We start from the raw sequence: 144179 nt of genomic DNA on the forward strand, positions 1-144179 counted from the left end.
GGTACTCCACCATTATATAGAGCGTCTCCAGACACATCTTCATTGTACATTGGGGTTCATTTCGAAGCAGGATTCATCACTGGAGACAATTCTACTCCATTAAATGAGATACCAGGATTAGGATATGTCTGGAGACGCTCCAGTGGTGGGACACCAATGCAAGTCAGACCGCGTTCAGAGTGAAGACACTTTGACTGTCGAAATTTTATCATTTAACTGTGGAAATATTCGTAACAAAGTAATCGAATTTCCTGCTTTCCGGCAAAGCTCTCGCACTCAAATTATTCTTGAAACCAAGAGCAGGCTGCACCCTGAAATCGAAAGCTCTGAGATATTTAGTTAGTCATGAAACACATATCAGAAAGACAGATTAGACGCCATAGGAGAGGCAGTGTTCGTTGCAGCTGGCAACATTATTGGCTCTATTAAGGTCAAAGTTGAGTGTAACAGTGAAGTTATCTAGTCACATATAACAGGTGTAGGTGAAACCATGTTAATTATTGGATGTTTTTACCAGCCACCCAATTCTGCTGTTACATTTCTAGGATCATTCATTTCTAGAATCATTCAAAGAATGTCTACAGACAGTAGAGTTTAAATACCCAGATCATGCATTACTAGATGGAGGCGACTTTAACCTATCGAGTATAGATTGGAATATCTATGGGTTCATTGCGGAATGTACAGACAGACAGTCATGTGAAATATTTTTGAACGCATTTTCTGAAAACTGTCATGAGCAGCTACCTCGACAGCCCACGTGCAATAGAAATATCTTTGATCTTTTACCTAAAAATAGCCCGGATCTTGTCGACAACGTCAATATAGATTAGCGATCATCTGGAGAGTTGTGTGCTTAGGAGGTGGATTAAGGATGGAAAAGACCCACCATGGTTTAATAACGAAGTTAGGAAAATGCTGAGGAAACAGAGGCTGCTGCAATCTCGGTTCAAAAAGAACGTGCAGATGACGATAAGCAAAGGTTAGGAGAGATTCGTTTGTCTGGGAAAAGATCTATGATGAAGCGCACAACTATTACCACCGTCATGCCTTAGCACCATCGTCCCTTCGCAAAAGATCTGGCAAAGAACCCAAGAAAATTCTGGTCCTATGTAAAATCACTAAGTGGGTCTAAGGCTTCGATCCAGTCATTTGTTAACTAGTCTAGTGATGCAGTTAAAGATAGAAAAACGAGAGCCGAAGTTTTAAATTTTAGGTTCAAGAAATCGTTCACACTGGAGAATCATACAAACGTACCACAGATTGACCATAGAACAGGTTCCCACATGGACAGCACAGTAATAAGCATCCCTGGCGTAGAGAAACAACTGAAGTAGTTGAAAACACGTGAGTCACAAGATCGGGTTGAAATACCAATTGGCCTCTCAGAGTGGACACACAGTTAGAGGCGCCATGTCAAGGATTGCGCGGGCCCTCCCACCGGAAGTTCGAATCCTCCCTCAGGCAAGGGTGTGTGTGTTATTCTTAGCATAAGTTAGTATAAGCAGTGTGTAAGTCTAGGAACCGATGACTTCAGCACTTTGGTCCCTTAGGAATTCACACACATTTGAATCCAAATTCGTTTTTTCAAAGAGTGCTCTAAGGAATTGGCCCATTATGTAGCTTGCATTTATCGCGAATCTCTCGCCCATCGCAAAGTCCCAAGCAACTGAAAAAAAACCACAGTGAGTCCTTGGTGAAAGAATGATAAAAGAATGGACCTGCAAAATTACAGACCAATATCCCTAACATCGGTTTGCAGCAGAATCCTTGAGTATCTTCTCAGTTCACATATAATAAATTTTCTTGAGACTGAGAAACTTATGTCCACGAATCAGCATGGTTTTAGAAAGCATCACTTGTGCAAAACTCAGCTTCCCCTTTTCTCCCATCATGTAGAGCGAACTATGGATGAAGGGCAGCAGGCTGATACCATATTTCAGGATTTTCAGAAAGCGTTTGACATGGAGCCCCTCTGCAAGCTGTTAAAGACAGTACGAGCATATGAAATAGGTTCACAGATATGTGAGAGGCCTGAAGACTTGTTAAGTAATATAACCCAGTATGTTGTATTCGACGGCGAGTGTTTATCAGAGACAAAAATATCGCCAGAAGTGCTCCAGGATAGGACCGCTATTATTATCAATATACATAAATGATTTGGCAGACAGGGTGGGCAGAAATCTGCAGTTGCTGCTGATGATGCTATGGTGTACAGTAAAGTGGTCGAAGGTGAGTGACTGTAGAAAAATACAAGATGGCGTAGACAAAATTCTAGTTGGTGTGATGAATAGTAGCTAATTCTAAATGTAGAAAAATTTAAGTTAATGTGGTTGAGTAGGAGAAACAAACCTGTAATATTCAGATACAGTATTCGTAGTGTCCTGCTTGCTGAATTATTTGGGCACAATGTCACAAAGCAATATGAAATTGAACGAGCATGAGAGGATTGTGATAAAAAAGGGCGAATCGTCTACTTCAGTTTATTAGGAGAACCCTAGGAAAGTGTAGTTCATCCATAAAGGAGATCACATATAGAACACTAGTGCGACCCTTTCTTGAGTACTGCTCAAGTTATTTGGGATCTGTACCAAGTCATATTAAATGAAGACATCAAAGCAGTTCAGAGGCAGGCTGCTAGATTCAACAAACACACACAAGTGTTACAGAGATGTTTTGCGAACTCAGATGGGAATCCTTGGAGGGAAGGTGACGTTTTTTTCGAGGAACAATATTGAGGAAATTTAGATAATTGTCATTTGAAGCAGATTGCAGAACAATTCTGTTGCCTCCTACATTCATTGCACATAAGGACCATGAATATAAGATAAGAGAAGTTAGGGCTCATACTGAGGCATACAGACAGTTGTTTAACCCTCATTCTATTTGTGAATGAAACAGGAAAGGAAATGGCTAGTAGTAGTGTGGAGTACCCTCCGCTATGCTCCATAAGGTGGACTGCAGAGTATCGATGTAGATGTTGATGTACAACCTGATAGTCACGCGCCATACAGCCCAACAACCAAAAGTCTTACTTGAGAAAGCAAATGATATACTAAAGGACGTTCACAACTGTCATGATTCAATAAACTTGCACTGAATAGAAAGAAAACCATAACGTAGAGGACAAGGGGTTATTTTTAGGAAATATGGTGCGAAACTGTGATTTAGTGTGTTTCAGTGTGTGATGCGCCAGCCTCACGGCAGGCGGCAGACGAAGGCTGGCTGGCGCGTTATGCAGGTGACACAGTTTTGCAGCGAGCGTCAGTAAGTGTGTATGTGCGCGGCAGCCATCAACAGCCAGAACGCAGCATTAGCAGAATTACACAGGCGTGGACCACATGTGGCGTGGTTGCGTTAGCCAACTCATCGACAACATTCTAATAAACATGGCACCGCGTAACCAGCGGATTCAGCAGCGGTCTGCACTATTTAAGGGCATCAGAGGTGGGCGTCGGCATCGGTTCGACCGATTGGGCATTCAGTCGCTGTTATGTCGTCGTCATCAGTGACGTTGTCCCTGAGGACCGGCCGGCGGAGGGTGTTGCCCGCTGCTGCACCGGCGACTCCCGGCGTCGTCACAAGCAGCAGCGTCTGCAGGAGGTGTGCTAGGACAGGCCTCATACTGCTAACCTCTTACTGCCTGCACAGCCACTGACCGAACACGGCATCGCGTTCCCTGGGCTGCGCTCATCAGCCTGTCTCCACCACGACACGAGCATTGGGACTGAGCAACAGGAAAATATATTGGAAGAACCAACAATAAAGAGGAATAGTGCTAAAAACAGCCACCTTCTTCTACCCAGCCACGCCCTACAACCCCGACCACGTCACCAGCTCTGGTCATCCAATTACAAGTGGTGTCAGTCGGTCAACCTGTGCATCACACACTCGTGTTACAATTGGTGACAGTTGTGGTCTTCTCCCTGGATTTGGAGGAAATTGTGGCTGGTAATAGACGAGGATATGTGGCACATGAGAAGGGCAACAATGGATCAGCAACTCCTGCATCATGACAAGTAAGTGCCAATTTTCGTTTCGTGGTTTGTCTGAACCTGTAGCATAGTCCGTCTTCCCTTCCTGTTCTTCTTTCTGGGCTTACTGTAGCCTTGATTCGATAGCTGGTAGTGATGGAGCAGTCTGTGTCAGCCGAGGTGGCTATTCAGCAGCTACTTGAGCGAGTGTCAGAATTAGAGACAGAGCTTGCTCAGTCTAAAGAAGCGAGCAAGGAACGGTTTCCTGTTAATGCAGTAATTGTTGACACTAATGCTGCGTCTTTGGTCACCCCTTTCTCGGGAAAAGCTGGGGAGGATGTTATGATTTTTTTTTGAGAACCTTAGCACGGCCGCTAAATTGGGAAATTTTGCATGTGGCTAAGTTGAAAGTAACTGAGGATGCCAGAGCGTACGTTACATGCCATGAAGAATTAAGGGATGCTCAGACATTTGAAGTATTCAAAAAAGGGTTGCTGGAGAGGTATCGGAGGAATAATACATATAGATACTATCGGGAACAATTGAACAGAATGTATCAAAAGAATGGGGGAACAATAGAAGCTTTTGTAGATCGAAATCGAAAAATTGATGTTAATACCTATGAGTTAATGGATTCCGATAGGGTTAATGAAGCCATTCTGCAGGAAGCTTAGCAGTGGGCACTAGACGCATTTTTGCGGGGAATACAACCCGAAACCTCCCACAAGATTAGGATGGAATTCCCTAAGCCTCTCAATGATGCCGTCAGAATCGCTGTGGTGTTAGAGGGAGTTGAAGCAGTAACAAAGACGCGGGACAGAAAAGCAGTGTTTGATGCAGAAATAAAATCTTTCAAACGTGATTGGATGGGACACATTAGATGCGATTGCAAAGAAGTGTAGTGCAGGAAATGCAGACGTTGGGGTCATCGGGAGCGTAATTGCAATGGGTCCTGGCAGAAACATAATAGGAAACCGCAAGGTGGGCCTCACACCCTCAGTTAAACGGGGCAGGGGGTGGTGTGTCCACTGTGCAACACCCCCGGTAAGGATTAATGCTATTGCAGAATCAGTGGCAGACTTTTTTCTGGCTGGCTTGGTGAGGGGCAGACTGTGCAAATTTTTATTGGATACCAGTTCTTAAGTATCCATGGCGAGTAGAAATGTACTCGGTGAAGTAGAATTAAAATCACCACGCTGGGCGTTAAGTGGGGTAGGTGGGGGACAGGTGAAGTCACTCGGATCAGTGGTGTTAAAATCCGAGTGGAAATGAGGAACTTCCAGGTGAAGGTAGAAGTTCTTCCAGTTGTTGGCAGCAGCTATGATGTTATACTCGGACTGGATTTCCTGGTTGCACATCACGCAAAAGGTAACCTGGAACGGCGTACAGTAGAACTGGACGGAATACAATTTCGCCTTGGTTCTGTGGCCGAAAAACCATTACTATCGCAAGGAACCGCCTAGACGCCGGGTGGGCCACCTAAACTGCGTACAAGATCCCTTGGGTTAACTCGGGGGATACTATATCGAAGGGTACAGGGAAAATAAACTGGGCAGATGTTGGAGCTAGCGTGCCGGTAAATTCGTTGTGTGTCGTAAGCAAGGGAGTACGCAAAGAATAGAATTAAGGGGCAGGGACTGTTAATTAACGGCACACAGAGTGACATTTCAGAGCCAACTTTACGTTTACCAGCCGTGATTACTGGAGCTACAGTCATGAACATAACGCACACATTGATCTATGTACCCAACCAATTGGTGCATTTCATCACGAAAGAAAATCTCACTCTTTTGAATAGCACATTGGACCCGACTTTGCTCGCCTCTTTGGACCGGATACTAGCAGCTCAGGATGGCCGTATAACTATGGAACATCTTTTCCAACGAGTGCATGAGTACTGCAATGAGCATCAGCAATGCTTACTAGTTACTGGATCATCAACCACCGCCACCTGTATTTTTATCTTTGCCTTAGGATTAGTGTACTATCGGCTCAAGAGGAAGGTAGCCCAAATCCCGCCCCTTCCAATCTTTAACCTAAGAGTCCAGACAAAATCACTGAACAGTTGTGAGGCACTGCAGCAGAACACTGAGTAATGTTTATGAACAAAGATTAGGCTGAGGATAGAAGTGAATGAACACAGTGTAAATAGTGAATCAATCGCATTTTGTGGTGTTTGTGAAGTGAACTGTAGTTGTTTTGACGAATTCTTTTCGTACAAGGGAGGAATTGTAAAGGACAAGGGATTATTTTTAGGAAATATGGTGTGAAATTGTGATTTAGTGTGTTTCAGTGGGCGATGCGCCAGCCTCACGGCAGACGGCGGACGAAGGCTGGCCGGCGCGTTATGCAGGTGACACAGTTTTGCAGCGAGCGTCAGTAAGTGTGTACGTGCGCGGCAGCCATCAACAGCCAGAACGCAGCGTTAGCAGAATTACGCAGGCGCGGGCCGCGTGTGGCGCGGTTACGTTAGCCAGCTCATCGACAACGTTCTAATAAACATGGCACCACGTAACCAGCAGATTCAGCAGTGGTCTGCACTATTTAAGGGCATCAGAGGTTGGCATCAGCATCAGTTCGACCGATTGGGCGTTCGGTCGCTGTTACGTCGTCGTCATCAGTGACGCTGTCCATGAGGACCGGCTGGCGGAGGGCGTTGCCCGCAGCTGCACCGGCGACTCCCAGAGTCATCACAAGCCACAGCATCTGGAGGAGGTGTGCTAGGCCGGGCCTCGTGCTGCTAACCTCCTACCGCCTGTGTAGCCACTGACCGAGCATGGCATCGCGTTCCCCGGACTGTGCGCATCAGCCCGTCTCCACCACGATACGAGCGGTGGGACTGAGCTATTGGAAAATGTATTGGAAGAACCAACAATAAAGAAGAAGGTTGCTAATAACAGCCACCTTCTTCTACCCAGCCACGCCCTACAACCCCGACCACGTGACTTGCTCTGGTCATCCTTTTACAATGAGTACGAATTTCTGCTTAAGGGGGAAGTTAATTCTGTAAATTTAAGGGTGTATGAAAATCTCGAGGATTGTATAGGAAACTCTTAATTGTGTCGGGATTAATATTGACTTTAACCTGAAGGGGAATTTCCACAAAAAGTAAATTAGCAAAGAAAATGTCATCAGCATGCCATGCCTTTAGATTCCTGTCATCACTTTGTAACAGACACAGCATTATAGTTATGTACTAGTTTAGATGCACTCCATTCTTTGCTATGAGATCATTTTTGGGAGTCCCATACATAAAACATGGGCACAGTCTTCAAATTACAGAAAAGGTCTTTTACAATAAAATCCAAATATTGTAAATGTGCTCCCTATAAAGATTTCTTTAAATGGCCAAGGATTTTTGCTGTGATGTGTCAGAACAACTGGAACATTTGTTATGTACATTCTGAAGCACATTAGCTATTACCTCATAAACAGCTACATTCGTGATCAAAGACTACATGTAATGTTTTAATAACTATTTCGCAACTGACCAACTCATCAGCCAACCCATATTATAAAGACAAGCTAAGAAGTCATTTCACCTCACTCAATATCCTGAATTTCAATTGAAGGAAATGAAGGAGCAGGACATATTCAAATTAATAAGCACACTTAATAAAAACTTTTCAACCAGATGGGATGGTAAATCCCGTGGAATTAATAAGATGTGCTTAAAAAAAATCGCAAAACCTCTTACCTATGTGATTAGTTGGAGCATAAGAGAAAACATGAATCCAACCGTTCTAAAAATTAATGTTGTGAAACCAGTGAGTAAAAAGGGAAGTAAGGAAGATGTGTCTAACTATAGACCAACATTTACAATTCCCACCTTTATTAAGTTATTCGAAAATATTGTGCTGTCCCATCTTAGTGCCTTTTTGAAAAAAGGAAAAAAATGATTATAGATTCTCAGCATGGCTTTAGAAATGGGCTAAGCACAACCACCACAGTTACACAGTTCTTCCAGTCTTTTGGATAAGGGCATGCACACTGCAAGCACATTTTTAAATCTGACAAAAACATTCAAAACAGTAAACTACAGAGTTCTTCTAGGAAAACTGAAGTAATAATGTATTTCAGATCCTTCCCTGCATCTTATTTTTATTTATCTATTTATTGTTCCATGGGACCAAATTAAGGAAAAATCTCCATGGTCATGGAACGAGTCAATACATGAAATTATAGCACGATAGTAGAAACAGATAAAATGAAATATAAGAAACATATGCAGGCGACAAGTCGTAAGTTTAAATAAAGAAAATCAACAATGTAACACTGGAATTTGCTTAATTTTTCAGCTTTTCCAGGAGCTCCTCGACAGAATAAAAGGAGTGAGCCATGAGGAAACTCTTCAGTTTAAACTTAAGAGTGTTTGGGCTACTGCTAAGATTTTTGAGTTCTTGTGGTAGCTTATTGAAAATGGATGCAGCAGAATACTGCACTCCTTTCTGCACAAGAGTCAAGGAAGTGCATTCCACATGCATATTTGATTTTTGTCTAGTATTAACTGAGTGAAAGCTGCTAACTCTTGGGAATAAGCTAATACTGCTAACAACAAACGACATTAAAGAAAATATATACTGTGAGGGCAATGTCAGAATTCCCGGACTATTGAATAGGGGTCGACAAGAGGTTCTCGAACTTACACCACACACAGCTCGAACAGCCCCTTTTTGATAAAAAAATACCCTTTTTGAATCAGACGAATTACCCCAAAAAATAATACCATACGACGTAAGCGATGTGAAGTCGACAACTTTTCGTGTTGAACTGTCACTTATTTCACATACTGTTCTAATGGTAAATAGAGCAACATTTAGTTTCTGAACAAGATCCTGTACATGGGCTTTCCACAAAAGCTTACTATCTATCCAATCGCCTAGGAACTTGACTGTTCCGTCTCGCTTATAATATGCCCATTCTGTCTGATCAAAATATTGGTTCTTGTTGAATTGTGAGTTAGAAACTGTAAAAACTGAGTATCACTGTGATTCAGCATCAAATTATTTTCCACAAGCCACAAACTTATTTCATTAACTACATTATTTGATACTGTTTCAATATTACACACAAGATCCTTCACTACCAAACTGGTGTCATCAGCAAACAGAAATATTTTTGAATCACCTGTAATAGTATAAGGCATATCATTTATATACACTCCTGGAAATGGAAAAAAGAACACATTGACACCGGTGTGTCAGACCCACCATACTTGCTCCGGACACTGCGAGAGGGCTGTACAAGCAATGATCACACGCACGGCACAGCGGACACACCAGGAACCGCGGTGTTGGCCGTCGAATGGCGCTAGCTGCGCAGCATTTGTGCACCGCCGCCGTCAGTGTCAGCCAGTTTGCCGTGGCATACGGAGCTCCATCGCAGTCTTTAACACTGGTAGCATGCCGCGACAGCATGGACGTGAACCGTATGTGCAGTTGACGGACTTTGAGCGAGTACGTATAGTGGGCATGCGGGAGGCCGAGTGGACGTACCGCCGAATTGCTCAACACGTGGGGCGTGAGGTCTCCACAGTACATCGATGTTGTCGCCAGTGGTCACCGGAAGGTGCACGTGCAAGTCGACCTGGGACCGGACCCCAGCGACGCACGGATGCACGCCAAGACCGTAGGATCCTACGCAGTGCCGTAGGGGACCGCACCGCCACTTCCCAGCAAATTAGGGACACTGTTGCTTCTGGGGTATCGGCGAGGACCATTCGCAAGCGTCTCCATGAAGCTGGGCTACGGTCCTGCACACCGTTAGGCCGTCTTCCGCTCATGCCCCAACATCGTGCAGCCCGCCTCCAGTGGTGTCGCGACAGGCGTGAATGGAGGGACGAATGGAGACGTGTCGTCTTCAGCGATGAGAGTCGCTTCTGCCTTGGTGCTAATGATGGTCGTATGCATGTTTGGCGCCGTGCAGGTGAGCGCCACAATCAGGACTGCATACGACCGAGGCACACAGGGCCAACACCCGGCATCATGGTGTGGGGAGCGATCTCCTACACTGGCCGTACACCACTGGTGATCGTCGAGGGGACACTGAATAGTGCACGGTACATCCAAACCGTCATCGAACCCATCGTTCTACCATTCCTAGACCGGCAAGGGAACTTGCTGTTCCAACAGGACAATGCACGTCCGCATGTATCCCGTGCCACCCAACGTGCTCTAGAAGGTGTAAGTCAACTACCCTGGCCAGCAAGATCTCCGGATCTGTCCCCTATTGAGCATGTTTGGGACTGGATGAAGCGTCGTCTCACGCGGTCTGAACGTCCAGCACGAACGCTGGTCCAACTGAGGCGCCAGGTGGAAATGGCATGGCAAGCCGTTCCACAGGACTACATCCAGCATCTCTACGATCGTCTCCATGGGAGAATAGCAGCCTGCATTGCTGCGAAAGGTGGATATACACTGTACTAGTGCCGACATTGTGCATGCTCTGTTGCCTGTGTCTATGTGCCTGTGGTTCTGTCAGTGTGATCATGTGATGTATCTGACCCCAGGAATGTGTCAATAAAGTTTCCCCTTCCTCGGACAATGAATTCATGGTGTTCTTATTTCAATTTCCAGGAGTGTAAATAAGAAACAGCAGTGGCCCCAGCACTGACCCTTGGGGAACGCCCCACTTAACAGTGCCCCATTGGGACTGAACATCACTACCACTCTCAATATTGCGGAGAATTACCTTCTGCTTTCTGTTCTTAAAGCAAGAGATGAACCAATTGTAAGCTACTCCCCTTACTCCATAATGGTTCAACTTCTGCAGTAATATTTTGTGGTCAACACAGCCAAAAGCCTTCATTAAATCAAAGAAAATACCTAGCGTTCGCAACCTTTTATTTAATCCATCCAAAACCTCACAGAGAAAAGAGAATATAGCATTTTCAGTTGTTAAACCATTTCTAAAACCAACTCTACATTTGACAGCAAATTATGTGAATTTAAATGCTCCAGTAACCTTGTATATAAAATCTTCTCGATAACTTTAGCAAACACCAATGGCATAGAAATAGGTCTAAAATTGTCAACATTATACCTGTCCCCCTTTTTATAAAGTGGCTTCACTACTGAGTACTTTAATCGGTCAGGAAACCGACTACTCCTAAAGGACAAGTTACAGATATGGCTAAGTACTGGGCTAACATACATAGAACAATACTTCAGTATCCTACTAGATACCCCGTCATATCCATGAGAGTTCTTGGTCTCTTGTGATTTAATTATTAACTCAATCTCCCTCTTGTCAGTATCATGGAGGAGCATTTCAGGTAACAATCTTGGAACACTTTTTTCTAAGAGTGCTATATGATTCCCCGTTGGGACTAGGTTTCTATTTAGTTAACCCGCTATATTCAGAAAGTGATTATTAAATACTGTACATATATGCGACTTATCAATAACACGGACATTCCCCCTATGCACTGATTCTATATCTTCGACTTGTCTCTGCAGACCAGCCACTTCATTTACGACTGACCATATGGTTTTAATTTTATCCTGAGACTTAGCTGTTCTATCTACATACCACATACTTTTTGCCTTCCTAATAACATTTTTAAGCACCTTACAATACTGTTTGTAATGGGCTGCTGCATTTAGATTTTGACTGTTTCTAAAGTTTTGATATAATTGCCACTTTGTTCTACAAGATATTCTTATCCATCTAGTCAGCCACCCAGGCTGCCTGTTTGTGCTAGTACCATGTTTTGAACGTTCTAATGGAAAGCAACTTTCAAAGAGCACGAGAAAAGTCTTGAGGAAAGCATTATATTTATCGTCTACTGTATCAGCGCTATAAACATCTTGCCACTCTTATTCCTTGATAAGGTTTACAAAGGTCTCTACAGCAACTGGATCATCTTTCCTAAGCAGTTGATAACTATATTTAACATGTGTTGCAGCACAAAAATCTTTTAGAGTTAAAATTTGTGCATCATGATCTGAAAGGCCATTCACCTTTTTTCTAACAGAATGCCCTTCTAGTAATGAGGAATGAACAAAAATGTTGTCTAGGTTGTTCTACTGTACCCTTGCACTCTCGTTGGAAAGAATACGGTTTGCATAAGATTATATGAATTAAGGAGGTCTACCAGCATCCTTTTCCTTGCACAATCACTTATATAATTAATATTGAAGTCACCACATATAACTAACTCTTTGTATTTCCTATAAAGTGAACCAAGAACCTCCTCTAGCTTTAGCGAAAATGTTGTGACATTGGAGTCTGGGGATCTATAAATAACAACAGTTAGAATTTTAGCTCCACTAAATTTAACCACACCTGCGCAACATTCAAACACCTGCGCGCGGCCTTGACAGTGTTGCGTCACTGCGAAAACGCGGAATCGGCCCACAAGTAATACTAGGTGGGCTCGATTCGCTTTCTAAAGGGGCCCCCAGTGGGGGGTCACTCGCAGCGGATGGTCCTGGAACTCCGAGTAGGTGTGCTGGCATGCGCGACAATGGCACCTCCCATCCGTCGTCAAATTGATGTTGTGTAGATTCTTCCCCAGACCCATGGTGCGCTGTATCAGAAGTTGAGTTATGTTCGCCGGTTTCGGCTTGTTGATTACCACTGGTAGCAGCTTCATACACGTTTCTTCTGAATCCCAGAGCGGAATGCAGCTGGTACGCCATCCTGAAATATCGAGGACATAATACAAACGTGCCAACGCTTGCCACCTAAAGTGTAAACAAAAGTGCCGGCTGGTGTGGCCGTGCGGTTAAAGGCGCTTCAGTCTGGAACCGCGTGACCGCTACGGTCGCAGGTTCGAATCCTGCCTCGGGCATGGATGTGTGTGATGTCCTTAGGTTAGTTAGGTTTAATTCGTTCTAAGTTCTAGGCGACTGATGACCTCAGAAGTTAAGTCGCATAGTGCTCAGAGCCATTTGAACCATTTTTTTGTAAACAGAAGTCATACTGACATTATATTTATCGTCTACTGTATCAGCACTATAAACATCTTACCACTCTTATTCCTTGATAATTCCATTAATGTTTTTGTGGGAAAGTCAGTATTGCCTTAAATCTCCTTAGCCAGCTGACAAAGGTATTTCCTAGCAAAACATTGTAAGACGTCATGGTCTCCTGACCTTCATTGCTTACTCAAATGGGATGCCGTTTTTCACATACATGGCTACTCCCCCACACTGCAAAGAGCTCCTAGAAAAGCTGCCAGCCAACCTGTATCCTGGTAAAGGAAGCCTCTGAATTATCACCTTATTTAAGAAATCTTCAGATATACCAGTAATTTCAGAGTCAACATCTACAACCAGTTCACCAACTTTATCTCTAATACCTTGTATATTTTGATGAAATATACTAATTCCGTCATTACTCGGATACCTAAGCTTTGTCGAAAGTGGTTCCTTTGTTAGAGAGACTTCCCTTAAGCAGGAATACCTATCAGCTGACTTCAATCTAAAAAAAGGTGCAGCTCTAACACCCACTACTACCGGAATTTTCCCATGAGTGATACTACCATCACCACCTATGCTGTCACATATAAGCTTTGCCAACCTAACCTTCCCATACCTGTTGAGGTGCAGGCCATGTCTAGTGAAACCTGTCCTGCTGATAGACTCCACAGACACCACTGAAATGTGACCCATGCCTTCTGTCATCAGCGCACCCCCACGTCTCATGTTATTATGCCTGACGGTCGTATTAAGATGAGTCCGATTGTGGTGCTGAGACAGTCCCATGAAATGCACATTCGTGTTGCCAGTCTGAGTGGCTATCTTTTCCAGGTCACCATCTATGTCTTATATCAACATATCAATTAAATTGTAAGCAGTACACTCAATTGACATACAACATACACTCCTGGAAATGGAAAAAAGAACACATTGACACCGGTGTGTCAGACCCACCATACTTGCTCCGGACACTGCGAGAGGGCTGTACAAGCAATGATCACACGCACGGCACAGCGGACACACCAGGAACCGCGGTGTTGGCCGTCGAATGGCGCTAGCTGCGCAGCATTTGTGCACCGCTGCCGTCAGTGTCAGCCAGTTTGCCGTGGCATACGCAGCTCCATCGCAGTCTTTAACACTGGTAGCATGCCACGACAGCGTGGACGTGAACCGTATGTGCAGTTGACGGACTTTGAGCGAGGGCGTATAGTGGGCATGCGGGAGGCCGGGTGGACGTACCGCCGAATTGCTCAACACGTGGGGCGTGAGGTCTCCACAGTACATCGATGTTGTCGCCAGTGGTCAGCGGAAGGTGCACGTGCCCGTCGACCTGGGACCGGACCGCAGCGACGCACGGATGCATGCCAAGACCGTAGGATCCTACGCAGTGCCGTAGTGGACCGCACCGCCACTTCCCAGCAAATTAGGGACACTGTTGCTCCTGGGGTATCGGCGAGGACCATTCGCAACCGTCTCCATGAAGCTGGGCTACGGTCCCGCACACCGTTAGGCCGTCTTCCGCTCACGCCCCAACATCGTGCAGCCCGCCTCCAGTGGTGTCGCGACAGGCGTGAATGGAGGGACGAATGGAGACGTGTCGTCCTCAGCGATGAGAGTCGCTTCTGCCTTGGTGCCAATGATGGTCGTATGCGTGTTTGGCGCCGTGCAGGTGAGCGCCACAATCAGGACTGCATACGACCGAGGCACACAGGGCCAACACCCGGCATCATGGTGTGGGGAGCGATCTCCTACACTGGCCGTACACCACTGGTGATCGTCGAGGGGACACTGAATAGTGCACGGTACATCCAAACCGTCATCGAACCCATCGTTCTACCATTCCTAGACCGGCAAGGGAACTTGCTGTTCCAACAGGACAATGCACGTCCGCATGTATCCCGTGCCACCCAACGTGCTCTAGAAGGTGTAAGTCAACTACCCTGGCCAGCAAGATCTCCGGATCTGTCCCCTATTGAGCATGTTTGGGACTGGATGAAGCGTCGTCTCACGCGGTCTGAACGTCCAGCACGAACGCTGGTCCAACTGAGGCGCCAGGTGGAAATGGCATGGCAAGCCGTTCCACAGGACTACATCCAGCATCTCTACGATCGTCTCCATGGGAGAATAGCAGCCTGCATTGCTGCGAAAGGTGGATATACACTGTACTAGTGCCGACATTGTGCATGCTCTGTTGCCTGTGTCTATGTGCCTGTGGTTCTGTCAGTGTGATCATGTGATGTATCTGACCCCAGGAATGTGTCAATAAAGTTTCCCCTTCCTGGGACAATGAATTCACGGTGTTCTTATTTCAATTTCCAGGAGTGTAGATGAAAAAATGTAAATTTTAAATCCTTCAATGAAACAGTAGTACAATGTGTATCTCAGGGTTGAATCTGTGGTCCTTTCCTCTGCCTCACATACATTAATTACACTGCACACTCATTGACTCCCATTTTATAAGTTATGTGGATGACATATAGATCTTATTCTAAGGTGGAGAATACAATGAGCTAGAATCTTCTGCTACTAATAGGGCAACAGAATTAACAAAATAATTCACCAATCACTGCCTCAAGGTGAATGTCACTAAATCACAATTACTGGCACTTAAAACATGCAGTTTCGACCATACCAATGTAAATAATGTATGTAATATCTCGGCAACAGAAAGGGGCCACTGTAAATTTTTGTCTGTGTATGTCAATGAAAATTGCAGTGGACAAACCACATTAATGTTTTTGTGGGAAAGTCAGTATTGCCTTAAATCTCCTTAGCCAGCTGACAAAGGTATTTCCTAGCCAAACGTTGTAAGACGTCGTGGTCTCCTGACCTTCATTGCTTACATATTCCGCCCTCATAATCATATTCCGCACATCAAGACGCTTCATTCGAACCTGAACTCGATAAGGTAAAGTAAATGTTGTATGAATTCATGTAAACGATATGCTAATAACAAGTGCGCTCCGGGATCGAAATACTCGAGGCTGGCGTTCACACATACATTCCAGACACGACGCTCACAGGAGCTTTTAGTTCGAGAGAGGCAGACCACACACCGGGAGGCCAGTCCCTTCAGAGGACAAGTCAACCTCGGCCGAACGTGGAGCAGACAGCGTATGCCGAAGTGAAAGGGGGAACTACCCCATGTTTGGCTTAAAAGCAAATTCCGCTACATTGGGTGGGACCATCCAACCTACACATTCTTTACACGTAGCACGGAGTTTCAGTGATTTTCACAGGGAGACAGCAAGCACTAAACGCCGATACTACAGATTTCTGGATTGGTCACCTTAAACAAAACGTCATTCTCCCGTTTTAGAAGAGCAATGCTGATTGGCAGACGATATTTCTGACGCCTTGAGCTGAAGGAGTAATGGAAGAGACCAAGAGATATACCCCTTCACGTCTGGCGTGGAGAGGCGCCGTTCCGTTGTCGTTCTTGGAGCAAGGAACAAGTCTCTCCTCAGTACTTCACTGGGAGAGCACCTCTGTCGAGAGCGAATCAAAGTGCGACACTATATTGAGTCCTTGCGATTAAGCGTTGTTCACTGTGTTGGCCGACACACTTATTGTGTGGTGTGAACAGACAGAGTTATAGTTAAAAGCTTACGAGCGAATTTTTGAGTGGCATCACAGTGGACTGGTTATCTGACCGGTGTACCATGCCAATAGTTAGACTAGGGGCGAATAGGAATCCTTGACTTCATCAAGGCGGTAGTGAGAGTTTGATTGGCGAAGGTCAATCCAGATAGAATGAGAGTTATCTTATTTGTCAGCAGCGAGCGGTGCAGGCAGCAGTCATCGCAGCTTATGCCATTGTGCGCTACAGCTATTGCGAGCCCCATATTTCCTCCACAACAGTACACTTCACTGCATTTCACATGCGACAGCCTCGACCGTACCTAGCAACATTCTAAAGGATAATTATTCAAGTTGAGTAGGCATGCCTCACAGCCACTCTGGCAAGTCAATAACAATCTTAAACTTTGTATAGAAATTTCATTAGCGAATCCTATCCTTGAGAGGTAACTTCACATTCCGAAAAAAAACAGGATATAACTTGTTCAATTCATAACTAAAAGTGCCATTGTGATTTCTCAGAGTTTTTGCAAAATAAATAATAATTTTCGTTAGTGTCATGTTTTTCTTACACCAACTAGCACTACTCCAGTACTCAAGAATCCTACTAGTTACGTAAGAAATTTTGTGAATTTTTGTGTCATTTCCTTACAGCGGACGACTCCAGAAGATATTTATTGCTGAAAGTTTTTCAGGCATTTCTCTTTACAACGTTAGGAGCGTCTGTCTGACTTCTGTAGTAGTGTGGGGGTGGAAATTGCATCTTGCTAGAGCCACAGGGTAAAGGGTACATCTCAGATTAATCCGTTATTTCTCAGAATTTTTGCAAAATAAATAATAATTTTCGTTAGTGTCATGTTTTTCTTACACTAACTAGCACTACTCCAGTACCCAAGAATCCCACTAGTTACGTAAGAAATTTTGTGAATTTTTATGTCATTTCCTTACAGCGGACGACTCCAGAAGATATTTATTGCTGAAAATTTTTCAGGCATTTCTCTTTAGAACGTTAGGAGCGTCTGTCTGACTTCTGTAGTGGTGTGGGGGTGGAAATTGCATCTTGCAGGAGCCACAGGGTAAAGGGTACATCTCAGATTAATCTGTTGTGCAGAATAACAGAATAGTAGATCAACTCCACACGCTCACAACGATAAAAACAGTTTACTGTAAAAACATTTACCCCTTTCTGGATGATTGAATTGGATTATGGAGTTGTGCAGATGATATGCACTTAAAATAATATTGTTGTTAAAGAAGTCAGCAATTAGACTTATCCGTGGAACAGGTCATAGAGAGTCTTGTTTGAAAGTGTTTGTACAATACAAACACTTAACAGTATATTCTTTATGTACACTTAAATTACATTTTATAACAGTCAACCAACTGAAGGTATCTAGTGCAGTGATGTATATGATCAGAACAGAAAAACAAAATATAACTGCTTCTGCAAAGGAAAAAATTGAAAATAACCCTTTGGAGCTAATAAATCAATCATTTCATTTAGTTTTACAAACCACCAAAATACCTGAGAACATGTAGGACGTTTGAATTTAATACAAAATTAAAATCTTTTCAGGCAGAAAAATGTTTATATTCATTCAATGAGTTCTAAGTCAATACCTGTGATGTAAATCTCTGGCATACAAGCTGTAAGGTAATAAATATATAAAATAGATATAAGCTGCACCATCTGTGATATGTAACTTATTCTGTATCTGTAATTATTATCGTATTATTTCTGATATCTTCGAAAGCCATCATTCTGAAAGATCCATGCAAAGAAAAAGTAAATAAATAAATCATGGAACAACAGCCAAATCATATTTATATATACCAAAAGCAAACAAACAAAAAACTGTGAAAGAACATTCACTACAATGGAATCAAATTGTACAAAAATTGCACAAGTAGGTTAAGGAAACAATTAAAATCCAAATTTTTGAAAATCAATTACAGCAAACTTTTGTATGTTGTTTCCTGTGTTTGGAGTGACCTGTGATATGATACAATGAATAGTGTAAAAATATTTTGTATAGATTAATTGTGTAATTTGTTTGCAAACCAGTGTAAAAAAGGTCTGTACACAATATATAAAAAATAGCAACAGTACCCATTAATCTAGACCTAAGTGAGATAATATTGCAGTTGCAATATTTTATTATTTTTTAAAAATACGAGGGCTGTTCAGAAAGTAACCTCCAGTTGATTTAAAAAAATACACCAAGTTAAATAAAAATATTTTAGTATATACATCTTACAACTACATCTTTGCACTATTTTTCTACATAGTCTCCATAGCGATTGAGGCACTTATCATATCTCTTCACAAGCTTTGAAATTCCTTCTGTATAAAAATCACCCGCTTGTGCCTGGAGCCAGCCTGTGACCGCATCTTTGAGCTCTTCGTCGTCATCAAACCGCTGTGACCCGAGCCATTTCTTCAAATGCATGAAGAGGTGATAATCACTTGGCGCCAGGTCTGGGCTGTAAGGTGGATGGTTGATAACGTCCCACTTGAAGGACTCAAGAAGGGCCGTTGTTCTGCGAGCAGAGTGAGGACCGGCGTTATCGTGCAAAAAAACGATACCAGAAGTCAGCATACCACGGCATTTGTTCTGTATAGCCCGTTGTAACTTTTTTATTGTTTCACAGTACACGTCTTGATTAATGGTCGTACCACGTTCCATGAATTCAACCAACAACACCCCGTTGGCATCCCAAAACACCGTTGCCATCAGTTTTCTGGCAGAAAAATCTTGTGAGGCTTTTCTTGGTTTGGTAGGCGAATTTGAATGTGCCCACATCTTTGATTGTTCTTTTGTCTCAGGGTTCACGTACTTAATCCAGGTTTCGTCACCGGTCACGATTCTGTTTAACAATGGTTCTCCTTCGTCCTCATAACGTGACAGAAAGTCTAATGCAGAGGCCATTCTTTGAGTTTTGTGGTGGTCGGTAAGAATTTTGGGCACCCATCGTGCACAGAACTTACGGTAACCCAATCTTGCTGTCACTATCTCGTACAAGAGAGTCTTAGAAATCTGTGGAAAACCAGTAGACAACTCCGACATTGAGAAACGTCGATTTTCACGAACTTTTGCATCAACTGTCTGAACGAGTTCGTCAGTCACCAATGATAGTCTACCACTCTTGTCTTCATCATGAACGTTTTCTCGTCCACTTTTAAATAAACGTACCCATTCACGGACAACTCCTTCACTCATAGCTCTTGGTCCGTACATGGCACAAAGCTCACGATGAATAGCTGCTGCAGAATATCCTTTGGCTGTAAAAAACCTTATGACAGCACGCACTTCACATTTGGCGGGGTTTTCTATTGCAGCACACATTTCAAACTGCCACAAAAACTAAACTAGCGCAGGTACGACGTTCACTCGACCACGGCTTGATGCCGACTGACCTGTTGAGTGCGTGAACGCACAGATGGCGTCGCTACTCCCCCCACAACCCGCACTGTAACCAATCGGAGGTTACTTTCTGAACCGCCCTCGTAATTTCGTTTTACATGTCTCATATTTTTGTGAATAATTTATGGATGGACAAGCAACTAACTGAATTGTTTCAGAGTGCTAAGATTTGTGTGAAATCTTTAAAAATTCTATGAATTCTCACACTTACTGAGCGAGGTGGTGCAGTGGCTAGCACTCTGGACCCGCATCCAGGCAGTCAACGGTTCAAACTTGCGTTGGGGCATCCTAGTTTAGGTTTTCTGTGATTTTCGTAAATTACTCCAGGCAAATGCCAGGATGGTTCCTTTGAAAGGGCACGGCCGACTTCCTTCCCCATCCTTTCCTAATCTGATGGGACTGATGACCTTGATCGCTCCCCTAAGTGTGAGAATTCATAGAATTTTTAAAGATTTCACACAAATCTTAGCAGTCTGAAACAATTCAGTTAGTTGCTTGTTCATCCACAAATTATTCACAAAAATATGAGACATGTAAAACGAAATTATTTTTAAAAAATAAAATCAATCAACCAATTCTCATACTTTATAGGTTTTTGTGTGATGTTTGTTATGTATTTATGCTGGCTACAATAAAATCAGATCCTGATAAGTTGGATTTGATTTTTTTTTGTCCTGTAGATTATGTGTTTTAGAATAGTGAAGTGAAAGAAAACTACTGCATGAACATTTTAAACATCATGCATACATACATACATATACATGCTGAGTCACAGATAGGCACAACAAGAAGACTGTTCCAAATCAAGGTTTGGGCCCATAAGGCCTTTGTCAAAAATAGACCACCCACACACACACACACACACACACACACACACACACACACACACTGCAGTCTAAGGCAACTGTAGCCACAGACATATATATTGTTACATTCCATCCTGGATATTCCATTATATATATATATATATATATATATATATATATATATATATATATAAATTTTAATTACAATTTGTTCCTTATAATATCTGAAGCTACAGTTAACTGGCATAATTTAAGTGAATGCTTGAAATGTTGAATAAATGAAAGTACACTTTTTTTATCCTAACAACATAAATAATTAAATATTTTTCATTTTTGTCATCACAATTTAAATTAAAGTACAGAATTTTTATCTTCATAAGTAATAGTATCAGATTTTTTTCTTTCAATATTGTGGATTTACCTATGTGATTTCCTCTGGTCACATGCTACAGGATGCTTTACGACTCTAAGAATTCATCCATTTTATAAAAAATTTGATCTATGAGGAATGTTTATAGTTTTCTTCTATATATCTGTACTTTATTACTTTACTTTGTTATGTCATTGGGAGCTTATTGTATAGTTTTATTACCTTACTCAGAATCTCCTTTGTGGCTTGTTCTTTCAAGAGATTTCAAGAGCCTTGCTGGAAATTTCTGGTCTATCTTTTGTCACAGTTGTGAATGTCACAGCATGTCTGAAGGACTTACCTGTTATTGGCTACAAAGATATCAATGAGCATATATACTGATCTGTAATAGTAAATATCATCAGAGACTTGAAGAGACCCCCACAGGATGTTCTGTTAGAGACCTCATGCGTTAACGTCACTGCTCATTTTTGAAGTTTAGAAACTCTTTGAGTCCCTATAGCGTTTGCCCAGAAGTTTATTCCAAACAGTATTATAGACTGCAAATACGCAAACTGTAACAACAGCATTCTTTCTCTGTCAACAAATTGAGAAATAGCGCTCAGTGCAAACATTGCTGAGATGAGTTTCTTGAGCAACTTATCAATTTCCTCATTCCATCATAAATGATTTCTTATCTCAATGCTTAGGAATACTCGAGTTGATAGTGAGCACCTTCATTTATATTTGAAGAGGATGTAGGTGATAAAATAAGTCTTGCATAAGACAAAATAGTTTAATAAATACAGATATTTCTCGTAATTTTCTTGTTCGAATAGAATTAGTTACATTTGTTTCCATACAACGTTTTGGAGCAGTACTGCTATCTCAAAAGCGGTATTAACTATTCGTGGAGGAACTTCTCTTCATTAAAGCAAATAAGTAAGAAACTGGAAGCCATTTTACTATTATTTACTGTAATACACGATGACAAAGCTGAAAATGTGTTAATTTGATTAATATGCAATTTTCCGGCAGTTTATACATATGTTTCACGTTTCATTCATTATTTTCATGCCTATTAACAATAATTTGCCTTTCACATTTTTGAGACTTTTTATATCCACAGCATTAAAAGTGTCTGGTATTGTGTCTCTACAGCCGGCCGCGGTGGCCGTGCAGGACTAGGCGCTCCAGTCCGGAGCCACGCTGCTGCTACGGTCGCAGGTTCGAATCCTGCCTCGGGCATGGGTGTGTGTGATGTCCTTAAGTTAGTTAGGTTTAAGTAGTTCTAAGTTCTAGGTGACTGATGACCTCAGAAGTTGAGTCCCATAGTGCACAGAGCCATTTGAACCATTTATTGTGTCTCTACTTTACTTCTAGCTGCTTTAATTCCGCAAAACAAATTTTGTAAATTCAGTTTACAAATCAGTTACATTTCTAACTTTTCATATTTGAGAGTATTGTTTCTAAAGTAAGTTTTTATTCTTCGCATAAACAAATTACATAAACCACAAAAATAAATTGCAGAGATAATGCAACGTAATGGGAAGATATTTCACCTTCTCTGCCTCTATGTGATTACTGCTTATTCTCTCAGTCTGTTCGAGTGCCCGTGACTGGGGAGAGGTGTTAGTGAATTGCGCGCTTTTCGAGAGCAGTAAGTGGAGTCATAACATTGAATGTGTTGTTTAAAATGATGGGGCCACGTTTCAGACAAGGCTCGTGCCGACTCTGTTTATGGGAATCCAACAGTTTGTGGGATATATTTGGAGAATTGGCAGAAAGACGAAATTTCGCTCGGAAAATCCAAGCATGCGTAAACATAATTGTGAGTATCAATGTAAATTAAGTTTACAGTAGAAAATTTGTGGGTGTTTCGCTTCCAATTTTATATTTTCTTTTACTTATCCATTCTATTTTTTGGCAGTGGTAAGGTTATGTTTTTAGTTGACATTTCTTCTGTGAACAGTATTTATTTACATTGTCATGCATGTGGGTAAATGTTATCTAGGATATAACTTCAGAATCATTAATGTTCGCTGTAAACGTTTAGTTCCTGTATCTAATTCGTTACAGTTCTCATGTAAATTGGGATTTGTTTTCGTTGTGGGTGATGGTTTACAGTACAAGCCGGTTCTATAACTAAAGTGGTACGTCGCTTTCATTGACGTTGTCGAGAGTTTGTAACACGGATGAACTTGGTAAATTGTAAATAATTAGTGTAGTTATTGTTGTCAAATTGGGGGCCTAACGGTAAATAGTCAAGCTATTTAGTATCAGTAGCAGAGTTTATTGTTGCGAAGTTTATATTACCCCGCTACTGTGAAAGTCTGAAATTCTTATCAGTCAAATTTACAGCTCAGTGTGGTGATTACTTTGAGATGTTAATCTTTCCTTATTGCATGATGGTCGTTGAGATGACGCTGATGTTAAAAACTTATTCTTTTTTTAATTTTTAGATATGGTTTTGAGTAATGGTAGTTGCCCTACCACGATTGAAAATATTTAAGCTATTTGTTATTATATTTGATGTGTGTATGATAATTTAAGTAAATATTTGTATAGATAATTGTCAACAATCACAGGATGATGTCACTTTATTTCTTTGCGACCTTACTAGGTTAACCAAAAATTTTAACAATCAGATTTACGGTTATTCGTCTGTGATTATGATCACTTTACTAATAGTGCTTTATTGATTGAAACTACGCGTTTCAGGGGCTAACGATTTCGTCATTAGGTTGTTAACAGTTTGCAATGTTTGTTAAACATGTAATTGCAGTTTCGACAATAGTACATTCACCTTACACTGAACAGCACCAACCTGTGCAAGTAATTTTCTCATATGATAGAGCATACAAATGATTGACACTATATTCAGAGCATATTAAACAGTTTCTGCTATGAATACAGTGTCGTATTTACTCAAGTCACAGCAATGTTGATTTAGCCGCATAATTTTTTTTTTTTTTTAGTAGGCTTTATTGTTATTGTTATTATTATTATTATTATTATTATTATTATTAAGAGGGTCCATAGTTTCATAGCGTTGGAATTCTAATCTTTGGAGGTTTGCCATTAACAGTTATCTATGTTAACATTTTTTCATGTGTGCTATTTGGATGTAGCACAAATACACTACAAAGAATAACTGATTCAGTTAGTTCAAAACAACTGACGAATAATGAAAAGATTTCGTCTCCATTGAATTCAGGTTCCCAATTTTAGCAGTTTCCTTGCTTTCCCTAAATTTATATGGCTGCAAACATCTCTATCACACTTGAGAAATATTTACTTATTTTCATCTTACATTGTTGAGATCATAGCAATACAGAGTTGTGTTAGAAGAGTATATAGCTGGGAGAGGTAGTGTGTTTAAAACTTAAAATGACAATAGGTTTTTAGCTCTTTGGGAATATTTCAGAACGTATTTGTCGTTCTCGTTATGATCATCAATAATGTTTTTGGTCACAAGAAATATAATAATAACAGTAGTGATATACTGTTTTCTTAATATCTCTCATTTTAAATTGGTAGATAATTTGTTAAATAAGTGGTGTTCTTAAACTAAAATGAAACTTATTATAATGTATATCAGTCATAAAATAAGTATGTTTGGCAAGTTAGAAATACAAAATGAATATTAGTCTGGAATAAACATTTAAGTAATAAACACCATAATTACAAAAAATAGTTAAACCTAGTAATTTAGAAGGGGATAAGAGGATTTGCACATTCTGCTTAGACTTATGACCTTAGCAGTTAAGTCCCATAAGATTTCACACACACACATTCTGCTTATTTAATAGTAATATTGTACTATAAGTGATAACATTAAAAGTAATAATTAAACAAACCTAATAGTGTTTTATGTATATAATTTTATGTTTATAAGTATATAATCCATCTTAAAGCTCATTTGATTTTGGAAAGGAGAAAAATGATGAATAAGAAGTTAAAGTATATGTGTTACGTGAAGCTACTAGTGGTAACTTTTAATAACAGTTTATATATAGTCATTAAATAACATATCTCTTGGTTCTGCACAATTCTTTTAGTGCTGATGTGCGCATTGCATAAAGTACACAGTAAAAGCTACATGGGGCTTGTATTGAATTCTGCACATACATTGAAATGTGTGGAAAGAACTTACTTTCCATTATCGTCATGTCACTTACATTATCTGCTGGTGGTTTCTGTTTTGTGAGTATGTAAGATGATTTCAGATTTTTAGTGTTGAATATATTATGTTGAAAGATGGAGTTCTTATCACAGAGTAATTTGTAATAGGGTGCAAATATAGCATGTTAATTATAATCACTTTCAAATATGTAGTGGATAAGAACCAAGTAGATATTTGTGATTCTGATTGAAATCCTTTACATATACACACAAAACATTACAAATACAAAAATGAACCATTCTTAGCTTCAGCTAATTTCATCTGACTATTCCTCTTTGTTCCATTGTTTTGCTCTCTCAATTTTATCCCAGAACTTTATACCATACCACCCTATACTGCATGGGTAAACAAGTCTATACTTTTCCAGTGAACTGTGATGCATTAGATTCAGTCTCCTCTCAAGATTCTTTTTTCCCTCCCTCAAGAAGTACAGTCATCTTCACCCTCACCTACCCAAAAACCAGTGGCTCATCCTGTCTTCTAAAGATGTCATATGTCCTGCAGATAATGTTCACCTCTCCCCCCCCCCCCCCTTACTGGCTGAATAGTAAATGTCTCCCACAACCCCTGAAAATGTCATTCCACTGCCACCTCCCCCAATGAAAAAGATCAAAATTCACTCTTCTCTTCCATCTAAATATTTCATTCATCCCCACCCCCTGCTCACCGAACTGGAAAATGGCCTTCTGCTTCCTATGTCCTCATAACTTTCAGCTATTACCGTGTGCTTGCACTTTCTCCACAGATACCAGAGTCCATTCTCACACTACATGATGATTTTTTCTGAAGTTTCTCCCACTTATGTGTTTGCTTGTTCCAGTCTGCTTACCCTTGATCTTACTTGTCCCTTTCTCCAAGTCTATTGTGCTTCCCCTCCTCCCACCCACCCCTCCCCAACTAGTCTCTTCCAATGCTCTCTGTGATCACTCTTGACCTTACACCCTCTAACTCGCATCTCTTGCCTCTACTGGTGGTGTCTCCCCTCACATTCACATTTGCTGCTCTCTTGCCTAATTTACCACTCCTATCAGTGCCCCTCATTCCTCCCTCTTTACACTATCTTTCCCTCCAGCTCACATCTTTCTGTCACCTTCACTAGCCTTCCTAGCTAATATATAAAATGCTTTGCAACATTCTTGCAGTAAAGGATGTAAGTAGGAACAGTTTTTTTTCTGATACTGTTGCTATTTTTCATTTACGTTTGATATGTCAGTGAATGTCACTGTTACAGATGTTATCTTTAGTATGCAGTGATGATATTGGAATTGTTCCTTTTTTGCATAGTTTAATAAAGCTGAAATATGTCACAAGCTTGATTAGTATAACATTTTGCAATTAGTTGATAAATCTGTGCACTGGGAGGAAAAAGCAATGACTAGTGGACAATCTCAAAGGAGAATGGGGCTATGTGTAGCTGTTAAACTAATACTTATTTTCAGTTATGTCAAGAATAAGAAACGGATTCCTGGGAAGACAATACGACTGCTAATTCTTGGCACACCAGAAGTATACTACTTTGATAGCCATATGTGTATTTAGTGCCCATTTACACCCAACAACCTATCATGTCTTTTCCATGAAGTAGATGGTGTTCTCTTGGATTAAAAGTTTTGCGTGTTGTTTCCTAATGGTAGTTCGTAATGCATCACATACTGTTTTGTGGTTTCTGTTAAATACTTAGTCAGTATCCAACTGATGGCAGCAACAAACTGTTTTTGTTTGCAGCCAGAATAACTGCTTTGTGTACTACAATCTTAATTTGTTTAAAAACCTTTAGGAAAAGGTCATAAGCAAACACATATATAGCACAAAAAGCTCACATGGTTTCTGGGAAAAAGTTTCTGCTCATCACTTGCTGAAAGTGTTGGAGGCTGAGAACAAAAGAGGTCCAGGAAATGCATTGAGTTCTGAAACAATCATCAAGTGTGTGTGTGTGTGTGTGTGTGTGTGTGTGTGTGTGTGTGTGTGTGTGTGTGTGTGTGTGTGTGTGTAGGGGAGACTGCGTGGGGAAAGTTCATCCTTGAAAATATTCTGTGCAAATGGTTTGTCACTGACGTTGGATAAAATTCAATATATGCAGTCCTGTACTACACAGGCCATGACACACCTCTATAAATAATGCATGAAAGAACATCAATAATTGTGACAGAACATTAAAAATGCATAGGTTTTTGTTCCAATACAAGTATGAACTGGAAGAGGTCACAGGTTAGAGAACTTCTTAAACACCCAAGCTCTGTAACTTTCACATTACATATAATATATTTTGGAGATGAAAATGTTGAGTAATTGACTTGACCTAGTTTCCTTCACTAATTTCAGGTGGTATCATGTACTCACAGTACATTAACTCCATTATAAAATTTCATGTCAACAATTGACCGTAATTTGAAAACTACAGTTACATTACTTACTTACTGGTCATACCGGACTCGAGAGTCCATTACCACAGCAATGTATTTTCGCCATCTGTCCTGTCTTGGGCTATTTCCTTCCATTCACCTTCAATACCTAGGCTCCTCAAATCTACCTTCACATTGTCCTCCCATATACACCTCAGTCTCCCCACAGGACGTTTTCCTTCTAGGTGCCCTACCAGTACTTTGCGCACTGCCCTGCCCTCATCCATTCGAGCTACGTGACCCGCCCATTGCAGCCTACGTGATTTAATAATACTGATTATTTCAGGTCTTGAATAGAGTTCCTGAACCTCTTCATTATGCTGTTTTCGCCACTCTCTGCTAATGTCATCCCTTTTTGCTCCGAAAACTTTCCTCAAAATTTTGTTTTCAAATACTCGAATTGGCCAGTTACATTGACAAATATAATACTAGAAAAGAAGTTATTTGCACTATACTTCATTCAGCCTTAATGTGATACAGAAAAGTCAGGTATTCACTCATAAAAATCTTTGTCCACATAATTAGGGATGTAAAGAATTTTCTTTGTTCTTTACACGAAATTTGAAAAGAAATAAATTAGGGCAAGACCTGCACTCCTATGACATAATAAGGTGGTACATGGGTTAAGACAGTGCCCTTAGTTTGGGATGATGGCATTTTAAATCCCTATTTGGCCTTCTACATTTTGGTTTTCAAAATTACCACTGTGAGAAGTGTGCTTCATTTTAACCATAGTCTTCTTCCTTCAGTTTCAGACAACCCACACAGTAGGCTCTCTTCTATCAGTTCACCAGTAGCGTAGCTTTTCAATAAGCATTTTCATACTTCAAAGCTGGAATGGTTTGTCTTGTGGCTTACTGTTGAGGAAAAATCCTGGCTTTGTTCTGTGTTCATCATCGTGTTCCAATAAGACAAACAGCTGCAGTACATCTCGATGAGAAATAATTTGTGGCTTCGCCGTCGAAAACATCATTCTGTAACGTTTACATAACTTTGTGTCTGCTCCACAGTTGCGGTCAGTGTGAACTGTGGAAAGTGTACACAGTATGTGGTTTGATTGTAACATACCTAGAATGTGACAGTGGAGCTGATTTAAGCATTATTCTACATAAGTTGTATTATTTGTCAGTATAACACGTTGGTGTAGGAATGCTCCACATTTGCCCTGGTAAGTTCTGATCCAGTTCAGTGTTCACCAGTATTGTCAGTTAGGTGAAAACTTACTGGTCACTTCCTGGGAGTTTTAATTAGTTTGTAATGCTTCAAGGGAATTTGCTCCTGCCATTGATTGTTCCACACATCTTGTATGTTGAAATCAAAGCCCTGCTGTAAGAAGACTGCAATGGCTAGATTGCTATGTGCCACAATGGTTTTCTAGACTTTGGTGCTAGAGTTCTGATGATGAAATTTCTGAAAGAATTTGGAATTCTGGGTTGTTTCTTATTCTTGTTTACACATTTAGCAGTGGTTGTGATCATCTAAGAACAGTACATGTTTGTGGGATGATTACCCCCTTGTGCTGAGGTGCATTACTTGACTGAGCTGTGTGTTGATTATTTTAACGTGAGCACGATTTCGTCAGGTGGAACCGCAGTACTATGTGACTGATCATGAAACAGCTAAAGGATCATCTGAGAACTCTTTCAGTGGCACCCCATTCATTTACTGTTAATTATTGGAGTGCATTGTTGAGGTTTTAATTGTAGGTGCCACATTCTGGAGATGTTTTTTGTTTTTCAAAGACCTGATGGAACTGACCTTTTCACTGCAGTGTTAAAGCATCATCACTGGAGGCTTCAATGTATGCAGTATCGATATTTCTGGCGAACCACTCTACAAACCATGAGGCATGCTGTCTTTCCTTGCATGGTGATATCCTACAATCCTTTCGTTTTTCCATGTAGCCTGTATATTTGTTGTTTAATACATGTAGCTATTGCTTATGCAGTTAAAGGCTTGTTTTTGATCTGTGAAACATTAAAATATTATGTTCCCCGTAGATAGTGGGAGCAGTTTCCACTGTTTTCTTTGTTGGATTAGGAAATAAGTAAAAAAAGTACTGAGATACAGAAAACTGTTCAAAATACTAATCAGTAATATTACAGAACTATTATAATAAGTGTGTAAATTCTTTTAGCATGAGATGTTTAAATTCATTTTCCCATGTTACCAATGATCATATGTACCGGTGTTGAACAGAATATTTAATGGTGCTCGATAGATTAGGTTATAATAAATAAAGTAAGATTTTTTCATTTGATCATGCAAAAATAACACAATACCAGAAAGCAATATGGCCTGTCTTGTGTGCAGCAGGAAATGTGAACCTTGTAATGATGAACCATCTGCCATGAACTATGGTGGTATGAAGAATATAGTTACCCAGGAGTCTAGAACTTGTGGGAAAAATCATAGAAATATATTCAGACCTGAAAGAACAAGAGACAGTTCATAGAAGATGAACAAAACAATAACCGTGTATCAGGAATGCAAAAGATATCCAACATTGGCAGGAAAATAAAGGATATATTCTTTAGACCCATCTCTTGGGGGGGGGGAAAAAAAAAAAATGGTGGGATTGACATATCAGAAACTTGCACTTTCTAGTGAGCAAGAAAACCAAAATTATGTAAAATCCAAAAAGTACAGAGACCTTTAGAAGCAGTGGTAAGAGGTTAACTTTGACATGTAAAATTGAGATTTCTACAGGTTTCGCACAGCAGAATTAGATGCAGAGTGAATACAGAGATGTGTGAAGAAAATCGAAAAGTGTGAGGATGAAAATAATACTGAACAAGGATGACAACTGGGTGAAGACAATGATCAGGTCCATAAAAGGTCATAAAAGAAGAAAAACTAAGATTTGAAGTAAATTGCTATATTAATAGTAATAATTTTGTCAGCATGTACTCAAATGAAATTATTCATGTAATAAATTTTGTTGATTACCTGTGAAATGTCATTATGTGACTAAGTTATACTGCCATAAAAAATTTATTAAATCATTACTTATTACAAGTTCCCCACTAATTAATTGGTAAAGTAGTAATACATTTGTTTGGGGGTTTCTTTCCTATTGTATTGTTAATTGAGGGCAAGACTTGGCAGTAGATTCATCACTATTTCTTCGAAAACTTATCTTAATCCAAAGTGAGGTGACATTGATGTTTTTTAAGTGTGGTCCTTGATCTTTTCTGCTTTTTTAGCCAATAGTTTATTCACAGAACTCATGATTTTGTCTCAAGTCCTGCTTCTGTCCTCTTTTCATGTCCTTATCTGGGCAAAGTGTTATTGTACAAAATAATTGTAAATAAATGGATGCTGTTGTGAAATTATAGTGCCTGTACTCCAATTATTTATTTAAAGACATAATAATGTAACATTTCTTGAAGAAGTAACAAATAATGGATCATCCATGTGTTTTCAATTTCAGGCACGATTGTGAGTAGATTTTTGGATGCAGATGATACGGAGTTGATTCTTCGGTGTAATCTATAAATACTAAATCAATGCTTATGTACATTGGATGATGACAAATAGTGAAATGAACTACTGACATTGAGCCTTTGGACTTTCATTCATAAATCTGTGATAGTGCAGAATGTGACCCCTTTATGATATCAAACAAATTCAGTGAGAATACAACAGATAGCATGATAAAGGGTACTTTCAGTCAGAGTAGGAGTTACATGTAGATAAAATTTGATCTAATGTGCCCATAAAGTAGTGTATGAGTTATTCAAGCTTTAATTTAGGTTATCAGTTGTGGCATTTGAGACAAACCCTTAAATCACCGATTCTGTAAAGAATCAGACTCCCTTGTACGAAACAGCTTCAAACATCTCATTACAAGTGAGTTAATGTGTTAAATGTTTCACTTTAAGTGCGAGAGTGAGAGGAAGTTTAGGAAAGGTTTGATATTAAGCTTAAAGTTTGTTGGAAGTTGCTAAGTGCTCTCTCTCTCTCTCAATTACTGGATGAATAAAGTCTGGGTATTTGCATGCTTTCAATTACACTGGCTCCAGAGAAACACACATTTACTAACGGTAATATTTATTTGTTGTGTTACTTTTATCATCAGATTATACCTCTTATTGAATGTATTATGACAGCATTTTAATTCTTTTTAAATTCAGTCAGTCATTACATGAAATATTGAAAATCAAATTTTTGTTGCCCCTGGAAGTATTAGATAGGCACCTTGCAACTGGTAGTTGATTCCAGGATAGTAACTCCTTTAGCAATATACATCATGAGGCTGGTTGGAAAAGCATGTATGTGGACATTAATTGTGAAACTATTTCCCCTTCCTACCATTTGCTTGAAGTTTACTGGGGAAACCAAACAAAACAGAGGAAAGGTGATTGTACAAGTATTTTCATACCCAGTGCTTATCTCATATGGAAAGCTCTGTACTAATTCACATGGTCCTGAGTCTTAGATTGTGTAATGGCTCTTATCATAATAGTATCATTATTTTAGTCCAAAGTGGCTCATAAATTCAGATTATCATAAGGGAAAACTTATGAAATGGTGTGATATTTGCTCATTCACTTACCTTTGACAGGCCCTGTAGCAACTCGGTACCAAAATATAATAGTTGTATACAGAAGAGCTGAAGGAAAAATCTGCACACTTATCATTTTATGATGTTTCACCCAGTTCTTGAAGGTATTAAAATTTTCACTCTTGCTGTACACCTCTGTCAAGAAGTTTACTCAAAAATTTACACATTGTATATATCTTTGATAATCGTGACAAAATTGCAGAAGGTACACAGGTGCTACATATATGTAGTAGATTAACTTGGACAGCACAGGACTGGTATATTTGTAGTAACAGCAGTGCCACTTTCCAGAAAACAGAATGTACTGCTCATGCATTCCTTTGTTGAAAATGGAAATTGCAGTGATGAAAACTGAAACGTGTTCGCACACAGGATGAAACTAAAATTAGTCATATACCTATTGTTCTAAGAAAATACATTGATCCTTCCTGGTGAAGGATATAGACGACTGTGGTTTCCAATGAAGCTCTGTGATGCTTATGTAGGATAACAAATAGTAGCTAGAATTCTTCAGCTGCAATTAGTCATGTTATAGGATTGGGAAGGAATATATTCTTTGAACTGGGAAACATTAGCTGCCCGCATGGAAAAATAACCTGCACTGGTAAGTACAAACTAACACTAAAAAAAAGGTAAAATGGTTATTTGTGATCTCTAGGAAGAGGGACACTGTTTAGGTGGAAAAAAGACATTATTTAGGAGGAAGAGTTGAAGACGGTTTATCAGCTGTGGTTATAGTTCATAATTTGTATAAATGTGTAGCGCTGTATTACACACTTTTGTTTCTACCGGTAACATCAAGCTTTAGGGAGGTGAGTCTCAGAGGTAACTTGGGTAGAAGGTAAAATATCCTTGGAACTTAATATCCATTAACCTGATGAATAAAACATCCATTACCATTGTCAGCAGTGCATGTGGGCTGGGAGAAGACAGTATTGAAACTATCTGTTGATTGGGATGCACAGTTTAGAGGGTGTAACATGTTGCTCTAAGTCTTTGTAGAAAAGTCTACAATATTTACAGAGATATTAAACACTAGTACATGTAACAAAAGGTATGATACTAAATAACACAGTAACTGATAAATTAAGCAATAACTAAGTTAATTTCTAAATTAATTTGTAGTGTGACATACAGTATATGCTCCAGTAAAAATTAAGAAAAGAAAAGCAGTAAGTAGGAAAACGTAAGCAAAAGCAGTGGACACTCGTTTTATGATACATTTAAGAACTGATGCAAAAAAAAGTAGCTGTAAGTTAAAGGTAGTATTCTCAAATTGAATATGGTATTGAAAAAGTACAATATCACCAGGAAAATGAAACATAAATGTGGTTTCTGTGAATTATCTCTAGTTATATGAACAGGAGTGTAAGTATATAATATTTCTCAAGTAATGTAACATTTTGCTGTACATGCTGAAATAAACATAATTTGAGTAGTAAATTTAAAATTTGATAACGGTTAATAACAAATTTTAAAACAAACCTGAACTTCAGAAGCATTAAGTATTTCGGTAACATGGAACACATGCATGCAGCCTCAGCAGGCAGAGACTGCAATCTCAAACGCGCGCTTGTGTGTGTGTGTGTGTGTGTGTGTGTGTGTGTGTGTGTGTGTCCGAAGAAGACCTTAATGGCCAAAAGATAATTTTCTGGTAGTCTTTGTGATGTGCCTATCCACAACTCATCATCTCCACTATGTGGTGAGTAGCAACCATCCTTTTCATGATATTGTTACATCCCATCCTGGATTTTCCATTGCTGAAAACATACATTACTTATATGCCAGTAAGTAATGTTCATTTTATTGTTATATCCAATATCAAGAGTATTCTTTGCAAGTCTACACTGCGTGCCTGCTTCTCATGTAAACCAGTTTATATGACATAATACTCTATTTGAATAACCACAGACAATGTGAAACTAGTGGCATCCATTTAAATTTCTTGTTAGTCCCAAATATGTGACATCATTTTACATACTGTGCGTTCTTCTCATATTAATTTTCTTGTCCGTTTATTAATTGCTTGTAAACCGTGTACATTTGTAGCTTAACTATGGTGTATTTATGCGGCTGTCAGGTACATATAAGTGAAAGATAAATCCTTGTGTAATATTTGTATCTGTCCATATGGGCAAGTAGAATGAAAGTGGAATGATTATCTGATTAAGAACACAGTTTGGCTTTCTTTACATTTATGAAGTCCATCTTGTTTTAACCGATAGAGGCAAATGATTGTATAGTTTACATTTTTTCCATACTATTGAGGAAGCAAGCAAAATTTGTAATTGGCCCAAAGGCTTAGCTGAGAAAAATAGCCACGCTCCTGTTTCTGATAGTGCTTTTTTTTCTTCAAGAATCCACACACACTGCCACTTATGCAGGGTCTTTTGCTCTCTTCTTATTTTTGAATACTCAAAACATTGCCAGAGTGGAAGTCATGTGAACTACCATGAAGTCCTAAGGCACATACATATAGGATCAAATGTTGGAAATTTTTGTTAGTGGTATACATGTAATTACACAGCTTCTGTCGCCAAAATCATGTAAAGCATTGATTCCGCAAAACTGAGGGTTAAGAATGTTGGGGAAAGTTAATAACAGAACATCCTACAGAACTGTCTTACACTACCTTTCCACCACATTTACTTTTCAATAACATTATTGGTTATAAAAATGCATAATTGTTTGAACTCTCGCTTGACATCCTTAAATTGGGTTAATGCTGGAGTTAAGTCTTCTGCTGAAAAGCTCCCAGCAAACAGAAGGCACAACTAGAAACCTCAGAAATGTAAGTAATAAAACTATCTACTATAAAACTCTCCAACAAATTATTTTGAGCCTGGTGGGGAGAAACTTATTGCGTTAAAGAATACTGGTTGTTACAAAATAAAATTCCACACACAATTCCAACACACAAATAGTTAATGACGAACATGGACTCCACCGGTAGTTGCTCTTTCTGTTATAAAAGTATTTTATCTTCTGCAGTAGCAGCCTTTAGTGATATAGAAATGTTATTAATTAGTTATTTCAAAACTGTGGAACACAAAGAGCAAAACGTTTTTTGGAAAAAGAATCTGGTTAAGTTTTCTAACTTTTAAACACTGGAAAATTCAGGATGGAATAATGACAATATTACGAAAAGTGTAGATTGCTACTCACCATGCAGTGGAGATGAGTTGCAGACTTGTTTAGCAGGCTTATTGTTTTCCGTTTCTGGAATTCAACTTCTCCACTACATGGTGGGTAGCAATCTATACTTTCCATAATATTGCCATTTTTCTGACTTTCTAAATTTGTATTATACTTAGGATGGGGAAACAATAACACTTTACATAAATATTCATTTGTAGATAAGCAAACACCAGTTGCATAAAATGAAAAATCAGCCAAACTTTGTTGTCAATAATACATACGTGAACCCCAATAAATTTTCCAGGGTAAAATAAACACTTGGTGCAAAAATTATGTGTAAGTAATTTGCATCTTATGTAAAAGATCACTGTAGAAAGTAATCCTAGAAATAACCGGGGATTACAATTGTTTTATGTGATACATTTTTTCTTAAATTCTCATTGAAGAGGCATAGAGTAAGTCATTAAAAAATGTGACAGATGACTTTTCAGTGCAGATCCCTGTAATGTATGACTATTTTGGGTATAATAACCTATTGCCACCTATAATAAGTGTTGTACAATCATGACTCTACAAAAATAAAGTGAGAATTTTACAATTGTGATATACAGACTGGAATGTAGATAAAACAGGATAGTATGATTTTGATTTAGGTATACAGCTTTTTTGTACTGACAAAAATAATTTGTTTCGATTGTTTCTGTAGTACACAGTGTATGTATTTAAATTGGATCATGTTAAGCTGATATGTATTAGCTTGTCAATATTTTGGGTATATATTGGGGCACTGGAAATAAGCTTTAATAGTTATTGACACCATGATGTATGAAAATTACTTTCTCACTACCTTGTCATGCAAGCTGCAGAAATGAACTTGCTTGTTATATTACTACCATAAATAAGAAAACTGAATATAGCACTGTTTGATTATTTGTTTGATATACTAGTTCTGCTCACATACAGATTAAAGTGTTACATATACCTTGGTTAGTAGAAATAGTAACATTATGTTTCATGGAAATTAGCAAAATAGATTTTTGCTACCTATCATGGTTTTGTATCATTTATTCTGACACATTTGCTACTTTTAATTAAGTCATATATTTGAAATATAGAAAGACAAGATTTATGAAACACTTCTCAAACTGGAAACCAGATATGCTTTATTTTGATTTACAATAGCTCTTATGCAAGAAATAACAAAGAAAAAAGTTGTGACAACAGTTTACATGTGGAGTTCCAGGCAATGACTGTACTTCAATTTTACTTGCTCATTGGTAGGCAGTACGTTCATTGATGCATAATAAACACAAGTACAGTATATGTGTCAGTTTGTGAAAGTTCCATATTTTTAGTGGTTTGTTAGTTGTAACATTCCTCAGGTATCCATTGTGTTTGTTGTGTAATTTATTGTCACCATTAATATGCTTCATGTATTTGAGTTGTTTTCTAAAAATATCAAATTTATTCTTCTATACTGCCCTCATTTACGACTCTCATATTGGATCATGTTTTAGGTTTGCAAATGATAAATCCTTACTAATTCTGTACTAATATCCTTTTTTATTGGTCTTTCTTGGGTAATAAACATCCATATCATTTTAAATGCAGTTTTGTTATACATTGTAAGTTCATTACTGGGGTCAGTCTTGTGAAAATAGCACTGATGTAATGAAATCTCAATAGTGTAGCTTTGAGTCATTAAAGTTAATGATTACTAAAAAGGAATTATTGTGAATTTCAAAACAAGATTACAACTAGAAAAAGGAACAGTGGGGGGATGCTTGAGAGTGAGCTTTCTGTACTTCAGACAATGTAAATTAAAATAACTAGAAAATCTCCAGATGTAAATAACTGTAGTGTATTTCACTAGGAAGTCAACTGGTGAGACTCTCTCATTATAAGTGTATTATCTGGACCTAGGGTAAACTGTTTGATCAGCATTTGTGGATATTCACAGTGTTGGTTTTTTAGAACAATTTCACAAATTCATCATTGCTGTGTTTTTTAGGTAAACGTATGGGCCAGTTAAAAATTCTATTGACTAAAAAGGATTATTGTTATGGTAGTACAGAACAAAAATATATAATAATTTGCCACTATGGGTCAAAACAACATAAACTTCAAACATTTCTGTAATCCAGTTAATTGTATGATTGGTATGTTTATATTATAATGTGTAGTGTTGTTGAGAATGTAAGTTACCATTAACTATGGCCATGTTCATGATGCATTTCACAACAATGTATGTAACAACCATCTCCTTTAAGAGATCTTTCCCTGTCAGAAGGAATGTCTGTCACTATTAATAGTGTCAGATACAATTATGTGATTGGTAGAGAATGAGAAATGGTGCGTAATAACATAATCACTGTCTCTCAGCTCTTCTCTAGAGAAATAAACGTAGATTCTCCGTAAGGCACTATAAAATATATGAAGGGATACATACTATTCACCCATCAGTTGCTTTCCTACATCTAGGAAAACCACAGGCATCTTCCTTCCCTTTAGGCTATATTAATACAATGATATTCATTTCTTCTGCATTAGTATAGAAATTGATACAGTATAGGTTACTTTCAAAAGAGAAAACTGGTATGGCAGCTTTCATCATTCAATATCAGGATTATAATTTAAAAAATGGACATATTAAAGGACTTTATTCCTGTTACCAGCTAATTATTTCATCTCTTTTGCTGCAGACATGTACGTATTCACAGCAGATTTCCTTCCTCAGACTGTTGTGCTATTTCTTGTATGATGTTAAATTTTTATGTAACAGTTGCTCAGTTATAACCTGTTCTATCATTAACAGTTCAAAAAGATACCGAAAGCCTTCCCCGTTGTTTCGTTTCAGATTTCGAGCTGTTTATAAATGCGAGAGAGCTAGCTGGAAAATTAAAATTTTCTTAATTACTGGAGATACGGTCAGTAAGTGCATGCTGTTGTTGCAGGTGTCAAAGGATGATGGTTTGTCGTCGCTTATCTGCCCCAACTGCATATACAAAATTGAGTTATTCTATGACTTCCAAACAAGTTGCAAGAGGTCTGACGACTTACAGAAGCGCTACAATGGAGTAGAGGACGCTGGTTGTGGAGATTGTGATGCTGCGGAAGATGTAAGTAGGTGTACAGATGTAAATCAGGTACTGTCTTTGAAGATTTTTTTTATGTATTTATAGGCGGAGTCTGCTATATCTGCTCATGTGATGTTCCGTGCGATGCTCGATGTCAAAAGAAAACAGCCGATTTGGTTTTCATTAACAATAAACCTAAATCATAATTTTAGGCGCCCATTCGCGAGATCAAGCTTAAATTAGACTGATGCTGCTGTGTTCCATTGCGTTTTGCCGCCACCATCAATAAATATTATAGAACTGAGTATTACACTTGACTAATTTGAGGTTGTTCCAGCGATTGGGCGAGTAAAATTAAAATTTAAATCTTCTTCTGTAAAAAAACACAGCTTTAACGACTTTTTCAGTCGACAGCAGATGAAATGCCGCGTCAAGTGGCGTAGTTCGTGCTGAGCTGCCTATACGTTATAAAAACAAAGTTACATAATTCTGAAAATATACAGACGCAGCTGATCCTGGCTCTGACTTTAATAGGCTTAGAACTTATAATGGATGCTTCAGCACTTTTTCCAGGATTGCAAGAGCTTACAAATTGTGCACATTTATTCTGATCATTTCTTTTTCGCCGTAGTCGTCAGGTGTCATATCAATATCTGTTGATGAGTATCAAGATCCGCAACAAGTAATTTGCGTAGTAAGGAAACACGAGTTTGTAGACGGTTGTTTTAAGTTCGCTTGACCGGGTCAGTTTAGTTGCCAACTAGTTAGCGTAGCACGTCTAGAGCTTATACGATCTGTTCATAAATTCCACGCGGCAACGTAATATAGTGCAACTACAGTTATTCGAGCGGAAAACATCCGTTATTTTTGAAATCTCTCTTAGAACACATAGTAAACCAAAAGTAGAACATCAACAGAAAACTTAGGGTATCCATCCGAATCCAAGCACAACATCCTCTCACAACTCACTGACGATGGTCGCATTTGGTTCCAAGGCACGCACGTTTACGTCGATGGCGTCGCTGTTGTTCCTGATAGATGGCGAGAGGTTTGGCTTTAGGAAAGGAGAAGATCCAGAGAGGCAGTGGTGAACTTGCGCTTGACACTCTTCATCTATACTCCGCAAGTCACCTTACGGTATGTGGCGGAGGGTACTTTGTGTACATTTCCCCCTTTTCCTGTTTCAGTCGCGAATGGTTCGCGGGAAGAACGATTGTTGAAAAGTCTCCGTGTGAGCTCGAGTATCTGTAATTGTACGTTCATGGGTTTTTCGCGAAATGTGCGTAAGAAGGACCACTATATTGGTAGGCCCTTGTAGGAACGTTATGCTAACAGTAAATCACAACTTGATGCAGACGCCTCTCTTGTATCGTCTGCCACTAGGAGTTCGCCGAGCATCTCCGTGACGCTTTCGCACTTGCTTAATGGACCTGTAAAGAACCGTGCTACTCGTCCTTGGCTCTTTCCTGCTTCCTGTATCAATCCTATCTGGTACAAATCCCAGACGATCAGTATTAGATTCGTGGAACGCGATTTTCGTAAGCTACCTCACTTGTAGATGGACTAAACTTCCCGAGGATTCTTCCAATGAATCAGATGCTTATTGCCAAATATGTTACGGATATGAATGCTTCCAGTGATCGTTCTGCAATAGCATAATCGTAGGGCCTACGGTAATCGTCTTTCTGCTTAGTTATGCCCAACACGTAACATTTGTTTGTGTTTAGGGTCACTGCCGACCGTTGCACCAAGCGTCAAACCCTTAAATGTCTTCCTGCATTTCGCTACAATTTTCTAGCCCTACGACTTCTCTGTATACAGGGTGTTACAAAAAGGTACGGCCAAACTTTCAGGAAACATTCCTCACACACAAATAAAGAAATGATGATATGTGGACATGTGTCCGGAAACGCTTGATTTCCATGTTAGAGCTCATTTTAGTTTCTTCCACCTACGCTCAATGGAGCACGTTATCATGATTTCATACGGGACACTCTACCTGTGCTGCTAGAACGTGTGCCTTTACAAGTACGACACAACATGTGGTTCATGCACGATGGAGCTCCTGCACATTTCAGTCGAAGTGTTCGTACGCTTCTCAACAACAGATTCGGTGACCGATGGATTGGTAGAGGCGGACCAATTCCATGGCCTCCACGCTCTCCTGACCTCAACCCTCTCGACTTTCATTTATGGGGGCATTTGAAAGCTCTTGTCTACGCAACCCCAGTACCAAATGCAGAGACTCTTCGTGCTCGTATTGTGGACGGCTGTGATACAATACGCCATTCTCCAGGGCTGCACCAGCGCATCAGGGATTCCATGCGACGGAGGGTGGATGCACGTATCCTCGCTAACGGAGGACGTTTTGAACATTTCCTGTAACAAAGTTTTTGAAGTCACGCTGGTACGTTCTGTTGGTGTGTGTTTCCATTCCATGATTAATGTGATTTGAAAAGAAGTAATAAAATGAGCTCTAACATGGAAAGTAAGCGTTTCCGGACACATGTCCACATAACATATTTTCTTTCTTTGTGTGTGAGGAATGTTTCCTGAAAGTTTGGCCGTACCTTTTTGTAACACCCTGTATAACAGCATCATCCCCGAAAAGCCTCTTGGAACTTCAGACGTTATCCAATAGGTCATTTAGTGTGAGAAGTAATGTTCCTATAACACTCCTTTGTGGTGCTCCGGAAGTTATTTTTATGTCTGAAGATTTCTCTCCGTTGAGAACTGATTGCTGCTTTCTGCGACTTCGTAGGCTTTGCCGTCGTGCTAAGACTTGAAAGTCTTCTCGGGTTTGCTGCCATTACCTAAAATCTGCTTGATTCAAATTATGTCGATCCAACTGTCCGTCATCTTCAGGAGAACGTTGCTGCTGAGTCCTAAGTTTTCAGGGGGACTCAGCAGCAGAAGCAGCGTTCTCCTGGAGATGGCGGACAGTTGGATCGCCGAAATACGGAATTAAGTAGATTTTAGGATCCGGCAGAAAACTCGGAGACTTTCATACAGTGTTCTGTTTGCCACAAACTCTTCAGTCCTCACACAGATGCACAGATATTCCATAATAATACAGGCAAGACGTAAGAAAAATAAAGGCACAGGACATGATCATTTATATCACCTTATTTTGCTATTGTCGTTACGACTGATATGTTTTTAGTCTTCTCATTTTCACGATTACGAATTTCCCGGTTGGAAGGCATTATTTATTCCGTCACTGTCTTGGCCCTCCGTGTGGCTGGCGGGATGATGATTCTGTCGCCACGGATGATCCTGGGGTGTGGGGAGGGTACAGGAAGGGCTCTGATCTGCATACCGCCCTGATCCTTATACTTTTACCTCTCGTTAAATTGTGATCCCTTGCATTTATATTGCTTTCGGTGCCTTCACAGTTCCCCTAGAACTTAGAACTACTTAAACCTAACTAACCCTAAGGACATCACACACATCCATGCCCGAGGCAGGATTCGAACCTGCGACCGTAGCGGTCGTGCGGTTCCAGACTGTAGCGCCTTTAACCGCTCGGCCACTCCGGCCGGCTGCGTTCAGCAATATAAAATCATTAAAGACGTTTCAAATACTCAGAAAATAAGTATAAGCTATAGGGAAAGATGGACAATATATAACAAAAACTTAAGCTAAGAGGGCCCCAAAAATAGAATAGCAAGAGGAAAATGCCCAGATTAAAAAGGAATTAAGACAAGGATGCTGTCTTGTTAGTTTTGTACATCGAGGAAACAATGACGGAAATAAAAGAACGGTTCGGGAGTGGGATTAAAATTCATGGTGAAAGGATATCAATGACAGAATTCGCTTATGGCGTGAAAATGGAGAAGGATTACAGAACTTGCTGGATAGAATGGAAAGTGTACTGTTCGTACATCATGAATTTAAAGTAAACCAAAGAAATGCTGAAGTAATGAGAAGTTCCAGGGATGAATTAGTAATGAACTTACTTGTTAGCCTCAGAATTGGGGACCATATAATAGATAAAAAGCAGAAATTCTGCTACTTTGAAAGCAAAATAATCCATCTCAGATGGAGGGCGGCCGCTATGGCCGAGCGGTTCTAGGCGCTACAGGCTGTAACCGCGCGAATCCTGCCTCGGGCATGGATGTGCATGATGTCCTTAGGTTGGTTACGTTTAAGTAGTTCTAAGTTCTAGGGGACTGATGCCCTCATAGTGCTCAGAGCCATTTGAACAGATGAAGGAAGGGGGACATAAAAAAGCAACCTAGCATAGGCAAACAGGACATTCCTGGCCAAAAGAAGTCGACTAATATAGAATCTCGAACTGCAAGGAGAAGTTGTTGAGAATGTACGTTTAGAAGCACAGCATTGTAGGAAAATGAATCATGAAGTGTGGGAAAAAAGAAGACAGTCGAAGTGTATAACAAGCGTTGTTACAGAAGGATGCTGAAAATAAATAAATTCATTGATAAATGCATACGCTAAGAAATGATGTCGTTCAGAGTATCGGCTAGGAAAGGAATCTGTGTCACTAAAGGAAGCGCAGAGAGTAGAAAACTGTAAAGGAAGACAGAGACTGGAATAAATGAAGCAAATAATAAGAGGATGAAAATGTCCGTGGAAGAGCAAGACGTTGCGGGCAGAAGACTGATGAAGAAATTGAAGTGAGGTGGCATGGACGACCGCACAAGCACACCACGATCGCAGAGCATACCGCGATGTGTTGTGACGCAGTTAGACAGTGATGGCTCGTTCAATGTCTCAGTGACGGTACAGTTCTTGTGTAGGACTGCTGTAGGCGGACAAAGAAATGTACGTCATTGTGCGGCAGGCTCCTGCCTCCCTTATTGTCGAGGATCTGTGGCAGACATCTCGGGGCCAATTTCGTTCCGTCAGAAAAGGATACCTTCACCCTACGTGAAAAGTGCTGCAGTAACCATCGGGATACATCCCCTTCCGCGATTGTGGACACACCAGAGCCATCGACTTGTGCCTCAGTTCATCAGTCCATGCGACTTGCTTCCATGTATCTGTATTGAAATATCGGTGATGTAGCACCCACCTTACCTCTGACGTGCAGCGTTAGAGAGAAACTTATGGGGGCGGTGGCTTTTGTAGCGCATAACACGGGGTTGGTTCTGTACATCCATTGACCCCGGCTGTTATTCTTTCGAGTTGTACACAACAGCGGTTGGTTGCTCTGCAGCCTGTAACCGCGGTAGTTGAAGGCGACCATTGTCGTATCGGCGTTAATTCTTGAAATTTTCCAGGCATATACAATACTTCATTATCTTTCGGGCGGGTATCCTGGACAAAATTATTTCTTCTTCCGATATTTCACCGACTCACCTTGAAGGTGACTTTATGGTTATCAGTCGAAATTTCGGAAGAAGAAATAGTTCTGTTGCGGATGCGCGTTCAAAAATGATGGAAAATACATTTGTTATATTTTATACCACTAGGCTGCTTGGCGTACCTAAGAGAGGAAAATGAGCCAACTGCCAGTGAAACAATATTTGTCTCAAATAAGGAGTAACACACCGAAGGAACATGAGTTCTTTCAAGAAATTCATTGATCGCAGTCCCCAATATTAAGACTATCGATCACGATTCTGTTTAACTATATTTGGATTTTAACGTAAACGTCTGTGAACTCCTTTACGCTTTCATTATGAAATTGTTTTCTCATCATGAAAGCGTATTAACGTTTACCTTTTTCTCACCTACACTATGTGATCAAAAGTATCCGGACACCCCCAAAAACATACGTTTTTCATATTAGATGCATTGTGCTGCCACCTACTGGCAGGTACTCCATATCAGCGACCTCAGTAGTCACTAAACATCGTGAGAGAGCAGAGTGGGGTGCTCCGCGGAACTCACAGTCTTCGAACGTGGTCAGGTGGTTGGGTGTCAGTTGTGTCATACGTCTGTACCGGAGATTTCCACACTCCTAAACATCCCTAGGTCCACTGTTTCCGATGTGATAGTGAAATGGAAACGTGAAGGGACACGTACAGCACAACAGCGTACAGGCCGACCTCGTCTGTTGACTGACAGAGACCGTCGACAGTTGAAGAGGGTCGTAATGTGTGATAGGCAGACATCTATTCAGACCATCACACAGGAATTCCAAACTGCATGAGGATCCACTGCGAGTACTATGGCAGTTTGGCGGGAGGTGAGAAAACTTGATTTCATGGTCGAGCGGCTGCTCATAAGCCACACATCACGCCCGTAAATGCCAAACGACGCCTCGCTTGGTGTAAGGAGGGTAAGCATTAGACGATTAAACAGTGGAAAAATGTTGTGTGGAGTGACGAATCACGGTACACGATGTGGCGATCCGATGGCAGGTTGTGGGTATGGCGAATGCCCGGTGTACGTCATCTGCGAGCGTGGTTAGTGCCAACAGTAAAATTCGGAGGCGGTGGTGTTATTGTGTGGTCGTGTTTTTCATGGATGGAGCTTGCACCCCTTCTTTTGCATGGCATGATCACATCACAGCCCTATATTGATGTTTTAAGCACCTTCATGCTTCCCAATGTTGAAGAGCATCTTTCAACATGATCGAGCACCTGTTCAGAACGCACGGCCTACGGCGGAGTGATTACACGATAATAACAATAGCTGTATGCAATTATTTTATACATGTGTAAATCTACACATTACAAAATTTGATGCTTTATGTTTATATCGGTGTATTTCAGGAAACATGCTATTCTAGCATTAATTTCGATATTTTTCAGGTTCATTATCGTTTTTATGTTTATTGGCAGGGGAATTCGTGATTTTGTTAAATTTTTCCACAATCATTTTAGTTCGAAGTAGGAAACAACTCTGAACATGAAATTTTCTGTTTAACAAAGCTTCGAAGCACGAGAATTACATCAGTGTTTGTATTTAGATACAGGACAATTTTCCTGTCACCTAATAGGTTCCAAAGGAGAAATATTGACATCTCTTTGGAGGCTGTACTCGCTCACGAATTCTGCGTTTTGTTTCGTCTAGAGAGAGAGAGAGACCGGGGGGGGGGGGGGTGGACGCTTGTTCGCACGATTGTTGCTAAGTGAGAACGTGTGGTTTATCCGCCAAAAATAGAATTCATATAACCCTACCATTTTACGTTTCAATTGCTGCGTTGCAGATATTTTAACGTCTGATATGTTGTAAGCTGAGATCATCCGTCCAGTGTTTTCGATATTGACCGCTTCTTCAACTCTTTAATAAAACATGTTGTATTGCTTACATCGTTTGCGTGCCGTTAATGGAAGAGGCGGCTATCGAATTCTCGGTGCGTTTACCTAAACGCAATGCCGGAAATTCCGCTGCATTACAGGTATTATACGCCAGAAAATTGTAGCGAAATGCGAGGAAACAAGTGGAGGACCATCGCTTGGTATCATATTGCGTATAAACAGACGGAAGGACAAGTTGTTACTTGAGTACACGACTGACCGTCAAGCACCACAAACAGCAGCAACCGTGAAATACGTAGGTGTATAATTCGCTACGGACGCGAAATGCATAGATCGCATAAAACAAATCGTTGGAAATCAGGTGCTCCACTCCGATTCATGGGAAGACTGAAAAAAGTAGTGCACCCACGAAAGAGATAGCTTACGAGACCTTTGTACGACAAACGCTTGCATTTTGCTTGTTAGTCGGTTAGTCAAATGCCCGTACTAGGTAGGATTAACAAAGGATACAGAGAGGATCCAAAGATGAGCAGCGGTTAACGTCACGGGTTAGTTTTGTAAGAAGCCACTGATATGAACACCAAAGTACAGTGACTGCAAGAGGGGCGTCTCGGAGAAGTGTACTTTTGAACTTCCGAGGCGTTCGTTCCAAGGACAGCCAAGCAACACGTCACTTCCTCCCCCAAACCTCTCGCGAAACGACCATGACTTCAAAATCAGAGAAAAGTGAACTCGTGCGCAGGCTTATTAGCAGCCTTTCTTCCCACACCACCAGCAAATGAAACCCAAGTGGAAAAGGGGAGAAAGATAAGCTGCAGCTTACACGCCTCATTTGACCATCCTTGCCCCCAGTGCCTTGCATAATTTTAAGCAGAGCAAAATTACTACTCGTCGGACCTCATGATACAGGGTGGACGAGAAGTCCCCGGTACCCCAGTAAACCCCTGTTTGGTATCAAATGTTATTGTGCAGATTGATAGCTATGTTACTTCTTATCGGTTGCTGGAACTCATGTTTACGTTTCCGCATTGGAGTTTTAATATGTACCCTCGGTAGATGTAAACGGCCATAGTTGCACGATTGAGAAGTGCTTGATAACAAGTGTGTCGGTGCACGAACAACACTCAGAGCGGAAAATTAGACATTATAGGAAAGATTCAATAAGGACCCGCCGTGAAAGGCAACACTTCTGGATCGGGAAAGACGTTATTTTGCTTTTGGCAATGTTAAAAGACAGGCCGTGGAGTGGAAGGAAAAAGACGCGAGAAGAAACATGTGACACGTAAAAGTGCTTCTGAACTTGGTATACGGAGGACAACAATGCGAGATTACACGAAAAAAGATCGTAAGGTCAGACATTTTCGACTGACGTTCCTAAAAGAGTTATCGGATACCTACCTGAAACGAGCGCGTTTCGGAATGCCGAGCTTGGTTAACTCAGTTTCCAAATGCAGTGAACCGTGCCAAGATTATGTTCCCAGATAAAGGTTCCATTTATCGCAGCTCACGTGTTAGAAATATTGCTGTTTGTCGAGTTAGAAATGAACCTACCCCACGTAATGATACCGGCAACGATGACAGCACATCTGCTTGGACCGTACTTTTTCCTTTTACTTTTTAAAGAGACTGTTAATGGCGCTAACTATTTACAAATGTTACAAACATGGTTAATAAAGAGCGCCATCTCACCACGCTTTTGCAATGCGCAAGTTTCTACACGAACACTTTCCAGGACGGTGTATAGGTCGTGGTTCATCCGCAACACCAGCTCCCTTGAAATGACCACCAATATGACCTTCTCACCATACCTGACGACTCATTAAGACGCATGGATCCGGACGACGTGATGCTACAAGAACTGCTGTTGATGGTGTCTCTCGCAGTATAACACCGCATATGCCCAAAAATAAGTCAAGAAGAACAAGGAGGATATGGAAATGTGTTTACAACATGATGGGGAACGTACCGATTTACGATGAAGTTTGTGCTAAAACAAATCAAATCAGTTAACACTAGGGGATACAGGGAGTTCTCGCCCACACTGTATTTCACCAGTCAGCTACTGCCCTGTTTCTGTGCTAGTTGGTCCATTGAAGACTTGGAATTTTACGTGCCGCTGTGAGCAATGGTCTTTTGCGAGATACCCGATTCCAAATGTCCGTGGCATGCAGCTCCATTCACAGTGTTTGCGCGGGACTGGGATGGACTGGGATTCACTAACAGCAGCAATTGCTGTCAGGTTTGAAACGGACTGTAACGGACACTGCACGAGACACATCTCCGATCTTTTTGCGACCTGTGTTTTTAAGCAGTGATGCGTGGCTTCGAGTGGTACACCGTTGGACCGTCCGCCTTGATATAGCAACAAAGCGGGCAGCTGCATTCACGGTGTGTTCATCGGTACGTTCAGCATGGTAGATCCTTTCTGCCACGCCTCCTAACTGGTTAATCTTGCTGCGTTGAATCCTTACAACCGACTGGTACATACATAACCCATCACGACCACAACTTACGTTAGTTAAACTTTCTGTGGCGTTTTGAGTTGCTTTGTTCGATATTCACTGTCTCTGTCAGTTTTTCAACATAAATACAAAATCGTTAACAAGTTTAGTGAGTAATATAGCCCACGCTAACTCACCGTTTATTCCGGCGATATATTAAAGAAACGCGAGCGCGTCTCTTCACCTCCGCCCCACTTCACAACTCCCAGAAGAACACTAACATCTGCCTCTCACATTTTTCCTTTATTTCAAGACAGCTGAAAATCACACGGCAGCAGAGATAAAATTGCTCAAGTGAGGGTCGGATCTGCACTGATATTTATTAGTAAAAATCTCGAAAATTTCCTGACCAACTTTCGTCAGATTTTTATGCGATACCCAAATAAACATTCGGGATGATATAGGCTATAATTTTTTTTAAAAAACAACACTCCAGGTTTTCTGTAAAAGCCGACTACGAGAAAGAAAATGTGCAGTTTTCTTCCACGCAGTCGGTTTTAGCAATCTGTATGTTAGGAAAAATTATAGAACGGGAAATCCAGGATGGCATATAACAATATGGTGAAAAGCATAGTTGCTGCTCACCATATAGCGTATATGCTGGACCGCAGATAAGCACAACAAAACTGTCGGAAAGTGAGCTTTCGGTCAACAAGACTTTCGTGCCGCGCGCGACTCAGCATCTCCGTTATATGGTGAGTAGCAACTATCCTTTCTTTATATTAGGAAAGTTGTATTTATGGCTTATGGGCAGGCGTCCGACCCACTACTTGTATAACATCGCGTAATAAATGTAGCTGTAATAAAAATAGATGACAAGAACACACACACAAAAACGAAAGGGAAAGAGTAAATGAAACAAACAAGCATTAAGTAGGCAAGGCACTAAAAGCACCTGTACTACAAGAAAATAGGATCCAGTGGTTAAAAGTGGTGAAGGCTTTATTGTTAGAATACTACTACACTACATGAGTCGTTCGGAACTTTGCAATGCTACCCGTTCACAGATTAAAACTATGCGAAATAATGTCCTGAAGCTACTACAGGTGCCGGAGAAGCCTCTTCATACTCTGTGTACCAGTGATGCCAACTTATCAATTCAGTATCCTGTGCAGTAACAATACAGACGGCTCAAGGTGGGGCATTCAAATACATTGTAATCGATTTACAATCATAGTGTTTTTGTCATGGTCGGTTGTATGTTGTCACGAACTGGTAGTAAACTCAATCACACGGTATAAAAAAAAGAAAAATACTGTATATTCTGAAGTTTTGTTATTGTATTGTGTACAAAAAATTAGAAAACCATAAAACAAAGCGAAAACAGAGGAGTCTCTTTAGTTCATATTCCATATGATTTATTAGAATTTCGAAATTTATACTGCGAGTGGACGAAGTCTCAATGAGGAGCCGGAATTTGCATTCTGGTACTATTTCCAGGGGTAAATTCCTGATTCTTTAAACAATCCTATCTCTCATGTGTAAAACAGCTCCAAACATCTGATTACAAATGTGTTAACGTGTTAAATATAGGCTGTACATAAAGTCTGGGAACACTTTCAGTTATATTGTACAAGAACCAAACATTGTACAGATATCATACATATATCATTTTGAAGAGAAACCGTGACAGTTCTTTTCATGTACGCCACAGCGTAGTTTGGTAATTTGCCGATAGTCTGCGCTAGTCGCAAACATTGCGAGTACAGGAGCGGAGCGAGCTTTCCGTGTATTGGAGTTCGACAAAAACAAGTGTGCTACAGCTGTTCAACGGATGTTTAGAAGAAAGCACGGTAAGAATCCACCAACAAGGAAGGCCATTTACTGCTGGCACAACAAATTCGTTGCGACGGATTGCTTGTGTCCGGCAAAGAGAAGCGGACGTCCCAGTGTGAGTGAAGTGAATGTGGAGCGCGTACGAGACACATAAGGAGTCCAAAAAAACCGGTGCGTCGTGCATCCCGTGAACTCGAAATGGCTCCAATGAGTGTGGAAAGTCCTGCGACGGAAGCTATCTGTGGAAATTTCAATGGAGTGGTGCAGAAGCTAATTGACGACGAAAAAGACAAGCGTTTTGAGCTCTATTCGAGTTGCAACAATTGAATGAGGCTGGGAATGGCATTGTTGATCGCTTAATTTTTAGCGACGAAGGCACTTTTCACACTAATGGGAAAGTGAACATGCATAACGGCCTTATCTGGGGTACAAAGCATCCACACGAATGCGTTGAATTTGATTGTGATTCCCCAAAGGTAAATATTTTTTGTGCCTTGTCACGTCGAAAACGGTACGGGCCATTCTTCTTCGCCGAGAGCAATGTCAATGGATATTCCTACTTGGACCTGTTGCAGCAATGGCTGATGCCTCGAATACAACCGAACTCTCCGTACATCTTTCAGCAGGATGGGGCTTCCACCCAATTTTCATCGTTAAGTTCGTGCGTACCGGAACACGGAGCTGCCGCATCGATGGAACGGCCGTGCTACAGAAGGGGACAGCTGTTTCATGAAATGGCCTCCCCGATCACCAGATATCACTCCGTGTGACATTTTTCTTTGGGGATACATTAAATATCTGGTCTGTGTACCGCTTCTATAAAGTGATGTAGCAGATTTCCGGGAGAGCATATGGGAAGCGACTGCCACAATCGAGGATGCCATGCTGGGACGGGTATAGCAAGAACTTGAATACCGTATTGACGTCTGACGGATCACCCGTGGTTCGTTAATCGAATGTTTGTAAAAAAAAAAGAGAGAGAGAGAAAGAAAAAAACTTTCGGACTTTCTCTTCAAAATGCAATATGTATGACATCTGTGCAATGTTCAGTTTTTGCACAATAAATAATTGAGAGTGATCCGGGACTTTATGTACACCCTGTATTTGACTTCAAAAATGTAAACGAGAAAAAGTTCAGGGAAGATTTGAAATCAGTTTGTTGAAAGGCGCTAAGCGCTCTCATTCAGAAATATTGGACGAATACAGTCCGGGTATTTGCGCGCCGTTAATTACGCTGTCTCTAGACAAACCTATAGTTTCCAACACTAACTCGTGTCTTATTGTTTTGAATTTGACGTAAGATTATATCTATTATGAAAGGATTATGACTTAATTTTTTTAATTAACTCATTAGTTACGCGAAATATTGAAAATAGAATTTTTGTTGCCCGTGGAAGCCGTTAGCGATTCATTCTGCAACTGATCCCTGGTTTAGCGACAGCGGTTTATTATTATAGATATCCAGCTCCCATACATTACCGTATTTAGCAAGTGTGAAGTATTACGGGTTCGCTAGTCGATAATAAAGGATACGTGACGAGAAAAATAACGACAGAAAACCATGAAACTAAACGGAAGGAATTATATCGCAGCAAGGGAAGGCGTGGTATATTACAAACTGTGAAACCCCCTCCTTGCCTGCCGCCGCCCCCCCCCCCCCAAAAAAAAGCACGCAACAGTGGATTCGTACTTCAACAGATCGCTCACTTCACCTTGGCCCCTGAGCAGAGGATGGAGGGAGCGGAAGTTTGCGATCGGCTCGTAGCACATTTGCTGCTGAGAGAAGTCCAGCCTCTTTGTCCCAGAACAGCTAGTTTGTAGCTTACAAAAGAAACGAACATGTAAAGCATTAACATGGTGTACTCCTAGTGTGACACGAAAGTTGATAGTCGCTAGAAGGGCCAAGCACAGCTTCTTCGCTCATTTTTACATTTCCAGAGCGGCACGAAGTCAGCGGACTAAGACCAGTCAGAGAAAGGCTTAGTTAATTATGATATCTGTATGTAACAAGCGTTAACAGAGAGCGTGACCGCGCGATTTTGCAATTACGCGGCAATAGATTGACAGTCAGTTACACAACATTGTTTCTTTCAAGACGATATGAAGACCAGGACTGCACGGAGGGCGTGACGAGTTAGGCTGCCGCCAAGGGTGCAAGACCAGCCCGAAAGAAACATAAGAAGGTTTGCTATTAACCTGGAGGGATGCGTGATTTCTCTTATCCTCTCACCTATGGAGAAAAGCCTTTCTCTCGAGTAAAAAAAATGTATGTACGGTCTTCTGCCTTACGGCAGGTCTTGTCATGGGTTAATCCTCTTCCACTTTTGTCTGTCCGTAGCCAGTCTTTTCATTTCTGAATATTTGCCTCCTTTGATATTGTCCAGCATTTGATATCTTCTTTTTCCTCTTCCCCCTTTTCCCTCCACAATTACTTCTATTCCTTCCTTCAATAAACAGTCCCTCCTCAAACAATGTCCAATGAAGTTCCATTTTCTGTTTCTGATGACTTTCAGCATGTTTCTTTCTTCTCCAATTCTTCTTAATACTTCTTCATTCTTTACTCGGTTTTCCCATTTCACTTTTTTCATTCTTCTCCATATCCACATCTCTAGTGCCTTCAATCTTCTTTCATCTTCCTTCCTCAATGTCTAGGTCTCCGCACCATATAGTGCAACGCTCCAGATGTAACATTTGGCTAGTCTTTTCCTCATATCTTTGTTTAGTGGTCCACAAAGTAATTTCTGTTTCCTCTTGAGTCCTTCTTTTGCCATTGCAATTCTTTTCCCAATTCCTGTTGAGCAATACATATCATCCATTATTACACTTCCCAAGTAATTGAAGTTATTCACTTGCTCTATTTCCTCTCCCCCAATTTTCATATAGTATTTTCTCCACTTTTCCTATTACCATGCTTTTCATTTTCTTCTTGTTAATCTTCATTCCATATTCTTCTAATTTTCTGTTTATATTATCTAACATTTGTTCCAGCTCTCTTGCACTCTCTGCCATCACAACCATGTCGTCTGCAAATCTTATACACTCCACTGTCTGATTCCCTATACAAACTCCTCTCCTTCCATCAAAACTTTCACTAATAATTTCCTCCGCATATATATTGAACAGTGTTGGTGATAAACAACAACTCTTCCTAGTTCAATTTCTTAACTCATCACACCTCCTATTCTTACTCTTGCTCTCTGGTTCAAATATAAATTTCTAATTAGCCGTCTATCCCTCCAGTCAACTCTATGTTTACCTAAAATTTCCGTCAGTTTGTCGCATCTGACACAGTCAAAAGCCTTCTCAAGATCAATGAACACAACATACACCTTCCTTTTCTTCTCCTTGTACCTCTCCCCTATCACTCTCAGTAGCCCAATGACCTCTGTAGTTCCCACTCCTCGCCTGAAACCAAATTGTTCATCTCCTATTACGCAATTCAGCTTTCCATGTAGCCTTCTGTTGAGCGTCCTCAGCAAGACTTTGGCTACATGCCACAATAAGCCCACTGCCAGATGGGTATCACTATCACTAAGGCTCGATGCACACGGGTAATTGATTACCACGAGCTCGCTGCGTCATTTTCTCGCGCGTCAGCAGTGCGTGTGAAACAACTGAGCCGCGCACACAACGGCGGTAAGGCTGCGAATTTGCGGTGAGAAGGCGACATAATTACTTTGTTCGCGAACTAGTGCTGTTGGTAAAATATCGATATTCTTTCCAAGAAATATCGACATGTATCAGTCGATATTCTTTCCAAGAAATATCGACATGTATCAGCGTTATTTTCCCGTATATATCGATTTCTAAAAGGCAGTATCGAATGTCGATATTTTTATTTTATATTTTTTCCCGATTTTCGCTAAATATTTGAAATTGTTGTTTTGAAATTGTGGAACAACAGAATTCTACTTTTACTCTGTGAAGGAGTCTTATACTTTCTGAGATTTCATCTCGTCCAGTCCTTCTCTTTGACTGTGTGAAACAAGTCTAGGTGGCACATAGTAGTAGTCTCATTGCACTGGAGCGGTGGGGGGGGGGGGGGGGGAGGGAAAGGTGCGAATGGAATAACAAAATATCCGACGTGAAGAAATAGCGCACCAGTTTCGCTACTTAAAAAAACGGCTTTGACGCAACTAGTGTGCCATTTCTTCTTATGGCATTCTTCAGAAACAGCTGCTGAAAATGAAAAACTAAAATCTAAATGATGACAAGATTGGTTTGCGGTGGACAAAGACACGTGAGAGGAAATGCTGACTAGTCGGCGCTTCCAGCAGAAACTGCAACGCTTAGCTTCACTATTTGATACAACTGCAAGGTCGCTGACGTTGGCAGAACAGGGGAAGTCGACATGAAGTGTTCCAGACAAATCTGATATACGACGAAACCGCACGACGGATCCGTCGGACATCTTTTATTGTGCCACTTCCATGTAGTTACCATTGTTAGCAAAGTGGTTATTGCCAAGAGTGGAAGTGCTTTGTTTTCCTTTCAATTCTTACCCTAAGGGGGAATAAACAGGCTGCTAGCTTGCTGATCTACAGAATATCTAATAATATATCAATACTTATTAAATATAAATATGTAGGATTCCCGATATTTTTAAAAACATCAGCAGTCCTTTCGCCGCGAAGTAGCAATCGACGTAAGCGAACGTGTTTGCTGCGTCAGCCACCGTGGATGCAGCTGGTTTGGACGTGGAACGTGTTCACTGAAGAGGTGGAGGAAGACCGTTAAATGTGGGAGACATCTGTCAAGGAATATCCAGATAGGATTACAACAGAGCCGCATGATTTGAAGTATGTGAGTAAACAGTGTTGTAAAGGTTTTGCTGTGAAACCGGTTCATGAGAAAAATGATTGAAGTATCACTGTTTCGGTGTTTTTGCTCAAATGGTAGCATCATAACTTGAATGTGGCCGTTCAAAACTTGAAATGGTGTTCAGCAGAAAATGCTTTGATCCCTGGCGTAAGCCCTTTCAGCCGAATGAGCAGATCTTGAGGTAATAATAACAGATTAAAATAAATTCCTTTAAAACTTAAGTGAAATCTATGCTTTACTGTACTACAGCCACAAAATACATAATCACTCATATTTCAATACTGATATGAAATAGCCCTTCACGTTCGACAATAAATTGATTAAGTGTTCACTAAGATTGCTACCAGCCACATTTAGATACTTTCGTCTTGTCATGGTACTTTGCTAGGATTGTCTGTAAAGCAGTCAGTGAAAACATTACTACTTTTGTTAAGTGAACTTCTGCCTTGGGCTGGTGGGATTTCATTGTACAGACTACAGAGCCTCTGTATACTTAGTGTTTACAAAGTTAGAACTATCTCTGGAACGACGGACGAAGCAGCATTTGATAATGCTAACAGTAAAGTTATGCTCAACATTGATAGGTCTGTGAAATATTCTCCACTGATTCGTTAAACTTCCAAATCCACGTTGGGTAGTTAAAGGTGCGTTTCATGTAGGAGAGGAAAGTTCCTGTGTATGGTCCCACAACAAAATAAGAACAGATTCAGCAGCACTGAAAGCCTCATCGCTTTGTTTTTGCATTTGAGGGATGATTGCAATTTCGCTATTAACTCATCAAACTACTGGATACTGATTCAGAAATAATTAATTTACTTTCATCTTTTCATAAATCTATAAGCAGTGATACGAACAATCCAATGAGGAGACGTGAACTACACCAGATGGAAAGTCCAAAAGTTGCTGTTTCGTATCTTAAATGTTTTCCTAAACTAAATAAGCAGAATGATGCTGGCCCAGTATATATTTTTAAGACTTATGCAGAATTTACTCTTGTTAATGAACAGGAGAATTGCCTCATCACACAAAATGCTGTAAACCGTGATGCACCAGTCAGTTGCTGTCAAATGGCGGCACTCGCCCATCTTCCGCCAGCTCTGTCCCGGGTAAGCCAAATTCATTATAGTGACGGTTGAATAGTGCTCACGATAGAACGGCGCATATTCATTGTCGAGTTTTATGTGAAACACGAGTCGTAGAAAACATTTGCGGAACTGTTTGCGCAAGGAAGCGACTTGACAAAACCTCCAGTAAAGTGTGCAACGCAAAACTTTCGGCAGAATGGCGCGAAACGATGGACATTTCCAGCATTTACTGTAGTGATCATAAACAAGAGTCAGCCCTGCGTCAGTTTTACTGTAAAAATATTTCCGTGCCAGTTCTCTCTTGTTCAGCCTGTATCAGTTATTTTGTTGTTGTTCTGGTGCGAATGAAACTGGCAACTTCTAAAGCATCGAACATGTTAATGTTCTTTACTGAACGTTTAACTCGTGTAATTAAGAGTGTCAGATCTCGCTGTACAGTCGGTTTTGCTGCGCTTCTTTTATTATTAAACTGAAATTTTGAAATATGCTTAGAAAAAAATTGCGTTAACTTAGTTTTTCTGAGGGCGCCGGGAATAGTTTTGACAGTTTTATTAGAGGCGCCCGATCACCTCAGTACGGTTCTGGTGCGGATCTAGGGTGCCTTCCTTCTTGTACGAAACTTTGCATCGTAATTCAGAATAACACAGGGACTGCAATATCGTATATATCCGCAGACACCGGGCAACCGACTTTAAAGTAAAATGTCGCCCTGTATGGGAATACACAAAATGGATGTAAGATTACAGGTTGTAAACGCATGGTTAACGACATATGGAAGTTATGGGACTGGTCGTGAGTCGTGCACACATAACCAAATGGCTAGGCCACCTTTCGCGATTAGCAGGAAATGTGGGTTCGAGTCCCGGCCCGGCACAAATTTTCATTTTCATCATTCCATTCTACAGCTAATGGTTGCCCATAATCGGAGTTGCAAATATATTTAACCATAATGAGTGGCCGATTCCGTTATTGAGGCTCTGACAAGACAACAAAGCCTCATTTTGAAATGCTAAAGATCAACTTATCACATCAGAACGCTCTCGCGAGACGATTGGTGGTGGCGCGTCCGTCGTTTGGGGGCACCAAGACTGGCGGGCCTACATTGGTGTAACTCGAGAGGAATAGCTTATGTGCTTGCAGCGTGTTTCCACCTCGGCCTTCTCTCATCATCATACAATGCAAACATGACACGCATTAGTCATCTGCGAGGGTCGTTCAATAAGTAATGGCCCCACTTTTTTTTTTCTCGGAACATATTTGTTGTTAGTCAGAATTTGGTGACAATATACGTCAACATGTCTTGTCCATGTCCTATTTTTCTACGTAGTCTCCATCACGTTCTATGGCCATACGCCAACGTTGTGGAAGAGCATGTAGGCCTATTCCCTGCTAGTAAAAGCTCTTGTCCTGTTGGCGTGGCCATGTTTTCACTGCAAGAATGACACACTCGTCATTTTCAAAGTGTGTTCCCGGAGAGAATCTCTAAGCTCCAACAATTCAGATGAAATGTACTTTCTTTGAAACTTGGGGTCCGCTGTGAGCATTCGTGGAACCCATCGTGAACACCTCTTGGAATATCCGAGAGTCTGGATCTTTGCAGACGCACTTCTAATTACACCGACAACTGTAGAGCCAATTGTCGAGTTGTGATGCGCCGGTCGACACGAATAAAGGCACCTGCACGATTCAGCATGTCTGGAGCAGTGGCTCTGAAAGGACGTCCCGAGCGTGGCTGATGATGGAGCTCAGTGTCTGCATTTCCTGAGGGTGTAACTTTCTTTACCCTTCGCCCAACTGTACTCCTATCAACTGCAGCTTCGCCATACATTGCACACAAACGTTTACGGATGTTCACCACGGTTTCTTTTTCTGCACACAAGAGTTCAGTAACAGCACGCTGCTTGTAACGGAGTCGTATGTAGACACCATTTTGACGCTGTACTACGGCTCTGCCATCTGCCAAAACGGCTCGAAACTTCACCGGCGCACAGAACAAACGTCAATGTGAAGCACCAACAAGGACGTTTGTGTGTTAGTGTGTGTGTGTGTGTGTGTGTGTGTGTGTGTGTGTGTGTGTGTGTGTGTGTGTGTGTGTGCGCGCGCGTGCGTGCGTGTCTTACACCAAGACAAATCTCACACTTCGGAAAGGAAAGGTGCCAGTGTGCGTGAAGAATAGGGAAAGCCTTCCAGTTAGATGGGTGATCTTGCCTCCCCCCCCCCCCCCCCCCTGGTCTTCCAACGACATCACTTTTTACAGTACGCTACTTACTACTCGCGTTCCGTATTGCTTTTATCGTGGTTAAGTGGGAAAATGTTGAAGTCTACACAGGAATTAATCACTGTGGACTGGAAAAGTCCGTGCTGTGGAACAAGACTTTCCAACACAACCATATGTTTCAGAGCGAAAGCCTAGTGAGAAGTACATAAAGTTCCTAACGAGAGATTTGAGGCCCTAGCCACAAGGAAAAAAGTCTTGTTAATATAGTCTACTCACTACCTTCATTTTACAATAAAAGCGATATCACATTTTCTTCGTTCAGTGTATCTTCTGAAAGCAAAAACATTCATTTCTGTTCGTCAAACTAAGTTACGTATCACTATTCATCATAAAATTAGTAGTTGTTCTTCATTCGACAGTGCAGCTCGTCGAAAAAGGTCAGAGAGATACAGCAGATTTGTTCTTTTAAGTAGCTTGTTCTTCTTGCTTCACAGTCTTCAGACTGGAGATGAAATGCAGCGAACGGTTCTCTTTTTTGATTCATCGAAGGAATCCAGCGGATTCTCCGCCGTTGTTATCGTTGATGAAGAGTGCACAGAGTTCACATCTAGATTGCAGCTTGCATTTCCGGCAACCGGCCTACACTTTTACGTCACACACACACACACACACACACACACACACACACACACACACACCAACCGTACTCTTCAGCGGAGATTGACATCAATATGTTTCCAAGTGCAAAAATTGTTTCAAGCGTTTCATACAGTGCAGTATGTAAAGCGTAGTCAAAGCGAAGTTACACGCAGTCACACTTGTGTACCACAAAATATGTGAATTTAGTGGTTGACTGTTGCCGAGATTTGACTGCAAAGACTATGATAAACCATTATACGGTAAGATGTTCGTTAAGAAGGTAAGATGTCAGCCTACAGATGTTAAAAATACATTTTTAGGAAATCTTTATTTCAAAATTTAGGCAGGAACGTAAGAACCTAAAAAAAACGGCGCGAAATTAAAAGTGTGTGTCTTATTTTTTAATGTGAGTAGTGTAATGCATTTACTAAAAAAACCTCTGAGATGGCATAGTCTCATTTACATACACTACTGGCCATTAAAATTGCTACACCAAGGAGAAGTGCAGATGATAGACGGGTATTCATTTGACAAATATATTATACTGGAACAGACATGTGATTACATTGTCACGCAATGTGGGTGCATAGATCCTGAGAGATCAGTACCCAGAACAACCACCTCTGGCCGTAATAACGGCCTTGATACGCCTGGGCATTGCGTCAAACAGAGCGTGGATGGCGTGTACAGGTACAGCTGTCCATGCAGCTTCAACACGATACCACAGTTCATCAAGAGTAGTGACTGGTGTATTGTGACGAGCCAGTTGCTCGGCCACCATTGACCAGTCGTTTTCGATTGGTGAGAGATCTGGAGAATGTGCTGGCCAGGGCAGCATTCGAATATTTTCTTGCTGAAATGAAATGTAGGGTTTCGCAGGGATCGAATGAAGGGTAGAGCCAAGGGTCGTAACACATCTGAAATGTAACGTCCACTGTTCAAAGTGCCGTCAATGCGAACAAGAGGTGACCGAGACGTGTAACAATGGCACCCCATACCATCACGCCGGGTGTTACGCCAGTATGGCGATGACGAATACACGCTGCCAATGCGCGTTCACCGCGATGTCGCCAAACATGGATGCGACCATCATGATGCTGTAAACAGAACCTGGATTCATCCGAGAAAAATGACGTTTTGCCATTCGTGCACCCAGGTTCGTTATTGAGTACACCATCGCAGGCGCTCCTGTCTGTGGCGCAGCTTCAAGGGTAACCGCAGCCACGGTCTCCGAGCTGATGGTCCATGTTGCTGCAAACGTCGTCGAACTGTTCGTGCGGATGGTTGTTGTCTTGCAAACGTCCCCATCTGTTGACTCAGGGATCGAGACGTGGCTGCACGATCCGTTACAGCCATGCGGATAAGATGCCTGTCATCTCAACTGCTAGTGATACGAGGCCGTTGGGATCCAGCGCTGCGTTCCGTATTACTCTCCTGAACTCACCGATTCCATATTCTGCTAACAGTCATTGGATCTCGACCAACGCGAGCAGCAATGTCGCGATACGATAAACCACAATCGCGATAGGCTACTATCCGACCTTTATCAAAGTCGGAAACGTGATGGTACGCATTTCTCCTCCTTACACGAGGCATCACAACAACGTTTCACCGCGCAACGCCGGTCAACTGCTGTTTGTGTATGAGAAATCGGTTGGAAACTTTGCTGATGTCAGCACGTTGTAGGTGTCGCCACCGGCGTCAACCTTATGTGAATGCTCTGAAAAGCTAATCATTTGCATGTCACAGCATCTTCTTCCTGTCGGTTAAATTTTGCGTCTGTAGCACGTCATCTTCGTGGTGTAGCAATTTTAATGGCCAGTAGTGTAAATACTTTTTACAGTGGAATCGGACACGCCAATACCCAGTTAGTGGATAGGGTACTTCGCCAGAACGTTTGAAAAAATCAACTGTAGAACGGGTACAGCACATGTAATTTCGCCGAAGGCGGAAACGGCTGTGTCTACAGGCTGTTACAGACGACCTCAAATTCTTCTGTCGAGAATACATTACGCGCGGAATGCCTCTTGCTATAGCGAAACAAACGATAGTAGGCACTGCTCTGTGCATCACAAAAAACTCACCGCACGTGAAAAAGAACAATGTGGGCCAAAAATGATTACTGAAAAGAAAACATTATAGTCATATGACGTTATTGAGAGAACTGGATAGACAGGATTTTGGCAATTATCTAAGAACGCACTACGACAGTTTTATTGCATTGTTGCGCTTGGTGATAGCGTTGGTTTCGAAGCAGAAGTGTCATGCTGAAGAAAGACTGGTTGCCACATTAAGATTTTTCGCTACTGAAAGAGGCTGCAGAACATAAATATAGTACTGCAGTTTCTCAACTGTCGTGTTCAGAAACAATCCCCGAAACGTGCTAATCAATATGCGGAGTTCAGAGGAACTGCGCAGACGTAAAGAAAATACTTTCTCAGAATTAAAATTACTTATTCAGAAATTATTTCACGCGAAAAAGCCTTTTATTCCTGAGTACCAATATTCTTAAATACAAGGAAGTCGACAGTGTAAGCACTGGTTTTGGATTCGTGTTGTTCTCCATGTTGTGCAGCAGAACTGTGTGTGTTTGAAATAACTGGGAGAACTGCACGTACTGCTGGAACGACTGAATCTTGCTTGATGATGGCGATGACTGTGTCGGCGAGGGCACAGGATGCTGACGGTATCACTTAAATTCGCTATTGATTGCTGTACAGCAAGCATCAGCTATTAATTTTTCTGCAGTGTATCGCTGAACATCATTCAGTTCTCGCAGCCGTAGGCCAACAACCCGCCTAAATATCTCTTTTCAGCTGAAAGTAAAGACTGTGCCGTCTTGACTAAACTTCCCTGCTTTATCATATCTGTAGCTCGCCTTTTTCTGCATATAACGTTGTGTGTTTCCTTTATCTGTGTTTTTTAGATACCTGCAACTGGTTTCTGTTTCTCTGCGGGCATTCGAAGTGCCTGATTTCTGGCATCACTGTTGCAGAAATATTGCACAAACATTTAAATTACTGATGGTGTTCTAAGGACATCAGAATGACGTGTTGCTTAATAGCAAGAGTGACGATTGTGATGCACGTACGCACGACCTTGTCGCGTGAAGTCCAAAAGCCACTAGCTTCATTGTATGACAGCGCTACAGACGGTCTGACGCGGTCGGGCGGCGATGCCACCTGACAGGGACCAAACAAGACAGCCGACACAGCTAGACACGAACCGACAGCAAGTCTGACCTGAACGAATCAGCCCGACTGCCTAACCATATTAGATCGTCGGTAGGCCGCTGAAAACTAAGCTGTCTTAGGAACAGGGCAACATCAGCCCACTTATGAGTACGGCACTGCAGCTGCTCTGGCCAAGATACATGCATTGACACACTGGGGAAGCGCGTCATAGAGCCGTTGCATTCTTTCCTGAGGCAAGCTAGCGCACAGCTGTTGCAACTGGTCCTTGATATCCTGGATACTGGCAGTGGGAGGGAGTTCTCATCCGAGCTGGTCCCACGCACGTTCTGTCGGGGGCAGATCTGGACATGTAGTTGGCCACGAAAGTACCACAAAGTCACGTACACAGTTCATAGACACACCTGCCATACATGGACGAGCGTTGTCCAGTTGAAAGGTGGCACCAGGATAGTGCTCCATCAGAGGTAAAATATAAGCACGCTGGGTACCCGTGACGTCCTGTTGTGCCGTGAGAGTTCGCTAAGTCACTGGCAAGATAAACACCGCTGCGCCTCTCCTACAGATTGGAAAAACGGGTTCTCTCCCCAGAATGCTCCCACATTGGTCGACGATGGTGATCTGCCGTACTTCAGCACGGTGGTTCATCGCTGAACGCAATGAGACCTCATCAAGCAGTACTCCACGACGACATTCATCAGTTTATTTAGCAAAGAAATTCGCCAAACAGCCGTACAAAATGAGAAGTTCTTTTATTTTCACTACCAGTTTCGGCAATTCATTATGAATTCATTATGCCATCTTCAGGCCCCATATGCACCTCTTAAAATAAGATATTTGCATATTGTGCCAAATGTTTCCGGATGTGAATTCTCAAGAGCTTCCTTCGAAGAGTTCACTGCAGATGCGAATTTCTTTGTTAAATATTTGAGCAGCCGCTGTCCCACGTCCAATGGATCAACAGAGACATTCATCAGCAGTCCATGTTTCCCGGTCACAACACCACTCGAAACAGAGTCGTTTGTGTTATGTTGTTAACGACAGCGTACGAATGGGACTGTAATTCCCCAGTCTGGGTTCCGCTAGACTCTGACCAACGATGCGGGTGCCGCAGAATGGCGCAGGGAATGCATTACTTGCCCTCGGATTGGGTGCATCAATGATGTTGGTGCACAATACGGCGGTCCTACCTTGTGGTGGACAGACGTGGTCGATCGCAACATTGGCGACGAGTATGCATGCCCTCGCGTTCCCATGCAGTTAGACTTCGAGCCTCCGTCCATCCGAATACCGCAGAAATCTGGATACTGCATTATTCGACCAGATGGTCAAATGGGGAACTACAGTTAGGTGGATTTTGAGCTCTGTCAGCTGCTGATGAAACTGTATCACTTGAGTATGAGATACCTCCGTATCCGTCTCAGTGATGACGCAACATCTGACGCTGTTCACGACCCATTATATACCCTACCGGGCCTGGTAACAACAGCATTAATGCACTCCTGTGGTCGTTCTACGTGACACAGGGATCTGCAGCTCTAGTCATTTATATAATCGCTTAAGTGGTGTGTCCGGTCTGAATTGTGTCTTCCAGGTGCCTCTGGTTTTCTGTATACAATGCGTTGTAATGGTACTCCTCGAGGGCTGCTTATTTCTACCGGTTTCGGGCATTGCTCATTTACAGCAGGGAGGTACCAACGTGTACCGCTGACATGCCTGGCAGCTTGAGCACCGCGCCCACCCTATAATAAAAGTTTCGTCGTTCTTTATCCGTCCTGAGAGTCAGGACGACTTGGTCTGTGTATCCGCACAGTGCAATGAATGACAGCACGCTATAAATGCAAGATGATGGGCACGACCAGAAGGAAAAGATCAGTAGATTTCAGATACAGCGTTAGTCATTTCCCGCTAGACTGAAATTTACCTGTAAAATATCTAGGCACAATACTATTGACTGGATAGAAAGCGGCGGATACATAAAACCCGTTGCAGGGCTGGTAATTCAGCGACTTTACCGGCAGTATCCCGAGAGCCTGCAATACAACTGCAGACGTCCTCCTTCAGCACTTGATTTCTTCCATACTTTGCCAGCCCCGAAGTAAAGAATCTAATAAATAATAACTTCAAACAAAAACTGAAATTATACCCTACTTTACAGCTCCTGCTACTCCATAGTATTACTAAGTCTGTAATACACTACTGGCCATTAAAATTGCTACACCACGAAGATGACGTGCTTCAGACGCGAAATTTAACCGACAGGAAGAAGATGCTGCGATATACAAATGATTAGCTTTTCAGAGCATTCACATAGCACACTGGACTCGCATTCGGGAGGACGACGGTTCAATCCCGTCTCCGGCCATCCTGATTTAGGTTTTCCGTGATTTCCCTAAATCGCTTCAGGCAAATGCCGGGATGGTTCCTTTGAAAGGGCACGGCCGATTTCCTTCCCCATCCTTCCCTCACCCGAGCTTGCGCTCCGTCTCTAATGACCTCGTTGTCGACGGGACGTTAAACACTAATATCCTCCTCCTCCTCCTCAGAGCATTCACACAGGGGTGGCGCCGGTGGCGACACCTACAACGTCCTGGCATGAGGAAAGTTTCCAACCGATTTCTCATACACAAACAGCAGTTGACCGGCGTTGCGCGGTGAAACGTTGTTGTGATGCCTCGTGTAAGGAGGAGAAATGCGTACCATCACGTTTCCGACTTTGATAAAGGTCGGATAGTAGCCTATCGCGGTTGTGGTTTATCGTATCGCGACATTGCTGCTCGCTTTGGTCGAGGTCCAATGACTGTTAGCAGAATATGGAATCGGTGGGTTCAGGAGGGTAATACGGAACGCCGCGCTGGATCCCAACGGCCTCGTATCACTAGCAGTCGAGATGACAGGCATCTTATCCGCATGGCTGTAACGGATCGTGCAGCCACGTCTCGATCCTTGAGTCAACAGATGGGGACGTTTGCAAGACAACAACCATCTGCACGAACAGTTCGACGACGTTTGCAGCAACATGGACCATCAGCTCGGAGACCGTGGCTGTGGCTACCCTTGACGCTGCATCACAGACAGGAGCGCCTGCGATGGTGTACTCAGCTGCATCACAGACAGGAGCGCCTGCGATGGTGTACTCAACGACGAACCTAGGTGCACGAATGACAAAACGTCATTTTTTCGGATGAATCCAGGTTCTGTTTACAGCATCATGATGGTCGCATCCATGTTTGGCGACATCGCGGTGAGCGCACATTGGAAGCGTGTATTCGTTACCGCCATATTGGCGTACTACCCCGCGTGACGGTGTAGGGTGCCATTGGTTATACGTCTCGGTCACCTCTTGTTCGTATTGACGGCACTTTGAACAGTGGACGTTACATTTCAGATGTGTTACGACCCGTGGCTCTACCCTTCATTCGATTCCTAGGAAACCCTACATTTCAGCAGGATAATACACGACCGCTTGTTGCAGGTCCTGTACGGGCCTTTCTGGATACAGAAAATGTTCGACTGCTGCCCTGGCCAGCACATTCTACAGATCTCTCACCAATTGAAAATGGTGGCCGAGCAACTGGCTCGTCACAATATGCCAGTCACTTCGCCTGATGAACTGTGGTATCGTGTTGAAGCTGCATGGGCACCTGTACTTGAACATGCCATCCAAGCTCTGTTTGACGCAATGCCCAGGCGTATCAAGGCCGTTATTACGGTCAAAGGTGGAGCTCTGGGTACTGATTTCTCAGGATCTATGCACCCAAATTGCGTGAAAATGTAATCACATGTCAGTTCTAGTATAATATATTTTTCCAATGAATACCCGTTTATCATCTGCATTCTTCTTGGTGTAGCAATTTTAATGGCCAGTAGTGTAGTTTATGCAGTGTATGAAAAGTTGATTAAGACAGTTGTTTAACTGATCAGCATTTTTCCGTATCTGTCACTAAGAAAGTTCACCATAAATGTAAAACCGAATCGTACCACTTTATAGCGAGAACTGATAATTTTGATTACTGGAATGTGCAGAAGAAAAGGAACTGGCGGAGGATACTTAGTACAAATGTTTAGCCTGTACCTGCCTTGTTGCTTTCGCGTTTTGAGCGACGGAAAACTGCCCATATGCCTCTGCACGCTCGTTAATCATTTATCGTACTCTAAAGATCCGCAAGCGAGGCATGCGGTGGCGGAATCGAAATTGTCGCGTGGTCTCCGGTCAATATCGCTTATCTAAATTTACGCAACAAGGTTTCGTGAACACAGCGCCGTCTTTCTTCCAAAGGGCATCTCAGATACACCTGGGTATTTACTACCTACACCGATCTAACCAACTACAAACCTTGCAGCAGTTTGTGCGCCCCTCTAGTGGAGCAGCGCCGTTGCGGACGACACATTCCTGCGCCGTCCATTTGGTCTATTTGGTGGGCGTCTCGCACTGTAAGTTAGTTTGTTGACGCACGTTCCACGCAATCAGTGTAAAGAACGCCCTATCCGTGTCACAAAATGGTAGCGACTCTTTCGACTCGAGTAAGGAGACTGCTTGAATATTTTTCTGTTCTTGGCGAAGCGGAACGGCGCCACTGCATTGACTGTGCTTTGATTCACTGGTCGCTAAGCATTTTTGCTACTATGTTTGTATACAGTTCACGACAGCCGAGGTTTTCCTTGATAGTCGTGTAAATAGTGACCAACTTCGAGTCGAGCACCAGAGTACACGCATGTGTTGGGCCACAGAGGCGGTCATGGGGATAGAGATATTGCAAAGAAGGCGGTGTCGAACAAGGAGAGTGGATACTAACAACAAATTACCAGCAGTGGTAAACGAAAATTTCAGGATGTTTAAGTGGGAAAAAAGATGGTATACATGTCGTTGGTACATATACTGTTGGCCGAAAACATCACGATCATTCCCTGCCGAGAGATTGGCGTCTTGGCGGTTTATGTATGTTGAGCAACCAGTCGTTTATTTTGTTGAAATTGGTGGTAGTATCAGTAGTTTTCGAGCCATTGCAGGCTACGCATCAGTTGGAGGTATTAGAGGAACATTGTCTACCGTCTAGCTGCACATCGGCCCGAAAATAATGTTCCTGCACTGGCTCGAAAACTAGTTAATAGTGTAGTAAATCCATTGAATTCAAAAAGCGACTGGTAGCGCATCCTTCCCGCATAAACCGCGAATTTAAATCACAGTTGCACCTCGTCATCGACGACGGATATAATCTATTTGATGCAGTCTGCTTTCGTTGGGGGCACGTGTTGATATAAGTAAAGTATACTTATAAGCGGAGTGGAGACGAATGGGGAGTCATTGTAGCGACGATGGGCCACAAATGGGGAAATCCACTGATGCAGGCGGGTTTTGACAAAGGGCAGACTGCAAGCCTCGGTGCTGAAACTAGCATCTCGGAAAACGCGAAATTGATCTGCTATTCTCGTGCTTTCTGTCGTGGGCGCCTTTGCAAAGTGGTTGAAGGAGTAAAACCACAGATAGACGACAAAATATTGCAGGTCCACGCCCATCACGAAACACCCGTACGGCTGGTCCCGGCGGAGGTTAGAGTCCTCCCTCGGGCATGTGTGTGTGTGTCTGTGTGTTTGTCCTTAGGATAATTTAGGTTAAGTAGTGTGTAAGCTTAGAGACTGATGGCCTTAGCAGTTAAGTCCCATAAGATTTCACATACACAAACACCAGTACGTGTTCCTACATTGATCCAATGGCATGGTTTGCTAAAACTGCAGTGTGCACGAGATCGTCGGTATTGGACCGTGAATCATTGGAAACGAGTCGCCTGGCCGGATGAATCACGTTTCTTGTCATGCAAGTAGACGATAGTGACCGTCATCCAGGCTAACGGCTGCTTAAAACATGCACAGCGCCAAGGCCGCAGAGTTTATGACACTCGCCCGGAGACACACTTGTACGGAGAGGAAATTGTTGACATTTGCACGGAGCCCAGGATGCTGTACGTAGTGGCCAGGGTGTTCCAGAAGTAGTGACAGCGACGTTTTCGGGTAGAGGCCAAAGCCCATTTCCTGCACAAAGTTCCCTTGTCACCGCACCAGTTCGTTGTGTGCGTGTCTGCCTTCCAGAGTTCAGTACTTCAGTTGACCTCAGACTGACAAGTATTGTTTCGTATTTTAGTGCTGAGATAATGGAGTTCACCGAGACCAACAAAGGTAAACCTTTACTGATTTACAGCGGGCGCCAGTATATTGTGGACTGTACATACAAGCAAGAAGTGACTTACTGGCGTTTGTAAGCTTTAAAACGATTAAATGGAAAGAAAGACTATCCACAAAAAGTAACACAGTTTTAGGAGAAGGCTGCAATGTTTGTAGTACAGATGATGCAGCAAATGAAATACGAAAGCTTTTTGTCAGTGCAAAGAAGCGGCAAAAGAAACAGATGCTACTGTTCCATCAATTTACGTTGAAGAAGTAGGGCAGCACTTCAACCGACACGACGACTTAGCAACATCGTTACCATCACACAGAAGTGCGAAACAAACATTACATCGTATTAGGCGAAAATACACGGACACTACGCGAGATCCCATAGATTCTGGAGGAATATTCTACCAAGAAAAGAATGTTCTGATTAATGATGATAGCAATTTTGTACATGTAGATGATAACAGGGGCCGAATGACAGAATACTGGTGTTTGCTAGCGAAAAGGGAAAAACACATTTATGAAACTATGAATCGTTTTTTGTGGATGGCGTGTTCACGAGTTCGAACAAGCAGTTTGGATAGTTGGTTATACTCCACGCCGACCTTAACAGTTCTTTGGAGGAAACTAACATGATTCCAATTTTTTACGCTTTGTTGCGAAATAAAAAGCGAGAAACGTATGAACGTTTTTCAGAGCTATGGAAACTAACGTGGCCCCGCGGTTTGAGGCGTCATATCACTGACTGCGCGGCCCCTGCCGCCGGAGGTTTGAGTCAGGCTCGGGCGTGTGTGTGTGTGTGTGTGTGTGTGTGTGTGTGTGTGTGTGTGTGTGTGTGTGTTTTGTTCATAGCATAAGTTAGTTTAAATAATGTGTAAGTCTAGGGACTGATGACCTATGCAGTTTGGTCTCTTAGGAATTCGCACACATTTGAAATTAACGTGCCTGAGTGGAACCCTGCATGTCTGATGATGGATTTCTGAATTGCCATCGTTCAAACAGCTAACAGTTTGTTTCCTAGAACAGAGATTACTGGTTGACGCTATTTTTTGTGGAAACAAGATCAGTGTTGCGGGCTCGTTCCAGCCTATAAGGAAAACGAGAAAATACGCCGCCACATAAGAATACGTCTTCCCTTGGACATGTTGGATGACGATTGGCTATGTCCTCAGGAGAGCACGCCTGAAAGCTAAAAGCCTCAGAATTTTTATGAGTATTTTGTAGGTCAGTGGGTGCTAAGGAACATAAGAGAGATGCGGAATTCCAGTGGAAGGCGCCATCGTACTAATAACGTCTCAGATGCATAGAACCGAAGAAGAAACACATTAATATCAAAAGTTCGTCCGAATGTTAGAGGAAAAATCTTCGAAAAGAAGCAGAGTACCACGGCCACCAGTTGACCGACTAATTTTAAACCTTGAGGGAACAGAAGAAAAAGTCAGCAAAGATTGACGAAATAATGTAAAGGCTTTAAAGAAACTTCAAACTGGTGGTAACTTAAAAACCATATCTGACTTGTGTGTGTCCTACTCACAGAAATTACGACGACGAGGAAAACGTGAGAATCGTTGAAACACTTGTAAACATTGAAAAGTAGTTTAATGTAATCATTTGCAATCTTGTAAATAAATGTAATAGGGGACGAAAAGAGACTACCTTCTGGAGGTGTTTCCAGGAAACGACAAAAAGTCAGCTAAATGTCTCTTGAAATTTGTAAAAATGTTCCCTAATGAAGACTGACAAGACCAGGCTTTTTCAAGGGAATAATCGCAGTATTCGTCTTGAGACGTTCTTAGAATCAAAATCTGTGTGGGAGGGCACTGAATACAAGATCTTTGCAGCTGAAACACAGGCAAATGCCATGCAGTGAAATCCATACTTTCTCGCTCCGTTGGAAGATGAGAAAACCAACATGAAACTAGCAAAGACAAAATAAACTATAAATTGACTGATCGCAGATTTGCAACGTTTAAACATATGTTAAAACTAATTTCTAGTAACACGTCGCAGTGGCCGAGCGGTTCTAGGCACTACAGTGTAGAACCGCGCAACCGCTACGGCGCAGGTTCGAATCCTGCCTCGGGCATGGATGTTCGTGTTGTCCCTAGGTTAGTTAGGTTTAAGTAGTTCTAAGTTCTAGGGGACTGATGACCTCAGAAGTCAAGTCCCATAGTGGTCAGAGCCATTTGAACCATTTTTGAACACGTAGACTCAGCAGGCCTGTTGAGGATGCGGCTTGGCGAACAATAGCGGTCACATTCGCTCGTCGCCTGTTTTGTGAGCACTCGCGGTAAAATGGGGCGGTCAGGTGTCGTTGAGTGGCTCAGTAAGGCCGACTGGTAGCGCGGGAGAAGTAGAGCAGTGACCACAACTAGGTTCGGCGTACATACGTATATACGGCGCAGTGCTTCAGGGGAAATTCCACACAAAAATTTAAATTCTCTTCTAATTTTCCGATAGTAACCAGCTCTTAAAATCGTGTCCACTGTGTAAAAATACCGAAGTTGAGAAGTCCATAACTTCATTGGTTTTCGAATATTGAATTTTTTATATGATGTTAATCGTATTCCGGAAAACCAACTTTTGATACTCACAGCAGAATTTTCACGTGACAGGTTTTGTAGGTGCATTCTCAAGACATATTTCAACGGTTCTGTGCATTCATTTTATGAGAAGTATTAATAATTTTGTTTTCAGTGTTTATTGCTAATTTCAGCCTAAATTTTCTTTAATTACCGGTACATAAATGTGATGATAAAATGAACAAATTACGTTTTCGATAATATTAATGCATAGAAGTACGCAAACACATCAAGACTACTTCCTGCAAAAATTTCGTTCAGATTGGTTAATATTTGTGCTAAATAAAAATTCGCACTGAGCGTATAACAACAAACTTACGGTAAACTGAATTTTAATATTTTATCAGAAATGAATGACACATATCCATTAACATTCACCAGCACCATAGTGTTTTCTCTTCTTGCTTATATGAGGCTGCTTCTTGTAATTTCAAGATCAAGGTAGCCATTTTCTTGAATTTTCTGAATAAAAGTCTACTCACAGTCTTGTTGAGGAGGCACAGAGGTAGGGATGTCTGATCGTAAGCCAATGCCTATTTCCTTGGAGATTGTTGATTGTACTGAACAGGACTTCATTCTATTCCTTAAATTTATATTTACACAGTCAACAGGCAAATGAACTGATTTCTAACGACTGACTGCCACTTCTTTCTATTCAGTTTTCCTGGAAATCTTGCAACTTGTTTTTCCCAATTTGAGTTTATGCCAAGTTTGGTCTTAAGATGGTTCTGTTTGATCGAGATAAAAATCAAAAATTATCTTCGGCATGTCTCGGTGTGCCACACCACCTTATGCGGTCCGTATTTCAAACATGTCTTGGACATACCTGTAATTGAAATAGAGCCAAATCGTTTTGGGATCTACGACTAAACACTCAAAAGGTGGATAGTAGTTATCAAATTTCTTTGGGAAAAAAATTGAAGTTTTAGCGTGTAGTGTCCCCTAAAAATAGTGTTAAGCTGTTTTAAAACGGATGAAAACGAGCATAATGGTCGGGTTAGGAACTTCAACGCAGTCACACACATCAGCATCAGTGTATTAGTGCGGGATGCCGACTCTGCATGTTTGTTGTATGTAATGATATCTTGATATGCCTAGCGTTGTATTAATGTGCTTCAAAACTTTGAACACAACTAAAAAAATTCAGTGTACAACAACATTACAATAGCTCCATACAAAAGATTACGCACAGTTGGAAGTCGAACAGGGAGAAGCTGATGCGAAAAATAAAGAAGGAAAAAAACTTTTAAGCGACATGACTGAAAAAAGTATTCATCATACGGGAGAGGAGAAATGAAGATCTCAATAATTTTCCCATCGTTTTCAATACAAAAAAACATTTTTGTATTTTGTGGAGGAACACTCAACGAATGAATCTGCAGTTAGATCCAGGTTACCATAACTGCTTTTCAGCTTGCAGAGGGTCGCGCACTTTCAGTGGTTTTCGGGTTATGCTGGCAGTGCAGAAACTCGGCTACAGCTAGTACTTATACATCTGCAGTGTGACGTTTGGGTGATTTTAGTTTCATAGCAAAATTGATCTCGTCTACTCCTGTTTCCTCAGTGTAAATTTTCACGATCTTAGAAGTCTGCAGTTAAGATTATGTAGATATTTAGACTTATATGTAAATAATGCTTTTTTGCGTAATGAAGAGAACGGAATCCGCCCACAGAAGCTCACTGGCAGACGTAACAGCGTGGCTTCGAATTAATATTACTCAAAACAATTATACCAGACGTTGATCTACATCTACAGGACTACTCTGCAATTCACATTTAAGTGCTTGGCAGAGGGTTCATCGAACCACAATCATACTATCTCTCTACCATTCCACTCCCGTACAGCGCGCGGGAAAAACGAACACCTAAACCTTACTGTTCGAGCTCTGATTTCTCTTATTTTATTTTGATGACCATTCCTACCTATGTAGGTTGGGCTCAACAAAATATTTTCGCATTCGGAAGAGAAAGTTGGTGACTGAAATTTCGTAAATACATCTCGCCGCGACGAAAAACGTCTTTGCTTTAATGACTTCCATCCCAACTCGCGTATCATATCTGCCACACTCTATCCCCTATTACGTGGTAATACAAAACGAGCTGCCCTTTTTTGCACCCTTTCGATGTCCTCCGTCAATCCCACCTGGTAAGGATCCCACACCGTGCAGCAATATTCTAACAGAGGACGAACGAGTGTAGTGTAAGCTGTCTCTTTAGTAGACTTGTTGCATCTTCTAAGTGTCCTGCCAATGAAACGCAACCTTTGGCTCGCCTTCCCCACAATATTGTCTATGTGGTCATTCCAACCGAAGTTGTTCGTAATTTTAACACCCAGGTACTTAGTTGAATTGACAGCCTTGAGAATTGTACTATTTATCGAGTAATCGAATTCCAACGGATTTCTTTTGGAACTCGTGTGGATCACCTCACACTTTTCGTTATTTAGCGTCAACTGCCACCTGCCACACCATACAGCAATCTTTTCTAAATCGCTTTGCAACTGATACTGGTCTTCGGTTGACCTTACTAGACGATAAATTACAGCATCATCTGCGAACAACCTAAGAGAACTGCTCAGATTGTCACCTAGGTCATTTATATAGATCAGGAACAGCAGAGGTCCCTGGACGCTTCCCTGGGGAACACCTGATATCACTTCAGTTTTACTCGATGATTTGCTGTCTATTACTACGAACTGCGACCTTCCTAACAGGAAATCACGAATCCAGTCGCACAACTGAGACGATACCCCATAGGCCCGCAGCTTGATTAGAAGTCGCTTGTGAGGAACGGTGTCAAAAGCTTTCCAGAAATACGGAATCAACCTGAGATCCCCTGTCGATAGCGGCCATTACTTCGTGCGAATAAAGAGCTAGCTGCGTTGCACAAGAACGATGTTTTCTGAAACCATGCTGATTACGTATCAATAGATCGTTCCCTTCGAGGTGATTACAGTATATGCTCCAAGACTCTACTGCAGACCGACGTCAATGATATAGGTCTGTAGTTCGATGGATTACTCCTACTACCCTTCTTAAACACTGGTGCGATCTGCGCAATTTTCCAATCTGCAGGTACAGATCTATCGAGGAGCGAGCGGTTGTATATGATTGCTAAGTAGGGAGCTATTGTATCAGCGTAATCTGAAAGAACCTAATCGGTATACAATCTGGACCTGAAGACTTGCCCGTATCAAGCGATTTGAGTTGCTTCGCAACCCCTAAGGTATCTACTTGTAAGAAACTCATGCTAGCAGCTGTTCGTGTTTCTAATTCTGGAAAATTCCATTCGTCTTCCCTGGTGAAGGAATTTCGGAAAACTGCGTTCAATAACTCCGCTTTAGCGGCACAGTCGTCGGTAACAGTACCATCGGATCCTGTAGTGAAAAGTAAAATAAGCAATATTCATTGACATTCTGTGTTTTTATGGTTAACGTTTAAAGAAAGTGGTAATGTAATATGTTTTCAATTTAAATTTCGTCCTAAAACAGCCGTCGTCATAAGGCTGCAATAGTCGTAAGAAATACCTTACTTCTTACTCTGCTGGCACTCCCCCCGCTCATTGCACCATACAAGTACTAAAAGAGATGTTTAATTTCATTGCCATTTCTCATTATGTTGAATTTTACTGCGATTTCTGATTAATACAACAGTCTTAAAAATACATTTGCCACGAAACGCGTTAATGAGCCACCCTGAAGCGATACACGGTTGCTCTCTCAGGGTGTATACGACCCCGGAGATCCAGGAAAGACCCATTCCGGGAATTTTTCATTGTTTTAGTTTTCAGTTACTTTTTTTAAAAATTTTGATTGGTAAGAACCGATACTCTACCAAAGGATATTACTGTATCCTGGTACTACAGAACAATATTTCAACAATGAAACATAAACGAGAGAAGAGAAAAAGCGAAAATAACGTAAATTGGAAAGGAAAGGCGCCGTATACAACGACGACACACAGTGCTCATGCAAGAGTTCGCCAACAGCAAAATGTGTCAAAGGCTTTAGGGAGACTATTCGTACCTAGAAATAAGCTTTCCTGCAGACGAAAGGGGACGGGGCTGTACGAGCTGAGCGGAGTAAAGCCGAACGGATGAATGCCAATCGCTTTCTGATAATGAGGTTGACTGGGTTTGCGAATGATCACCGTTGTAGACTACCAGAATGGAAATAAACGACTGACAGGTATAACAGCTGAGAAAGATTACATATTATCTTGTCGGTGCATCAAATAAAATGATATTTTGACAAAGTGTTTGGCCAGATCGCAACACTAGTAAGAACCAGTTGTACAGTCCACGGCTAGCAGCTGCTTAAGTTCTATTCTGGACGTAACGTGGAAAACGTGTTGTACGAACACGTAGTAACGGCTAACCGGAGAATAATCGTGGGATAACTAAACCTGTGATTCTGACTGCGTTAGTGAAGTTAATCGGCGAACAAATTTTGACAATGGCAGGAATAGCTACAGCTACAGAATTCGTGATAAGATAGTTTGTTAGAACGAGGAAGGAGAAGAAACTGGGACATCACACAAATTATGGAAGAATAAGATGATTCCAAATTTGTATAATAATTTCGTAATACTACTTTTCGATCTCATGCTTGAGAAACTGGTGCATATGAATGAAATGTGAAACTATTTCCTAACATAAAGCTTTTTGCTTTTAGTAGGTCTAATAGGTATTTGATATTGGTACTTCGTGAATTATATTCTGTCGTGTTATAAAAATGGCCATTTGTGCCAAAACAGTCACGTTTATTTGGTGTGTGTTACAAAATTGCTGCAGTATTAGAAAGGTCTATTTTATCTAGCAGTGACAAAATATACGTAATCAGATAGAGAACTCACACCCGTCTTCGGTATTATTTGTATTAACAGCTTTTTCAGTATTAGATAACGACATTTCGAATTTTAATGTAGCAAAACATTTGACAAACTTTGATGAGGTAATAGATTCTTTCGCGGAAAGGAAAGCACTCCGTGTAAAGCTGTGGCAGGATTAGAGAGAAAAGAAATTCTAGGAGCTAAGGATTGAAGAAATGTGTACTTTCTTGCTTGTCTCTTGCCTTCATTGGTTTTATGTATCCTGTATTTAATTTAATCTGACACAAAACAGCAAGTTATTAGCTAATAGACAATAAAGAGCGCAAATTTTCTGAAGAGGTATTGTTCTCCCGATTACAAATAATCGCATTGGCTATTAATTGCGAGATTTTTTTAAAGAGGGCCAGGCTGCCAAACAGGCCAACTGGGAGCAGGAGAGGCACCACAGGACATTTCAATTTTCACTGCCCAGTGTAGATTTGATGGCATCCGTTACAAAATATACACGTTTCAATTCCACAGAGCGAAATACAGTGACGTGCTATAGAAGAATGCTGTATGAAGAGGCATGGTACTGCACTTTGGCACACTTCAGACCAAACATGTCTTACATTTCCTCGAAACGTATGTTTTATGTTTCAGGCTTTTCAGGAAGATGTGCGCTACAAGATGAATATATTTTTGAAAATTCGATTTTTTGTGTTGTTGACCCGGTTCGCAAATATCGTAGATCCGGGGCTGATGCGCAGAGCAGTCTGAGCTTTAGTGGGTAGTCTCTACATGACCCGTGTTTACATTTAGTGATTTTGCAGTTTCCCCTTCGTTTACTCTCACTTCAAATGAAGACAAAACGGATATCTGTGGCCGGGAGCTATCAAGTGAATTAAAATATATTCACATAATTACGGAAGGCTAAAATATGTTATTAATTTCAGATTTTATTTTATTTCCACCTTTCTGATCGCCTTGTAGAACAATAAAGTTATTGTTTTCTGTTTGCTAAAGAAATTTGACTTTTATTTAACTTTTCTCCGCAGAGGCAGTCAATGTATTTGAAACGAAATGTTTAATTCCACAGTATTGGCTAGTTTAAACTGTTTTCTGCATTTCAAGTGCACGTTTTCTTCTCCTAGCACGTATGGCATTATGCCATAATAAAGAACTAAACATGATATAATACAGTACTGGTGCTCCAAGAAAATTTACATCCCGGAAACCATACTGAAAATCTTAATATCAGGTCCAGGTCTACTTCATTGGGAATGTGGACGTACGAATGTGCACTTTAAATGTGCACATTTTAGTATGGTTCACGAAATTCCAATGCCCTTAGAGTATCCTCCGATTTGTTTATTTTATGTCATAATGTATGATATTTCAACGTTTTACACGTACGTACATACGGGCTTCCTACGTCATGGTAGCTGCGCAAGCGCGGTGTCGCCTGTTATCTGCGCTCCGGCAACTGCTGAAACGAACATATTTCTTACAGGTCGCGGGAAAATATTGCGAATGGTGGTTCAGAAAGCGTTACTTTCAAAGTAAATACCCATTTACGTAAGTTGAACTGTGTGCGAGAATGTACCATGAATTTCTTAAATCACAGAGCGTTTGATTATTCGATGACGAGCCATTTAGAGGAATTTCAAACCCCGAATATCAGACATTTATGTCATTATTAAAAATTTTACTGGCACATTTGTGTGATATATCTTAAAGTGTAACACGCGCATAAAGATCAACAGTATATGCGAAAGCTTAGCTTCTCTTGCAACTTGAGACCAATATTGTATGTGAAAGCGTTGCTTTTCTTGTAGCAACACTATGTATATTAATTTAAACCCTTAACTTTCCCTGTTTGTGTGTTCGTGCTACTTAACAATGATGTTGCTGTTGGCTGACTAAATCACGTGTCCTATGCTGAGTATCCGCCGTCATCGGCTGGCAAGATCACGTGACAAGGGCTATGACTGGCTTACAAAAGCGCATCGAAATCTCGATTTCAATGATTCGGAAAGTAACATGCGGTCTTTGGTGAAATTCCGATGTATACTTTCGTAATATGAAAGTACGTACATCAAAGATATTTCCAAAACATGTCTTTTTCCCTGAGTTTCGTATTCTAAAGTGCCGGGAAATTCTACGCCCGTGTATAAAACCATAACGAGTCAAAGGATTTATAAGTTTTGCAGTTCCGAGGGAAAATATGCTATCACTTAACACGGAAAAAGTGTGTTTTCACCCGAGAGAAAGTGTATCTTTAACCGGGAAATCCGGAAAAAATCCGGGAATTTTTTTCGTTGTCCGCGTATACACCCTGTCTCTGCTGGTGCGCGAGCGGCGGCCACCTCGCACGAGTAGCAGCTGGACTTCAACGCCCGGGCTCCGCGCGAGCGTTCTAACCCCAAGGACTCAAACGCCGGCGAGGCCTTTGACTTGGAATTTAATGGGATCTGTGATGGTAGTCGAAGGCACCACGACAGCTGTCAGCTACTTGAGTATTTATTTATGTATAAATTGAAGGGGATCACTGCTGTCAGCTGCAGCGGGACATTACGCGGATTCAGCAGCGAAGAGGGAAAATGTGTACCGGACCGGGATTCGAACCCGGGATCTCCTGCTTAATAAGCAGGCGCATTAACCACTGTGCCATCCGGGGCACAGCGTTATCGCAACTGCGCGGACTATCTTGGCACGCCTCAAGGCCGATCCACACTCCCAACGAACGCCACCTACCACTTGGGTCCCTGATATACAGGGTGTTTTCAAAAAGGATTTTACAACTTTGTAAATTCGTATAAACTAATTCACAGTAACTACAGAGGTGACTGTAGTGTCAATTTGTAGGGAAATACATCAAGTTTTGTCTCGCGTAGTTCGCTAGTGCTGAATCGCACCGTAAGGAGCGCTAGCGGCAGTTGCATTAAAGATGGCTGCCTTCACTGGACCGAGCGTGCTAGCTGTGCGTTTTGGCTTGAAGAATCGAAGTCGGCGACAACAGTTGAGCGTAATTTCCGTTCGAAGTACGCTAAGGATCGTCCTAGCAGGCCTACAATTTCTGAGTGGCATAAATGTTTTGTAGAAATAGGGTTCTCGGTAAGACATGGGAAATCGTCAGGTCGTCCAAGCACATCTGACGATGTCGTTGAGCGAGTGAGACAACTTTTGTCAACAGCCCTACGAAATGGATCTGACGTGCATTTCGCGAACTGTATACAAGGTGCGTTCCATAAGTAATGCGACCAAATTCATAAAAAGTCATTTATCGAATATATTTGTACAAATAATCAAAAATTTTCAAAATAGCACCCTCTTGCGCCGATACACTTCTGGAGGCGGTGTTTCCATGCCTGGAATACATTTTCCGGAATGTCCTTCAGCGCTGATGTAACATGCGTCTGGATGCTTTCAGTCGTGTCCAAATATTATTCATTCATGACTCCTTTTAATCGAGGAAACAAAAAAAGTCAGCGCATGTGCTTGTGTTCGTTGGTCAACTCTTTTGAGACTAGTTTGGCATACACTTTTCTCATGTTCAAGTCTTTGGTCAAAATGCGAAAAACGGTTGTTTTTGACATGTCTAGAGTTTGTGCTATCAATTGAACGCTCAGCCGTCTGTCAGAGTTCAAACAATCGCGCACATGCGTCACATTTTCGTCGACTCGTGCGGTTGATGGCCGTCCACTGCGAGGTTCGTCGGTGATCTCCTCTCGGCCCTCCATGAACGACTTGTGCCATCGGGAAACTTGTGATTTGGACAAGCAATCAGTCCCAAGGGCATGCTGAAGTAATGGAAACGTTTCGGTGGCGGACAGTCAAAGTTTAACGCAAAATTTGATAGCGTACCGTTGCTCTACAGAACGATCCATTGTGCCGTGTTACATAAACTCAAAACGGGGTTGACGGAAACTCACGTTCTGACTCTACAGCAGCTCGCAGCCGAATGAGACGAAGAGCGTTTTGAAGCTAACACCCCCCTCCACTTAGCCCAGCCGGTTACAACCCGCTGTGGTGTACCGTTGCGTCAGAAAAAAAATTGGTCGCATTACTTATGGAACGCACTCTGTATCTCACATGCGACTGTTTTGACTTTTCTTGAGAAACCGTTTGCATTTGAAACCGTACAGATTGACGATTGTACAAGCAATAAGATACTGATAAAATTGCTCTCAAGAACTTATTTGCGAAAATGTTAAATCGATTACATGAGGATGAACATTTCGTGGACAAAATCATATTTTCTTACGAGCCGACTTTTCACTTATAAGAGAACCATCAATGGGATAGTGTACCTGGATATGTTACAATACCACAGATCGATGAGGATGACCAAGAACGAAATGTTTACTTCATGCAAGATGGTGCACTATCCCACTACCTGGCTGACCGCTTCCAGGTCAATTGATTGGCCATGATGTGCCAATTGCATGGCCCTCACGTTCCTGGGACCGGACACCACTTTTTTTTTTTTTTAAGGATATTGTATTTGTACCTCCTGTGACGGCTTGTCTACCTGAACGTCGAGCAAGAGTTTATGCCGCCACTGAGCATGTTAACCTGCAGTGCTACAGCGAGTTTGGGAAGAAATTGACTTCCGATGAGATTTGTGCAGGACAACCCACGGAAGCCACACAACATCTTTAAGGTAAAACAGCTTGATGTGTTTCCCTACAAAATAACACTAACCTCAGACATGGAACATGCTGTCGCAATCAACTAAACGTCCACAAACCATCGGACCATAATTTTAATTTAAGGGAATTGCGCGACCTGTGTGTAGATACCTGATGGCACGTACCAAGACTTCGTTGAATCCCTGCCACACAGCATCGCAGTTGTATTGTTACGAGTACGACCATCGAGCAACTAAACAGGTGGTCGTAATCACCGTATGTATTACTGTGCAAACCTCTATGTACTGCATGCAGCAGCAATAATGACTGTTTAAAAGCTTCTGTGCGCTCGCTAGTCCAGTCCAGTCCGGTCCAGCCTAGTCTTGGAGATCCCTACCGGAGCGACATGCAGCTGGCTGAAGAACATCTCTAGATTCTTCACTGAACATATGTTGAAGCTTCGAGTGGCGAGCACCAACCTAGTATAAATTACTCTTGTAGTAGTAACTCTTTCTCCTTTAGTCGTGACTACTTTAGAAAATTACTTTCATTAACTGTCGTAGAGCTCAATTTCTGTTTACCTTTCTAGTTGTAACACCCTATTTTTCTAAAGAAGTAAGACATTTTTGCACACTGTTGGCACGTGCATTGCGTTTTCTCTTGGAAACTATTGAGTGTCGGCAGACATTAATGCACACCTTCTGACAGTAATAATCTACCGTGTTAGTGTAATTTGTACAAGTGATGAAGTCGGTATATTACGAAATGCAGTCATTGGATGAACCTATTGTTCAACCTTTAACCGCGCCGTCTACAGGTACCACTGTCCATCATAGGTGCCTGAATCGCGTTAATTTGAGTGGCGCCATATACAGTTCGTGTGCAGCTTGAGATGCGAGCTGACAGCAACATGAAGGTAACCAAGGACAATTTCAGTATTATGAAAGGTTCGAAAAAACATACCAGAAAGTGAAAAAGTGCGGTTTGCTGAAATAATTTGAGTAGGTAACTACTATTGAATGAAAAAGGTACGTCGTCAAAAGAGGTAAAGATTATGTTTGGGAAAAAATACACGTTGAATACAAAACTGAAGCACGCACACAAAAATCTCAGGAACAGCTTAAAGTAATTTTCAAACACATGAAAGCGAAAGCAAAAAGAATGAAAGCTAAATGTAATCGACAACAGTTCCAAATCTGCTGTGGAGTAGCTCAGACGAAGATAGACAATGTAAGCCAAATGGTTGTCGTGATCCCAAAAGTTTCCGAGGCAATAGCTGGAGTAAAACTACCGTGAAACAACTGAAGATAATGTGGTCGTTTCAAGCGACATCAGTGATAACTTCTCTGAAGACGGCAGTGCAACTGCTGAAGGTGAAACGTTATCCCATAGTCATGACCCTCGGCTTGCATTCTCTGGTGTGAGCTTATCAGAAGATGCGCCAGTGAGAAACGGCGGAGATCATGCGGTTGTAGTGAAGAGCAGGTAGTTGTTGTAAAGAGCAGACAAGTTTCATTTGTTACAAATGCGTTTAATACGAGAAGAATATAATGACAAAGAGAAATCATGGAAGAAGAATATAAACTTGAAATGGAAGTTACGAATAAGTTCAAGAACGAAAAGGAGCAGACTTCCGGTTCCAGTTCTTCAGGCAATGTCCTCGAGAAATTCAGGTTTCTGTAAATGAATATGAAATTTCCAAAAACATATAAAAAAAGCAAAAAGACAAGGAGAAACATTAGTATAAGATTATACATAAATAAAGTGGGTCACATTTCTCTCCAGTAGTGAACATCCAGTGTCTTGCCCATTCATTTAAGAAGGAAAATTCTTTACCCTGTTATTCTTTACACTTATTACTTTATTTTGTTTATTTTATTCCTTACACGTATTATTTTAATAGCAAATTAAGTACAATTATAATTAAAATAAAAGTATAATAGACTTGACAGCATTTGTTTCTGGCTGAAATGGATACTGATCGATATCATTCACCTCCACATCAGGGTGAAACACGTCTACAACTTCTGTTCTAAAGTTGTGCAGAAATGCATCAGCCACAATAACATTTCACAGTATTTTGTTTATATCGCATTGTTTTATGAGAATTTGGAAACGTTTCTTCCAAACACTGACACTGGTAGCAATGTGGGGTCTGTTGTAGCTCCCTTCAGGTCCTGTGTGGGGTCGAAACACAAGATTCATCAGATGTTTGGAGAGACCATATCCACTCTGTTCAACAAGCAACCCATCATGTTCTCCATTATCAAATTCTGTAGCAACTCTACTGTTGTCCTAAATGCATTATGCCTGGAATCCTGCCAGCGGCTTACCACGTTCAAAATGTTCATATTGGCTTCACAGATAACTTGTGTGGTAATAGAAAAGAAATTCTTGAGATTTCTGTATAGTTGTGCTCCAGAAAACCGAAGTATATGTACACAATCGATGGCCACTGTGACATTTGGGAATCCATCAATTCGATAAATTCCTTTCGTTCCTTAATATATATGGTGGCTTTAAGCCAATTAATCTGTTTATCATACCGTTAAAAGCTCTTATGGAAGTAGTACGATGAACATTAGATCCTGTGCTACGATCGTTAAAGTACCAGTGGGAAAGATTCGCGGTGCACAAAGAAGTTCCAGACTAGGAGACAAACGACGGTTACAAATTACGCTGCCGAAAAGATTCTTTACGAAGCTCAAACTGCACCTTGAAACCAGTCTCGCGATACATCGCAAATGGATCTCTTCTCCCCATTGAAACCCTCATTCTTGGGATGTCTACCTCTTACACCATCTCCATACATATAATCCAGTGAATTCGATATTTAACACTTGGAAACGAATTCCTAAATTACTGACGTCGTGGCCTTCTACATCTACATGGATACTCTGTAAATCACATTTAACTTCCTGGCAGAAGATTTGTCGAACCACCTTCACAGTTCTCTATTATTCCAGTCTCGTAAAGCACGCGGAAGGAACGAACACCTATATCATTCCGTACGAGCTCTGATTTCCCTTATTTTATCGTGGTGATCGTTTCTCCCTATGTAGGTCGGCGTCAACAAAATATTTTCGCATTCGGGGGAGAAAGTTGGTGGTTGGAATTTAGTAAGAAGATTCTGGCGCAACGAAAACTCCTTTCTTTTAATGGTGTCCAGTCCAAATCCTGAATCATTTCAGTAACACTCTCTCCCATATTTCGCGATAATACAAAACGTGCTGCCCTTCTTTGAACTTTTTCGATGTACTCCGTCAGTCCTATGTGGTAAGGGTCCCACAGCGCGCAGCAGTATTCTAAAAGAGGACGGACAAGTCTCCTTATTAGATCTGTTACATTTTGTAAGTGTCCTTCCAATGAAACGCAGTCTTTGCTTGGCCTTCCCCACAACATTTTCTGTGTGTTCCTTCCAATTCAAGTTGTTCGTAATTGTAATTCTTAGGTATTTAGTTGAATTTACTGCCTTTAGATTGGACTGATTTATCGTGTAACCGAAGTTCAACGAATTCCTTTTAGCACCCATGTGGATGACCTCACGCTTTTCGTTATTTAGGGTCAACTGCCTATTTTCGCACCATTCAGATATCTTTCCTAAATCGTTTTGCAATTTATTTTGATCTTCTGATGACTTTATTCGTCGATAAACGACAGCGTCATCTGCAAACAACCTAAGACGGCTCCTCATATTATCTCCCAAATCGTTTATATAGATAAGGAACAGCAAAGGGCCTATAACTCTCTTTGGTGGTGCCCTCTACCAGTTATGGAGTTAATAAATTAACTTCGCGAGTAAATGAAAAATTTACTCCTATGGTAATTTACTCCATTAGTTCAGCCCTCTCAATTTGAAGTTGCCGATTTCCTTAGTACTTCCGTTTCACTTACCCCTGGTTGGTGCTCGCCACTCTTAGTAAGTAGGCTTTCGGGGTGCAACTAGTTTGTAGAGGGTGGCGCAAAAAGAATGCCTTAATTTCAAACTACTGTGATTAGATTTATTTTGATCGCATGTCAGAAGTATTTACACCAGTACAATCTGTCAGTTACCCAATTTAAGAATTCCAGTTTTTTAAAGATAACATTGGAAACCAGGCGCCCATTTTCGTGCACGCACATTAAAAGTCCCTTTCTAGCATATCTGTTTGTCAAAGTGTCCTGTGACATAAGAGTAAGTTCGTGTCGTATTGCAACATTCAGATCGGTGACAACAAGGTTTGCGGCAATAAATTTTACATTTTAAATGACCCAGTAAGACGAAGTCCCAAACCGACATGTCTGACGAGCGTGCAGCACAGTGGAGATAGCCGAAACGTGAGAGCAAGTGTTGAGCAATCGTTTCTCGAACAACTAACTGCCCTGGATGAATTAGCGGTGTGAACTGTGGCTCCCATCTTGTTGGAACCACATTTCTGCCGTTTATTATTATTATTATTATTATTATTATGTCCAACGATACCCACTTCGCAAACTCCACACGCACGGACGCCTTAGTGATTTATGATGCAATACGTTTTGGGTGTTTGCTGCACAATAGCAGCAGTTTTTCTTATTTACAAAACCGCGCAAGTAAAACAGAGCGACATCGCTCATCATTAACGAAACATAGTCAGCATCAAGAACATCAGGGATTCTGTCACCGAAAAGTCTCCGTTCGTTATAATAATGTTCATGAAATTCCTGTACGATTATTTATTTATTTATTTATTTATTTATTTATTTATTGTGTGGCTTGAATTATATTTTAAAAGTACATACGGTGAAGTCGATATAAGATAAAATGGTACGGATCAGTACAAGCAGATACTTCTGTTGATCGATATATACAGATGTGTAGCTAATAAAGAAACCTGGAGAGCCGGTAGTAAATAAAAGGAACTTGAGGGCTCCATTTTTCGTCATAGTTGGATATCCAAAGACTCCAACCAGTTAATTGTTGCAGGTGTTGCGTCTACAAAGTCTTTCAGGTACCCATCAATTGTCTTACTGGGCAGTCGTGGACAATGTGTGACAGTGTGTTCCCACGTTCCGCAGTCGCATTGGCCATCATCGGAAATTTCCCACTTTTGTAGCGTTGTTTCGTCACGGCGTTGCCAGGTCAGATACGGTTGAGGGGCCGCCATTTTTTTCTTGGTTGGTTCGCACCTGGGAGTTGGATGGTCGCATCTATGTTGCCTAGTAGTCTTAATGACCCTGGAGGGACGTCCATTGTTTTCTCCATTCATCTCTTAAAATGTGAATCATTTTGAGTTTCATCCATTCATGTGTTACTGCTTGTTGTCGTCTTCGGAGATTTGGTGGGCCAGAATTGGCTAGTATTGTCAGCCGTGGTGTCGGTGCAGATTTACGAGTCCTGTCACGATACTCATCTCATCATTTACAGGGTGACGATTATTAAACCATATGAAAAAAAAGTAAAACGGCGTGCACGCACTTAATTCAACATATAAACGTCACTATAGATATTCGGATTTAGGTTGTGACATGTTCGATATGCCTCCGTCATTGGCGATGATCTGTCGCAGATGAATAGCGAAATTCTGCATGACCCGCTGAAGTATCGGAACATCGATGCTGTCGAGGGCCTCCTGAATGGCTGTTTTCAGCTCAGCAGTGGTTTTGGGGTAATTTAATAAATTTAATATAGCCCCACAAAAAGGAGTCGCATGTGTTGAGATACGGAGAATATGGCGGCAATCGGGGCCCTTGCCACTGGCCTCTGGGTACCCCCGAGCCAGAGTTAACTCCCCAAAGTGCTCCTCCAGGACATCAAACACTCTCCTGCTCCGTCTTGCATAAACCTCATCTTGTCGAAATCGGGCTCACTTTGGGTAATGGGGATGAAATCATCTCCAAAACGTTCACATACCATTCAGTAGTGGCTGTGCCATCAAGTAATGTCGCACCGATTATTCCGTGACTGGACATTGCACACCACACGGTCACCCGTTGAGGGTCGGAAGACTTCTCGGTCGTGAAATGCGGATTCTCTATCCCCCAAATGCGCCAATCTTGCTTATTGACGAACCCATCCAAATGAAAGTGGGCTTCGTCGCTAAACCAAACCATATTCACATTAGTCCTGTTTGTCAATTCTGTGGTCAATAGTATGGTTGACGGGTTTGAATTTTGTATAGGAAGAGATGCAGGTTTTCTGTACCGCGACATTTTCAGGTGCAAATGGCCGACAGCAACAAGGCGCTTGCGTATGCGCATAGTATTTCCCATCCTGCCCCGCGGCCAAACGTGCAGTTTGAACGCCCTAACGTAAACCGTTCAGAAGTTATGACGATTTAATTTCCTATAGTTCAGTAACCGTCACCCTGTAGATGGAAGTCTATTTTGTTGACGTGACATCATCTTCTCCCAACAGGAAAACGTTTTCGGCGACTGGTTACACAAATGCTTCAGCTGTAGTTCTTAACATGTTTGCATTAGATCCTCAGCTAGCACCAACGAGGTTCCCTAAGATACTATTTCTCGATTTTAGCTTCTGTCCTGTTAGTTCTAGGTTTCTCCTACATGTCGATGCTCTGTTGAGAGCCACACCCAGATATGTGGAGTGTCGACAATGTCGTAATTTTTTTGTTGCCGGAGATTACACTCAATTCTCTGTTTTCCAGTCAGTTGGCTTGGTGGAATGAGCTGGGTTTGTTTTATTAGGGTTCGGGCATAGCCTCCGCTTTTTGTAATGCTGATCGAGCTTCTCTGGCTCGTTAGTGAGTGTTTGTTTACCTTCTTCGAATGTGTTGTTTTGAGTTGCAATCGCTAAGTCGTCGATGTAGCTAAGCTTTACAGAATCTGTGGTGTCTCTGTCGCCGATGTAAAATTTAAATAAAAGCGGAACCCTATGGGACACCAGTCTGTATGTATAGGATTTACTCGCGGTGTCTCCAATGTTAATTTGAAAGAACGGTTTTAAGCATGTTTTCTGCTAGTTCTGTGATCTTGGAGCTGGACACGGTTTGATTTAGTGTATACAGTGATCTGTCCAGCCACAAGGTGTCTACGATGCTGTGAGGTCAATAAATGCAACTGCGGATTCTTTTTTCTCTTTGAAGGTTGCTCTCAGCAGCCTCGATTAGCACGAGATCATGCTTGATGTAGGGAAGGAGGGTTGTGGCCGCAATTATTGGACGTAGTCGATTACACAGAAATCTTTCCAGTAGCAATATAACAAATGCTTTGTAGTGCCATTGGACAATAGGTCACTGGATCTTCTTTAGATTTACCTGGCTTGGAAATAGTAGTTTTTGCAGTTTTAAACTGCCGAGGAATTTTTCCGCTGTCCAGTATTGCATTGTAAAATTGTAGTAGCCACTGTCGTACTTTCTTTCCTAGTTGTTTAATGGTCTCTAGAAATATACCATCCAGTCCAGAAGCTTTCCTGTTTCTAAGGTATTTCGTTTATGGGTTTCTGCGGAGTAGTGTTGTCAAGTTGCTGCGAGGCTTTTGGGATATCAGTTTTCCCGTCACAGTCTCAACAATAGCTAAACACAGCACGTGTGGAGCATTGTTTGGATACACAGAAAGCCACGTGCGGTACCGTGTGCGACTGCGCTGTGTCTTAATCATCGCTTTCCCAGCAGCTTTATCGTCTTCCGCAGGAGAAGACCTCCACGTGAACGTATCGCCGGTTTTCTATATTTATTGGCGTCCAGAACTTGGCCATACGGCCATCTCAACACTGGAAATGTTATACAGTTTGTTCTGATAATTGAGGTTATAAATTAGTCCAGCCGACCCAATTTTTCGACATCTCCGTTCAGTGCGACGGCCTTTCGCCACCTCTCTGGGAGGGCCTGTATGCCCGCGTAGTACCACTATTGGTCGACATCGGAGGAAAAGTCTTGCTGCAACAATAATCGCCCCCCCCCCCCCCATCTTGCTGCAACAATAATCGCCCCCCATCGTCCACGTACAGTTTCCTGCGGAGTGCATCCTTCAGTGGGCAAAACAATTGGAAGTCGAAGATGCAACATCCGGGCTTTAAGATGGATTAGGAAGAAGAGTCCAATGAAGTTTTGTGAGCTGCTATCGGGTGCTCAGACTTGGGTGAGGCCTTGCGTTGACACGAAGAAGGAGAAGTTCGTTGGGATTTTTGTGGTTACGAACACATTGCAGGAGTCACAGCTGTGAGCGGCCGACTAGCACGTGGGAGATCGGATAGGTTTGCGCGATCGTGTTGCGATGATGACAGACGCTTCGCTCAACGACACACCGTGCGTTTCTCAGCCAGGTCTTCGTAGACATTCCGCAAGCGTCTTTGAATATCTGCGATGCTGTGGTTTTTCTCCAAAAGAAATTAAGACAGCTCTGCTTGAAAGCACCTCAATTACAGACGGCATTTTGAAAGCTACATATGACGCCGCCACCTATCGGAACTTCATGAAACTACAGGGGCTGAAGCTGTCCACAATTCTCCACAACAAATTCCTTTTTTTTTTTTTTACCGAAACTGGCCGAGAAAAAAAGTGTTGCATTGGTTATCGAACGCTCCTCGTATATTTAACAAGAGAACGCTAGTGCCACGTCCAGAAATTCAAACTCGAAATGAGGCTAATCCTGTGGTTACAATACTCATTCACATTTTTAGAGCTGGCGTGGTTTGCCGGGAGTCAGCGACTGATGCTTTTAAACAGTAAACAACTCGTCACAAGTCTTCAGCTGAACTCATTTGTAAATGATTCGAACTTAGAGAAGGATGTATACCTTCAGGTTCACTCTACAATTTTCAACATGTACCTGATGTCTGGATGTACACTGAATGGGTAGCAGTATTTCTCTTACCGAAACTACGCAAGAAATTTAGTACGTTGTGACATACGTATCTGATAACATACAGCTTGGCAAAGCTAAGCTTTTCCTGAGCCAAATCTGCTAAAAAATATTATAATATTGGTGACTTCTTATCTGAAGTAACACTGTGGTATGATTTTTGTACGAGAGCACAAGTATCTATAAGTCTGTCAATCACTGATATTATTGGTAAACATACAGTTTTTTCCAGTTATGACAAAGGCTGTATTAGTTCTTGTTTATCCTGCTACTGCATGCACAATTCAACTATGCTTCACTGCTGCAGGAAGAGTAAAGCTTTGGTTGTATTCTGTAGTGAGTGAAAAACAGGTTATGTGAGTTATTAATGCTAAATGTCCACAGAGGAAAAGTAATTGAGCGATTGTCATTCGCATTCAAACTCGAGGAAGTGTAACATTACATTTCTGTAGTTTCTTATAATGTGTGTTCTTTAGAGTTACTCACTGAATAGAAGGCAAATGATATCTAGAGCATTTACTAGACATCTGATTCCATGTCTCATGTCACATCATCTTTTGTTTTTGCTACCGTTTCGCGAAGTGAAAATTTTACGCGATCTCGACGAGTCACATAATCTTCATCGTAATTCATCGCTACATGCTTTAATACTGCACTCACGTCCACCGAGCAACTGTTTGAACGTTGCGACTGGCAGCAGTTGCAACATGACGCGATAGTCACAAAGATTACAAACTACATGTACCGAGCAGTGCTAGGAAGCAAAACAACACTGTACCACTTGTTTATATTACTGTTACTGCTGCAGAAAACGTGACACGACAACATTGCCGCTTCACATGCTCGAGTGCAAGTCACTTTTTCTTCGGTGTATAACAATCACGGTTCGATGCAGTGTGGTGTGTCATGGTTTCCTCAGCCTAGCCGGCTGTACGGGTGGGGGATAGAGCTTCTCGGTTATAAATTATGAATCCCTTTGGAAGTCAGCTCTGGAACCTAGAGATATCTGGAGAGATTGAATAAGAGTCTCTGACCGTTCTTTCCACCAACCTGTTGTCTTCCAAAGTTGTGTCTCCAGCGCAGAAGACAGCTCGTCGGTCGTGGGATCTTCGTCGGCGGAGGCTGGAACGCTGTCAGTTCGAACCTGTGACTGTGCCTTTTGCGGGCTGCAACTTGTCCAGATTAGTCTCTGTATCTACAGAGGGCAAGATCTGTGGTACTGACAATGATGGTAGGCGACACGTCTCATTATTATTCAAACATTCACACATTTACACATTCTTTTACAACACTCGACATAGCTTTCTTAATTGTATGGTAACTTTTCCATCCAACTTCCAAAGTATAATACACATGTCCGGCTCAGAAGAACACCGGCAAGTGTGGCTATTACGTGTTCACATCTAAGTAACGCGCGGTACTGAGATACGTGTCCGACCCTCCAGAACACCCGGAAAAGTGTGACTAGCGCAGCCAAAGTACTTCGTCTCCCAGGCACACCAAAGCGACCCGAAGGTGTCTGAAGCACTTTCGTTACAATATCGTTTCTCTTATGTTTCTCAAAACCAGTGAAATTTAATAAAAAGAAACGATGGACTCATAGAGTGACCATGAGAGATTGTTGTAGTAAAAACTGGGTTAAATGCAATGAAAGGTATAGAATAGTTAATTAGAGAAGTTGGGCGTTTTGGCGCCTAGCACCCAAACGTGCCGACCAATCAGAAGTAAGTTCAGTACAATTAGGCAGACTATCCCATGGGCTTGTACGTACTGTACCACCTGTCGCTTGTACCTCACTCCACTTTTGTACCATATGCTACTTCACGTGTATCAAGCTGCATCAAGGCGAGCTTCTAGCGAAATAAAATACTGGCGGCCACACGGTGTTTTTTCATGTTTACGAACATTACCAGAAGAGAAAGAAGTGGTAAGTGACGAATAAAAATTCTAGGACTGAATGGGGATTGAAGCCCAGACCTGTGGATCTGTAACCTGGCACTGAGGCAGTGAGTGAGTGGGGGCGATGAATACCACGATGTCTGAAATAGTCGTCGTCGTTATATTCATCATCAACATCCTTAACCAGTATGTGTACCGATTTACGGAAGAAGAATGAAAGCAATTCCTTCTTTCTGTTCGGCAGGGACTTCCGGGTACGGCTCTGCACTGCGCCGTCTCAAATAGCCACAAGGACGCGCAGGGTCCTGTGGAGACGATAGACATCAAAGAAGAGCCTATTGACGACGACGACGGCGATGAGGCGGCGGTAGAGGGCGTGGACGACGAGCAATTCGAGGATGCCGAAGTGGAAATAGAGGTGGTGGCCGTGGCACAGGACAGGACGGCAGAGGGCACCACGGCGACGGAGCAGCAGCAACAGCAGCAGAAGGAAAAGGGCAGGGGGGAGGAGGTGGTCTCGGGGAACGGTAGCTGCCTGCAGCTGACTCCGCCGCGGTCGCCGTCTGTCGCGTCTGAAGCGACGTACTCTGCATCGGAGTCAGGCAGCTCGACAGAAAGGAACTCGCCCGAGCAGCAGCAGCAGGAGGGGGAGGAAAGGGCGGAGGGTCGCTGTTCCGACCTCAGTAGGGAGGGCGGCGGCAGCATCTGCAGGTACTGCGCCAAGTGGCACCCCGACCCGCAAACCTGCCAGGAGCACGAGCGCAGCTGCCCGCGCCGCAGCGGCGCAGACGGCCACCAGCAGCAGCAGCAGCAGCAGGAGGAGGTGGAGGAGGAAACGGCGGCGGCGGTGCCGCTGCGGCCGCCGCCGCCGCCGGGCAAGTACTCCAACAGGTGCCGCTTCTGCACCAAGTGGTTCCAGAAGACGAGCGTCTGCCGCGTCCATGAGAGGGAGTGTGCCCCTCTGCACGGCTACGCGGCGCCAGAGCTGGCTAGCGGCCGCGGCTCCGGCAAACGCTGCCGCTCCTGCTCGGCGCTCTTCCTGTCTAAAGCTGGCCGCGGCATCCACGAGTACCACTGCTTCCGCCGCGAGCGCCAGATCCAGAGTGGCGAGCTGCCGCCGGTCGCGCCCGGTGCCGCAGAGCCGCAGTCCCAGAGCACAGCGCTGCGCAGACTGCCGCCGACGCCCAAGTACTGCAACCAGTGCCGCTTCTGCCGTAGGTACTTCCCGCGTGTGCCGTTGCGCCGCCTCCACGAGGCCCAGTGCGGCCCCCGTTTCGGCTACCGGCCGTCAACGACGACGCCACAGACGGTCTCCAGCCCTCCCTGTGAGGGCGCCGGCGAGAGGCAGTGCTCCTACTGTGGCAAGCGGTTCAAGACGTTGGCGGGCCGCAACGGGCACGAGCACTATTGCCGGCGCCGCCCCCTCCCGACGCGTCACAACCTGGCCGCCAACCAGTGCCGCTACTGCCACGCGCGCTACCTCTCGCGGTCGCACCGCCTCTCCCACGAACTCTCGTGCGCCGAGGCCTCCGGATGGCTGGATGGGCCGAAAGCGGACGCTGCGTTGCAGGCCGGTGGGAGAGATGCTGTCAAGTGCCGCTACTGCGGCAAGGGCCACCTCAAGTGGCGGTCGCTGCTCACCCACGAGTTCCACTGCCGACGTAAGGTGCCGCCACGTGGCGAGGCGGGCCCGCAGCTGGCTGCGGAGGCGGGCCCGCAGGTGACTGCGGAGGCGAACACGCAGGTGGCTGCGGAGGCGGACACGCAGGACGCTACGGAGGCGGCTGTGGAGGTGGTGGAGCCATCAGCACCAGAGGTGGCGGAGGCACCAGCACCACCTGGTGATACAGGCAGCAGTGGTGACAACGATAAGGACGAGAGCTTCAGTCCTTCTGGCAGCACTGCGTCTGGGGACAAGAGGCAGGGCTCACTCAATCGTTGCAATCGTTGCCACAAGTGGTGTAAGACCAAGCACGGCCGGAAGTTGCACGAGGAATATTGCTCGCGCAATTTTCACATGACTATCGCAGGAAGGTGGTACAAGTGTTCGTATTGCTCTCGAGTCTTCCTCAGACGTTGTTCTTGTGTCATGCACGAGCGTCACTGTCCCCAGGCTACAGACCGTACGTGCGACTCTGGTACAGTCGGTCGTGCAGCTGTGTCTGTTGTGCCAGAAAGACGAGAGCAGCAGTTAGGATCGACTGCCTGTGACGGTGCACAGTTACGTGGCGGATCGACGGACGAACGGGAAGTAATATTTCCAGGGCTGTCACAGTCAGAACGGAAGAGGAAGAATGTGGACAGCCCGTCGTGTCTACCATCAGCTGCTAATGCCAAAGAAATGGATGTCTGCATGTGCCGGTATTGCGACAAGGCCTTCAAGTACCGCGAGTGCCTGCGTACCCACGAAGTGAAATGCGGTGCAATTGCTGCCTACCAGTATAGCACCCCGCCCCACCGTTCACCCACCTTCTTCACGTGCCCTCTCTGCCGCAAGGCTTTCAAGTTCCGCAGAAAGCTCCACAATCACTGGAAAGTCTGCAGGGCACGCACTTCTGTCGTAGCTGAAGCGGGTGAACTGAACAGGGAAGCGAAATCAACACGGGCCATACCTGAGCGACTAGAGGGAAGTGGTGGAGGCGGAGGAGTAACGGCGCCATTTGGCACAGAGTCCTCTCCGGGCGAAGACCGCGTGGAGTGGCGCGGCTGGCCCAGCGGCTACTCCCAGACAGTTGTGGACTCCCTTACCGATGACGACAGCGTCACCAGTGTGGCAGACTCGTCCGGTCTGAGCTGCAAGCTCTGCCACAAGGATTTCTGCTCGAGGGTGCTGCTAGAGCTGCACACACTAAATGAATGTGTTTACCAGCGCATCCGCAATGACCACGCCTATGCTCAGTGTGAGTCACCCAGTGTCGACGAGTCCACACTGATGCGCATGGCCAGAGTCGAGCTGCAGCGGCTGCTGCTCTGCTCGTGCTGCGGCCGTATCTTTGGGGATCGGCAGGAGCTGTCGGACCACGAGCTGGCTGAGAGGCAGAGGCATGGCCAGACGTCGACAGAGGCTCGAGATCAGTCTTCGGGAGACCTCGAGGCCACCCACGTGCAGAAAAGGATAAAACTCGCAGAGGCGACGCGTGAGTTGGGTCTGCATCTGGAAGGTAGAGGACAGCAAGAATCCAACTGCAGGGTGGAGCAGCTGACGGCAAATTATCAGGCAGTTCCAGCAACTGATAAACTGGAGGATGCAGACAGCAGGCGAGAATCAAATAAAAACTGTCTCCTGCAGGAAATTCTTCTGGATGGTGATTGCCAGCAATTGCTACAGAATCTCACTTCTGAAGAAAAGATGAAACAGGTCTATTCAGAGGATAGCGATCAGAAGCTGGAGATAAAAAAAGAAGAGATTGATTTCCAGCACCTGGAAAGCCAGCATTTGGAGAGTGCGAATGGTGAACGAGGATTGAGTAACAAATCAGTACTTCAGACACTGGTCAAAAATAATAGTGATTGTAAGCAAGAACATCTTAAAGATGACCCCGGTAAAAAGGTTCCTTCCACTAACAGTGGACTAGAACAGGAGAGCCAAAGAGTAATAGTTCATCCGCAGCATCAGGAATGTATCTCCGATGACGACAAATGGCAATTGCAGAACAAAATGCCAAATCTGGCTCATTTGCTGCAACAACAGTGACCGGAGGGTCCAAACAATAGGCAGAGTGACCAGAAGTGCAGTGAAGAGCATGGCAGGGAGGAAACAGCACACAGGAAGCAGTGACCAAAGATTACCAGGAGCTGCAATACCACCCAGTGTTACGGGGACAAGGAGGCAATCTTCCATAGGGTTTGTGTAATGGTCTGGACTGTTAGTCACAGAATGGAAGTGCAGCCACTGTTCCTTATATTTTACCATCATAAGCCACTTCTGCTTCAGTATTATCGAAGGCTGTTATACAGGTGGTGTAAGTGCAGATCCAGTAGTAGAAAAATATCTCTCCTACCTCTCGCCGTCTCACCCTTGTGTGGACGTGTTGTTGGATTTGAAGGGGTACTAGCTACCTGCACCTGTCTTCTTGGCCTTGAGTTGTCTGCTCTTTTGTGTGTCATGATTCCTGACAAGCACCAGCAGAGGAATGACCTAAACTTGTGTCCTGTTCAATTGTCAACTGCACAGCTTTTCAACTAGTCAACAGCTAATGCTTTATCCTAACATTTCTGTCGATTTTGGAAAGCAGTCACTCATCTTACACCTTCTCTGGATTCTTTTTATTTTTAATTTGTTGATATACTGGGCTGAAAATGGCTGTGAAAGAATGTGTTTTTTTTCCTAGTTCACAGACATGCAGGAATGTCACTATAATTATCTGAAAAGTGTGTGTGCTTGTCAATTGTTGATGTATGGAGGGGATGATGATCTATGAAATATTGTCCATATCCCTGTTTTGTTCTGTATTGTATGTAGAAATACCATAATTTTTGTAACGCTTTTTTTGAAATCATATAATAAATGATTCAAGTTTTTTTATATGGCCTCTTATACATGGAGAAATATGTACAGAGTGAATCTCTGTTGGTTATAGGATGAATGGAACACTAATTTCTTTATAAGAGTTAAAAAAAACTATATGCTATAACGTAATAGTGTATCTTACCTATATTGCGTATTTTAATGTTGAACCTACTTCTGTTAATTTATAAGGGACAATGTAGTGTTCTATATTGACAAGTGGCTCCTTCACACTGCACTAGCCCAGAGAACAGAAAAAAGTAAGTAAACAAGCCTTTTTATAAAAAATTTAAAAATGGGTGGCTGGGGTCACATGAGCCTTTCTTGTCCAAATTTTGATCTACCTTCAACCATTTTGTGCATATTATTTTTATGAACTATTTGTAAGGCTCCTCCTTTCATCCAGTATGGGAATGTGTTGCCAGTGTGGGTAATTGGGCATGAGCTGGGCAAATACTCTGAAGTTCCAATCTCAGATTACAGAAAGATTTGTGTGTGTGGACACACAGAAAATGCATATAGCAGGAGCAGTGGGAACATGGCTGAAGATAATTTTGTTTATTTCTGTTATCTTTTGCCTTTTTGTTTATTTTGAGCATATGACTAAAAAAATTTTCGATAACACAGATAAAAAGCCTAGCCAAAAACTTTTGGACCTACATTCCATTTTAACAACCTTGTCGAAAAAGTCTTGTCAGTATCGCATTTGTAACCATGTCTTCTTTTTTTCCAGTGAGATAAAATCTCATATGATGTGTCGAGTCAAAAAGTATCCACATCATTTACTATTTTTCCATAACACTGTAATTAAATCCATAGCATCTGCTAATTTCTATGATTCTGCCCCCTTACACTTCCATTCATATCCATATTCTGGAAGCCACTGTGAATTGAATGACACAAAGCCCTTCCTATTGTAAGACATATTACAGTCCCTTCCCTTTCCATTTGTATATGGTGCATGGAAAGAATGACTGCTCAAATACTCTGTGCATGTTGTAATTAGCCTTGTCTTTCCAGTTCCCATGGCTGCAGTATGTAAGGGCTATAGTATATTTGTAGATTTCTATATAATATTAGGTCTTAAAATTTTGTTGAGATACTTTCATGGATTTCTGATTCTTAAGTGTGCTGCAATTTTAACTGTTTCAGTATACTAAATCCCACTGGTAAGTGTGTTGCTGGTAGTTGTGCATGTTGTCAATACATTGAACCTGGATCCTTAAGATACAACTAAGAACCAACATGTCTTGATTCCAATTGCTCCGAATAAATTCCTCTGCTCCAACTGCGTGATCACTTCCTGACATGCCTCGCAGAAGTCTGGCTGATGAGATGGGCAAAAGCACATTACACTCTCTAGTGTAAATATAGATGAAGTTAAAGGACTGCGTTAACAGTTGACAGTCATGTAAATTGTCAAAAGTTTTCTATGAGGGTTTGCTGAAAATTAAATTCCTCCAAATTTCGCTTTTTAAATCAGATAAATCTTATTAAAAATGTACATCTTTATTCTTGATGTTTGTCAACAGTCTCCCTGGTGATGACCACATTTCTCCCAACGAGAGGCCAGTTTCTTAATACCATCACTGCAGAATGTTTGAATTTGTTGAGGGAGCCACAACCTCACCTCTGCTTGCACTGCTTCATCACTATCAAACTAAAGTCCTCTATTGAGTTCTTTAGGTTTCAGAAACTGATGAAAATCGGCTGGAATCAAGTCTGGACCGTGTGGAGGTTTATACGCTGAGGAGCCAAAGAAACTGATACACCTGCCTAATATCGTGTAGGGCCCCCACGAGCATGCAGAAGTGCCGCAACATTATGTGGCATGGACTCGACTGCCTGAAGTAGAGCTGGAGGAAATTGACACCATCAGTCCTGTCCATAAATCTGTAAGAGTAAGAGGGTGGCGCTCTCTCCTGAACAGCTTGTTGCAAGGCATCCCAGATATGCTCAATAATGTTCATGTCTGGGGGAGTTTTGTGGCCAGCGTAAGTGTTTAAACTCAGAAGAGTGTTCCTGGAGCCACTGTGTAGCAATTCTGGACGTGTGGGGTGTCGCATTATCTTCTTGGAACCGCTAAAGTCCGTCTGAATGCATAACGGACACAAATGGATGCAGGTCATCAGGCAGGATGCATGCATACTTGTCACCTATCAGAGTCGCATCCAGACGTATCAGGGGTCCCATATCACTCCAACTGCATATGCCCCACACCATTACAGAGCTGCTTCCAGGTCGAACAGTCCCTTCCTGACATGCAGGGTCCATGGATTTATGAGGTTGTCTCCACACCCTTACACGTCCATTTGCTCGACGCAGACATCTGACCAGGCAATATGTTTCTAGTCATTAACAATCCAATATCAGTGTTGACAGGCACAGGCGAGGCGTAAAGCTTTGTGTAGTGCTGTTATCAAGGGTACACGAGTGGGCCTTCCACTCCGAAAGCCCGTATGGATGATGTTTCGTTGAATGGTTTGGATGCTGACACTTGTTGATAGCCCAGTATTGAAATCTGCAGCAATTTGCGGAAGGGTTGCACTGCTGTCACGTTGAACGATTCTCTCCAGTTGTTGTTGGTCCCGTTCTTGCAGGATCTGCTTACGGTCGAGCTACGTCGGAGATTTGCCGGATTCGTGATATTCACGCTACACTCGTGAAATGGTCGTACGGGAAAATCCCCACTTCATCGCTACATCGGAGATGCGGTGTCCCATCGCTCGTGAGCCGACTATAACAACACTTAAATTTTGATAATCTGCCATTGTAGCAGCAGTAACCGATTTGACTGCGCCAGACACTTGTTGTCTTATGTAGGCGTTGGCGAGCGCAGCGCCGTATTCTACCTGTTTACATATCTCAGTATTTGAATACACATGCATATACCAGTTTCTTTGGCGCCTCAAGGTATATGACAGTGAACCCAAGCCATCGAATTATTGCTGATGCAGCACTCTTGTGTAGTCTGGCATTGTCATATTAAAGGAGAGGGTGCTCCATGTGTGGACGATCTTTTCGAATTCGAAACTGGGTGACAGCAATGTTTCTTAAGCACTGACATAATTACATTACACACCACCATGTTACACGCTAAAATTGGAAGACTTCCAGCGGTACAGGATGGAAAACTGTAGAAATGAAGAATAGCGATGTAGAATGTTAATGACACTCGTTTTATTTAAAAATCTGGGAGTTTTCACATGAAAGGTTCGGAGACATTACTTTTCTGCATACCCTCGTACATTCCAAAACATGTTCCACTTGGTTGGTCACCTCAAGTACACTATCCGTTCCAGAAGTTCCGAGACAGATTTTATTTGTGGTGTATAACTACAGTGACAGCTGGAACTAAGAATTGTAAATAAGATCTGCAATCGAACAGTCAGTTATGGGCGGTAAGTGTGAAGTAGTGGATGTGTGCCCGTTAGTGTGTCAACGTTGTCACAAATCGCAATGGAGAGACATCCCAAAATCAAGTGTTCAAGACATTCTGAAGAATGTTGAAGAAGAGAGAAGTGTGTGCAAAATATGTCCCACACACCTTGACTCCCGAACTAAAACGACTACAAATGGACGTCTGCCACTATGTAATTGGAATGCAAAACATGGACAGTTCTTTCTGGGGAAAAGTCATAAAGAGTAACGAGGCTTAGAGTTATTAATACAAACCTACAACAAAACAAGTGCAGAAATTCACTTGACTTGCTTTGATGACGAAAGCAACATTCAAGCCAGTTGACGCTCAAGTTAAACATCACAAAGACGGACTTTTCTGACAGTTTTAAAACCATCTTCACTCTTCTGTTTTTTTTTTTATTGTTATTAATCCAGTCTCGAAATGTTCTGGACTCATAAGATATTATTTAGACTCATTTCAAAGCACACACTTTCTCTCTCTTAATTTAGACATAATTATATTGAGACTGTTCTCTACCTTATCTAATTGCTTGATGAATTTGAGCAGCAGAGACTGCATGAACTTTTGTCATAGCCCCTGCTTTGAAGTTGTGGCCAGCAAGGCTCCTTAAACAAACCAACAGTTTCATCAGTACATTTTATGACACTCAATACAAAAATACAACAATGAAATATATAAGCACATCATGTACATCTTACGCTCTTCTAATAAAGCATGTTCTTCGAGAATTTTTTTCTCGGGATGTGTTATAGAAATCAATGTCAAATTTGGTCAAGAGGTTTATTGATATTTCCTCTACAAACTAGAATTTTTTCGACCGGAGATGTCAAAGAGCAAAGGCGGAAGTGCCGTCGGAACGAAACAAAATTTCAATGTAGACCTCCACGCGCGGTATGTCAGCCGGCTCGTCTGAAATAAAAATTGAGCTGACGTTAGTGTAGTATATAAGATTCTTTAGGAGTTGTACCTCGCTGAAGTTATTTGGACCAAAGGAAACAAAATGGCGGCCATTTGAAACAAAATAGGGTTTTTTCATCGATTTTTCGACTTCGTCGGCCAAGTAAAAATATTTATAGTTGATGGATCGGAATAAAAGTAGTACAACTCCTAGACAATTTAGTTAGCTTAGTCGGAAACAAAGAATCACGCCAATCGGTTCAGTAGATTTGAAGTTACCATACCACGCGATAAAAAAAAGTCGTTTCGAGAAAAACGCGTTTGAAGTTTTGACTGCATACAAATGCAATATTATGCAACTTACGTTCTATCTGCTATTCCGGGTGTCCGTAAACTAGTACTTCCTCTTCCTCACAGACTTCGATCTGGACCATCCTGCGCTGCTCCAGAAGCAATCGTACGGCCGGTGACAAGCAGTTTTCGGCCGCTTGAATCCGGTGGTCGTCCGAATGCTTGGCGAACTGCGTGGAATAGTCCCAGGCTGACGTCCGTCGTTGTCATGGTCTTCAGTATTGCTGAATGCTTCTCGTTGAAGCTGTTCACTAAAGTCGCAATCTCCACAGTCTTCGCACCAGAATGCTTTTGAATTTTGTGTGTTTCCTTCCCAAGCACCGGTACAATAACTCGTCCCCCGAAAGGGCCTCGTAGATAGGATGAATCACTTTTTGAACTTCTTTGGAGAGCGGCTGGTCGTGTTGATATTCATCCAGATGTCCGGTAGCCTCTGTAATGCACCACTTGCACCAACTTGTTTCCCCAGCCGGACAATTTTGGTGTTGTGGGTGGTCATCCGTCGAACACTTGTGGAAATACGTTGCCCAAATTGCCTTCTTCATCTGTTCCACAAAACTGGAATGCCGTCGAATTGCTAAGCCGTAGTACGTCGTAAGCTCCTTGTTCACTTTATCAGTTTTAGTCATGGGCAAGCACATAGAATAATTTTTCGCGGCTACAAAGTCTTAATTCCCGAAAAAAACTGGTGCGTGAAAAAGGCCGATTTCAAGCAGGTGCTTTTTTTGTTCAACAGCGAATAACAAACATTTCCGTTCCGTATTCGGGAAAATCGTTTCAGGGGTGGATTCTAAACACTTCTATGGATCCAAAACTGCAATTTTAAAAAAATCGATTTTTTGAACCAAGAGATAGTAAACCTGCCCTTAAACGAATTCGAATGACGTGGGTCCTCTTGGTTGTTCTGACACTCCTGCTTAATCCCATCTAGTGCGCTGTTTCTTCTTTCATAATTTGTTAGCTTATTTTCAGTGATTTTACCGTAGATAAGATGGAAAACTGAAAAGTTTATGAAAATGTACTTGTGAAAGTGGTATACGGAGTTAAGGAAACACGTTCGAGGAAGTTCTGTTAGCATTTGCAGTCAGTAGTTCATAAAAGTGTCCTAGAAAGGTTTACTAGTTAAGTGACATATCGGTCCTATCACATAAAACCTAATTGTTGTTCAGTACTGCTTGTTTAACCCTCATGTATCATAAAGTAATATTATTTATTTCTCCTTTCAAGGTTAGGGGTGTGTGTGGTATCCATGTATTCTTCATATTTTACCATTACGTTCATTATGACACACATATGTATATAATCTAATATTTAGAAACAGTGTTGAGTGAACGAGTAAAAAGATTATGGAGAAAAGAACATCATTCACATTTGTAAGTGTACAGTGTATAAAGCGTAGAAAAGTAGAGCTAAGCTCTTCACAGGCAGATATATGTAGGTAGAGGAATAATTAAACTTGGTGAAGGGGTGTAACAGAAGTTACGAATAAACAAGAAGAAATACTATGTGAATCGTGTGACTGAAACAGAAAATCACGGGGATGACGCGAACGTTTGCTTCCGTGCCAGAAAAAGAAAAATGCTGTTATCTCAAATGTTTTAGAAGAATAGTTAAAAAGATGACAAGAGGAAGTGCTTTATTTTAAGATAAAATGCAACATGAAATGGAATTTTGTGTAGAGTGGAGCCTGCAGAGTAACTTGTTCAGAACTCCAGGAGTTCAAGAGTGTTCTTGTTTTAAGGATGGGAGCAGTTGGCATACAGAAGAAGTGAGATGTTGTATTGCAATTATGACAGACAATTGTTATACGAGGGTATTTATTGAGGGCTTCACAATGGGAAGCTAATGAAGTAGGCACAATTTTTATAGTAGTAACGTGATTGTCTGGTCGCAACCATTAGATTAATTATTGTTGTCGTTTTCCGTCTTAAGCTGTCGGAAAATAGAGTATTTTTCACCAGAAGCTTTTCGCTTTTATTTATGAAGCATATTCTGTGGTCATTCTGTAAATACGGATATATAATGTCTTCAGATTTTCGTTACTACTTTAAAATTAGTATTTCTTTATGAAATTGATGTAAAATTTACTCGCGATGTTTTTGCCTTATGGTTATATATTGTGCAAACCACTGTATTTCCTTACTTGTTAGCGGAGGTTGAAGTCTAAATCAAGTTGATGTCATTTTAAATTCTGTCAGTTTGCCGCACTTGTGAGGTTTTCAAAAGTGAGGTGAAGTAGTAAAAACACCACTTTAGCGAAAGGTGATTTAAAGGAGGACCCCGAAAAACCGACAAAATTTAATGTGAAACAAAGTTGCTGTTGTTAATTTCCTCTTAACGCGAACGAAAAAGCAGTGGTTGGCGGAATATATAAATAAAAGATAAAAAGACTGAATAATTTGAATACAAATTTAAAACAGAATACAGTATTAATACGAAAATGATAATACATATTATGTATCCGTATTTCCAAAATGACCACTGAAGATGCTTTCTAAATAAGAAGCGAAACGTATCTGATGTCAAGATACTCTTTTAGTAGGAAGCTTAAGACAGAAACACCAATAACAAATTAATTATAGCAGCTGCTGCAGAAGATGGCCATCGAATCAAACATATGCTTAGACTTCGTCGACAACCAGTGCTATGAAATGACATGTCATGCTTTTTTTGTTGTTGTTGTCGTCGTCTTCAGTCCTGAGACTGGGTTGATGCATCTCTCCATGCTACTCTATCCTGTGCAAGCTTCTTCATCTCCCAGTACCTACTGCAACCTAAATCCTTCTGAAACTGCTTAGTGTATTGATCTCTTGGTCTCCCTCTACGATTTTTACCCCCACGCTGCCCTCCAATACTAAATTGGTGATCCCTTGATGCCTCAGAACATGTCCTACCAACCGATCCCTTTTTCTAGTCAAGTTGTGCCACAAACTTCTCTTCTCCCCAATCCTATTCAATACCTCCTCATTAGTTATGTGATCTACCCATCTAATCTTCACCATTCTTCTGTAGCACCACATTTCGAAAGTTTCTATTCTCTTCTTGTCTAAACTATTTATCGTCCATGTTTCACTTCCATACATGGCTACAATCCATACAAATATTTTCAGCAACGACTTCCTGACACTTAAATCTATACTCGATGTTAACAAATTTCTCTTCTTCAGAAAGACTTTCCTTGCCATTGTCAGTCTACATTCTATATCCTCTCTACTTCGACCATCATCAGTTATTTTCTCCCCAAATAGCAAAACTCCTTTACTACTTTAAGTGTCTCATTTCCTAATCTAATTCCCGCAGCATCACCCGACTTAATTCGACTACACTCCATTATCCTCGTTTTGCTTTTGTTGATGCTCATCTTATACCCTCCTTTCAAGACACTGTCCATTCCGTTCAACTGCTCTTCCAAGTCCTTTGCTGTCTCTGACAGAATTACAGTGTCATCCGCAAACCTCAAAGTTTTTATTTCTTCTCCATGGATTTTAATTCCTACTCCGAATTTTTCTTTTGTTTCCTTCACTGCTTGCTCAATATACAGATTGAATAACATCGGGGAGAGGCTACAACCCTGTTTCACTCCCTTCCCAATCACTGCTTCCCTTTCATGTCCCTCAACTCTTATAACTGCCACCTGGTTTCTGTACAAATTGTAAATAGCCTTTCGCTCCCTGTATTTTACCCCTGCCACCTTCAGAATTTGAAAGAGAGTATTCCACTCAACACTGTCAAAAGTTTTCTCTAAGTCTACAAATGCTAGAAACGTAGGTTTGCCTTTCCTTAATCTAGCTTCTAAGATAAGTCGAAGGGTCAGTATTGCCTCATGTGTTCCTATATTTTTACGAAATCCAAACTGATCTTCCCCAAGGTCGGCTTCCACTATTTTTTCCATTAGTCTGTAAAGAATTCGCGTTAGTATTTTGCAGCTGTGACTTATTATACTAATAGTTCGGTAATTTTCACATCTGTCAACACCTGCTTTCTTTGGGATTGGGATTATTACATTCTTCTTGAAGTCAGAAGGTATTTCACCTGTCTCATACATCTTGCTCACGAGATGGTAGAGTTTTGTCAGGACTGGCTCTCCCAAGGCTGTCAGTAGTTCTAAGGGAATGTTGTCTATTCCTGGGGCCTTGTTTCGACTCAGGTCTTTCAGTGCTCTCCCAAACTCTTCACGCAGTATCAATCTCCCATTTCATCTTCATTTACATCCTCTTCCATTTCCGTAATATTGTCCTCAAGTACATCGCCCTTGTATAGACCCTCTCTATATACTCCTTCCACCTTTCTGCTTTCCCTTCTTTGCTTAGAACTGGTTTTCCACCGGCCGAAGTGGCCGTGCTGTTAAAGGCGCTGCAGTCTGGAACCGAAAGACCGCTACGGTCGCAGGTTCGAATCCTGCCTCGGGCATGGATGTTTGTGATGTCCTTAGGTTAGTTAGGTTTAACTAGTTCTAAGTTCTAGGGCCCCCCCATGAACCATGGACCTTGCCGTTGGTGGGGAGGCTAGCGTGCCTCAGCGATACAGATGGCCGTACCGTAGGTGCAACCACAACGGAGGGGTATCTGTTGAGAGGCCAGACAAACATGTGGTTCCTGAAGAGGGGCAGCAGCCTTTTCAGTAGTTGCAGGGGCAACAGTCTGGATGATTGACTGATCTGGCCTTGTAACATTAACCAAAACGGCCTTGCTGTGCTGGTACTGCGAACGGTTGAAAGCAAGGGGAAACTACAGCCGTAATTTTTCCCGAGGACATGCAGCTTTACTGTATGATTAAATGATGATGGCGTCCTCTTGGGTAAAATATTCCGGAGGTAAAATAGTCCCCCATTCCGATCTCCGGGCGGGGACTACTCAGGAGGACGTCGTTATCAGGAGAAAGAAAACTGGCATTCTATGGATCGGAGCGTGGAATGTCAGATCCCTTAATCGGGCAGGTAGGTTAGAAAATTTAAAAAGGGAAATGGATAGGTTAAATTTAGATATAGTGGGAATTAGTGAAGTTCGGTGGCAGGAGGAACAAGACTTTTGGTCAAGTGAATACAGGGTTATAAATACAAAATCAAAGAAGGGTAATGCAGGAGTGGGTTTAATAATGAATAAAAAAAATAGGAGTGCGGGTTAGCTACTACAAACAGCATAGTGAACGCATTATTGTGGCCAAGATAGACACAAAGCCCATGCCTGCTACAGTAGTACAAGTTTATATGCCAACTAGCTCTGCAGATGTTGAAGAAATTGATGAAATCTATGACGAAATAAAAGAAATTATTCAGGTAGTGAAGGGAGACGAAAATTTAATAGTCATGGATGACTGGAATTCGTCAGTAGGAAAAGGGAGAGAAGGAAACATAGTAGGTGAATATGGATGGGGGGGGGGGGGGGGGAAGAAATGAAAGAGGAAGCCGCCTTGTAGAATTTTGCACAGAGCATAACTTAATGATAGCTAACACTTGGTTCAAGAATCATGAAAGAAGGTTGTATACCTGGAAGAATCCTGGAGATACTAAAAGGTATCAGATAGATTACATAATGGTAAGACGGAGATTTAGGAACCAGGTTTTAAATTGTAAGACATTTCCAGGGGCAGATGTGGATTCTGACCACAATCTATTGGTTATCTGCAGATTGAAACTGAAGAAACTGCAAAAAGGCGGGAATTTAAGGAGATGGGACTTGGATAAACTGAAAGAACCAGAGGTTGTAGAGAGTTTCAGGGAGAGCATAAGGGAACAATTGACAGGAATGGGGGAAAGAAATACAGTAGAAGAAGAATGGGCAGCTCTGAGGGATGAAGTAATGAAGGCAGCAGAGGATCAAGTAGGTAAAAAGACGAGGGCTAATAGAAATCCTTGGGTAAATGAAGAAATATTGAATTTAATTGATGAAAGGAGAAAATATAGAAATGCAGTAAATGAAGCAGGCAAAAAGGAATACAAACGTCCCAAAAATGAGAGTGACAGGAAGTTCAAAATGGCTAAGCAGGGATGGCTAGAGTACAAATGTAAGGATGTAGAGGCTTGTCTCACTAGGGGTAAGATAGATACTGCCTACAGGAAAATTAAAGAGGCCTTTGGAGAGAAGAGAACCACTTGTATGAATATCAAGAGCTCAGATGGCAACCCAGTTCTAAGCAAAGAAAGGAAGGCAGAAAGGTGGAAGGAGTATATAGAGGGTCTATACAAGGGCGATGTACTTGAGGACAATATTATGGAAATGGAAGAGGATGTAAATGAAGATGAAATGGGAGATTGATACTGCGTGAAGAGTTTGACAGAGCACTGAAAGACCTGAGTCGAAACAATGCCCCAGGAAAAGACAACATTCCCTTAGAACTACTGACAGCCTTGGGAGAGCCAGTCCTGACAAAACTCTACCATCTCGTGAGCAAGATGTATGAGACAGGTGAAATACCTTCTGACTTCAAGAAGAATGTAATAATCCCAATCCCAAAGAAAGCAGCTGTTGACAGATGTGAAAATTACCGAACTATTAGTATAATAAGTCACAGCTGCAAAATACTAACGCGAATTCTTTACAGACTAATGGAAAAAAATAGTGGAAGCCGACCTTGGGGAAGATCAGTTTGGATTCCGTAGAAACACTAGAACACGTTAGGCAATACTGACCCTTCGACTTATCTTAGAAGCTAGATTAAGGAAAGGCAAACCTACGTTTCTAGCATTTGTAGACTTAGAGAAAACTTTTGACAGTGTTGAGTGGAATACTCTCTTTCAAATTCTGAAGGTGGCAGGGGTAAAATACAGGGAGCGAAAGGCTATTTACAATTTGTACAGAAACCAGGTGGCAGTTATAGAAGTCGAGGGACATGAAAGGGAAGCAGTGATTGGGAAGGGAGTGAAACAGGGTTGTAGCCTCTCCCCGATGTTAGTCAATCTGTATATTGATCAAGCAGTAAAGGAAACAAAAGAAAAATTTGGAGTAGGTATTAAAATTCATGGAGAAGAAGTAAAAACTTTGAGGTTCGCCGATGACATTGTAATTCTGTCAGAGACAGCAAAGGACTTGGAAGAGCAGTTGAACGGAATGGACAGTGTCTTGAAAGGAGGGTATAAGAAGAGCATCAACAAAAGCAAAACGAGGATAATGGAATGTAGTCAAATTAAATCGGGTGATGCTGAGGGGATTAGATTAGGAAATGAGACACTTAAAGTAGTAAAGGAGTTTTGCTATTTAGGGAGTAAAATAACTGATGATGGTCGAAGCAGAGAGGATATAAAATGTAGACTGGCAATGGCAAGGAAATCGTTTCTGAAGAAGAGAAATTTGTTAACATCGAGTATAGATTTAAGTGTCAGGAAGTCGTTTCTGGAAGTATTTGTATGGAGTGTAGCCATGTATGGAAGTGAAACATGGACGATCACCAGTTTGGACAAGAAGAGAATAGAAGCTTTCGAAATGTGGTGCTACAGAAGAATGCTGAAGATTAGATGGGTAGATCACATAACTAATGAGGAGGTATTGAATAGGATTGGGGAGAAGAGAAGTTTGTGGCACAACTTGACTAGAAAAAGGGATCGGTTGGTAGGACATGTTTTGAGGCATGAAGGGATCACAAATTTAGCATTGGAGGGCAGTGTGGAGGGTAAAAATCGTAGAGGGAGACCAAGAGATCAATACACTAAGCAGATTCAGAAGGATGTAGGCTGCAGTAGGTACTGGGAGATGAAGAAGCTTGCACAGGATAGAGTAGCATGGAGAGCTGCATCAAGCCAGTCTCAGGACTGAAGATCACAACAAACAACAAGTTCTAGGGGACTAATGACCTCAGCAGTTGAGTCCCATAGTGCTCAGAGCCATTTGAATTTGAACTGGTTTTCCATCTGAGCTCTTGATATTCATGCAAGTGGTTCTCTTTTCTCCAAAGGTCTCTTTAATTTTCCTGTAGGCAGTATCTCTCTTACCTCCAGTGAGATCAGCCTCTACATCCTTACATTTGTCCTCTACCCATGTGTCTGCTTAGCCATTTTGCCCTTCCTGTCGATCTCATTTTTGAGACGTTTGTACTGCTTTAAACCTGCTTCATTTACTGCTTTTTTATATTTTCTCCTTTCATCAATTAAATTCAATATTTCTTCTGTTACCCAAGGATTTCTACTAGCCCTCGTCTTTTACCTACTTGATCCTCTGCTGCCTTCTATACTTCATCCCTCAAAGCTACCCATTCTTCTTCTACTGTATTTCTTTCCTCCATTCATGCCATTTGTTCCCTTACGCTATCCCTGAAACTCTGTACAATCTCTGGTTTAGTCAGTTTATCCAGGTCCCATCTCATTAAATTTCCACCTTTTTGAGGTTTCTTCAGTTTTAATGTACAGTTCATAACCAATAGATTGTGGTCAGAGTCCACATCTGCCCCAGGAAATGTCTTACAATTTAAAACCTAGTTCCTAAATCTCTGTCTTACCATTATATAATCTGTCTGAAACCTTCCAGTATCACCAGGGTTCTTCCATGTATACAACCTTCTTTCATGATTCTTGAACCAAGTGTTAGCTATGATTAAGTTGCGCTCTGTGCAAAATTCTGCCAGGCGGCTTCCTCTTTCATTTCTTAGCCCCAATCCATATTCACCTACTACGTTTCCTTCTCTCATTTGTCCTACTACCGAATTCCAGTCATCCATGACTATTAAATTTTCGTCTCCCTTCACTATCTGAATAATTTCTTTTATTTAATCATACATTTCTTCAATTTCTTCGTCATCTGCAGAGCTAGTTCGCATATAAACTTGTACTACTGTAGTAGGCGTGGGCTTTGTGTCTATCTTGGCCACAATAATGCGTTCACTAGGTTTTTTGTAGTAGCTTACCTGCACTCTTATTTTTTATTCATTATTAAACCAACACCTGCATTACCCCTTTTTGATTTTGTATTTATAACCCTGTATTCACCTGACCAAAAGTCTACTTCCTCCCGCCACCGAACTTCACTAATTCCCACTATATCTAACTTTAACCTATCCATATCCCTTTTTAAATTTTCTAACCTACCTGCCCGATTAAGGGATCTGACATTCCACGCTCCGATCCATAGAACGCCAATTTTCTTTCTCCTGATAACGAAGTCCTCCTGAGTAGTCCCCGCCCGAAGATCGGAATGGGGGACTATTTTACCTCCGGAATATTTTACCCAAGAGGACGCCATCATCATTTAACCATACAGTAAAGCTGCATGCCCTCGGGAAAAATTACGGCTGTAGTTTCCCCTTTCTTTCAACCGTTCGCAGTACCAGCACAGCAAGGCCGTTTTGGTTAGTATTACAAGGCCAGATCAGTCAATCATCCAGACTGTTGCCCCCTGCAATTACTGAAAAGGCTGCTGCCCCTCTTCAGGAACCACACGTTTGTCTGGCCTCTCAACAGATACCCCTCCATTGTGGTTGCACCTATGGTACGGCTATCTGTATCGCTGAGACGCGCAAGCCTCCCGACCAATGGCAAGGTCCATGTTTCATGGGGGTGGGTCATGTTTTTTATTGTTTGTTAATTACTAATGGCATAAGGAAAAAATATACCAGTTACTCTCATTGTAATTTGAAGTGTTTGTTTACAGTTGTCAAAAACTTTTTTTTTCCCTATGTACCGTAGCTGTAATCAAGAGAATTTTGATATTAATAATAATAATAATTATTATTATTATTATTATTATTATTATTATTGATGATGATGATAAGTATATGAGTCACTAAAAGGTATGCCATATGCATACAGCTGCCACGTGGTTTCATTCTAAATATAAGTGTTTCACTGGAGTGGATTGAACAGGACATCCTTAGGTGACCTGGCAAGTGTGCTTGTGTTCTGTATCTTCATAATCCACAGTATGGTAAGCCATTTAGCAAGCAGAGGAAGGGACTGTATTTAGTGTCGAAGCCCACAGTGATATAGCTATCATGTAATGCATATGTGACCCCACTTCTGATCAAAAAATAAGCCAGATTTCTACAGTAACATGGTATGATACCCATTTCATACACTGATAGGCTGTATTCTGCGCCTATTGTAGCCTGAGTTTTGTGTGTTCGAAGTAAAGATGGAGCGTCGATTGATGAATCATGAAGTAATACAGAGCACGCAAAAAAATTCGTCAGGAATGATTAATTATTGTACGGTGTGTTGTCCCGAGTTTGAGGGAATGTTTTATGCCTTCAGTGTATCAAAAACTTATCAAAAACTTTGAAATACTTCATTTTCACCCTTGACGCTACATTTATTGCAATTTCAAACTTTTGGTCATTTTCAGGTGGGTAACAGACGCTGTAAGCACAACAGTAGTTATCAGTAAAATGATTTGAAGCCTCAGTGCTCGTGTCTACCACAGTTACATACACCACCATTATGAGACAGTCAGGATAAGTTCACATGAAGTAAAATTCTTGCTTACTACACATATCAGTTACTGACTAAATGAGTAGTGTGAATTTCCCTGTGTTTCCAATTTTTTACTGACACTTTCAGGTTCGCCCACTGTGTATTAGTATAGGATAGGCAATTTTTATGTTAAGTTAATAATCTCATGTTTAGGTGAACGGTACTCTTGTTTTTGAACAGGTCTTGAGGAGTTGGATGGTTGGTCACGTGACTGTCCGCCTCCGTAGTTCAATGGTGTGTGTGTTTGGCTGGTAAGCGGCGGCCTGGGTTCGATTCCCGGAACTGCCGGGGATTCTTCCTTGGTGGGAGGACTGGTACGGTGTGCGCTCAGCCTCGTGATACCAGCTGAGGAGCTACTTTAGTGAGAAGCAGTGGCTTCCACGTCAAGAAAGTCGAAAACGGCCGGGAGAGCGGTGTGCTGACCTTTCTTATGTCCCTCCTCATCGCAACCAAACGAAACAGTGGGCAGAGGATGACACGGCAGTCAGTCGGTCCCATTCGGCCCATCAGGGCCACAACGCCGAACTTTGCATATACATAATTTGTGTTAGCATTAATGAACACACATCTCTTTAGTTCTACTCATGTACTCGCGCCACCACTTTTAAAAACGGCTACCAGTTTTTAACTAAAAACTAGTCCTTGGAAACACATGTGTCGAGAAGAAATCATTTTAGGTTAGATTTAAAACTTGCTTTGCCATCTTTTGGGCAAATTATCCAAAAATTTTGTTGCTCCTTTCTGAGCCATCGACAGCTTCAATAATGGATAATAATGGTCATTTTTCCCTCTACTGTTGTAGCTGTGGACATCACTATTCTTGGCAAATTGTGATGGATTATTTATGGCCAATTACATTAGTGAATATATGTATTGTGATGGGGCAGTTCAAATGCATAATGCTTGAAGAGGACGACTGTGGGCGAACACCACATATTCTTACTGCTCTCCTGTTTGCAATCGGTACTTTCCTTCTAAGTGATGCACCCTAGAATATTGTTAGACATTATTGACTGGAAATATATGTCAAGTGATTTTTCGTTTATTTTGAAGACCAAAAGTAGTTAAACTTCATTGCTTGAAAAAAACTATTTCTTTCAGTCTATAGTCGCAACTTTTTTTTATTACATATTGGCTGCCGATTTCGGCACATAGTACTGTCCTCGGGCTATCTTATGATAAAATATCACTGTACACTGTTAATACAGCTATTTAAGAAACATTAACAAAATATTTCGTATCTATAGTAGCCAACGTATGGTACAGAGTGCAACCTTAAAATATGCCACTCGTATCCAGTCACGGTTGCTTCCCAAGTAGATACGAAAAGTAAACATCGGTGCACAAACTTAAAATGTACACAAATTGCGGCCGGTAGTGATTCAGTGCCCACTATGTACACAGTTTCCTTGTTTTTCTTCTTAAAGTCACTCTATAAAAAATGTCTAAAGAATAAAAATAGCATCGAATGTTTTAAATTATTGACGTAAAATTGATTTTAAGACGATAGGGGCCATAAGAAGTCGATTTAAATTCCGTTGATTTAATGACGTAAATCGCAGAAGCGCAATATATACCGGATGATCAAAAAGTCAGTATAAATTTGAAAACTGAATAAATCACGGAATAATGTAGATAGAGAGGTAAAACTTGACACACACGCTTGGAATGGGGTTTTATTGGACCCAAAAATACAAAAGTTCAAAAAATGTCCGACAGATGGCGCTTCATCTGATCAGTATAGCAATAATTAGCATAACTAAGTAAGACAAAGTAAAGATGATGATCTTTACAGGAAATGCTCAATATGTCCACCATCATTCCTCAACAGTAGCTGTAGTCGAGGAATAATGTTGTGAACAGCACTGTAAAGCATGTCCGGAGTTGTGGTGAGGCACCCCTAGAGATGTCGGTCGATCACGATACACTTGCGACTTCAGGTAACCCCAAAGCCAATAATCGCATGGACTGAGGTTGGGGACCTGGGAGGCGAAGCATGACGAAAGTGGCGGCTGAGCACACGATCCTCACCAAACGGCGCGCAAGAGATCTTTCACGCGTCTAGCAATATGGCGTGGAGCGCCATATTGCATAAACATCGTACGTCCCAGCAGGTGTTTATCAGCCAGGTTGGGGATGATGCGATTCTGTAACATATCGGCGTACCTCTCACCCGTCACGGTAGCAGTTACAAAACCAGAATCACGCATTTCCTCGAAGAAAAAGGCCCAATAACGGCAAATGTGCTAAATCCAACCCATACCGTGACTTTCTCGTCGTGCAATGTAGTTTCCACGACAGTTCTAGGATTTTCGGTAGCCCAAATTCTGCAGTTGTGGGCGTTGACAGACCCTCCGAGCGTGAAATGAGCTTTGTCGGTCCACAACACGTTACTCAACCAATCGTCATCTTCCGCCATCTTTTGAAATGTCCACACCGCAAATGCCCTCCGCTTCACTAAATCGCCAGGTAACAGTTCATGATGCCGATGGATTTTGTACGGATAGCATCGGAGGGTACGCCTAAGAGCCAACCCGTCTGAACAACTCGTGCCTTCGAACTTCGAAATCAGCTGACCTTTCCCCGTTCGAATCCCCTTCCTATGGCGATAGGATCGTAAAGCTGAACTAGCACATTCCCCATTCTGATAATACAGCTTCACTAAAAGCGCCTATTCAGGTAGCGTCAACATGCTGCGACTGCTGGCGCTTCTGATTCTCTCTCTCTCATTACAGCTCCTTTTATACATGACTGTCATGCGCAGTCACTGACGTTTTGCTGTCCAGCGCCATCTGTCGGACATTTTGTGAACTTTTTTTCCCCTAATAGAACCCCACGCCATTCCAAGCATGTGTGTCAATTTTTACCTCTCTATCTACACTATTACGTGGTTTATTAAGTTTTCAAATTTATACCGACTTTTTGATCACCCAGTATATTGACATAAACTGCTCTCATCAGTTAACAGAAGTTAAGCGTTACCAGGGTTAGAACCCAAGCGCGGAGCTATTCAAAGAGAACGAACAGATTTCACACACTCATTGCTTCCAAAATACAGAAGATAAACACATTTCCAACGTTCCCAGAAAGGCAAAAGTTCAAATTTTTATTCATTCAATGTGAGCACCATGTGTTACACGACAATCCTGCCACACACGGAGCAACTAGTCTTTAGTTGTCGAATCCACAGCTTCAACAATGCATAGTGGGGATAAAACGCGGTCTTTTATGTAACCTCACAGATGAAAGTCATAAGGTGTGAGGTCTGGAGACCTGGGAGGCCACCGGCGGCGAAGTTAATTTTCTGCTTCTCCTTTTCCAAACCAGTCGCCCAGATCTGACATTTTGTGACTTTTGTCTGTGGGGTAGCGCAAAATACCACGTTTTTACCTCCACTATGCATTGTTGAAGCTGTGCATTCGATAATGGAAGACTAGCTGCTTCGTGTGTGGCAAGAAATGGGTCATCGTTTTGATATTTGTCGTGTAACACATGGTGGTCACATTGTATGTCTAAAAATTTGAGCTTTTGTCTTTCCAGGAACGCTGGAATTTTGTTTCTCTCTTTTATAGTTTGGAAGCAATGAATGTTTGAAATCTGTTCCTTCTCTGTGAATAGCCCTGTATTAATTTTAAGTGCCAGAATAGGGTAAGTCACAGCATGACACGGTTGTATTAAATGTATGTATGTATGTATGTATGTGTGTGTGTGTGTGTGTGTGTGTGTGTGTGTGGGTGTGAGTGGTGTCTGGATATAGAGAACGGCAAAGAAAGGGATGGGAAGGAATTCGTGACTTCCAGTCCCACCAGTAATTGTGGTAATGCAATGACGAAAGTGGAAAATTTGTGCCAGAACGAGACTGGAACCCGGATTTACCGCTTGTCGTGAGTGTTTGCCTTAAACTGCTTCGTCCATCCGAACGTAGTACCTGACCGACTCAAATTTCCAACTTTCGCACCCTGCAATGTCCGACAGAACAGACACCACTCAAATATACACATGTCTGTTAAGAGTGCTAGGGGTCTTTGCCGTTTGTTTAAGTGCGAACGCGCTAACATCGTCCGAACTCCAACAGGAATCAGTAATTTCCGAGTAGGGGGTTAGTGGACGAGGGACGCTGCATTGCAGCGTGCGATACGTTGGAAATTTGAGCCGGCGGTCGGGGACCGTGTCCGGATGGCCGAAGCAGTCAAGACCGTCGCTCATGAGGAGCGCTAAATCCAGGTTACAGTACCACACCGGCACAGATTTTCAACTTCCACCATTGTATTGCCACAATGCGCTGTGCGACTGGCAGTCACGAATTACCACACACTCCATCCCCTCCCCATCTTTCCAGATTCTCTCTTTCCTATAAAGGGTTGTATGAATTGATGTTGTGGCCTTCTCCCAGTACCAAATTCCAGCGGTGCAACTTCTCACAACTGACAAGGGGAGGCCGCCAATTGTGAAATTCAGATTCGATTCATACTGCGCGTAATAAAAGCTCATGGCCAGAGGTGTAATGTGGCAAAGCACCAAGATGCACTTCTCAGCCGCTGTCGAGAAAATCGACAGTTAAAAGAAACCGTTGCCGTGAAATACTCTCTACGATTATGAAGTTTCTACAGCGCCGTGGCGCAGTGGTAAGCGCTCGGGTTCGTAATCCGAAGGTCGCCGGATCGAATCTCGCGCCATGCAATTTTTTTTATTATTAGTTTTTTGTAATTCAAATATATATATATATATTTTATTAATGAATTGCTTATGCATGTTGGTGAAGGCGGATCGCTCTCCAATTGTACCGCCTCCATTTTTCCGTTTGTTTAACAGGGTGTACCAAAGCTCTCCCGTCCGCACTGATTTTCGACGATGTTATAAGTTGCGCTAGGGACCGCATCTACCTTCTTTCGAAGTTAGCAGGCAACTACGCTGTTATGCGGCGGCTCGTTTCGACCCATTCAACATCTGTCCTTCAAGTGTAACGAGCGAGTAACGGAGTTTATATTTCATACCTGCTACAGCAAATTTGTGTTCGTGGGGTCTCTATTCTTATTCGAACGTTTGACTTACGCTATACGTATTCGTTTCGGAATATCGTATCTACGTCTTCCGTTAACTATACGTGGTTAACATTATGAAGACAATTAATAACATTTGTGAAATACAACTTTGTTTGCGGAAAACATAATGATGTTCGAAGTCGCCAGTTTTTCCACGACAAACGACTTTCAACAACTTATTATATGCATAATTGTTGCAACTGATTTCCGGGAATTATATATATATATATATATATATATATATATATATATATATATATATATATAACACATTCTAAAAAAAAAAAAAAAAAAAGGTTGCATAGCGCGAGATTCGATCGGGTGACCTTCGGATTACAAACCCGAGAGCTTACCGCTGCACCACGACGCTGTAGAAAGTTATTAATCGTAGAGAGTATTTCACCGCAACGGTTTCTTTTAACTGTCGATTTTCTCGACAACGGCTGAGAAGTGCATCTTGGTGCTTTGCCACATTACACATCTGGCCATGAGCTTTTATTATGCGCAGTATGAATCCTATCTGAATTTCACAATTTGCGGCCTCCCCTTGTGAGCAGTAGCTGCTAGGAGTGGTCACCACGGACGTGGCGGGTAGGAAGAGCGATGTGGCGCCGGCTAGAGGCCCAGCGTACACAGGGACACTGCCGGCACAAACACGAAACGGAAAATGGGGTCGAACATCGTCAACTGACAGGTGCAGAATAATATTTATGAAGCGACCATCAGACCTGTTAATCAGGGATTTCGATGCATCTTTTGTACGTTGTAGTGGGAGCTGTCCTGAGTATCTCACGACGGCCCCTAGTTTCCCTGAAAAACGATGCTGAAGCTATGTGCGTACCTACTACACTAAGCAGCCAAAGAAACTGGTATAGGCATGTGTATTCAAATACAGAGATAAGTAAACAGGCAGAATATGGCGCTGTGGTCGGCAACCACTACATAAGACAATTGTCTGGCGCGATTGTTAGATCGGTTACTGCAGGTTATCAAGATGTGAATGTTCGATCGTGGTGTTACAGTCGGCGCACAAGCGTGGGACACAGCATCTCCGACGTAGCGATAGAGTGGGGATTTTCCCGTACGACAATTTCACGAGTGCACCCTGAATATCAGGATTCCGGTAAAACATCGAGTCTCCGACATCGCTATAGCCGGAAAAAGATCCTGCACGAACGGGACCAACGACGACTGAAGAGAATCGCTCAACGTGGCAGAAGTGCAGCCCTTCCGCTAATTGCTGCAGATATCAATGCTGGGCAACCAACAAGTGTCAGCGTGCGAACCACCCGATGAAACATCATAAGATTCAGTTTATAAGAAGCACTGTTCTTCTTGTCATCACAACGAACAAAGTTACAAGGAAGGCAGTGATGCTGGTTTATTTTCCCTGTTCGCTATACAACTTTGTTTGAATATATCTTACTTTGCCTCTGGACAGAAATTTATTTGGAGTAGCCGAAACAATGGAAAACATTGTATATTTTCATTTAAAAACAACATCCAGTATCTTAATAAGCAGCTAGTTAGTTGATTAATTATTTAATTTTATCATTGCCTTGATAGTTACGTGGAACGAGTGATTTTATATTCCCATAAGAAATTATTTTGTCCCTATGGGTACGTGTTACTCCTATATTTAGTAATACCTACCCACCACCTTTTACACATTGCAAATTTTTCTATGGAATAGAAGGAGTTGTTGAGGAGAAACGTTTTCAGTTTGTTTTCAGTTTTTACTTTGCTGTGTGTCAGACATTTTGTATCACTGAATAAGTGTTCAAAGTTTTAGGTTACAGCATTGTGCACTGTCTTTTCGTGCTAAACACAACCTTAATGTGGCGTAATTAATGTAATTTGTATTTCTGTATTGTAATTATTTACATCATTATTCCTTTTGAGCTGCAGTGGATTATTTACAAGCAGCTTCATGGGGGGATGGATATACTCTGAAATAGTAGTCGGAATCCTAAAACGTGATCGTGGGTGAGCACCACATATTATATTACTCTTACAGCACGTTTTTGAGCGATAAAGACTTACTTTCTCAAAGATAAGTTACCTCAGAACACTATTTCATTAGACATTATTGAATGAAAATATGCCAACTATGTAAACTTACTGATTTATATCTGCCCTAGATTTGCAGTGATTGTTAAGTGCAAATGTGGCTGAACTAAGTTGTTTTCGGAGATTTAAAATGTGCCTTTGCAGTTTACATTCTCATCAATATAGATGGCTAAGAATTTTGAAGTATGCACACTATCTTTTATTTCGTCGCCATGTGTTACACCATCTTTGGTGTAGTACCTCTGGCTGACCAGAAGTAAATATGTTATACCTTGAGAGTGTGACCATTCGCTGGAAACTGGTCAGTGAGACTTCTAAGGACATTGTTTACCATTTTTGCTGCTTCTGTATGTATGCTTGGAATGATTACACTGCGGGTGTCATCTGCAAAAGGAGTTAACGCTGCTTGTTGTATATTAAACGGAAGATCGTACACAATCCAGTGGTCGTCAAATTGCAAAACGAAGTAACTATTAGTGCGACCCACAGTTCTCTGCCGTGTTTTATAGTAATACGCATCTACTGATTAACAACCGAATTGAAAACCGTCAACTAACTTTAAAAGCTTCTTAAGACTATACTCTTAAGTCTATAGCAAACTACTGCCGGCCGGAGTGGCCGAGCGGTTCTAGGCGCTACAGTCCGGAACCGCGCGACCGTTACGGTCGCGGGTTCGAATCCTGCCTCGGGTATGGATGTGTGTGTGATGACCTTAGGTTAGTTAGGTTTAAGTAGTTCTAAGTTCTAGGGGACTGATGACCACAGCAGTTAAGTCCCATAGTGCTCAGAGCCATTTGAACCATTTGCAAACTACTGTGAGGTGCATGGCAGAGGGTACGTCCCATTGTACCACTCGTTAGGGTTTCTTCCCGTTCCATTCACGTATGGAGCGCCGGAAGAATGATTGTTTGAATGCCTCTGTGCGTGCAATAATTATTCTAATCTCATTCTCACGAACCTTACGTGAGTAATACGTAGGGGGATTATAGTACACACATCGAAAAAAGGTTTGACTCACATCAGTTCCCAGAACTCCTGAAGATAGACGTTGACTGTGGATATTATATCACAGACACAGTCCCTTTGACTCTTCAGAGATGTCAGTAAACCCGCCCAATCATGTAAACAACCATGCATGAGCAGCGTCTATTAGACGGAAGGGTCCAACAGCCGATCAGTTCCGGTCATTCCACTGGGAAGTAGGTACACTGTTCGTGTTGTCCGCAGTTCAAGACGGTCAATACCACGGTTCGATCGCGTCTGAATTGTTACTTTGTGCCAGTCTCAACAAGGAAAGTGTCCAGGCGTCTCAGAGTGAACCAAAGCGATGTTGTTCGGACATGGAGGAAATACAGAGAGACAGGAACTGTCGATGACATGCCTCGCTCAGGCCACCCAAGGACTACTACTGCAGTGGATGACCGGTACCTGCGGATTATGTCTCGGAGGAAATCCTACAGCAACGCCACCATGTTGAACAATGCTTTTCGTGCAGCCACAGGACGTCGTGTTACGACTCCAACTGTGCGCAATAGGTGACACTCTCCCATGGATTAAACAAACCTGTGACCATTCGTGATGCTCTACTCTGTAGACTTTCAATACTCTGTTAGTCCAATTTGGTACGGGTCCCACACACTTGAGCGATATTGTAGGATGGGTCACACCAGTGATTTGTAAGCAATCTCTTTTGTAGACTGATTCTACTTCTTCGATATTCTACCAATAAAGCGAAGTCTATCACCTGCTTTGCCCACGACTGAGCCTATGTGATCATTCCAATTCATATCCGTACAAAGTGTTACACTGAGCTGAGCCGTGTTGGCTCGTTCTTTGTTTTACATCCTTACCTACTGGCGCGGTCCGCCTGTGTCTGCTGGCCCCCTTAGTAGCGTCTTGGGCAGCTTGTTGATCACCTGGGCGGTCAGTCGACCTTTCTCAGGGGAGGGAGGGAGAGAGAGAGAGAGAGAGAGAGAGATAGTGGCCCATGTGGCGCAAGGCGGACTGTGCGCGGAGTTTACGGGCGCACGATTGTCTAAGCGGCCGGTCTTCACCGAAGTCTGCTGGTCAGTAATACTTGGGCCTAATGTCGGCGCAGTCGATCTACCCTTCATTAAGCAGGCGTAGTTTCTGATAAAGGCGTTGGAGTTCTGTTTATTTTCTAATGCCGTCTGGTCTGCCCTTGCAGTAAGGTACTCATCACCTGATTGCCGCTTGAGCTCCCTTATTGAAGTTGCTCCCGCTACGCTGAATTGCCGGTGTTTCACCATCGCCCTGTTTCAACGACTGAATTTACCTTTTCATGCCCCTGTCTGACATCATTTGAGTGCCACATATGCATGTTTTAACATTTCCTGCTTATTGGTCATTTGTGTCTGAAAGTGTTATGTTTTAGGCCGCCACGTGTGTTTGCGACCACTGAGGTCGAAATTGAGTCTGATTTTTTAATGGAAATTATTGCTTCCCTGACTGATGTAGCGACTACAAAATTTCCTACAGCTGTGGTAAGCAAACGCTAGCGGCCAGTGAATCTAGTCTCTTTACGTAATTCGTTTCCTTTACTCTGGTGAGATTTAACCTTTCAGGAAAATTAACATTTGTTTCAAATATGATTACGATTGTAGTTGTTTGAGTGTTAGGCCTCACGATTTGCCTGTTGCCTTCTAAACCAGTTCAGTTAATTTGACTGAGGTTTATGTGTGATTATTACATTAAGATGTTATATTTTATTGCGAGATAAAAGGGTAAGTCATTAATAACTCATTTGTAAAATTCTGGTTGTGACACGTAAGCCTAGGCACAAATTGAGACGCGTATAGCGCGACGCAGCGCAGCGCACATTTTTGTAACTTCACAGGTTCAAATAGGACCGCGAAAATTGGGACGCGACACGCGCCTGCGCCAGGTCGCGCGGCGTTGTGGTTGTGGCGCAGTTTCTCACGTCGCGCGTGCCTCGCTAGCACCGTGGGAAATTTGAGGCGGGGAGCGGAAAAGTAGCCCGGCCATATGGTCACATCGGAACGTTGCATATGGGCAGTGGCAGTATTGCCCATACGATAAATTTGCCTTCTGTGTACTAAATTTTATTGCCTTTGGGTAGTGTTTCGTTTTTCGCCATTTAAACGCTCCAGCTTTCTTCGTTAGTACATTATACTTTTCTGTTATTTATATCTAGCATTTGTAGACTTAGAAAAAGCTTTTGTCAGTGTTGACTGGAATACTCTCTTCCAAATTCTGAAGGTGGCAGGGGTAAAATACAGGGAGCGAAAGGCTATTTACAATATGTACAGAAAGCAGATGGCTGTTATAAGAGTTGAGGGACATGAAAGGGAAGCAGTGGTTGGGCAGGGAGTGAGACAGGTTTGTAGCCTCTCCCCGATGTTATTCAATCTGTATATTGAGCAAGCAGTGAAGGAAACAAAAGAAAAATTCGGATTTGGTATTAAAATCCATAGAGAAGAAATAAAAACTTTGAGGTTCACCGATGACATTGTAATTCTGTCAGAGGCAGCAGATGTCTTGGAAGAGCAGTTGAACGGAATGGATAGTGTCTTGAAAGGAGGGTATAAGATGAGCATCAACAAAAGCAAAACGAGGATAATGGAATGTAGTCGAATTAAGTCGGGTGATGCTGAGGGAATTAGATTAGGAAATGAGACACTTATAGTAGTAAAGGAGTTTTGCTATTTGGTGAGCAAAATAACTGATGATGGTCGAAGTAGAGAAGATATAAAATGTTGGTTGGCAATGGCAAGGAAAGCGTTTCTGAAGAAGAACAATTTGTTAACATCGAGTATAGATTTAAGTTTCAAGAAGTCGTTTCTGAAAGTATTTGTATGGAGTATAACCATGTATGGAAGTGAAACATGGACGATAAATAGTTTGAACAAGAAGAGAATAGAAGCATTCGAAATGTGGTGCTACAGAAGAATGCTGAAGATTAGATGGGTAGATCACATAACTAACGAGGAGGTACTGAATAGGATTGGGGAGAAGAGGAGTTTGCGGCACAACGTGACTAGAAGAAGGGATCGGTTGGTAGGACATGTTCTGAGGCATCAAGGGATCACCAATTTAGTATTGGAGGGCAGCGTGGAGGGTAAAAATCGTAGAGGGTGACCAAGAGATGAATACGCTAAGCAGATTCAGAAGGATGTAGGCTGCAGTGCGTACTGGGAGATGAAGAAGCTTGCACAGGATAGAGTAGCATGGAGAGCTGCATCAAACCAGTCTCAGGACTGAAGACCACAATAGTAACAACATATCTGTATAGTTTTGTTTTATTTTGTTTTTCTTCTGTTAAGAAAAATGCATACTTCCGTAACTGGTGAACCATTGGCCGCTGGACTTGTATCATATGCCTTCGTGATGTTTTCAGATTGCAAGAAGGGACAGAGAGTACTGAATAATGAAGCAAGGAATATTATAAAATCATGTGATTAAGAAGCAAGGCAGGAAAGTAAAACAAGGTTATATTCTCGCTGCCTAGTATGTTGGCGTATCTGTACTATCTGCTCAAAAATTTAGAAAGGGATAATCTACACAGGTGTGATCCCTTTGTGCTCCTGGTAAAAAGTGTCCAAGACGTGAAGTATAGAAGTCTCACTGCGATTACTTGGATATGGATGTAATAAACACACTGTACCACATGCATGTGAACATCACATTTCCACTGCAAGCTAGAAACAGTCGAAAAGCAATCACAAATAACAATGTTTTAATTGGTTCGCCGTGATGAGAAAAGGCATTTCAGTTGTTCCATGCACATTATCAGCATTAATAAACTAATTATACAACAGGCTACACAAATGAAGAAAATGATCGGTATTATAACGAAAGTAGGAATATCCTAAAAGAGTGTCATGATTAGATATATTTAATTTGTTGAAATGTACTCCTGAGGAGGGCAGATCTATTTTCATGACAATGTTTTTCGAACTCCAACTCACAAGGCACACATGGCTAGCTTGTGCATTCCTGTCGCGCGCATTATCCTCCGCTGCTGATAATACACTGACCATTGAGTTGTGCGACAGATCAATTGTTTATTTTTGTCAATAACAACTACTTTATTCGCGATCACACATTGTCAGTTTGGCAAGCCGTAGGTGAGTAACCAGTATCTGGCATGTGCGTATCATTCCGCCTGGAGGAACGCTCGTCATTATTTTAATACTGCTCTGATCAAGAGAAGGAATAAAATCCTTTGGTAAGTTTCCATTCCAGTCGCTCGGTGTTAAAAATACGATGGGTTACGGGGATTCCACCAAAATTCCAACAGAATTGGTACTCTATTTTTGTGTGAGTTGTTAACCTTTTCTCATTCGAAGAAGCATCACCGTTTGTGAGCAACGGCCACATTTCTCTTGGTAACTGGTTTAATTGTACTTCCTTTGTCACAGTGTAATTTGCGAAACTCATCTCACAGCAGCTATTGAGACAGAATTCCGAAACGGAGTGCCTCATGAAACAAGTAATTGGCAATCACAGAGCTCAATAGCTTACGAAAAACCTCATAGTGTCGGTTTGCAGTAAATAAAAGAAGAAACTTCATGTTTATTTTCATACTAGGAAGCTCTTGTTTCGCTAGCTGTCGATTACTCTTAAAAAATTACAGACACTGGAGTGAAATAAATAAAAAGGAAAGTATAAGTACTGATATGACGCCATAGATAAGAAAGTTACGTGTGTTTAAGAATTGGCAAAACACTCTCCTCCTTGTGTGCTATCATTCGCCAAACTTTCGTTTCGATGTCTCGAGCGGTTTAGGAGATATGAGAGATGTTGAGAGTATTTCATTCTCGTGGGTATAAGATCGGAAGTGAGCGCCCTACATAGGATCCATTTTCTCGAGATCGGAGGCAGATAGAGACCTCCTCCCAAGTCTAAACAAAAATTCAACATGTTAGCGTGTCGCGCTGTAGTGTCGTGTCACGTCACACGTGCTATACGCGTCTCAATTTGCGCCTAGCCTAAGGTTTGGTCTGGGCTTGGAGCCACGCTCTCGTTGAGCTTTGGTCTTGTGTGTGAAATCTTATGGGACTTAACTGGTAAGGTCATCAGTCCCTAAGCTTACACAATACTTAACCTAGACACACACCCATGTCCGGGGAAGGACTCGAACCTCCGCCGGGACCAGCCGCACAGTCTATGACTGCAGCGCCTGAGACCGCTCGGCCAATCCCGCGCGGCGTTGAGCTTTGATCTTGATCTGAGCATTTTCATATGTTCCTCGATTATTATGTATGATTTACATGTCTGCTTGTTTTTTTTTTTTCAGCCTTCTGAGCTGTTCGTAGCATTTGGAGGCGTTCCTCGTTGCTCCGGGGTGTTTGTTACCCGCCGGTCCACAGGGCGTAGCCCGTCCGCGTCGGCCGTGTACGAGCGTGCGGGGGACGCGCCGATCACGTCTCACCGTAGCCTCTGAGACGTTGCGGCCTCCTGATTTTGCTACGGCATCCTTCATAAGTTGAGCTTCTGTATTGTAGCAATGGGCGTTAATTTGCCCAGTTGTGCCCGTTACTTTTTTATCTTACTCAGACCTGGCCTACCGCACCTGTCCCTTTCTTGGTTTCCCTGTCTTAAGTTTGTTCTTTTAACGTAATAGTTTTAACGTTGATGTTATGCTCAGTTGATAAATGTTATTTTATTATTATTCCACGCCATTACGTTGAATATGCCAAGGAGCCTTCCCTGATTCACTGAATGTTTTCAAATTAAGTGAGTCATTTTGGCCAGGGTTGTAAGAAATTTATGTTTCTTATTTTTTTTTATATTGAATACATTGTGTGTTTATCTGTAAATCTGAATTGAGCAGTTTCCATTTTTAATGTATGTTTCAGAAATGCTGTTTATTTATGGTGGTAAGATCGAGTAAAAAAATTCAGAAGGAACGTGTTTTGCCAGGCAGCCTTCTCTGATTGCTCAAACGTTTTCAGACTTGTGAGTTAGCTTTGGCCAGTGTTACAAATATTTTTTTATTTGTTTATATTGGATTTATTCTTCTGTTTATCTGTAAATCTGAACTGAAGAGTTCGCTTTTTAATGTATGTTTGAACAATGCTCTATATTTATGGTGGTAAGATTCAGTGGTAATGTGTTTTGTCAGCCAGTTGAATTATAAGATATGTCTGTGCAATAAAACATTGTTGAACTTCTGTGAAGTAACAAATGACTTGTGATAATTGGCCTCCACCTTCCCATGCCGGTTTAGTCGCTCCTTTACTGAGGCGTCCATCGACATTTCATCTGCTATTTGTATGAGTTGGCTGATTCCAACAGTGACTCGCTGATATTATAGCCTTAGGGTACTATGTTTTTTTTCGTTTTGTGACGTTCACAATTTTACATTTCTGAATACTGAGAGCAAGTTGCCGATCTTTGCAGCACGTTGAATTTTCTCAAGATCTGACTGAATATTTATGCAGCCTCTTTCAGATAGTATTTCATTATAGATAACTGCTTCATCTGCAAAAAGCCTTTATGTTACTATTAATATTGTCTGCGAGGTCATTAATATGCAACATGAACAGTAAGCGTCCCTGGGGCATTCCTGAAGCTCCTCTTACATCTAATGATGACACACTACCCAAGATAACATGTTGCTCCTTTCCACCGGAAAGTTCTTAATCGAGTCCCAAATTTAACTTGATCCTACTTTTGACAACAACCTTCTCAGGCATAAAAGAATACAGACGTACTAATATTATTTTCACATTAACTTCTGAAGAAGATTTTGGAATCTACACATCATTAAAAATCTAAATGTTGTCAAATCCGTGCACGTCGACACTAGGATCCTGTGAGTACATCCCTCGAAATCTAATTGTAGTCAAAATGGCGCATGGCAATTTGAAAGTCTTATCCCCTATACTGGAGGATTTTAATATCATAAACATGGCTGATGCTTGTTAGAAACTACACAGTAATTTTATGCGAGGAAGTATTCAGGTACCGCTAACAGTTTCGAATGGTAAGTATTTATTGTTTTACAGTTTCGAATATACATTTCCATTTGAAACAGGTGTTAATGTTTAGTAGCTGCTTATGGATGTCAGATAACCGATAAAGAATAAATGCTTAGCATTAGCAACTGTTGGCTGTACCTGGCTCTTTCGTCGAATCAAATATACTGGAGGAATTATATGTGTGATAGGATGCGAATAAAATTGGCCTGTCACCTCCGATGCCAAGCTGGGTGCAGGGGTGGAGAGGTTCGTCGTTGCAGGGTGGGGGATGCTTTCTTGTTTGTCTTCCAGTGTTGACAACTCGCGGGCTTGCGTGCATAGCACTGATCAACTAATGTGGTATAAATTTGAAGCGGAAGTAACACGTGTTCATGAATGCGCGTATTAGGGTCTGTCACCTCAAGTCGGTACATCCTTGTAGCAAGGCATGTGAAATTCAGTAACCTGTTGTAATACAACACAGTGAGTAGAAGAAAAATTGCATTCGAAAGATTTGTGATCGTGTCTCAGCGTAATCATTTAAATATAAATAGAATTACTGTTATTAATCAGTTAAGTCATTTGTTCACACAGACAACACAACTACTATTCGTCAGGCATCCACAGTGTCACTGGTGTTGGCAGCAGTACGAAACAGAGAACAGTCGATACGAACTGTTCCAAATATTACTGACTTTTAACGATCGGGACCTCGAGGCCAACGGCCAAATTACCGTGCCCTTAAGTACACTGGGGGCTCATAACATACCAACTTATGTAGGTTTCCAATTAATAATAAGGTCAATAAACATGCGGCCCGCTGCGATGTCCCTTAATGTCAATACTGGTTCCTGAGCAAAACCGTTTACATAATCGCAACCCGGCAAGAAAACTTATACAAACTGAAAAATGAAATTTTTAGTTTGTCGCTGAAAAACTGGTGTAAAGTAGCCCCACGTGCACGAAAAATATAATGGAATTTTTTGGTTGTGTCATTGTTCTTGCCAGGGAGCAGTAATGAATAACAATAGCAGACCTAAAATTGAGCCTTGGGGGACCTCATATGTGATTTCTCCCCATTGTGCTGAATCTCCCCTGACTATATCGGTTGAATTATTAAGTACAACTTTCTTCATTCTTTTGCTTAGATATGACATCCATTGGTTGGCTATAACATAAACTCCGTAGAACCTCAATTTATCTAGAAGATTGCCGGCCGAAGTGGCCGTGCGGTTAAAGGCGCTGCAGTCTGGAACCGCAAGACCGCTACGGTCGCAGGTTCGAATCCTGCCTCGGTCATGGATGTTTGTGATGTCCTTAGGTTAGTTAGGTTTAACTAGTTCTAAGTTCTAGGGAACTAATGACCTCAGCAGTTGAGTCCCATAGTGCTCAGAGCCATTTGAACCATTTATCTAGAAGATTATTGTGGTTCACCCTGTCAAATGCCATAAATAGGCCGCACAAAATTCCCAACGGCGCTATTTCGTTATTTCATGTTTATAAAGTTTGGTGAGTGAACTTTGTGTTGTTTTTAGTATGTATGTTGTTGTGTGCTGTTCTGTACGTCAAGTGGTGTGCTTTAATTGTGTATTCACGTGCAGTTCATTAAACTGTACGATTTGTAGGCACATATACAGATAGTTATACATCAAATGACGCCACAGGCACTAAAGTGACAACACAATTTGTTGTTGTTGTGGTCTTCAGTCCTGAGACTGGTTTGATGCAGCTCTCCATGCTACTCTATCCTGCGCAAGCTTCTTCATCTCCCAGTGCCTACTCCAGCCTACATCCTTCTGAATCTGCTTAGTGTATTCATCTCTTGGTCTTCCTATACGATTTTTACCCTCCACGCTGCCCTCCAGTACTAAATTGATGATCCCTTGATGCCTCAGAACATGTCCTACCAACCGATCCCTTCTTCTAGTCAAGTTGCGCCACAAACTCCTCTTCTCCCCAATTCTATTCAATACCTCCTCGTTAGTTATGTGATCTACCTACCTAATCTCTCAGCGTTCTTCTGTAGCACCACATTTCGAAAGCTTCGATTCTCTTCTTGTCTAAACCTTTTATCGTCCATGTTTCACTTCCATACATGGCTACACACCATACACATACTTTCAGAAACGACTTCCTGACAGATCTATACACGATGTTAATAAATTTTTCTTCCTCAGAAACGCTTTCCTTGCCATTGCCAGTCTACATTTTATATACTCTCTTCTTCGACCATCATCAGTTATTTTGCTCCCCAAATAGCAAAACTCATTTACTACTGTCAGAGTCTCATTTCCTAATCTAATTCTATCAGCATCACCCTATTTAATCCGACTACATTCCACTATTCTCGTTTTGCTTTTGTTGATGTTCATCTTATATCCTCCTTTCAAGACACTAACCATCCCATTCGGCTGCTCTTCCAGGTCATTTGCTGTATCTGACAGAATTACAATGTCATCAGCGAACCTCAAAGTTTTTATTTCTTCTCCATGGATTTTAATACCTACTCCGAATTTCTCTTTTGTTTCCTTCAATGCTTGCTCAATATACAGATTGAATAACATCGGGGAGAGGCTACAACCCTGTCTCACACCCTTCACAACCACTGCTTCTCTTTGATGCCCCTCTACTCTTATAACTGCCATTTGGTTTCTATACATATTGTAAATAGCCTTTCGCTCCCTATATTTTACCCCTGCCACCTTCAGAATTTGAAAGAGAGTATTCCAGTCAACATTGTCAAAAGCTTTCTCTAAGTTTACAAATGCTAGAAACGTAGGCCTTAATCTAGCTTCTAAGATAAGTCGTAGGGTCAGTATTACCTCACGTGTTCCAATATTTCTACGGAATCCAAACTGATCTTGCCCTAGGTAGGCTTCTACTAGTCTTTCCATTCGTCTATAAAGAACTCGCGTTAGTATTTTGCTGCTGTGACTTATTAAACTGGTAGTTCGGTAATTTTCACATCTGTCAACACCTGCTTTCTTTGGGATTGGAATTATTATATTCTTCTTGAAGTCTGAGTGTATTTCGCCTGTCTCATACATCTTGCTCACCAGATGGTAGAGTTTTGTCAGGACTGGCTCTCCCAAGGCCGTCAGTAGTTTTAATGGAATGTTGTCTACTCCCGGGACCTTGTTTCGACTCAGGTCTTTCAGTGCTCTGTCAAACTCTTCACACAGTATCATGTCTCCCAATTCATCTTCATCTCCATCCTCTTCCATTCCCATAATATTGTCCTCAAGTATATCGCCCTTGTATAGACCCTCTATATACTCCTTCCACCTTCCTGCTTTCCATTCTTTGCTTAGAACTTGTTTTCCATCTGAGCTCTTAATATGTATACAAGTGGTTCTCTTTTCTGCAAAGGTCTCTTTAATTTTCCTGAAGGCAGTATCTATCTTACCCCTAGTGAGATAAGCCTCTACATCCTTACATTTATTCTCTAACCATCCCTGCTTAGCCATTTTGCACTTCCTGTCGATCTCATTTTTGAGACGTTTGTATTCCTTTTTGCCTGCTTCATTTACTGCTTTTTTATATTTTCTCCTTTCATCAATTAAATTCAATATTTCTTCTGTTACCCAAGGATTTCTACTAGCCCTCGTCTTTTTACCTACTTGATCCTCTGCTGCCTTCACTACTTCATCCCTCAAAGCTACCCATTCGTCTTCTACTGTATTTATTTCCCCCATTCCTGCCATTTGTTCCCTCACGCTCTCCCTGAAACTCTGTACAACCTCTGGTTTAGTCAGTTTATCCAGATCCCATCTCCTTAAATTCCCACCTTTTTGCAGTTTCTTCAGTTTTAATCTACAGTTCATAACCAAGAGATTGTGGTCAGAGTCCACATCTGCCCCTGGAAATGTCTTACAGTTTAAAACCTGGTTTCTAAATCTCTGTCTTACCATTATATAATCTATCTGAAATCTGTCAGTATCTCCAGGCTTCTTCCATGTATACAACCTTCTTTTATGATTCTTGAACCACGTATTAGCTATGATTAAGTTGTGCTGTATGCAAAATTCTACCAGGCGGCTTCCTCTTTCATTTCTTACCCCCAATCCATATTCACCAACTACGTTTCCTTCTCTCCCTTTTCCTACTACAGAAATCCAGTCACCCATGACTATTAAATTTTCGTCTCCCTTAACTATCTGAATAATTTCTTTTATTTCGTCATACATTTCTTCAATTTCTTCGTCATCTGCAGAGCTAGTTGGCATATAAACTTGTACTACTGTAGTAGGCATGGGCTTCGTGTCTATCTTGGCCACAATAATGCGTTCACTATGCTGTTTGTAGTAGCTTACCCGCATTCCTATTTTTTTTATTCATTATTAAACCTACGCCTGCATTACCCCTATTTGACTTTGTATTTATAACCATGTATCCGCCTGACCATAAGTCCTGTTCCTCCTGCCACCGAACTTCACTAATTCCCACTATATCTAACTTCAACCTGTCCATTTCCCTTTTTAAATTTTCTAACCTATCTGCCCGATTAAGGGATCTGACATTCCAAGCTCCGATCCGTAGAACGCCTGATAACGACGTCCTCTTGAGTAGTCCCCGCCCGGAGATCCGAATGGGGGACTATTTTACCTCCGGAATATTTTACCCAAGAGGACGCCATCATCATTTAACCATACAGTAAAGCTGCATGCCCTCGGGAAAAATTACGGCTGTAGTTTCCCCTTGCTTTCAACCGTTCGCAGTACCAGCACAGCAAGGCTGTTTTGGTTAGTGTTACAAGGCCAGATCAGTCAATCATCCAGACTGTTGCCCCTGCAACTACTGAAAAGGGTGCTGCCCCTCTTCAGGAACCATACGTTTGTCTGGCCTCTCAACAGATACCCCTCCGTTGTGGTTGCACCTACGGTACGGCTATATGTATCGCTGAGGCACGCAAGCCTCCCCACCAACGGTAAGGTCCATGGTTCATTGGGGGGGGGGGGGGGGCGCGAATTACACAGTCCCTGTTTTTACCGAAATATTATTCGAAGTATTAATGCCCGCCATGGGAAAAACTTAAAGACCAATGTGAAACACCGTACTAGCTCGTATGTTAACAAAATATTTCAAGTTCTTTTTGCATTGCAGTTTCAATGAAACTAATACTGCTTTGATGTCACGGGTTGCCGTAGAGGAACATTACTGTATGTCATATTTATCACTGATCATTTCGGAGTAAGTTAATTAGTGTGAATTTACGTAGTTGAGTTAAAGGATGTAAAATCAACCACGATAGTGTAATGAAAACTAGTATTAATCTTTCGTAATAAATTAAAATGCCACTAACCTTATACAATATAATTAAAATGCAAACTTTGTAAGTTATTGCCTCGGCTCTGTGCCGTTTAACATTGGCAGTATTCGAATTATTCATAGGCTCGCGTTGTATTACGCCTTCTGATATTCTGAAAAATATGTCATTAGTTTCCTAACCCGCAGGGTTGCTAAAGATACATAAACAAAGGTTTTAAGAGCTTATAAACGCATATATTTAACCAAAATGCAACGTAGGTACACTTATAATGGCTCTCATGTCTGTCCTCATCCAAGATCAAGACCTGAGCAGTTAATTACATAAAATCAATCGACTGTTTCATACCCATTAACATTTTTAACATAGAACAAAGAATAATACACATAATAACTAGATATTGGGTCATATGAATGAAACTGAAGCACAAGCTTGGAGCAAAAGGTAGAAATAAGAGCATTCACTTGGAAGCAAAAGGTAAAAGCAGAAGCATTAGCTTCTGATTGTAAGAATAACCTTTTGCTTTTCCTCTCTACCTTTTACTTCTAACACAGTAGCAAAAGCTCCCAGCTGCCTGCTTGGTACGCATTGTCAGCGAACCATTGTTGAGCAAGAGCAGGCTTCATCACTGTTTCCTTTGCATGCGACTGCGTTTCGCTTCATTTATTTTCAGTGAGTACTGTCACTTATCGACTGAAGACGGCCCCGTCCGATTCAGATGAAAGCTCGGTATGTGCAGAAAGTATGATGTTCTTTATAGTTACGGCTTTAGAAAATCATCCTGAGTTATTAGAGAAGTCACAACTTCCAGAAGCAATAAGAAAGAAAGATGAAGCAATCTTAAATGTTATACATTCATTTGAAACTAATATCGGCATTAAAATTGACAGGAAACAATTTCTAAAGAAAGTTAGTAACATGAAAACGAGACTAAAAAGGAAAATGGATATGTACAGAACGGGAAATAACAGGATTGTTTTAAATGTTTGGGAGAAAATGTTTTACAGCTTGCTACAAGGAGGTGGAAATCCTACAATGAACCAGATACCAGGTAAGAAAATTATAAGCTCGTATGATGTTAATATTTATTTATTTTCATTCCATTAAAAAAATTACACACAGTCTGTAAATGTTAAAATGAGTTTTTTTTTTTTTTTTTTTTTTTCAAATCGTTAACTTTCATTGGCAGTGACACTAGGGGTTGCACCGTCCATATCTACACTATCGCCAGTAGAGCGAGTAGAGCACTAGAAGTCATCTGGTAAGATTGAGTTCTAGTTTTTGTTAGTCAAACAGAATTAATTACTGCTACTTATAAAGATACTAGCGGAAATTTGTTTTTCACGATAGTAGCGAAATGTTCTCATTCCTGTATCGTAAGTACTACTACTTCTGTTACTGTTATTAGTGGTGCTAGCAGTAATATGATATGTAAGAGCCATGTTTGCTATTCAGTTTCATTAAGCACCATGGCTAGAGTTAACTTGGGCCGCCAACATTTCGTAACCCTTTGCGAAGGACAGTTTCCGCTGTTATCTCTGTAAAGTAAATCTTCAAAAAAATGCAAACACGCGTTAAGTTCTACCGTTGTATACATCTCTGGCATACATATGTTTTCTAGTAACAGATGTACCTCGTGCTGGCCCACCATCCTCTTCGTGTAGAGCAAGTCCATATGCCAGGCCACCACACTTGAAGAAAGGAGCATTGTCAGAAACAGACGAGACGAAGATGCTCTGTACCACAGAATTACATAGGCTGGTGGTGCTGCTGGAGCAACTGAAGCTCACTCGACTGCAAATGGAAAAAGAAGCTATGTTAATGAACTTTCTTAATATAAAGATGAATAATGTAAACAACTTGCAACAGGAGGAAAATGAAAATAGTTTTAATGCATATACCGTTCTGTAGACTGTGTTGTTCCTTTTGTCGTAGACGATCAGTAGTTTTGTATCTTTTCATAAATAAAAAATTCAAAATCCTGGGTTTTGTATTAGAGCTACAATTTCTTGTCTTCTTTGACGTCCTCTCTGAAAAATATCCGCCTCAGTTAAAGGCTCCTCCTCGCCATTATCACCATCTTCATGTAAATCCTGTGCCGTGTCTTCAAAATCTTCATCTTATACAGTAGATGTTTCGCAACATTACGCAGTATAAAGCAGCAAGCTATTATTGTTGGAACATTTGGTAAGGCAACTCTACACATATACTGCAAAACGGGAAACCGCCTCTTCAGCTGACCTAAGCAACGCTCTATCGCAACTCTTCCTTTTTTTTTTTAAAGGTTATTGAATAACTTGTGACTGTCCTCAGTTGGATTACGAAAGGGGGTCATCAGCCAGGGCTCTAGACCATACCCTTCATCACCCAAAAGAACAGTGTTCTTACATTTACTCAGCACTTTCCAGACTCTTGAATTTCTCCATATTCGATTGTCATGTACTGACCCGGGCCAGCTAGCATCAACACTAGTGAACTATTCCTTCACACTGCATGTAGCCTGCACATTTAAATACTAGCAAAACCCTTTCTGTTGATATATTCGTCGCCAAATTGCACAGGTTTTGGAATTCGCACATGTGTACAGTCAATTACACCAATAGGACTTGGAAATTTACATTTTTGTAGCCACTCATTTTTAGCCACAGTAATATCATGTGTTGATGACGGAAACTTGATCCACAAATCAGCTTTTTCCATTTCTTTTTAGAAACACTACTCACTGTTTTACTCGCTGTAGTTTGATGAATTCCCATTTCTTCTGCTATTCCAGACTCGAATCCTGGATCAGCTACATACCGAAGGAAATACTTCTTCCGTTCCGACGATAGTGCTCCACCTCCTCTTTGCCCTGTCTCTGTCAGAAAATGCTTTGCAATCCATTTAACATTTTCTTCGTTGAAACGATACAAAGTTTTATAATGCTCTCCAGGTGGACATCGACGTGGTCTGTAGGATTTTTCGCTGCGTAAACGTGCTGCTATTTGAACCATAACTGCACTCTCCAAACGTGAGCCTGCTACTGACCAGCTTTAAGTTTTACAAGCAATTGCTTCCAGAATGAAATCAGAGCTTCTCTTTATTCTTACAGTTCATCTAATAACCGAAGCAAGAGCTCAAGGGGAAAGCAAAAGCTTTCATTATTCTTTTTGTTCCCACAAGCAAAAGCTCTTGCTCCACATTTTATTCATAAATTTCGAAGCTTTAGCTTCGAAATTCGAAGGAAAAGCATTTGCTTCACTTTATTCTTACGGCCCACGTTGAATGATAAATGGTTTTTTCTGTACATTTTTTCGTATGTCTTTCAAGAAATATAAGAGTCTTAATTCATAGCACTGTTCATAATTTGGTATGAACAAATATTGTTCTCCCCAGGACAGCCAGTACAATGTGTATATAGGTTTTATCAGTAGAGTACCCATAAACGTTAAAAACTACTTCCGTACATTGTCGCTATAAGTTAGCGAAAAACACAGCTCGAAATATTTGCTCGTTTTCGATGTATTGTGAGTCATCATCATCAGTTATCTGCTATATTAGCAGGTCCTTTGCCTCTCCATTTTCTGCGATCCATTGCTTCCTTCTTAAGGCTGCTGTATGTTGTATCGTCCATCATGTCATCCAGTATCTGGAATCTCTTCCTTCCTCGCTTCCTTTTCCCTTCTACATAACCCTCTAAAACTGTTTTTATCAGTCCGTCATTCTTTCTTAATACGTGCCCAATGCATTTCTTTTCCTTCTCTTTATTACATCTAGTAACTGTCTTTTCTCTCCCACTCTTCTCAGTACCTCTTCACTTTTTTACTCTGTCCATCCAACTTATTCTTTCCATCTTCCGCCATGTCCAGATCTCAAAAGCCTCCAGTCTTTCTCTGTCTTTTTTCCTCATAGTCCATGTTTCAGCGCCATATAGAAGAACACTCCATGCAAGACATTTTATGAGCCTCTTTCTGAGTTCTCTGTCCATACCGCTGCAGAAGATTCTCCTTTTCTTATAAAACGCCTCTTTTGCCATTGCTATCCTTGTTTTAATTTCTGTGATGCACTTCCAGTCGGTGTCTATCCTGCTTCCAAGATACTTAAAAATTTTGCACCTGTTCTAGTGTTTCTCCATTCAGCACAATTTTTGTTTCCTTATTTCCTCCTATTGCCAATACTTTTGTTTTATTTGTGTTAATTTTCATTCCATATTTTTTTCCGTTAGTTGCAATGGTGTCCACCAAATCCTGTGATTCTTTTTCCCCTGTGGCTAGAAGGACCATGTCATCAGCAAATCTCAAGCACCCTACTCTTCTTCCTCCAATTCCTACTCCTTTGTCATCTAATGAGCTTTGGTCAATCATATTTTCCAAGTAGAGGTTGAAAAGAGCAGGTGATAAACAGCATCCTTGTCTTACTCCTTTGCCCAGTCTGATCCAGTTTGTACTTTCTCCTCTCACTTTAACTGAAACTTTTTGATTAAGATATAATGAGTTTATAAGTCTTCTGGTTTTCCAGTCCACTCTCTTTTCCCCAGCTTGTCCCAAACCACATTTTCTAGATCAATGAAGCACGTGTATAGGTCTGTTCCTTTTTCAATAAACCTTTCTCCCAAGATTCGTAGGAGCCCTATTGTGGGTGCTCGGCCTCATAGTGCATATAGCCGCCAGGGCAGACGCCGTGCACTGTGGCGGGGGTAAGCGCGAGCCCCGTCTGACACTCACCCGCGCCCAGGCCTCCCTCACAGCCGCGTAGCGCCCTATCAGACCTGTGCCTGGCCCTTGACGTGCCAAGCAAGCCGAGCGTAGGGCCTGTTTCATTTCATTTCGGACACCAAGAAGTTCTGCATTTTTTTTGAGGGCTCAAGTTTTCTGTCATTTAAAGTCGACTTTAAGATAATATCTTTCGTAGACTCGCAGCTATGATGAACGAGTGCTTCCGTTTTTTTTTTTCTTTTAACGGTCAAAGTTACAGTAATTTAATAAAATCTGGCGATTCTGAGATTCGTAGCTCAGAAACTATTCAAAGTAAAATTCTCAGATAAAACTCAAAAGTTAAGATTAAAACATATAGTTTGAAGTGGCATTCGTGCCGTAGTTGTAGAACTTAAAATTTGATGTTAATTTTTATAATTTTTCATGTTTTTGTTTTGGAAAAACACAATTTTAAATGGAATAAAAACTATGCCATATTGTTCAACATTTTATTCAAAACAATCTTAGTACACTTTTTATGGTGTCTTCAACGGAGGCCGGCCGCGGTGGTCTCGCGGTTCTAGGCGCTCAGTCCGGAACCGCGCGACTGCTACGGTCGCAGGTTCGAATCCTGCCTCGGGCATGGATGTGTGTGATGTCCTTAGGTTAGTTAGGTTTAAGTAGTTCTAAGTTCTAGGGGACTGATGACCACAGCTGTTAAGTCCCATAGTGCTCAGAGCCATTTGAACCAATCTTCAACGGAGGGCTGTAGAAACAATAAAAAGTAAACAGAAACTGCGCCAACGCTCGTGAGTCACGACGAGACCATTCTCGATCGGCTAGTGTTTATGTTTCACAGCTAGCCATCACAACCTAAGTACAGCGTGACCTTAAATCAGGCTGTATCAAAAAGAACCATCCGATTTGGCACGTCTTTATTTCTGAAACTAATAAACATGTACAATGAACTTTGTTTTTTTGATGAAAGGGAAACTCGAAATGTTTTTTTATACCGTTTCGAAGGTGTTCAATACGCTCCCTTGAGAAGCATGGCTTACGTCAGTGCGGTGTTCAAACTGTTCCCAAAACTGCACCGAGCATGTCTCGAATTACAGCTTCCACAGCTGCAGTTATGCGATGTCTCAGTTCATTCATTGTTGTTGGTAACGGAGTCACATAAACAGAGTCTTTTATAAACCCCCAAAAGAAATAATCACATACAAAAAAAATATGGTTCAAATGGCTCTGAGCACTATGGGACTTAACATCTGAGGTGATCAGTCCCCTAGAACTTAGAACTACTTAAACCTAACTAACCTAAGGACATCACACACATCCATGCCTGAGGCACGATTCGAACCTGTGACCGTAGCGACCGCGCGGTTCCAGACTGAAGCGCCTAGAACCGCTCGGCCACAGCGGCCGGCAATCACATACAGTCAGGTCCTGTGAACTTGGAGGCTAGTAATGTAAGACAATCATTTGGTCCAGTGCGACCAATGCATCGTTCAGTAATCCTTTGATTTTAACATTCCCGCACTTCCAGATTCCAGTGTGGCTACATAGTGGGAGCCATGTAAAACTCGAGAGTCATAATAGTTATGATTTTTTAAAATCAGTCGATTGTTTTTGATACACCCTGTATTTAGTATGTAATTATTTTTTCCCACGGTCAGACAAAGGGTCCATAAAACTTAAAACTGAAATCAAAGTGTAATAAAAAGAGGGCCAAGCCTATGCACTTTAAAGGTTTTTAAACATTCTACCACTTATTGTTATGTTATTGTTGTATATCTCCATCAACAACTGACATTCAGCTTCAAAATAATCGTAGTTTACTGACATCAGATGTAAGGTTCGTGAGTTATATGGCAGACAAATTGTCGCATTCGGAAAATTAGGCAAACCTTGCCACAGATAACTCTGTGAAAGCTGTTTTCTTTTACAGAAATTGATATACGTGAAAATTGATTTTTTTAAAAAAATACGAGGTCAATTTCCTCATTTTTATGCGATTCGAAATGGAATAGCCTGTAGGCGATTTGTAGGTGACGCGCAACGCAAAGTCAGCTTGATCTTTACAGCCGACCGTTGTACTGTATTTCCATTGACAGAATTTATGAACACACTAAAATTTAACACATTTGCAAGAAGAAGGTTCTCGTTCTCTGGTAACGCCAGGAGCTGATTCCAGAACCGTGCTACGTGAAGTCGCTTCCTCTCGCATACCGCTGGCACCCAAGCCGCTAAACATCCTTTTTATTGTTTTGTTATGTGAACAGTAGAAAACGCAGCCTCTGAGAAAGAGTAAAACAGAGTACTGGGCTAACAAGAGCAAAGCGCAAATTCAAGTTCTTCAAAAGAAATAACGTGTCTGTTTTGCATCATACTTCTCACTCCAATTATACACTTCACGTGCACTTTCCTCCGATTTAGTTTTCGTAGATACTTTTTTCTCTACACCTTGTGACTGTGCCATGAACAATACAAAGTCAACCATTGTATAATGGTTCACCTAAATGTCATACACATCTGAGCCCATATTTTACTGACTTTAGTACTTATTTCGTCAAAAAACGAAGATGTAACTTCTTAATCCAATCTGTTTCGAACTTTTTTTTCTGCTGTCGTGACGCACAAGGACTGAAATTAATTCTAAATCGTAAGCATTGGTTCCATTGATGAAAGTGCAGACAATGCTATACTTTTTCGGCGTTTCACCATGAGTACTAGCCATGGTAATGAAAATAATGTCTTCTTTTTTCCTTCGGCTGCTTACATCTTGTGGCTTGTAGCCCAACAAAGGGATTATCACTAATGCTGATTTAACCAACGCTTATATAAGGGACAGTGAAAGAAAACAATACAGATGGAAAAAATGTAAGTAAACTGTTTATCATTTCAAAACTAATGGCCATAACTCTTAATATTTTTATCCTGACGGTGTGGCGTCATCTGGAAGCCTATCTAATGTATGACGCGATTTATTCAACCGATATGAAGGTAATGCAAAATAAGAAAGTAATATCTGTAATACCTATTATAAGTCATTATGTCGAGTCTGATAATATTTTGTGATAAATATTGTAAATATTTTACATGAATTGCAAAGAATACTATGTTTCAATACGTTCTACGAAAGCATGGAACTTCAAGTGTAATATGTATACACAAGAGCCATGTTCGCTCCTGTTTGTTCTGTTTTTCGCCTGTTTGTTTTTTCTAATCTGTGGGTCCAGGTATGTGTAACTCGTCTGTACTTTAAGGTTGTAATGTACTGTTAACTGAAAGTATCTTGTTTTCTTTCAAAAATACCTCTGTCTGCACGTGAAGTTTATTTAAGGATAATAATAATATTGCTATCGATTGCCCGTCTGGCTTCGACCGTTTCGGTGGCGCTGAGTCCGCCATTACGTGTACTAAAGAATATTTCAGTATTTGCGATCTTCGCTCGTAAAGGAAAATAATTCAAGCGCATTTATGAATTTTTACAGTAATTAATATTTTGATTACGAAACTTATGCCGAGATTTAATACCCCAAGGCTTAGGTGAGGCTTCATCTCTGACATAAAATACTTTGAATTAATTCAAAGGATTAAAAGTTCACTCAGTTCTTACAGAGATGAAGTTAAAGAAATTCTTTGCATTTATTTTAAAATACGCAGGTGTTTGTATCATTCTGATTTCCAGTGTAACGTTAGATTAATTTGCTAGGAAGAGAAATCATTTCATGCTCTATATTATCGCTGGGTTTGTTGGCGGTTGCGTTACGTTGTCATCCGTTGAAATAGAGCGTAACAGTTCCATTAATAATAAATAACTTTTTGCTTCAAAATACTTCAAATGGCTCTGAGCACTGTGGGACTTAACATCTGAGGTCATCAGCCCCCTAGAACTTAGAACTACTTAAACCTAACTAACCTAAGGACATCACACACATCCAAGCCCGGGGCAGGATTCGAACCTGCGACCGTAGCGGTCGCGCGGGTCCAGACTGTAGCGCCTAGAACTGCTCGGCCACCCCGGCCGGCTAACTTTTTGCCTGCGTATTAAGTCACGCTACGTGTATTTAAGACGCATTTACTCGCGGTCAGAATATACGTGGCGTTCCCAAAAACAATATGCAGAATTTGAACTTTTATGTTACATTATCGTCGCGGTAGATTGCAACTGACGCCTGCGCGCATATTCCAAACCGCACTTAGCAATCTGCACTGACTTATACGGAATAACTAAATTAATTCAACACCACAACAGTTACGCAGAAAGGAAGTAATGGTACAACAGCGAATGCCTCCATGGCAAAATGTTTGTGGTTGCCTACGAAACCATGATTGTACCCAGGCATGCACCTCTTCGTCCGACAGCGCCCGGGTTCCCGGGTTCGATTCCCGGCGGGGTCAGGGATTTTCTCTGCCTCGTGATGACTGGGTGTTGTGTGATGTCCTTAGGTTAGTTAGGTTTAAGTAGTTCTAAGTTCTAGGGGACTGATGACCATAGGTGTTAAGTCCCATAGTGCTCAGAGCCCTCTTCGTCCGAAGGAAATCGAAACCTCTGCGGCGTACTCGGATCAACAGCATGCCAGCTCCAGGAAAGCCATGATGGCCTTTCTCTTTGACTGCAAAGGCCCGCTGCTCGTTGACTTTCTGGAACACGGCGAAATATTGAAGGACGACAGCACTATGTCGCAGGATAATGTCCGCCCACAAGTTGTCAATGTTGTTTCAGCTGCGCTGCAAACGTTTCGATTTGCTTCGGCCGAACAGGTGCCCGTACGGCTACAATCATGGTTCCGTAGTGAAACGAATCTTGCCTCTTCGGACCCTTAGAAATTTCGGCATGACCTCAATTTTTATACTTAGTTTATGTATTCCACAGCCGGCCGCGGTGGTCTAGCGGTTCTAGGCGCGCAGTCCGGATCCGCGCGACTGCTACGGTCGCAGGTTCGAATCCTGCCTCGGGCATGGATGTGTGTGATGTCCTTAGGTTAGTTAGGTTTAAGTAGTTCTAAGTTCTAGGGGACTGATGACCACAGTAGTTAAGTCCCATAGTGCTCAGAGCCATTTGAACCATTTTTGTGTTCCACATCTACATGTAATTTTCTTTATGTTTTATCACCAAAACACTATTCTTCTGATAATGTAACGTTATTTTTCATATCGATCCATTTAGCAACATCGATCTTCAGCCATGAAAATCAGTAATCATAACTGTTAACGGTTAAGTCGATTCACTACTCCGAGGATATCTACTTATGACTTACTCATGTTGCCAGCTGTTCTTGATTCGACTGCCTGATACGAGCACTTGTTTAATAGAGCAGATACGTTTCACACTAGCGAAGATGAACAAATACTCATAGTTCCTCAGGGATGCATTTTAGAGCCCATGTTTACTGAACATTTTTTCTTGTTCTGGTCCATACCTCCAGCTCTCAAAGTTGCCTACCTTACAATCTTAGAAGCAACAGTACCGTTACATGATTCCTCTGTCCGAGGCATCAGAACGGTTCTCGCTTTATCACTTTCGTCCCGTTGGTTTCCGGCACAGGGACCCTTACCTCAGATTGATACATTTAGCCTTCTGCATCATCCTTCAACGTTGGTAACATCGTCAGGGAATCATCCTGTGTATACATACATTGATAGGCACCGGCGCTTATATCACTGACGCTCTGCAGCGTCGTTGGATGACGTTTCCGGATATGGGTTCCTGTGTAAAACTTGATCTACTAAGTCTCCTCTACTACCTCTAGAAGTGTGTAACATGATTTTCTCCTCCTACATCACAGGATCGATTTCAACCCAAGAGTAAGAACTGCCTTCCTATCAACGGGAAGGGGTGGGGTGAAAAAGAGTGTAGTCCATACTTTAGTCATCCAGTATTTGAGAGTGAGAGCACTTAGTAACTTACAACAAACTACACATAATTTCAAACTTTTACGGAAGTTGAAAGGAAAAAAGTTTATCGCTTACTACATTTTCGCTGTTCTTGCAGCAAAACTGCCACACGAAGCATGACGTTTCAGTTTATTACTTTTTTTAACACTAACTGTATTCGTGACACATCTTGCAGACAGTACCACTGATCGTACCATAGTTCAGGAAATATGACGTCAAATAATGATATGTGTAAACCGGTGGGTAATGAATGACGTTTTAATTTATTACTATATTCGTAACGCATTTAATAGACGGTATCCACTAATGCCGCCGAAGGTACCTGGAAAAATATAAAGGGTGTTAAAAAACGTACGGCCAAACTTTCAGGAAACATTCCTCACACACAAAGAAAGAAAATATGTTATGTGGACATGTGTCCGGAAACGCTTACTTTCCATGTTAGAGCTCATTTTATTACTTCTCTTCAAATCACATTAATCATGGAATGGAAACACACAGCAACAGAACGTACCAGCGTGACTTCAAACACTTTGTTACAGCAAATGTTCAAAATGTCCTCCGTTAGCGAGGATACATGCATCCACCCTCCGTCGCACGGAATCCCTGATGCGCTGATGCAGCCCTGGAGAGTGGCGTATTGTATCACAGCCGACCACAATACGAGCACGAAGAGTCTCTACATTTGGTAATGGGGTTGCGTAGACAAGAGCTTTCAAATACCCCCTTAAATGAAAGTCAAGAGGGTTGAGGTCAGGAGAGCGTGGAGGTCATGGAATTGGTCCACCTCTACCAATCCATCGGTCACCGAATCTGTTGTTGAGAAGCGTACGAACCCTTCGACTGAAATGTGCAGGAGCTCCATCGTGCACGAACCACATGTTGTGTCGTACTTGTAAAGGCACATGTTCTAGCAACACAGGTAGAGTATCCCGTATGAACTCATGATAACGTGCTCCATTGAGCGTAGGTGGAAGAACATAGGGCCCAATCAAGACATCACCAACAATGCCTGCCCAAACGTTCACAGAAAATCTGTGTTGATGACGTGATTGCACAATTACGTGCGGATTCTCGTCAGCCCACACATGTTCATTGTGAAAATTTACAATTTGATCACGTTGGAATGATGCCTCATCCGTAAAGAGAATATTTTGCACTGAAATGAGGATTGACGCATTGTTGGATGAACCATTCGCAGAAATGTACCCGTGGAGGCCAATCAGCTGCTGATAGTGCCTGCACACGCTGTACATGGTACGGAAACAACTGGTTCTCCCGTAGCACTCTCCATACAGTGACGTGGTCAACGTTACCCTGTACAGCAGCAACTTCTCTGACGCTGACATTAGGGTTATCGTCAACTGCACGAAGAATTGCCTCGTCTATTGCAGGTGTCCTCGTCGTTCTAGGTCTTCCCCAGTCGCGAGTCATAGGCTGGAATGTTCCGTGCTCCCTAAGACGCCGATCAACTGCTTCGAACGTCTTCCTGTCGGGACACCTTCGTTCTGGAAATCTGTCTCGATACAAACGTACCGCGCCACGGCTATTGCCCCGTGCTAATCCATACATCAAATGGGTATCTGCCAACTCCGCATTTGTAAACATTGCACTGACTGCAAAACCACGTTCGTGATGAACACTAACCTGTTGATGCTACGTACTGATGTGCTTGATGCAAGTACTGTAGAGCAATGAATCGCATGTCAACACAAGCACCGAAGTCAACATTACCTTCCTTCAATTGGGCCAACTGGCGGTGAATCGAGGAAGTACAGTACATACTGACGAAACTAAAATGAGATCTAACATGGAAATTACGCGCTTCCGGACACATGTCCACATAACATCTTTTCTTTATTTGTGTGTGAGGAATGTTTCCTGAAAGTTTGGCCGTACCTTTTTGTAACACCCTGTATAAGATTGGTGCATAAGTTCGTAACGTTTTTCCATAAGATCAATAAACACAATTGATACACGTAACAGAAGAGACTTTAGACATCAACAATATATTCTCCTTCACTGTCTACAACAGGCTGCCAACAGCGGGCCGTGACTCGTACTTGGGTAGCTCAGATGATAGAGCACTTGCCCGCCAAAGGCAAAGGTATTCGAGTCTCGGTCCGGCACACAAGTTTAATCACCAGGAGGTTTCATATCAGCGCACACTCTACTGCAGAGTGAAAACTTCATTCCAGTTTCAGTCTGACAACGCTGGAGTAACTTTTCGATTCCGCGACTGTAGAAATCATGTGGTTTTGAGGCGAAAAATTCGTCCGGCCATGCTCGGTGCTCATTTTCATCAGAAAGGAAGTTCCTTGAAGGTTGTTCGGTAGGAACGGTGAAAATCTGAGGGCGCAAGATCAGGTAAATAAGGTGGGTGCGGAATGCCTTCCCAACCCAACTCCTGTACAGTGTTTTATATCAGTCCAACAGAATGCGGGCGGGCGTTTTCGTAGAGTAGCACCCCTTGACGCAGTCTTCCTGGTCGTTGTTCTTGGATTGCGTCTCCAAGACGTCTCATTTGTTGACAATAAATGCCAGTAGTGATAGTTACACCTCGGGGAAGCAATTCGTAGTTCATTACGCCGTCGCTATTGTCGCTATTCCAACAGATGCATAACATTGTCTTTTGTGGATGCCCGGAGGTCTTTGTACGGGGAGTTGCTGCTTTATTGGGGCTCAACCATTCCTTTCTTTTCCTTATGTTACCATAAAAACACCATTTCTCGCCACCAGTAACAATATAGGATAGGAGTGTTCGGTGTTGTTCACGAGCCAGTTGATGACGAACAAGCAGAGATGCACATATGGCCATCCGCTGATTGTTGTGATTTTGGATTAGAGCATGCGGTACCCACACTCTCGATTTTTGAACCTTTCCCATTGCATGCAGATGTCGCACTATGGCGGAATAATCGCAGTTCATCACATTTGCCAGTTCACGCGTACACTTACGCGGATCATTATGAATTAATGCGTTTATACGATCTTTATCGAACCCCGA

The 144179-nt window shown here is 41.9% G+C and overlaps 1 protein-coding gene and 1 non-coding gene across 2 annotated transcripts; one reads left to right on the forward strand and one right to left on the reverse strand.

Moving 5' to 3' along the window:
• Positions 1-22670: 22670 nt before the first annotated feature.
• On the forward strand, positions 22671-95227 carry LOC126458173 (uncharacterized). The gene is made up of 3 exons (XM_050095043.1): positions 22671-22888; positions 38305-38469; positions 90947-95227. The coding sequence occupies exons 1-3, from the start codon at positions 22754-22756 to the stop codon at positions 94394-94396; spliced, it is 3750 nt and encodes a 1249-aa protein (XP_049951000.1). The 5' UTR covers positions 22671-22753; the 3' UTR covers positions 94397-95227.
• On the reverse strand, positions 77996-78070 carry Trnan-auu (transfer RNA asparagine (anticodon AUU)). The gene has a single exon. It is a non-coding gene; the product is annotated as a tRNA-Asn (tRNA).
• Positions 95228-144179: the final 48952 nt, after the last annotated feature.

The sequence above is a fragment of the Schistocerca serialis genome, chromosome 2 (genome assembly GCF_023864345.2).
Source record: "Schistocerca serialis cubense isolate TAMUIC-IGC-003099 chromosome 2, iqSchSeri2.2, whole genome shotgun sequence".
NCBI classification, from domain to species: domain Eukaryota; kingdom Metazoa; phylum Arthropoda; class Insecta; order Orthoptera; family Acrididae; genus Schistocerca; species Schistocerca serialis.

What these genes read in the sequence shown, in the direction of transcription:
- LOC126458173 (XM_050095043.1), top strand. Translation starts at nt 22,754, where the DNA reads ATGATGGGGCCACGTTTCAGACAAGGCTCGTGCCGACTCTGTTTATGG. An exon ending in AAGCATGCGTAAACATAATT is followed by an intron (nt 22,889 to 38,304) that starts GTGAGTATCAAT and finishes CTGTTGTTGCAG; the next exon opens with GTGTCAAAGGATGATGGTTT. An exon ending in ATTGTGATGCTGCGGAAGAT is followed by an intron (nt 38,470 to 90,946) that starts GTAAGTAGGTGT and finishes TCTGTTCGGCAG; the next exon opens with GGACTTCCGGGTACGGCTCT.